This window comes from Lissotriton helveticus, chromosome 3_1 (assembly GCF_964261635.1).
Source record: "Lissotriton helveticus chromosome 3_1, aLisHel1.1, whole genome shotgun sequence".
Classification (NCBI taxonomy): Eukaryota; Metazoa; Chordata; class Amphibia; order Caudata; family Salamandridae; genus Lissotriton; species Lissotriton helveticus.
In genome coordinates, this window is record NC_136061.1 from 151,689,326 (window position 1) to 151,833,504 (window position 144,179).

The window sequence follows — 144,179 nt, forward strand, 5'->3', positions numbered from 1 at the left end:
ATGGAGCGAACCTTTCCACTTGAAGATCAGGCGGAATGGGTGACCCCAAGAGTAGGGCACATCATTGTCTCTTAGGAAATTGGTGGCAATCCGAAAGGACTTACGCTTTTGCAGCGTGATGGAGGAAAGGTCCTGTAAAAGAGCCGCCGACACTCCACGGAATTGAATAGGTTGTTTACCCCGGGCCTCTCTTAGGATGCGCTCTTTGATGGGAAAATCCGGGAGGAAGGCCAAGATGTCCGGCGGGGGGGCCGGGGCTCGGCGCGCCAGGCCCACCCTATGCGCCCTGTCAATTCTTATCATGAAGTCGTGGGGTTCGCCCAGAATGTCCCTGAACAGTTCTTGCAAGTATTCAACCAGGTTAGGCTGCTCGGCTTTCAGTGGGACTCCGCGGACCCTGATGTTGTTCCGCCTGGAGCGGTTCTCGAGGTCCTCTGAGTGCGATTGTAGGTCCACGTGCTGTTCTTGAAGTCGAAGGATCTCCTGCTGCAATCTCTCCACTTCCATGCTGCGCGCGTTGTCCGCCTCTTCCACCGAAGCCACCCGTTCACCCAGACCATCCAAGTCCCGACGCAGCTCACGTTGCTCCCCCGCGAGCTCCTGTTTCAGGGTTTGGAAGTCTTCCCTCAAGGTGTTGAAGAGAGATGCCAGAAAGGCCTTGGTGATGGGAGAGGCGTCGTCCTCCTGTTCCCGGGGATCGGGTTGAAGTTTCGTTGAGGCAGCTGGTTGGGCCTTTTCCACCTTCGGTGCAGATTTTTGCAATACGTCCGCGATGTTCCGGTTTCCTTTGCGACTGGAGTGAGTCATGGTGGTCAAGCCCGGAGACCGCAAGCGGAGATAGGGGGAGAGCGGGGTGCAGAGAAGGTGGCCGGTCTATGTGGAGCCCCGCAGTATCTGGGCTCTAGCAGTTCGTAGGTGGCGTGCCCTGGCCGGGCAGGTTGTCCGCGGCGGAGGTGCGTGGCGATCTCAGGGCAGGGACGGCGGGAGGGGTGCGTACGTCGCTGTAGGCGGCAAGGATAGTCTGGACCTTGCACTGTAGGCGGCGAGGGGGGGTCCGGCGAGGATTCGGGATCCGCTCAGGAGTGCTTGTAGGCCTTAGAAGCTCAAGCGCCACTGACAGGGCCCACCACAGATTCCAGGGGCGCCCTGCTGGAAGGACGCGGTGATAGGTAGGCCCCTGGGTGGCCAGAGCTCCGTGGGCAGCTTCTCGGACCTCAGGACCACATTGGCGGGGGGTGACAGACACCAGACGCGTGACGGTGGGCGCCAGGCATCAGCGCCGCCGAGAGAGCCTCCCAGGTATCCCAGTCACGCAGCTCGTCTCCAGGCGCGGGCCCCGCGCCGGCCCAAGGGACCCAGCAACAGCCGGCGCCCCCCCAGCTCCAGGGTGATGCTCCCAGGCGGCAGAGGGAGTGTGGTGCCGAATCGTGGTGGGTGTGCCTCCCCAGGCGCGCCGGGCGGGAGATCCGGCGCCTCCGGACTAGGCCCCGCGCCGGGGGCTCAGGTGCGGCGAGGTGCTGGGGCCGATAGCGGCAGGCCGCCCCGTCGGACGTCGCAGACGCGTCGGAGCAAGAGTGTCCAGCAATGCTCAGCTCCCGGACGAAGAGCCGGGCCAAGGAGTGCTTCGCGGGGGGCCAGCGGGGCAGGGTCAGCAGGGTCTAACGGGACCGTGCCCGCCCGGGGAGATCCCGGTCGCTCACCGCCTAGGCCCGGAGCCGGGGGGTAGAGTAGCAGGGACCCACCTCGTCAGTCGGCCGCACTTCCAGGAGTCTTCAGGCAGCAGCGAGGGGGCCGCTTCCCAACCCGGATATCACCGTCTTCGTCGCTGTCGCGCAGGAGGCTAGCGGCGGTCCTCAGCTCCGGCAGGACCGTTGGAGAGGCTCAGCCCCTCGTCGCCATGATGTCGGGTACCTGGCCTCGTCGGCGGACACAACTGCAGGGCGGTGGAAGTCTCGGCAGCTCCGGAACACAGCCAAGGGGGCGGCGCAGTGAAGCACCCACCGGTTGAGCAGGTCAAAATCGGGGGGTTGGGGGTACCTCAGCTTATGGCAACGTGCTAAGGGGATCAGGGCCGGGGAGCTACAGCAGGCACGTCCGATCAGGCCGACATCTTGGCCACGCCCCCATTTTTTTTTTTTAAAGGGGGGTGTGCAGCCCCCCTTCTTTTTCTTTTTTTTGGACCCTGGGGACCCCATCCCCCAGGGCCTGACCCCCAAATATATATATATATATATATATATATCCACCATTTTTTTCGGTGAAGAAGTTGTTATGGCCTCTGACAGCGCGGGCCGGGACGGGATCACCACTCCCCCGTATTTCAACCGACAAAGTAATAGTCGTGTTAGCGTTATGTCCGACCAGCTGGCAAGATTCAAACCCCCGATCCCCGGACTTTGAAGCTTAAGGTGCACCAATCAATTGCGCCACTGGTCTCTTACTTGAAACTACCTTTCGTACGCTGTAGGCAGTAAAGCGTTTTCGCTGTGCAGCAGACTCAACACATATCTGCGTGTGCTACTTTCCTTGTGGATTGATCTTCCTGGAATTTTGGAGCGTATATATATATATATATATATATGTATGTATATATATATATATATATATATATATATTTATTTTTAACGGGAAGGGGGCCGCGTGGCCCCTCTCCCGAGGCTAATTCCAGGCCCCGGGGACTCCATCCCCCGGGGCATAGCCACATTTTTTGTAAAACATTTTAAGGAGGGGGGCTGCATAGCCCCCCTCCTCAGGCCACTTAAGGCCCCGGGGACCCTATCCCCCGGGGCCGGCCTGCCTCCTTTTTAAAAAAAAAAGTGTTTCTAATTATTTGGGGAGGGGGGCCGCGTGGCCCACCTCCCAGACCTGGCCCTCTCCTTTGGGGACTGTGGGGGGTCCCCATGCCCCCCACAGTCCCTGCCGGCTCCCCGCATCCTGCGGGACCCGGCATTGCTTTTCTGCATGGGGAGCAGCTAACATGCTGCTCCCCATGTAGAAAAGCATCGGCTTTGGTTTTTGAAAGAGAGAGCAGGTTTCCTGCTCTCTCTTCCAAAAACCAAAGCAGTTTGCTATGATAGGGTGGGAGCCGCGAGGCTCCTGCCCTACCTTAGCAAACTACAGTGTCCCGGGGGTAGGCACCCCAGGACACTGCAGGACCCCAGGTCCCAAGGGCCACCACAAGGCTCCAGGAGGGTTGCCGCATGGCCCCCCTCCCAACATTTAAAAGCCCCGGGGGGTCATGGTGCCCGGGGCTGGGGGGTCCGTCACGGACCCCCCAATTTAAATATGTAGTGCTCCAGGGAGGTGCGGGCCCCGGGGCGTGTGGGGGGGGGGCTTGAGCCCACCCCCACATAGGTGTTTTTATTTTAAAAAGAATCCCGAGGGGTGGCGGTCCCCGGGGCTGTGGGGGTTGCCGTGAGCCCCACTGCATACTTCATATTAAAGCCCTGGGGGGTGGCGGTCCCCGGGGCTCGGGAACCTTAAAGGCCCCCCATCATTATACAGTTAAGCCCCAGGGGGTGGAGGTCACCGGGGCTGCGGGGGGCCGTGTGCCCTCCGCTATAATACATAGTTTGCCCCGGGGGGTGGCGGTCCCTGGAGCAGTGTATAAAGTGTATAAAGCTCCTGGGATTTGGCCCCCCGGGGGCTAAGTTACATTAAAGCGCGGGAGCCGCTTGTCGTTTTTTTGGGGGGGATCGGCAGGGTACGCGTACCCTAAGCGCATCCCGCGATTTAAAAAAAAACAAAAATTTGGGCGGCCTTGGGGGTCCTTGTGGGACCCCCTAAGCAGGCCTAGGGGTCAGGGTGTTTCTACCCTGCCCCCTTTTCTTGTTTTTTGCGTTTCTTTTTCTGTTTTCTTGTGCCTCGGTTCTACAGAGGCACAAGATAGCTGCCAACACTTCCTGGTTTGGAGTGTTGACAGCCAATTAGCATAAAGCTTGTGCTCGGGAAGATACGCGTACGGTACTTCGTCTATAGATATATCTATGATTTTACTTTTGATTTTCTCAGGAACTACTGCACGGATGTACACCATTTAACAAAAAGCGTAATCTGCGAACCAAACTCTACCTTTTTGCAAAATTTGGTAAGCAGTTTGGTAATTCCGTTCAGCAGTTCGGGCTGTAGCCTCACTTAAAGGTCCCTATGGAAAATTGCATGGAGAAAACACGTTTTGGGACCCCCCTTTTTTCTCGGCTCCCGCTTGACGAATCACCCCGAAACTTTGAGGATAGGAGCGGAGCGCCCCATCTTCTTGGAGAATTTCGCGAAGATTCGTCAACCGGCGCCAAAGGTATTCCAAATAGAATGTTGCGGATTTCCTATGGAAACTAGGTCCTAACTATAACTACCTACTGGCAACCGCCAGTAGGTAATATATATATATTACATGTTTCTGTGCTTTCATTGCATTATTGCACTAGATGTAGAGATGTAAAAATATTTTACAGTGAACCGTGAAATATGGAAAATAGCAAATGGTTCCCTGAGAAATACAGATTTCATCATCATAAAATGATAACCCCCAAATCAATCTGCTAAACTTTACCATTGGCTAGGCAACCCGGATTACATAAAATGGTTGCCCAAATTATACAGCAAAGTTTTATTAATTTTGTGAAAAAAATTCAAATTATGATGCACTTTCTCTTGCAGTATTATTTTCACCCACTTTAGCTAGAAGCAACATTTCTTTGTGAAATGTACAGCCACAGAATTGCATAAATCCTCTGGCCTTCATTATTGTCCATTATTTCATCAAGAATTTAAAAATGAATTGTAAACCTAAATATTCTACTTTTCCATTGGTGGCTGCAATTTGAAGAAACATGTATTTCTATCTCTCAAAAATAAACATCTACTATAAAAAAAATACATAACAGGTAACGTGTAATATGATCTTACCTTGCCATTTTGGGGTTTCAGTGACATTTACAAACCACTCAGGCTTCGGCCTCGTGGTTTATGATATCACCAGAACAATTTATGTATACACTCTCTTACTCCCATCCCTTTCTCTCTAAATATATGTGTGAAGATTTTTACACATGTCTGTAGGTTGGTACCCGTATATTTGTTAACATCTTGTATTTTACATATTCACTTTTTGGCCAAAGCCTCCTGAATTCATCGTAATTTCAATTTTTTTGCACGTTTCTTTTTATCACTTGTTGCACCTTTGCACGCTATTTTTGCACTGACATTTCTACCTGGACATAAACACATTGATGTCCTTTTGGACTGTTGTTTAATAGCTGGACAGGTTGTTCAAGTGAAACATCACCCACTAGGGTTATATTCTCAACTTGCTCATTTTTGCACAACTGCGTACATTTTGCACATGCAGAGGATGAATTAAATTGTTTATACTATTTTTAATTCTCTTTTTATAGCTGACACTGTTAATAAGGATTAACTACACATATTACGTGTTTTTATTCTTAAAGTATTTTAAGGTATTTATGATATTTCCGGTAGTGTTCCGATTTTTACTACCATGTCGGTCCCAATGTGATTCTTAAACAAACATGTATTTTGCCTATAACCTCCTTGTCAGGCAACCAATCGTGTACCAGTTTACTTTGCACTTTAAATGCAGTATAGTAACTCCCAAGGCGTCATGTGACCAAGGACTCTGGTAGGCTGAAACGCGGCATGCAGGCTGGCATGCTGAGATTTAAATAAAATTACTCACCTGCACCTTCAACTGGGTCAGCTTTCGTCTGTTTCTGTGTGGTTCTGGATGATTGGGGGATTGCAGGAGTTCCCCAGGCGAAACCACACACACACACGCACACACGTACGCACGCACACACACACACACACACAGATATATAGCTGCCCTCTCCATTCACCACACTCGGGCAATCAATACCCATGTCTGTAAGTTGCAGGCACTAGATCTGTATTGCGATTTAAATGTGTCTGCCTCGCATTTCGCTAGATTGACACTTTGAGCATTTTGTTTTCATTAATTAATGTTGACAATGGATGCGGACAGACATCGTCATTTTGATTTTGTGAATTGACTTTATTTTTCAAGCTGTAAGCCTACAGTGTTAGCATTCAAATATAGCTGCCATTTCAATGCAATTTATGTGACTGTGGGAACAATATGCCCTTTCTGTTAATGCTCCAACCTTTATCTACACCGACATTTGTTTGCCATTCACGATGTGATCAAGGCCGCTAGTCGGTCGAAACGCGTCATTGGGTTTTTGCGAGCAGTAAAAAGTTTTTAATCTCCAATCCGTGTCCTGAGTGTGTGTTTCTGTGGTGCTGATGTAATTGACTAGCCGGCACGCTCCACTGGCATCACGCTCCGCCCCTCATGGGCGTGGACTCCTGGAGGAGCTTTCTGTGTTTTGGATATATATATATATATATATATATATATATATATGTTTATATCAATAATTAGTATATATGCAGATTCTCAGACGTATGTAATATGCTATTTATTACCATTGTTAAGTGTAGGAGGTGCTATGGCTGACTAGAGGTGAAGCCTCAAGTAAGTCATGATGCTCCTCCCCTCCTTCAACAGTGGTACTATATGGCAGACTATACTCTAAGTAGGCTGAATATATGGTTTCTCCAACTGCCTTTTTCCCTCCTGTTTTTAAACATAACAAGTATGCAAGTAGGTAAAATGTTGAAGCAATGTAACATCACACTGAAGAGATATGTGACAAATAAGAGCATGGATTCCCTAGTGTAAAGTAATTGTGATTGTGTTTTTCTCATGTCCTTTTTCCTGGTGACATTATATATCACCATATATATAGTATATTCATAAACCCATCAATTATAAATGTAGCACTTAATACATCTGCTGCAAGAAAGTAAATTGCCACTGTTAACCCCCAGTATAAATCAGTTCTCTCCTCAAGTGCTTGCTTAGAAATAGTAGTGTCACCACTTCTGGGGATAACTCAGACGTGCACTGTTACTTTGACAAGTTGTGTTTTTTTCAGACCGGTGCAATGTAGGTCGCATGTCTGAGTGTGGGAAAAGAAGTATCAGGTATCTCGAACGTGCAGTAGTGTTATACCTGCTAAAATATAGGCAAACAAAATACACAGTTCACCAGCCCACAGATGTGTGGATCTCCCAGTCTGGGAATGTGGACACTTGTTTTATTGGAGCTTCTCCCTGCACTGCCGAGACATCCTTATCAAGTATTTATATTGCGTCAGCGTATTGTCAGAACCATAAAAGATGGCGAGACATACAGTAGTGCAACGGGTTGACATTTGACCCACACGCAATGTTTGAACAGTTAGCAGTAAAGAGGCAGGTGCTTTTCTCGGTGAGTCACTGTGGGAGCTGACTCAAGGAGTGAGGTGCGTCAGGGTGCATCCGAACACCATACACGCAACAGGAAGAGCCTTTGAGTATGCGCACAGCAACCCCCACTGCCTCTCGGTGAACTCTTTTGTCTCTGTGAGTGGGCGCCGCGGGGTAGCTCACCACCTCTTTCAAGTAAATCCGAATTTTCAGGGTGAAGCTGACCTCTTTCCCGCCTGAGACTTGTATTCTTGCACTCTCTGCAGACATTCCACAAACTAACCAATCACAGTGATGGGAGAAATGCTTGCAAACAATCTACCCATTAGCAGTCCAACCAATGTTCTTTTGCAACCATGCCACCTTAGATTAGGCCCAGCCATATGCAAAACATTCTTGGTCCTGCTCCAATAGGAACAGTCCAGCCCGAACTGCCAAGGTAAGTCCCTATGATCCTAAGCACAAGCAACCCATGACCAGTGTTGGTTTATTTAGGTTTCTTCCAATTAAAGCAAGCCCAAGTCTGATTTGCATATGGTTGGATTTAATATGTCCAACTGAGTGACCCTTTCTTTGGGCAGTGGAGAAGTAAGCAGAGTGTCACTGTGTCCAATCCTTGACAGATTTGAAATAACTGGGAGACAGGAAGTAGCTGAGGCAGGGAGGAAAGCTAGATGGTGGAATAGGAGAGCCAAGGCATGATTTGGGCAAATAGAGTAGCAGCGAGGGGTATATTGATTGGGGCTAAGGGGGAAGCAGGGTCTGAGGGGACACGCTGATCAAAATGTATGTGCTTAGAGGGGCAAATTAGTTAGTTAAAAGCACTCGAGAAACTATGCAGTCCGCAGCCGGGCAATTAAATGTCGGCTGGCCGAATACCAGGACTGCTGAATTTAAAATTCAGTTTATGCCTCTTTAATCTAACACCAGACACTCCCTGCCCCCTTATCTTTCTCTTGCCGGTCGCTGCTTTTTGACATTTGTGACTTTTTTCTGTCTTTCTCTTCCTCCGTCTTTCTGCTTTGTGTTCCCCCACCGGCTCAAATTAAGCACTGTGAAAATGGAGGCAATGGTCGCAGTCTGTAGCCTCAACCTACCTGCAGCTAGCCAGTAGGGAACAATGTTTCAACCACAGAGAGAGGCTCAGTAACATAACTGTCACAGACAACAGTACAAAAAGAACTTTAAAGCAGGATAATAATTCTATGGCATTTATTTCTACAAGTGAATCATGGCGAACGTGGGGGGTGAGGCCAAAAATAGAAATATACCCATTAAATATTTATCTAATAACCTCACTTTATCTAACAAGTACGTACCAGCTCGGTGAGGCAGTGGCATACTTTTGCAAACAAAATGGCAAGATGTTTATACTGCCCAGCTCCAAAATTCTTGCAGAACTTTTTTAAACCTGAAAGCTATGTAATCAACCATGTTTTTAGGCATGGAACATGTAGCTTGAGAATAGGCAGTTAGGTTGATTACACAGAGAGTTGTGGATGCATAGCTTAGGTTTCAACTAACACCTTCATTATTACATCAGACGCAAACAGCATTTGAGCCTGTTTCGACATTCTAAGATGTGAAATTAGTTCTGAGCTTTGCAGGTGACGCAGAGGAATATTTGCAAGGGCTCGCGATTAGTGTAGTGTTGGGCCTCAGGCCCACATGACCCAACAGACTGACACAGACACCAAGGAATTTACATCGGTAACTGGCCTCGAGCACGTGCTCCCGGGCCCTTTTATTGATGGGGCCACGTCACTCGTGGCACCCGTGATAGATAGGTGTGGGGGTGCAGTGTGCCCAGCCCTTGAGGGAGTGGCTGGCATGACAACTTCCTGCGGGACACAAGAACGTGTCTCGCAGGATACTATATTCCTCCCCAACTTTATTGAGGAACAAACAAAATGTTAATCCAACCTGTGGGGATAAAGCAAACAGTTAACTGGATACCACAGGGTCCATCAGTCTCTCGAGTCAGGTGGCAGGACGAACAGCAGACCTGGGCTGGTGACTTTGCTGGCGGCAGAACCTTCTCGGCGGGCACCCGTAGTTTAACCTGAGGGCTCAGGTCACGGCCGCTGGCTTGGAGACATCTGCTTCAGACCATTAGTTCGCTGAGGATGAGATGTCCTGCTGTCTTGCATGACGTCCGCTTTGCTGACGTCGGTGATGGTCTGTGGTAAGTTCTAACAGTTCCATTTAGTGGGTTGCGTCATGAACATGGATGGAGTCCAAAGTGAGAATTCACAGAGGTGTTGCTGGGCCGACTTTCTCTGTTGAACTGCTTGGCTGTGACCGGTAACCTGTCGGTGGGGCAAAGTCTCTTCTCGCTCTCCCGCCCGGGGAGGCCCGTTGTTGGGGTTGCTGCGGGACTGTAGGAAGGCTGCGCGGAGGGCCGCTAGTGTGCCGTCTGGGGGCAGCTGCAGGACCGCTGAGGAGCCGCTACTTGGTCGCATGCACAACTCTCACGGGTGGATGAGTCTTGGCCAAGACTTGCGCTCGCTGCCGCAGTTCCGGTGTAGGCCAGGTACACAGGTTTCTGGTTTCATGGCCTCTGGTTTCTTTTGTCGGCTGGTGTGGCGACGATGCAGGACTCCAGTCCACCGATCTTCTGGGAGTAGTGTTTGACGCAGGTGCTGATGGCTGGCGTGATGGCGGTTGCCAGCCATGTGGTGGCTCGGGATGACAGGTAGTGGTGACTTGCAGGGAGTGTTGGATGTCCGGAGGGACTTGGCAGCCGGGTGCCTCTGCCTGGCTGAGCTGGAGTGTCTGTGGCGGCTTGACACATAGAGTGTAGGGATCCTCTCCTGCCTGGCTTGGGGCCACTGCCGACTCCATCTTGAGGCGGTGTGAGGACGGACACTCTGTGATGATCTTCACCCGTGGCATCTGCGAATAGGGGCACGGATGCCGCTTGACTTAGACAGCCGATGCTCGGGATGGACGGTCGCCTGGGGAAGCATTAGGATGAGACACGGTTGGCGCTTGCTGCAACTTACGTTTGGTTCACCCATGAGGCTGTACCCAGGGATGTCGGTCCGCCTTGGTGGCTGTCTGGTATGTCACGGTGTGCACTTGGCTTGCTGCGAGTCCTCGGTCTTCTCCCATTGTTGGTTTGTTCAGCCCACCTGTGCTCATCCAGTTCTCAGGGTGACAGGGCTGTCACTCTTCTTCTTTTCTTTGAGGGCGTTGCGCTTGGACATCGAGGCGGCGCTGTCATGGCGCCAGCTTCTGCCTTCGCTCCGGCGTGCTTGTCTGGGCTGGTCACTTTTTGACGTGCTCCTTGCCTGCTGGGCGACGTGATGTCCGGTCTCGTGTCGCTGTTTGTTGGAACGCATGGTGCTGTGGCGGGCTGCCACATGGGGTGTGCGCCTCCTCTCTTGCCGATCTTGGGTTGCGGCCGACACCGTCTTGAGGCAGTGTGAGGGAGGACACCGTGGGTGGTCTTCGGCCTAGTACAGGGCTTCAATGGGGGCGGTGGAGACGTGGGTGCTCTCCTACCTGCATTCAGCAGTGCTTCTTTGCGGAGATGTCTCCTGGGTGCTGTCTGTGCAATCAGGTGCACTGGCACTGCTTTCTGCGCGCTTCTGGCTTTGCGTGCTCTGTGCCTGCTCGGTCTCGTTCTTGGACGCTTTCTTCTGGCACTTGGGGTGCCTGAGGGGTGGTTGCCGGTTGTGCCTATTCGCCAGTAGGAGTGGGTGATGAGACCTCTTCACCGGTGGCGGCGTTTTGCAGCCACGTGTGGCACGTGCTCCGCACCAGTCTTTCTTGTGCTTGTAGTGGGGTAGTTACCCTTGAGACGTCGCGGTCATTAGTTGGCTGTCCATTTTTGCTAGTGGTGGCGGTCCGGGTGTAGCTCTAAGTTTCTTGTAGTTCTTTGCGGGGTTTGTCGGTCTCTCCCCCGTGCTTGCAGACGTGGCAGGCAGTGCTCTTGCTGCTCTGATGCTGGTTTGCACTGGTGCAGCTAGGGGCACCTTGGGGCTCTTGGGTGTCGCGGCTTGTATCGCAGCGTCTTTGGTAATGCTGCTTGAGCGAGATCAGCGCTTGCCTGGGCTGTAGACACTTCGGTCTCTCAGGGACGACTCTGTGTCGTGTAACAGTCCTTTCCTTTCCGGAGTCTAAGCAGCTTGTTCGGATGGCGCGCTACGCACCCCGTCTTCCTGTGTTTCTCTTGGAGTTTGCTGTGTGGCTGAGCTTCGCTATCCTGTGCGTCTAGGCATGTGCCTGTGCGGTTGTAGTCCTGGGCTTTGGGTTGTATCTCGGTCACTTGGTGACTGCATGTGCTGGCAGATCTTAGCAGATGACTGCCACTTCTTCATTGGCGTGCAGCGAGTGGCTGAGGCGTGGGCCGGCGGTCTTCCTGGTGGCGGCGGTGTGCACTCTTGGGTCTGTTGACCGCCATTGCCAGTTGGTTACCAAGATGCTGTGTTCTAGTACTGCAGGTCTGTATGGCGCTGTCGGGTGGCACAGTGCCCCGTGCAGTGACTGTCTGTGGGCTGCAGAGTGGAGTCACAAACACTGTGTGGTTCCCTTTCTAGAGGGCTGCCAGGTGTGGCTGATGCCTGAGGTATCGGCAGCTTCGCTTTTCCCTCTTGTGGTGGCCTTGCGCATGGGTGCGCGCCGTGGTGTCCGGATCGCAGGGGCTTCTCAAGGTTGGTGCATTGCTGGGTTCCTGGGTGGTGGAGCTCTTCACAGTCCTGTGGTTGCTTTGGTTCCTTATGTGTGGTGCAGGCACGTGGCTGCTGGGTGGCGCTGCGTCCGTGGTGGTCTGTTCTCTCTCTGGGCCAAAGCAGCTTAAAGGAGGGGCAGCCTTTGCTGGTGCTCTGTGTTCCTCCCTGGCGCAGGCACGGTGCTGCATGTGGCGCTGAGGAGGTGAGCCCGGTGTGCTGTCCCAGGATCTTGTGGTGCGTTCGTACAGGCCTTTTATTGTGTCCTGGTGTGGTGGGAACAAATGGGCGCTGGGGGTGCTGGGGGCGCTGGCGGCGCCTGCGGCGTGCTGTTGCTTTATTTTTCGAGTGTAGGCTATGTGGAATCAACAGCGCAGGCAAGAGTTCATTCTTGTGCAGACGGTCGAGGGGCCCCCGTGGGGAGCTGGTGGCCGCCAACAGTGCCTGGTGGAGGAGAACTATGTCACCACCCGGTAGGAAACAATGCATGCACAGTTTATTTCACAGAGCGCGCTGCGGCTCTGTCACTATTGCGTGTCTCCGGGTAGATTGCCAGCGGGGCGGCCGCGAGATGGCGCCGTCTGCAGGCTCCATCTCTTTGTTGACTCTAGCAGCCACAGTGAACTGGCTCAGGGCCTCTTGCCGCATCGACACCACCCTCTATGGCACTTCTCTGCTGGGCATACACCACCGCGTGAGGACTGTCGTGGCGCTCACGGTAACGCTGTGAGAGGGAGCAGGTGGGGCTTTGAGTGTCGCAACGTCGCCGTCTTCTTAGGGTCGCTGGACTGTGTAGGTCAAGGAGGCGGCTACCTCTGCGCAGATGCAGGCACCTGCGGGCATGGCGGGGTTTAACGCTCTCTTGGGGTTCAGGTGACTGCTGGGAGCAGTCTCCTCTTTCTACCCTGTTAGTGCAGGCTCAGCGAGCGGGATAAACTGTGGGCGCTTCAGGGCTCGCAGCGACTTTGACTGACCTTGGTTGTGTTGCAGCCCGGTACTGGGGGTGCAATGTCGGCAGTGCGTGGGCGCCTGCCTGGACCTTCCGCAGGGTTGCCGGTTCAGGGAGTTGGTGTCCTCCACCCTCCGCCGCCCGGCCACGGCCACGGTACCAGCGATGGGTCCATGTGCGAGCCTCTGTGCACTGATCCTCCCGGGGCAAGGAGGTGTGAATGGGTGACTCGATGGGCACACACTTCACCTCTGTCACGGGTGGTGTGACCGAGCGCGACGGGGTGCTACTTGCCGGGATTACCTCCACCTTCTCACATGGAACAACGAAGGGCAGCTCAGCAGGCATGCGGGGTCAGCTACCCGCCTCGTCGCCAGTGTAGTGTTGGGCCTCAGGCCCACATGGCGCAACAGACTGACACAGAAACCAAGAAATTTACATCGGTAACTGGCCTCAAGCACATGCACCCGGGCCCTTTAATTGACGGGGCCACGTCACCCGTGGCACCCGTGATGGATGGGTGTGGGGGTGCAGTGTGCCCTGCCCTTGAGGGAGTGGCTGGCATGACAACTTCCTGCGGGACACTAGAACGTGTCTTGCAGGATACTACAATTAGTATCTGAGGAGGGTCAATGTGCACTCTGTTCCTTGCTGAGAACCCTGAATACCCACACAAGTGTGTGCAGACACACACACACTCCTACCCCACTGGTGTGGACACTCAGGCCCACCAAGAATGCTGTGCGCAGTACCTGCATTAAAACTCTGAGTGGCGTATGAACCGCCGCCCTTTGTTTCCATGCCCCTCTGTCTTCAGCGCATGCGCCAACTCTATGAGGATTTGATTTTCAGAGCCACATGCGCAGGATGAACTTAGTCGTGCCTACGGCTTGACATACGAGTATAAAATTAGGTCTGGTATTGAAAAACTGTGAATTTACACCTGTGGACCAATGTCCCCATATGTTCAATTATATCAATAATTAAGTGTGTGAGAAACTTTACCCACAGGTGATAAGACCAAATGATGACACGTTTGTAGAAAGTGAAAATGTAGACATCCTACAAGATTGTGAAGTATACAATGAAAACTTTTTTTGTTCCACTCGCCCACCACCCCCAAAGGACGATACCATGAAAATGAAATGCATATGTACATGAATGAAAAGTTTCTAGTTCCTCTGAGTTGTATTTGTTAGTCTTACTTTATGTTATTTTTTTATGCTTCCCTCTTCCCTTTCCTTATGTTGTGCTGACGTTTTAAGTACAGGTTACTTCACATGCATTATAGATTATTCCTTCCCCCCCTTTTACCCCTCCTTTGTTGGTACTTCCCTACAGTTAGCCCAGAGGATACCTTAGAATGTTGGGTGATTGGAATGTGATTGAAATGTGGAAAGTAGTCTGCAGGGACTGAGCTGGTGCTGTGAAGAGAGGAGACCTAATAAATGCTGGAACTTACCTTATTGAAGATTCATTCCCTTCAACACTTTAAGTAGTAGGTTTGGAAGAAATGGGAAAGTAGGTTGAAAGATCAAAAGTTATCAAAATGACTAGAAACAAAACTGGGCTTTCTGCTGATAAAATGTGTGGCCTCTAGACTCAAACAAATGCTGTTTTTTTAGAAACTGTTCTTTTTAAAAATGTGAATCAAGTTAGGTTAGGTAGGTGATGCATTCAGGCAGGTCAAAACTTTATCTTTAACCATTGCTCAATTTTCTAATTCAATCAATCAATCAGAGTACTTGTAAAGCGCGCTACTTACCCGTGAGGGTCTCTAGGCGCTGAGGGGAGGGGGTGCCGCTTCTGCTCGAAGAGCCAGGTCTTGAGGAGTCTTCTGAAGGCAAGTAGGTCTTGGGTCTGCCGTAGGCGGGTAGGGAGGGTGTTCCAGGTCTTGGCGGCGAAATAGGAGAAGGATCTGCTGCCGGAGGTTGTTCGTTGGATGCGAGGAGCAGTGGCGAGGGCGCGGTTGGCGGAGCTGAGCTGGCGGCTGTGGGTGTAGAAGCTGAGTCTGCTGTTCAGGTAGGCTGGTCCGGTGTTGTGGAGTGCTTTGAGTGCTTGGGTGAGGAGCTTGAAGGTGATCCTCTTGTCGACGGGTAGCCAGTGTAGGTCTCTCAGGTGGGGGGTAATGTTGCTGCGGCGGGGGACATTGACGATCAGTCGGGCTGAGGCGTTTTGGAAGCGTTGTAGTCGTCGTAGGTGTTTGGCTGGGATTCCTGCGTAGAGTGCGTTGCCGTAGTCCAATCTGCTGCCGACGAGGGCCTGTGTCACCATTCTTCTTGTTTCGGTCGGGATCCACTTGTAGATCCTGCGGAGCATGCGGAGGGTGTTGTAGCAGGAGGAGGAGATGGCGATGACCTGTTTAGACATGGAGAGGAAGGAGTCGAGGATGAATCATAGGTTGCGTGCATGGACGTTGGGTGTCGGTGCTATTCCCAGTGTGGTCGGCCACCAGGAGTCGTCCCAGGCTGAGGGGGTGGGTCTGAGGATGAGTACCTACGTCTTGTCCGAGTTCAGCTTCAGACGGCTATTCCTCATCCAGTCGGCGACGCCCTTCATTCCCTCTTGGAGGTTGGTTTTGGCGGTGTGCGGGTCCTTGGTGATGGAGAGGATGAGCTGGGTGTCGTCAGCGTAGGAGATGATATTGAGGTCATGTTGGCGGGCCACTTGTGTGAGAGGGGCCATGTAGACGTTGAACAGCATCGGGCTGAGGTATGAGCCTGGGGGACGCCGCAGATGATGTCGGTGGCCTCAGATCGGAAGGGCGGGAGGCGGACGCACTGGGTTCTGCCGGAGAGGAAGGACGTGGTCCAGTCAAGGGCCTTCTCTTGGATTCCGGCTTCTAGGAGGTGTGTCTTTAGAGTGCGATGGCAGACCGTGTCGAAGGCGGCTGACAGGTCCAGGAGGATGAGGGCTGATGTTTCGCCGTTGTCTAGTTGGCACCTTATGTCGTCTGTGGCGGCGTTGAGGGCTGTCTCGGTGCTGTGGTTTCGTCTGAACCCAGACTGGGACTAATTGCGTTTGTGTGCTTGTATTTTTGTTTATTGTTATATAGTGCTTGCTCTCACTGTTTTTTATTTTGTTTCAAAACTCACTCAGCAATTGTTATTACTCATATCCAACTCTGTTATTAATTTTATCGAGCTTGGAAGGATGGTAGGCTAAGTTGGACATGCTCGGATTTAAATCTCTGTTGCTCAGGTTGCACATATGTTGGACAAGCACATTTGTGAGGAATTGTTTGGTGTATACATGTTTGAATATTCCCATTATACCTCTCTCAATATATCCTCTACCTCCACTCTCTGACTCATCCCAAACACCATTCTACTACTATGATCCTCAAAATAGCCCTTTCTACACTCTTCCCTCGTATACCCCTCCTTGTATCATCTCAAACCTCCTTTGCTATTCAATTCAATTCTTTATTAAGATTTGGATCTCGAATGAGGTCCACAAAAAATTAAAACAAATTACAATATAATTGAATCACATAATATCATAATACTATTAAATAAATACATATTTAAATTGTTTAACTGTAATCATTTAAATACATATACTGGACATAGTTCCAGATGGCTGGGGTACAGCAATATAAACAAAAACTTTACTATTCAGATCTCCCAAGCAAGCCTTTTAAAACCCTTCCCTATGACTCTTCCCCCTCCGCCTCCCCTTTAATCCTTCCATACCTCCTCCTTCTGCTATGATCCCCCCAAAACACTTTCTAGACCCTTCCCTCTCCTATCCCTCCACTATCCTTTTTAACCCAACTAACAGACTCACATGTCCACCGCTCAAATTAATTTCATATTTCCCTATACTAATTACCCACTAATCCTGTTTGGGTTCCATAGTAGCGTGCTACCTGCCGAAAAGCACTTTGGCACCTCATCAGGGATAGCAAGTGCTATATAAATACAAACCCTTCCATCTTTTATTCCTCCACTATTCTTTTTCAATCAAAGGAGAAGTTGGTTTTAGTTTGAGGGAACCATCTTGGCTTTAAATAGTTTTAGTGCGTATCTTTGTTAGTCAGGGGGTGGCGGCTGAATCCTCGACTAATTATTTGTAATGTAGATCATCAAAGTTCTCCACTAGTGAATGGGCTTTCATCTTGTTTGAGTAGTAGAATTAGATTTTGAAATCTTCTAAAATGATAAGTTGTGGGGGCGTGGCCTATGCGGCAAAGATGGCGGCTGAGTTCTAGTTGAGCTCTCACCACCCTATACTATCTTTAGGCATCCTGCCTGACAAATGAGACCTAGTGGACTGGACACATCTTGTGGGGCAGAAATGGCGACTGTGCTCCTCTCTGGCCGGGTGAGTGGCACGGCCCGCCGGGGAATAGCGGAGACCTGCTGGAGAGTGGAGTGGCTGCCAAGACGTCTACAGGCCGTAACCGGAACCTGAATGCTGCCTCTTCAGTCCTAAGGAGGGGTGGCTGATGGCGTGAGGGGCCCTGACCATGGGGCGGCGCCCCCCCTCTACTACCTTGATCCTACGCCTGGCCCAGCATTGTGCCGTCTGCAGCCCTTTCTCTTCCCTATGTATGTGCTGCTGGCGGGGCAGGCCATGCCATTTCCATGCTGGGAGGCGGCCTGCACCGGCAGCGCAGTGAGGGACTCATCAACGTTGCTGCTCGGGTTGGTGCCATTCGCGGGTGATTGGTGGGGAGCGGCTGGTAGCCTTGTGTAGCCAGCAGAGGGAGATTTATGCTGGGCCCAGCTGCAGACCGTGGGTGGAACAGGACTTCTGCTTAGCAGTGAAGGTGGACTCTCTCTGTTCTCCCTTCTCCCCCCTCCTTGCCCATTTGACCGGGGTTGCACTTGATTCCGAGTACAGACTGGGGTCGGACCGACCATGGACAGTGTGGTGTGACAAACAATCATGGGGCTGCCCTGGTCTCGGACCTGGCCTTTGACACTTAGCCTCTCAATATTGTTGGTGTTGTGGTGGTGAATGGCTCCTTACTCCCTGCTCCCTCCTTGACCAAGCGGCCACTCCTGGGTCTGGTGTGGGTGGTCCACTTGGGGTCTGCTCCCTGTCAGCCTCTGGACTCACAGCTCAGGTGCTCCAGGCCATGCAGCGAAGAGACTGCCCGCAGATGGGTCATCGCTGTAATCTTGATTCTGTTCCTCCACTTGAAGGGAATTCCTGCTGAGCATTGCTGTTTGCCCATGATGGTGTGGGGGGGACTGGTCTGTGCCAGAGTGGAGGTGACTGGATAGTGAGGGTTTGTCCTCCTGCTTTTTCCTCCCCCCTCCTTACCTGCATTGACCATGACTACTTGTATGTGGGGGCCTGAGGAGGAGCCAGATCCGCCAAAGGTAGCAAAGTCACAGTGGTGGGGCCTTGTGTTGAGGCATTCCCAGCCTCCACTGCCGGGCCTGGACCTCTTGCTGTACCTGTGTTGTGGTGTCTGGGTTCCTCTGATCCGAGTCATGGTGTAGACAGGGTGCAGAAAATGCTATTGTTAGGGCCAAACTCAGCTAGCGAGTCTTTCTGTGGCCTGGATCCTTTTGAGTAGGGAGATCTGTCTGACCTGGATGTCAGCACACACCCTGTCTCTCCTGCCTCCTTCACCATTACATGGGTGTGTGTCCGGGTAGTTGCAGGATATCCTATCGGGTGGCCCTTGGATCACCTACTCCTCCTTGGGCCGGGACTACTTGGGCTGAATTGACACTCTTGGTTACCTCAGTGGCAAGAGGCACCCCTGACCCCCTTCCTCGGCCGTTCTGAACGTTATTTGTAGATGAGCCCTTAAGAGCTGACCTGGCCCCCGGGCCTTGGGCATTGGGGATGGGGCAGGGGAAGGTCCCTCTGCAGCCACTGGCTCAAACCAAAATGGATCAATTCACCATCCTCCTGACTGCTCCTCAAGACGTAGGAGAGAACTCATGGGATCTGGGGCTGGCGTAGCTCAGCAGGGTGCTGCGACCAAACTTTGGTCCTCAAGGCCATACAGGACTCGAGAGAGGCCATGGAGTCTAAGGTAGACAGCCTCCATATGGATCTCTCCTTTTGCCACAAGACCTCCGGAACATAGTGGACAGAACCACGGAGGTTAAGTACCCGATCTCCGCCACAGAGGATGACCTCGCCTCCCCCAAGTGCCAGATGTCCAAGCTGTCCACCTTGGTGTCCACTCTGACAGTGAGGGCGGAAGATGCAGAAAACAGGGCACATCAGAATATCCTCCGGATCATTGGCCTGCCCGAGTCCCTGGAGCAAAGGGGTCTGGCCAGAGTGTTAGAGGATTGGTTCAAATGATGGGTGTCCCAGGAGAAACTGTCCCCCTTTTTTAGGTCTCGCTGGTGTTAGCAGCGCGAAGCGCTGCTCCAGCGAAAGACCTCTTGTTGTGGGTTTGCCGGGAATGGGGCGCAGGGGGTGGTTACGCGCTTCACCTCGGCGATTTCATCTCGAGGACACGCTTCTGCAGTCGGGCTTGCATCACGTGTGCAGACTCTCCAGGGCGCTGCAGATCTGTTTTTGCGATCGCGCCTAATGACTTCCGTGTCTCGTTTTTTTTTAGGCAAGTTGCACGCGCTTTTTAGGTCTCGCTGGTGTTAGTAGCGCATAGCGCTGCTCCAGCGAAAGACCTATTGTCGTGGGTTTCCTGGGAATGGCTGAGAGGGGGTGGTTACGCGCATTACCTCTGCGATTTCGCCTCGAGGACGCACTTCTGCTGGCGGGCTGACTCTCCTGGGCGCTCGCGCTCACACACGCGCTTACACACACACACGCACTCACACACACGCGCTTACAATAAACAAACCCACACGCTCACACAAGCAGGCATACACACACGCAGGCACACACACACGCAGGCACACACACGCGCGCACACACACGCACCCCCCACACACACGCAGGCACACACATGCACCCCCACACACACGCACCCCCACACACACACGCCCCCCCCAATCACCGGGCTCTTTCCTTGTGTTCCTCTCTCCCTCGGCAGCGGTCAGGCTCAGCAGCAGGCGGGGCTCTCCACGAGCACGGGAGCCCCGCTAGCTCACACGCCCACTTCTGGCTGGCTTCACAGGCGCACGGGGTAGGCTCCCGTCTGTTTCCTGCCTTTTTTGCGGCCCCGCCCCCGTCCCAACACAGGTTGCCTGGCTTCCTGTTCGAGCCCGGCTGCGGCGGTGGGTTTCGCAATACCTGGCTATTTTATTTAATACAATGCCCGTACTGCTTGTTTTAAATAGTGCGCATTAACATGCACATGCAACCTTCCCCTTTCCAGCAGCTGTTGTTTAGCAAGCTGCCACCCCAGTCACGTGCTGGCTGATTGCTCCAGAGATGTTAAAGAAGCGGCCAGCAGTTTTCATTTTTGTTGCTGCGCAGCATCCAGTGCAGTTAAGGGGGAAGATCTGAAAGGTAAGATTGTTAGCCTTAGCTAATATTTTGGGACTCTTTGAGGGTCTGTTGTGTCGGGTGGGCAGCGCCGGGTTTTAGCATTCATCTCTCCAACTTTAACAAAGCCTGCTTCGCAAGATCGCCTTTGTTGTTCCTTCTCACCATACTCACAAGACAGGACCCAGTATCCAAAAAGCAGTATACAGCTAACTCCTATCGTAGTAGCTCACGCTCGTCCTGGAGCTGAGTTCCTGTGGAGTTTGACAAAATATCGGACACTTGCACTTCAGTTGACACTTAATACCTTGCCTGGCATTGTGGCATGCAGCAATTTGCATGCTAACAAATTGGCAAGCCGAAATGTGCTACTCAGGGCCTCTCTCTGTCTTTCCTCTCCTTCATCTTTCCCTCTTTCAATCTTCCTCTGCCCTCTCTTTCTTCCCTGACCCCTGCCTTTTCACCTATCTGACATTGTTCCACACAAATCTCCCAAAGTACTAGCATTTTGAATGGTTGCTCAGGTGACGTCATGCTACATTGTATTGAAGGAATCACTCTTCTCCCGCTGTTCCTTGCCTCCCCTCACCTTGCTCTTTCCCTCCCCCTTTTTTTCCCTCCCATCATTTGTTTCTGTCCTCCCAACTAGCTAAAAAAACAACATCGGCAATGCTTTTATAACATTTATTTTGCAGCTTTATACAGTGCCAACTCGCCAAACATATTAGACAACTTTACGTGATCACCAGTTGCTTGCACATGGTTCCTCCCTTTCACCCGCTGCTTATCGTGAGTTTATAGCAGACTCCTTTCATTGTTTTCAATTCTCCTCACCCTCCCATTGTTTACAATACTTAATTCACCCTCCCATCATTGTTTTAAGTTCTTGCACCTACCCTGCCATCACTTTCAATCCCCCGCTCCCTTGGGAAAGCCAGCTTGACCCCAAAAGCTATAGCATAAGCCAAGCCTGGAAATCATTACTGTGTAATATGCTACTTCCCAGCCGCATACATTCATTAAAATTAACAGTCTAGCTGCAAATCTTCACCAGTAGTTGAATTTTACACCTCCGGTTGTTAACATCTGTCTAGCGCTCACTGGCAAACAAAACGAGCTCAACATGGCACAGCACTGCTTGTCCAACGATGGAAATAAACATCATACAAGGGTATCCAAAATTTGCATAGATGTCAAGATATGGGTAAATAAAGCAGGCTCAATCTTTTTGCAAATACAAGTAAGTATTGCCTTAAAACGGCCACACACAGGCAGAGGGGAATCTGTAGATGTTACAGTAACCTGAAAAGGCAATTGGGTATTTTTTTTTGTTTAAATAAAAATGCTTTCCGGGCACGTTCATTTATCATTTTTGTGATATAATAGACAGTGCACGCAATTGTTAAAACAGACTCATGCTGCCCCGCTATTGCCTTTCGTGGTGCTGTAAGAATACATCGCATCATCCCAAGGGCTCTCACTAAAGTATCATTCAGTTGCTACTTACATTGGGCGTCCCTGTTAGCAGCTCTCAATACACATTCATTTAATACATCCATTTCCAGTGTAGAAGCTGCATTCAGTGAGATTGTGCCATTGTCTAGTCCAAAACTCTCATATTTTACTAATAAATCTACCTGTAATTCATCACGGTAGAAGTCTGCCAAGTAACAGGAAAACTCTCACACTAATAGGATTGTTGCCATTGTGACCGCTAATAGATTTTAAATCAATGAAGTATTTTTTTTATAACATAACTTAAACACATTGGCAGAGCCAATAAGTAATAGCCATAAGTTAAAAAAAAACAAGCATTTGCAATGCAATAGGTCACACATGTATGCAAGTTTAAGCTATTGGCATTGTAAATGACAATGCATTTTGTGGAACACTCTCCCCCTCCATATAAAATCCATTCCTTCTCTGATGACGTTCCGGAGATAATTAAAAACATGGCTTTTTAATCAGTAAGAACTTGACCTCTCTATGCACTTGATCTGAACAGCGCCGAGACACCTTAGGGTATTTGCGCGCTATATAAATTGTATAAATAAATAAATAAATAAATACATTTTATTCATGTTTTAAAAACCAAAACATAAATAAAAGGCATTGTCATTTACAATGTCTATAACTCGGACTTGCATAAATGCGAGACCTATTGCATTGCAAATGCTTGTTGTTATTGAACTGGCTCATCGCTCCCTGATTCCGAAACCTCAACCAGGGGCTCCACCGCGGCCAGTGATCCTTAGGCTACTCAACTTTAAAGACCGGGATGGGATGTGATACTGCAGGAGTCCTGGGCCCATCTTGGCCTGCTATTTAACAAATCTAGAGTACTTTTGTTTCCGGATGTCACCAGAGCGGTACAGCAGCAACAGCGCTTGTTTGCAGAGGTGAAACAGAAACTGTGTGATTTGGACCTACATTACATGCTCCTTTTCCTTGCTCACCTTAAAGCCTTCTTCCAGTCCAGTACCCTCTTCTTCTATACGCCGGACCAGGCCATTTGCTGCAGCACCCTACTGAACAGCAACAGTCATCGCACACCAAAGGACGAGCTGGATCGTTCTCTAGATGCCGGCAGAAGGGGGGGTGCTCCTGTCTCGGGTGCTCGGGCTGGGTGTAAGGCCATTGGGGGGACATTGACGTGGCCCTAGTGGACCCTGCCCTGGTCCTGCCAACCAGCGGGAGTCTGAGACCTTGTCAGTGACTCCTCTGGTTTTCATATCTGCAGAGGAGGATTTGAATTCTTCATCCCAACTATTGGATGCCACATGATCAGATAATAAGGTGATGTGGGGAATGGGGTAATGTGCCTCTCTTTGTTTTGATAACTGGCAGCTTTGTGTGCCACATTTCTTGCATGGGACATATTTCTTTTTTTTTTTTTTATTGCAGAGACCCGAGAGACTGCACCTGCTTTGTATGAATAGTAGACCATTGTCAGGCACAGGATCCTGTTGGATGGGCGTTCATGGCTCACATCAACATCCCACTTAGAGGTTCGGGGTTCCTTAGTTAAAGCGACAGATGCTTCCTTGGGTGAAGAGTGAGGTGGGGGCATTGGGGGTGGGGTTCTTGAACCCACATTCTCTAGGACGTGTTTTGCTTTAACACTGTTTACTTCTTTCAGGTTAGTAACAGCTGTCGCACAAGCTTCAGGGATTATAATGCAGTGGCATGGCATGATATGCTCCCGGATTTGCACTCCCCCATTGAGCTGGGTATGGACCGCTTTCTTTCGACTGTGCTATGGCTATTCCTAAACTTACCGTGCTCTCCTGGAATGTGAATGGTCTCCTGGACCCGATTAAACGGTCTGCAGTGCTGCGATGCATTAAGCATCACAAACCAGCGGTCGTTCTCCTGCAGGAGACTCACCTGTTGGGTATGAGGTGTCCCTTCCTGGGTCGCTTCAGTTACGATAGGGTCTACCACTCGGGGTTCGCACGCGGATCCAGTGGGGTGGCCATACTACTACACAAGGCTCTACCTCTAGCGGTTGCAGCACACCACACAGGCCCAATCTGCTGTGTTGCACCCGATCTGAAGTTTTAGCGCTTGGTACTTGCATGACTCAGAATGCGGGGCCTTTGTTGATGAGGAAATACATCGATACTTTCAGTTCAATGCAGGATCAGTGGAGTTGGCAGCGACGTTATGGGCGGCTAGTAAAGTGTCCCTCCGGGGTCAAATTTAAGGCTATGTTTGCCAGGTCGAGGCACACCAAGTAGCGCGCCTGACCAAGTTGGAGTCTCGAAACCTCTAGGAGGAGGCGACTCACTGACATCAAGACGATGAACGGTCTCGTCGCCTTTTGACCGTGTCACGTATGAAGCTGCAGAAGGCTTCCTTTGAAGAGGCCAAGCAATACTGGAGGGCCTCCATGCCGAGAGTCTATGCTTCCGGCGAGAAGTCGGGTAAGCTTCTCTACTGGCTGGCGACCCGCAGAATATATGACTGAGTAGTCCCTGTGATTTGGGACTCCTTGGTTCGTTGCTGGGAGGAGACCCCAGCAATAGCCGCAACCTTCTCGGAGTTCTACCAGGGATTATACTCTAACTGTCCTCCGCTACTCGAGGAGATAGCCAACCCTCTTCTATATAGTGTACTACTTCTGTCTTTGCCGGAGGCCCTAGCCCATTACTTAGACCAGGCCTTAACGCTTGAAGAGGTGTGTGCCGCTGTGTCAGGACAGCAATCTGGCAAGATGGCCAGGCCCGATGGGTACCCCATGGAATATTAAACACGCTTCCGGTAGATCCTCTGTCGCCATCTTCAGAACCTTTTTGTGGCTGCTCTGCAGCAAGGGTTCTTTCTGCCAGAACTAGACAGACCCGCTATTGTTGTTCTGCCCAAGGAGGGGCTCCTGAGAGATCAATGGTCTTCTTACCTGGCGATTTTGTTGATCCGCGCGGACATCCAGATCTACGGCAAGGTGCTGGCCATTCAGCTGGGCAAAACCTTGGCCTATTTAATCCATCCAACCGGAGTGGATTTATGCAGGGCCACAGCACGCGCCACTGTATTAGGAGGGTTCAGGTGGTGCTCTCTTGTGTGTCTGACCTTGATAGTACTTTGAACCTACAGTTGATAGCCTTTACCAAGGCATTTAACACAATGTCATGGGGTTTCCTGGACAGGGTGCTTCATCAGGCTGGTCTGGGGGTGGGGTTTTGCCGCATGGTTCGGCTTCTCTATCACACTCCAACCGCGCAGGACTAAGTAAATGGGGTTTTGTCTCCAGTATTCCCCGTTGAACGTGGTACGCGCCATGGGTGGCCCTTGTCTCTACTATTATATGCCCAGGTGATGGAGCCCCTGGCGAGGCTCATATGGTGCGACGCTCAGGTATGGGGCTGACAGTGGGGAATTGGTCTCGAAAGATCGCATATCATTATACGCGGACAACATGCTTCTATTCCTGGGTAACCGGCAGCACTCTGGCCACCGGTGCCTTAAACTTCTCCAGCTCTATGGTTAGGCATCTGGGGTCTGTGTTAACAAGGGCAAATCTTGCTTGGTAGAGGTCCTGGGCAATGCCTTGGGGCGGGTATGGATTCCGAACATCCCCTCTCTGCATAACTTGTTTAAATACCTCAGGGTCCATATTTCTTCCATGCTGGACTTGGCCTGGGCCCTTATCTTTCGGGATTTGGACCTGCGGCTTGATTGCGACTTCAATCAGTGGGTCAGACTCTCCCTGAACCATAAGGGGCACACTGCCCTGTATAAAATAGTGTGCCTGCCACGATACCTGTTTGTTCTGAGCAACTATCGATACCTCATCCCTCGCAAATGGTTTCACTCCCTGTCTGCGAAGATTTCCAGATTTGTGTGGGCCAGCGGCCAGCACAAAATGGCGTTCCACTCACTGCGTAAGTCCCCATACAATGGGGATCTGGGCCTCTCGGATGTCACATTTGGTCCCAATCAACGACTGGTTCACTGCGGGGGTGGAACGATCCAGCATATTGACTGGAGGTCCACACACTGGGAATGGATGGCAGCTAGACCTCCTATATGGAGAGTGCGTACTGACCACCTTGTCGTCCTGCATGCGGAGACTCTCGCTTGCTGGAAGGCTGCTCTACGCCTCCTTGGCTGGTATCGCCACCTCACTGAGATGACTCCCCAATCGTGGATTGTGGCTGGGTCAGGTGTCACCTCTGGAAGGCTTCCTGCCTTGGGACCGTCTTGGAATTTCCTACCTTGGCTACCTCTATAAAAAGGGAACTATCAACTATCATATCCTTTCAGGAAAAAGATAGCAAGTACTGTTCGCACGCCTCACAATTTTTCAGGTACCTTTCATTACGCAATGCTCTGTTGGCCCATGACCTTTTGGAGGACTCTCTATCTGAGTCCAATCAGTAGAGGCAAAGATCTTTCAAGGGAAACTGGGTAAAAGGACAGTGTCAATGATTTACCGTTGGTAGTTCAGGCTCCCAGTGGCCTTGACAAGGCATGGCAGCGATGGGAGGCTTGGGTTGGAGTGATGGAGGAGGAAGACTGGAGAGAGGCTTGCATGGCACCTATGGAATTGGCGATCTCGACGTGGTTACGCATGATTCAGTTCAACTACTTACATGCAACGTATCTTATGTTGCACATCCCATAGGAAACACACGCAACATGTTCTTGATGCGCCCTTTATGGGGACTGACTTCTACCATGTCGCCTGGGAGTGCCTTTTTGGGAAGAGGTGGGCCATGTACTTTCCGATGTTCTAGATCGTTCTCTGGAGTTCACCCCCCCTCGTGGCCATGCTTGGGCTGATGGAGGAAGTAGGGTGCCCCAGAGTTGAGCGTATATTCTTGAGGGTGGCCTGTTTAGTTGCTAAGCGAGATGTAGCACGTACATGGAAGCGGGCAAAGCCACCAACAATTGGGAGATGGCGGGCAGGGACTGGTGCCCCATCAAAAAAAGCCTGTTAATGAGGGATGTGGCTGTCTCTAGAAACAAGCGCGGATATGGGACAAGTGGTGTAATTACTATGACTTTTCGATTTGAAATGATGATGTTGTACATCTCATGTACCCATGCCCTTTGCAATGTCACTCATGTATTTTTTTCGTATTGTCCACAGTGTGGTAAACTGCCACTGTCATGCTGTGATACTTTAATAAAGTTGGTAAAAAAAAAAGAAAGAAGATCATCTGAGGATGCCTGAGGATTGTGGAAGAAATAGTGTTGCCAAGCAAAATACACTAATGGCAGAGTTGGAAGCAGTGAGTGGAATGAGGTACGAGTCTACATTTCAGCAATAGGGATTTGAGATTTTACATGTTGAACTCAAAGTGTATTTTAGAAGAAAAAAATTCACATCCCTTCGATTCTTTATTTCGAATTGTTATTTCTATTAATGTTGTATCCTCATAGGATAGCGGCACAGATCTCCGGAACATGTTTATCTAAGAAAGGTGTCTCAATGGTGAATATTAGTTCTAGATCTTATGATGGTAAAATGTCACGTATGCCTGCTATGGATTTTAATGCTATTTATGCATTGATTATCATGATTTTACATAGCTTGTAGGTTGCTTTCAAGAATTGCTATATGGTATATTCTGTGATGTTGTGATATCATTGCATCAGGCATGGAAGAAGTGGGGGTGTCGCAGAGGTTGTTTTCCTTCAACATACAGGTATCGGTAAGAAAGTTAACTGTATAGATGATCTGTTTCTGGATAACTTCTGAGTGTTGCTCCTTCATTGTACTTTAAGATGTGGGGCATGGGTCCTGTTTGTGTTCTTGCTGTTCTATTTAGGCATTAGTTGATTTGGTAAATAGAGCAATAATTATATTATAGCTTTGCTTTTAGTATTTTTGTACGAGTACGATCCTGAAGTAAGTCTAGGGGACATTTTGTGTGGTTTCAATAAAGTGTTGATGCTAAGAAATATGGATCCTAGGTCAGAGTTCTTTAATGTTGGGATTGATGTTACTTGTTTTACAGTGGTTTATTAGTTGTGTTTGGTCAGTGTGCAAGAGGTGAGAGAAGGGGATAATAAACACTTGTCTATTTTGGTATAACAAAGATGATGTTTTGCTTCATAGGTATAAACACAGCAATTCACCAATATGCCACGGGTTGTCAAAGTAAGACCGCACACCCGTTGACTTTGTTTTTTTAGTGTGTATGTTTGCATGTTAGTGGGGGCTTAGGCTGTAGGTAGGTGAATATCAAATGTTGCATGACTTTATGTTTACAACCGTGCTTTCTGTATAGAGATGTCTGGTGGGGTAATTATGTGTAATGTGATAATGTACGTTTGGGTGGATGGCTGGTCTTCATCCTTGGATTTTGCATTGGTGTTGGTTGTGTAATTCAATGTAATGGCTGTATGTGTCTGGTTTTCTGTGATGCAATGCAAATATTTCGATTGGTGGTTGGGTAGTGTAAGACTTCTGGTATTTCTTTGATTATGCTGTTGGGAGCGAAGGACAGGGAGTTCACTACTGTCTTGTGTTTGGTGTGTGTTGTGCAGAATGTGTGTTAGTCTTGAGGTGCTATCTGTCACCCCTTGTTGTTATGTATGTTTAAAGCGTAAAGGTGATGCTAAGGGGTTGGTGTCATTCCCTAAATCTGGTGTAATGAGATATTAGTTTGATGGTTTAACAAGGGGGTATATGTTGTTTTGCAAAGCAGTGTTGGACATGACATGTGTATGTTTTGTTCCGTAATTATCTTGTCTGGAATTATGTGTATGTTGTTGGTGTGTTTGCTGTGCCTTGAGTGAGGTGGCCAACTAGCATACTTGATTATCTCGAAGTATAATGGTTGACCATATGTCTATGAGTTATATTTTTTCCAGGGCTTTGTGTGGGATTGGATTAGCCTTTAGGTGATCTTTAATCTGGGAGCAGTGGTACTAAATACTTTTTTGTGTCTTCAGGTAAGGTGTTTGGCAAGGTGTGTATGCAAGAATCAGTTCTTTCCTCTGTTAACTAGGGGCTGCAGAGATCAATATGTAGATGAATTTTGTTGTTATGAAAAAGGTTTTGTGTTGTCTGATAACATTTTTCAGAAGCATGATCTGAATGGAGGAGCTTGGTTTTGTTTGCTGATTAGCTCATATGAAACTGTTGCGTGCATTGCTGGTGACAATCACAGGGTACTTCCTGTAGTGCAAAAGGTGTAAGTATTGGGCTGTGTGGTGTAGTGACGTTGTGTGGGTATTTGTAAAGCATGTGGATTTGTGGATATATGATTTTGTTTTATTATATCGAAGGTTTCTGTTCCGCTTGATAGCTTTGCTCAGGTGAATGGATGGTATGAAAGGGATTCATCTAATTTAATGTACTACTGTAGTTGTTTGTCAGTAGCGGGCTTTGTGGTGTAGTGAAGATGTTTCGGTATTTGTAAAGCATGTAGTTTTGTGGATATATTATTTTGTTTTATTGTTAAGAAGCTTTCTATTTAGCCTGATAGGTGAATGGATGGTTTGAAAGTGAGTCATCTTGTTAAATGTACTACTGTAGTTGTTTGTAAGTAGCAGGCTTTGTGGTGTAGTGACGTTGTGTGGGTATTTGTAAAGCTTGTGGTTTAGTGGATATATGATTTTGTTTTATTGTGAAGAAGCTTTCTGTTTCACTTGATAGCTGATGGTATGAAAGGGGTCATCTTGTTTAATGTACTACTGTAGTTGTTTGTTGTACTTCGGAGTGCCCAGTAGACACGGCTGGCACAGGTTAGAGCGGTGAATCGATGGGGTGGGCGGTGGTGGGGCTGGGTGGGGGGGAGGTCAACAGACCTAGGGATAGGCAAAATTCAATAAAAAATAAAAAACCACTTACCTTGTGCTCTCCACTTCGCAGAGTCGGCGATGCGGCAAGCGCAAGGTAATTGGTTTTATTCATTTTTTTATTTAGTTTTACCTATCCAGTCGTCTGTCGACTTCCTTACACCACCCCACCCCGCCTCACCAATCTTACTTGTGCCGGCCGTGCCTAGTGCTCAGCATCCGTTACCAGAGATGTAGAGTATTGAGAAGAGAGGTGATCAGTTGCAGATACAGAGGGGGTTTCCATACATCACATCCGAAGGAACTCAGCAAGATCCTGGGTCTGCTATTGTCCTGTGAGGAACTTGTGTATTTATCAGTGACAAGGAATCACAGAACTAGTTGAAAGAGTGTCTTCCGCTGACCCTTTGTATCAAGTTGTCTGTGCTCTTTTGGCACATGCACACACTGAGTTCTGTAAGATGTTTTTTAGCAGGATATTTTCTGTCCTATTCATGTGAAGTGTGAAGGGGTGGTTTTAGTGTCCTTCAGTCTTCAGGAGCAAGTCCGAGCATGCGGCTAGTTACTGATCAAAGAAGCAGTTGTTGTTCTGTGATGTGTTGCCTTCACCATGCATTCTCTTCTGTCTGTCGTCAAGGTCATTTGGCAGATGGTGGAGACTGCTTCCCACCCTCAAATACAAATCGGTATTTTTAGCTGCATTTGTTGCCGTGGTACCTTGAAGTGGAAGATTGGAAACAGTATTGATTTTATTTTTACTATTATTTTTGTATACTGAAAACAGGACTTATTATATTTATACTGTTTGCATTGTCAGCACCAAATATAACTATAATGAAAACTAGTTTTTTTTAAATTTAATATATGTATAAATGCACTCACTCTCTATCCATCTTTCGATCACTCTCCTGAGGGCCCAGATTGTTTTGACTAAAATAAGGATAGATACCAATATCAATACCCTTTAGGCGCCACTGAAATGCCTCTTTATTTTTCCTAGCATTTCCTTTTTTTTCCCTTCAAAATACTTTATGGTTTTTAAATGCATCTTAAACGCTTAAAAGCGTACCTTCGAAGGCATGAAGACTTTTAACTGCATCAGCCCATCCCTGAAAGATCTGCGCTGGCTCCCCTGAAAGCTGCCTCAGGCTTCATCACATACAAAGGCACCTGAAACAGAGCCCTGCAAAGCTGGGGAGCAGATAACCACCTCTGGCGATAGTTTCACACTAGAAGTGAGAACATCACCAGACTGCATAGGTGCTGGAAGTAGGGCTGCGGGGATGCCGCAGCATCACCAGAATAACCATTCAGGAGTTCCGCAAATAAATGAGCAATAAAGATGTCTTTATATTTTGATTTTATCTTCTCACATTTGCTGTGCGTTCAAAGACAGATTTTAAACATCAGGCTATGACTTCTGAAAACCTGTTGCTCATTTTTTTTAACACGGGTACTGGTTTTTTCTTTGCATTCTTTGACTGCAAATTGAGAGAGATTGTAAAGAACTATATGACAGTTTTGTTGGTGTACAGGGAGTGAGAAAGGAAACGAAAGGGTATAGGATGCCTATTTTTTCCAACATACAAACGAGATGTTAATATGATAAAAAAAAATGAAGACAGTTTCCTTGGTGATTTGCAAATGATAAATATTGACTGAAACCCCACACATTATCGTTTGTTTCCTATATAGTTGTATCAGTGACACTGCATGTCTGTGCAAATTTACATTGATGACATCACCCCTGCCAGACTGGAAAGTAAAAATTCCTAAAAAGAAAAGGCCAGAAGGCATTTGTTAAGTCCTACATTCAAAGATTATACGACGAACTAGAATGTGCTTCATAAAAAGTTTATGCCAGTTATCAATGTTCATCGCCAACAGTCCACTTCCAGCCAGCTCATCTTCTTAGATACCACGGACACTCTCCCAGCCAACATTACAGAATGGAATCCACCCTTGACCGTGTCTCCAAAATGATCTTCTGTTTGAATCCTTAAAGTAAACCAAGTTCGTTAGTAAACAAAAAAGGCTACCCATCAATTATGTCAGCATCTTCACACACATGCGCAGTCATCATGACCTGATCAGGTGAATTCACATTCAAGTTGATTCCCAAATCCTACTGTTGTTGCCACCCCAAGAGATTATCGCCCTTCTTTGTCACTTATATCTTACCAACAGTTTCTCTACTTTTTAACATTTTGGGCCAGATTCACAAAGGTAAACTTACACATTATTGTAAGTATACACTTTTTTAGTATTCACAAAACTGTATTTGAATAGTAAGCTTACAAGTGCAGACACTCCACACATAAAGATAGGACAGTCCTTTCTTTTTATGGGCGGATTTTTCCACCCCAACTGCGGAGTCTTTGCACTCGTAAACTTATTATTAAAATGCAGTTTTGTGAAAACTGAAAAAGGGTAAACTTACACAAATGTGTAAGTTAACCTTTGTGAATTAGGCCCTATATTCATAGGAACAGATCCCACCAGCTTCACTGTAACACCTCCATAACTCATGGGGTTTATATCATATTTCAGCAATATGACACCCTCACTTCAAAAATAGATTCTCATTTTTTGTCTCCAATCAAATTATATGGGGAATCAGAGTCAGCCACAACATATACTTCTTTTCCTTCAAAAATTAATTTACACTCTGACATTCTATCACTCGGATGTCACATTCAGACAATTTGTCGGGAACATGTGTCACTTTTAAAATAATTTGATTCAAACTCTCTTGCAATTCTTGCGCTTGTTGAACAGCATCTAGGCCAGATGCCCCTTTCTCCGTTTGACCCTTGCATACCCCAGCATAGGTGACCTTCCTAACACATTTCCTGCAAGTGGATAACCTGGCATAACAGTTAAGACTGTTGGAATTGTGGTTGAAACTCCCACAAGTCCAACACTTACATTTCCCAGACATTTTCTTTTTTGCACTTCGGTACCCAACAGTTTCCTTTCATATATATATATATATATCTTCACAGAGTCTGTTGTCCACCCTAACTATTCCTGACACCCTAGTTTCATCACTTTTCATATCCTTGACCCACCCCGAAGCATGTTCAATCTGTAAATAATTGAGATTGTTTCCTTTAAATTTAAATTTTTTTGTCAAAAGTTTTTCTTGTACCTTTGTTTTTTTTTACTGCTTACCAATTGGTGTCTAGTAAGTGAGGCTGTGGGCTCTCCAAACTTACATGTCCTCATCAAGTTCTTCAGGGTGACCACATAATTTGATATATTTTCTATTTTGCCTTGGTTCCATGAGTAAAATGCATGTTTCTCCATAACTATATTAATTTAACTTCCAAAGAGCAGCTCTAACATTCTTACTGACATTTCATACATATCAGCTGCTTCCAATAGTAATCTCTTCTAAACTGTCATAGTTAGTTAGTTAGTTATTTAATTTGTAATGCGCAACAGATACTCAAATAGGGTTTCCCGGCGCCAGGTACGGAGAGGCCAGAAGAGCACAGACAGTCATGGTGGTTATTTATTGAAGAACCAAGTTTGTAGAGCCTTTCGGAACTGAGCGTAGTTGGGTTCGTTTCGAAGAGTTGTGGGTTTTGAATTCCATGTTGCGAGGCCCAGGTGGGAAAAGGCTTATCCACCCATCCTAGCTCGCTTGACTTTAGGTACAATAAATCTCCCGTGGGTGGCAGAGCGGAGATTGCGAGAGGGTTATTATGGGGTGACCAGGTATTGAAGATAACGGGGAGCGCAGTTGTTCTTGATTTTATGCATTAAGCTCAAAGCCTTAAATTTGATTCTCTTCTCTATTCTGAGCCAATGTAGTTTACGTCTGTGAATTGAGATAGAGGAAGCTCTTGGGACTTTACACATGAGTCTGATTGCAGCGTTTTGTGCTAATTGCAGTCATATATTTTCCTCCCTTCAATTTCGAAGCTAAGCAGCAAAATCTCGTGCTTCCATGCAGGGGAAAATTTCTCCCCACCAATGGCAGTTAAGTAGGAGACAAACAGTTTCGTCCACCCTTTTTCAGGTAAATAAAGGCTCTCTTTCATCTAATAGAAATGCTGGAGATGGTGACACGCTTGCAGCTGCCATCATAATCAGGAAAAATAATTCGTTAATACAATAGTTTAAAATAACTAATCAAAATAAGAAGTTAAAACAACAAGCTAATACAATAAATAGTTGTACTCTATACACATGTACAGAATGTAAATAATAACCTCTCCAGAGAGTGAGTTGCAAAGTTATATGACAGTACACGCTGAGAAGATGTAGATTAAATTAATTAAATCCATATCAGCATTTTTCTATTCCTCCAATATGTTCCCTACAAATTAGTGATATTTCAAGTGGGAACAGATTACATATACACACTGTGTTCCTTGTAATGATGTATTATCGTACCCAATAATTCAAATGTTCCATATGTTCTACATATTCAACAGCTGTTGTCTCACCTTACAATAGCTTACCAGCTGCATCAAAAATTGTTACAGTGATGGGGACGTGGTAGCGGTTTCGATCTAGATGACAATGACCCAAAATGCGACACTTGAGGTCACAAAGGCACACCGAATCAAAGATGACGGAATACGCACGCTCAGTGTATCACAATCACACAGATGAATGCTGGATACTCCCTGTCTCTTCATTACTCATGTCCAGTTCAAACTCACGGCATGAGTTCAAACGGCAAAGGCACACAAACCTCGTAGCACAATTTACCATAGACTGCCAAATGGTAAACCAATGTCCATAACGATAAAACAAGGTACCCAAAAGGGTTTATACAGAGGGAAGGAACTTACCGGACAGGATTGAAGTCTTTCGAACAAAAGTGACGCAAGCTCGTTGCCGTAATCTTCAGTAAATCATCGTTATTACACCGTGAGTTCCGAACTTCCTTACAAAAAAGTACATCTCCTCTAAAGAAGCAAAAACCTGAAAGTAACCGCCTCGTCTGGAATCTTGACATGTCTGCCCTTACCTTCTATACTCTAAAACCCATGCCAAGATTTTATATATAACCACGAGGATATTACACATTCCTTTCCGTAAACAAAGACAACATTTGAGTTTAGGTAGCATATGTACAGTTTTCAAACAACTTGCCATTACACTTCATACACCTCAAAACCTATCTACATTAGTTACCCATAGCCATGGATGGGAATTAAACCTGGTGGAAGGTTAGGACATCACATTATCCTTACTACAAATGGGAGTGCATCTCAAATGTGTCATCAATCTTCCATTCCTTTGGCCCACACTAATCGCCGTGAATCCCACCTTAGTGGATGTATCATTGTCTGTTCTATGCTACTTAGGCCATAGGCATTTTTTCAGTAAAGACACTTTGCTCATGCTCCACACATTCCGATCAGTCAATTCTACCACATTATTACCAACTCTGACAACTTTCATAGGTTTGGTGAACTTGGATTCTCCCGCTCTACCATATCTCCCTTTTTCCACATGAACCCATTAACCCACCTTAAGAAACACATCACAGCTCTGACATTCAGAATTGGAGACAGTTTCACCACTCCATCTATTACTGACATGCTGATTGTCGTCCCGTTTAATTTTCTCAAACACATCCAGCATCCACAAGTGTTTCATATTGCACCCAGCCGATCTTACACACATCTTTTCAAAGGGAGATTTTCCTCCCACATCTTTAGGAGTATTGCGATAACTCCACAACAATTCTCTATGGGTTTCATGACAATCTTTACCAGAAGTCACAGCCAATTGTAACGCTTCCTTTAATACGTTTACCTAACTTTCCACAATGCCATTACTTTGTGGATAATACACAGATGTGCGAATGTGTTCAATCCCATGACTTGATAAAAAACATTTAATCTCCTGAGATGTTAATTGGACTCCATTATGCGTCACTAATCTTTTAGGGAAATCTTCTCTTTCAAACACTTCAAACACCGCTAAAAATTGGCTGCGATCCATGTACTCAACCCTGGAAGGAGCAACAACTGCCAGCTGTACACCACTCACGGGCAGTTCTCCTGCCAACACTGCTGACAATCCCTCACCACCCTCTTCAACCTCACGGCCGCCACACTCTCACCGGACTCCAGCAGCCCCGAAGCTCTGAGGTACATCCTCCTCAATGTGCGCACCCGGCACAGACATGCTATAGACATCTGGGACCTCCTCGACACCCTCTCACCAGACGTCGCCTTCTTCACGGAAACCTGGACCAATGCCTCCTCTGCCCCGACATCGCTACGGCCATCCCCAACAGATACAAGATCCAGAGCAAGGGCCGCCCCAAACTCCCAGGAGGCGGACTAGAAATCACACACAAGAGCTCCCTCCACTAACAGCACAAGCGACTCCACTTCCAACACCGAACACCTCCATTTCCAGATCCAGACCAGCCCCAGAACAACGCTACATGACACCTTTGCCTACAAACGCCCTGGACCTCGAACTTCATTCACCACTACCATCACGGACCTCATCGCACCCCACGCCTTCGCCTCCATGGACTACATACTCATTGGATACCTCAACTTTCACCTCAACAACCTCAGCAACCCCAACTCCGCCACCCACCTGGACTACCTCACCAACCACTGACTGAAACAGCTTGTCACACCCACACCCGCAAGGCAGAACAAACATTTGACCCCATCTTTGCTGGAGGGAACAACATCCACTTCAGCCTCACCGCCCAACCTCTCTGGATGGACCACCCCTGCGTGCACTTCTCTTTCAACAACACCACTGCTCACAAACCCACACCACGCCCACCGCGAAGGAACTGGAGAAAGGTCACAGAGGAGCACCTCAACTCCACCCTCAACCATGATCTCCCTCCTGCCTCGACCAACACCAATTCTGGAGCCAAAGAACTACACTAATGTATCACTAACTGCGCAGACAAGCTCGCCCCCTCCCTAATCCCGACAGACAGCGTCCCATGAAGGCCAACTGGTTCATTACCGACCTCCAAGAATCCAGACGCACCTGCAGACGTCTTGAGAAGTGATGGCGGAACAGCAAAACCACTGAATACCAGAATACCTACAAGAACGCCATGACAGAATATCACCAACTCATCAGATCCACCAAAAGGACGACATCCGGTACAAAATCCTCGCCAACTCCAGTAACTCAAAAGCACTCTTCAGCATCATCCAGGAATTCACCAAACCCCCCAGCGAAGCCATGGACGTCACACCCTCCCAGGACCTCTGCAACAAGCTTGGCTCCTACTTCCATCTGAAAATCAAGGCCCTCTACGACAACATCAGCGAACAGACTCCAGAAACCACCCTTTTCCCCAGCGACGACAGCCTGCCTACGATCGCCACCTGGACCCCGGTAACCATCGAAGATAATGCCACGACCATGAAGAGCACTCACTTAGTAGCCCCAAGGACCCTTGCCTGCCGCACATCGTCCACAGAGCCACCGCGGCCATAGCGCCCGATCTACTACACAACATCAATGCACCTTCAAATCCAGCACATTTCCCGATGACTGGAAATGCGCAGAAGTCAAGCCCCTCCTCAAGAAACCCTCTGCAGACCCGACATACCTGAAAAACTACTGACTCATCTCTCTCCTTCCCTTTGCGACCAAAGTCACAGAGAAGATCGCCAATACCCAGCTGACTAACTTCATCAAGGAGAACGCCATCCTTGACCCTTCCCAATCTGGATTCTGCAGCAACCACAGCACCGAGACCGCCCTCCTCACCGCCACAGACAAATTCTGCCACTCCTCTACCAAGGCCACATCATGGCCCTCATCCTACTAGACCTCTCTGCAGCCTTCGACACCGTCTCTCACCACACACTCACAGCCAGACTCCATGACGCCTGCATATAAGGAACCACCCTCGACTGCCTCCGCTCCTTCCTCGCCCGCAGAACCCAAAGAATCAGACTTCCGCCCTTCCTCTCCATACCAACAGAGAGCAACTGCGGATTAGCCCAAGGATCATTGCTCAGTCCCACGCTCTTCAACATCTACATGGCCCTCTCACCTCCATCGTCAGATAGGATGGACTCAGGATAGTATCCTACGCCGACGACACCCAGCTCATCCTTTCCTTCACAAAGGAACCCGACTCCATCAGTCTCAGCTTCCAGAAAGGAATGAAAGACATCGCATCCTGTATGAGCAACATCTGTCTGTAGCTCAACTCAGAGAAGACAGAAGTGACCATCCTCGGACCCACCCACTCAGCTTGGGACAACACCTGGTGGTCCACCGCCCTCGGCAACCCCAACACCCCCAAGGCCCACGCCTGGAACCTCGGCATCATACTCGACTCCTCCCTCACCATGGCCCACCAAGTCAACGCAGTCACCTCTACCTGCTTCAACACCCTCTGCCTCCTTTGCTAGACCTTCAAATGGATCACCCCTGAATCTAGAAAGACCGTCACCCATGCACTCATAACAAGCAGACTGGACTATGGAAACTCCCTCTATGCTGGAATCAACAAATCCCTGCTACGCAAACTCCAGACCATCCAGAACACCCTGGACAGACTCGTCCACGACATGAAGATATCACCCAACACCTGCAGGCCCTACACTGGCTCCCCATTGAGAAGAGAGTAACTTTCAAGCTACTCACCCACGCCTACAAATCCCTCCACAACAGAGGACCCAAATACCTCAACAAAAGAGTCTCCTTCCACGTACCCAGGAGAAACCTCCGCTCCACCAACCTCGCCCACTCAGAAACCCCACGCATCCGCAGAACCGAAGCGAGTGGAAGAGCCTTCTCCTACATCGCGGAAAAGGCCTGAAATGAGCTCCCGATCAACATCAGATGCTCCCCCACTCTGCACACCTTCTGGAAGAGCCTCAAGACCTGGCTCTTTGGCTGACCAGGAGCTGCACCCACCCCCCAGCGCCTTAAGACACTCACGGGTGAGTAGTACGCTTTACAATTCCCTGATTGATAAAAATATAATTTCATTTTTAGATGCGACCTGATTGACAACCTTCACTTCCAGCCACTGGGACAATTGATTACTTAGCACTAAACAAAACCTCTGACATTTGGCTAAACACATAGGCCCTGCAACATCTAGTGATACTCTCTCCCAAACTCTGCTGGGTCTTGTCATGGAACCTTTCTCATATTTGACAACTTTCTGTGATTTATCACTCATTGCACATTCTATGCACGATCTTACCTTTCCTTCAATCTCCCTGTCCATACTAGGCCACCAAAAATCAAATTTTTTAATGCTACTAAAACCTGGATGTCCCTCATGAGCCATTTCCAAAATGTTCTGTCTTAAACTGCTAGGGACAACTAGTTGTTCTCCTCGAAACAACAACCTGTTAAATTCGGGCAATTCCTGCTCCACATGCCAATATGCTAATACATTTTCATGTAACATATTCTACTTTGGCCACCTAGTTTTAGTGCACTTTAGAACTAATTGTATCTCAATATCATCTTCACGAGCCTCCCTCCATTGATCTTCAGCTAAACATCCTGCTGAAATTCCACAAATTGATATTACTCTATCCATATCAGAATCATCTAACTGCAATTAATCGTCAATGTTTATCAGTAGCCTTGATAAACAATCAGCAAGGACATTACAGGCTCCCGGAGTGTATTTTACCTGAAAATTAAAATCTTGTAATATTTACTGCAAATTCGCGACCCTTGGTGTGGCCCTCCGACATCCACTCGTAGTACATAAATCAGTTCAAGGGCGATGATCTGTCCTAATATTTACATATTTTCAACAACAAAAAAACTCAACTGCCCACCAGCAAGCTAGAGTTTTTCTAAAGTTGAGTGCTTCCTCTCTGCAGCCTCAAAGACCTTGAAGCAAAAGCTATATTTACCAACTTCCATCCTGTTCTTGCATTAGCACCCCACCCAGTCCCACATTGCTGGCATCTGTTATGATTGACGTACAATTGGTGTCAAATGGTGCTATTGTGGGTGCACAAGCAATGCATTTTTTGTTAAGTTGCTGAATTCATACTTGCAATCGTTACTCCAATCAAACTTATGCTTTAACTTTAGTAATTCTCTCATGTGTACCAACTTATTTGAAAAATTATTAATGAATTTAGCATAATATTTGATCCTTGTCTTTGGGTTCTGATGCATCTTCAATAGCTCTCACTAAACTATCCTTGGGTGCAATACCATGACTATATATATTATGACCTAAAAAATCTAAAGAACCTCTTTCAAACTTGCATCTCTCTTTAGTTAATGTCAAACCGCTATTCTCAAGAATGGTTTTAATTTTTACCAAATGTTTCAGCATGTTCTTGTTTTGATTTTCCCCACACCAAAATATCATCTTGACAGTACATAACATTATTAATATCTTTAAACAATTAATGCATAATGAGTTGGAATGCAGCTGATGCCGAAATTAAAACAAACGGCATTCCCTTATAGCGAAAAGTTCCCTCTCGTGTAATGAATGATGTATGAGGCTTACTATCATCATGCAAAGTAATTTGATGTTGAGCATTAGATAAATCTAGAGCCGTGAACACTGTAGCCCCCTTTAGCTTTGCAAACATTTCTCCAATAGTGTGCAGGGGATGGCGATCTACCCATTCACAGTTGTTTAAATCCCTCAAATCCACACATATTCTATTTTTCCCATTAGATTTGTATACAACGACTACTGGAAACAACCAATCAGATGACTCAATTTTGTCTATGATATCTAAATTAAATAATCTATCCAATTCTTCCTTCAGAGCTTTTCTCATTTATATGGGCACGTTTCGGACCTTAGGAACTTTCGCTTCAGCATCCCCTTTCACATTTTTTTATCAACAAAATGTTTCAATAATCCTAAATCAGTTGAAAATACCTTAGGAAACATATTTTCCCAGTCCATGGAACTATCCACCTTCATCTGAGCAATCAAATCTTCATACCCTAAACTTGCTCAGGGTGGTTGGGATCAAGCTTAATCATTAAATCCCTCTGTTGTGGCCACCCCAATAAACATGAGCCTTCTTTGGCAACATATATCTTGGCATCAATTGTTTACCCTTTGTAGGCTAAAGAAGATACAAAATACCAAATCACATCTATGGGTTTATTCCTGTAACCCACCAATTTAATATATGGTGGATACATATGTACTTCAGGAAAACAGTGTAGTAAACCATGTTCAATTAAAGTATGTGTTGCTCCAGAATCCACCGTTACTTTCACTTTCACTTCTCCTATTTCTACCAGACAAAACAGTTCATCCTTCTTGTTCTATAGCACTTCATACACACCTAGTATATATTCCTCCAAATTAGACTCTACATCTTGTCTAACGTCCCTAATCTGCGTTTTGTTTCCCGACTCTTACTAGATTTTAATATTGGCCCATTCCTTTTTACTCACTGTACACCTTCTATAGCTTTAAGAGCGTATTATTTCATATCTAATTAAATTTCCTCAAATTGCCGAGTAATGTCTATAGCTTTACCTAACGTCAAATTATCCACCAATAACAGTTTATCCTGAAATTTAATGTCACCTATCTTGTGTACTAACTGATCATGTATCATTTGATCCCTAAAAAGCGCTGTAATCACATTTTGCAGCTAATACTCTCAGATCACTGACAAATATGTCAATAGATTCATTAGGTAATTGACCTCTACCCCTTAATTTATCTCTAGCTACAAAAACATTTGTTTATTGTAACTCAAATTGCTGAATGGCCATCTCATATACGTCAGTGTCATTTTCACTTTCATCGTCAGGAATAACATTTGATAGATGAAGTAAAATTCTTGTTCCATTAGACCCCAAACTATGTTTTAAAATCGCCAATTTCCTTTTTTCAGTAAATTTGTCCCCTTCAATATCTTCCAGATAAGCTGCAAATCCTTCTCTCCACTGTTCCCACTCAAGTTTTGGCGCCCCAGGACTGGATAAAAAAGGTGCACGAGCACCAATCCCTTCCATTGTTAGTCTCAGAGTAGAAAAATACAGATAACAAAATAAGAATTAATAAACAACCCAAACACCTAAAATATATTAAACAAATACATTCTCAAAATGTGCAAATCACTGAATCCGCTCAACAAGTAAATAGTGACTGAATCACTGAAGACTCCAGTATCCACATTCATTCAAATAATAAGTAGTGTGTGAATCACTGAAATTTCCAGTATCCACAAGGCTGTCAAATAAAGTTTTTTTTTCTTTGTTATAAAGTGTGTGAATCACTGAAGTTCACAACCCAATCGACGCTGTAATTCTATTACAGGACTGGAGGCTTCGTATTATGCTTCTCTTTCACTTTAATGCTACACACAGCAGCCAATGAAATTCGTATTATTGTATCAAAAAACTACATTTCCCATGATGCAAAACAGTACATGACATCCTGTAATAGCCCATAAGAGCCAGACAATACCGGGTATCCTCCTCTTTCTTTGCTGCTCACGCAGCCAGTTAAGTGTCTTTTCATTGATTGCTATGGTTATGCTTATGCATTTGGGGTGTTAGGCGTGAACGCTAATTTGCGCGCTGTCGCACTGTGTTATCTCATGTGCTTGCACTATTCTTATTGCTGTTGTCGTGGTTTTATTGCCAGCAAGCTTTACGTATGACTTTTGGCCGACCGCGCCACCCCGCTGTCAAATCGGGGGTGTGCTTGCGCCTTACCGGTGCGTCCATGTGAGGCCCGGGCGTTGGTGAAGTGCGAACCTCGCACAGAGCTCCCGGACGCGACTCCTTCGTTCACGGGAGGAGCGCGTCCCGCTAGGCAGGCAGCAGGGGCATCTGTTTACCCACGCGGCGGGCTCCTCGGTTGCAGCGATTGCTGCGGTTGTCATTTGGGCATCAATACTTCACCGGTACTGACCCGCCGACGTCAGGGTGCTTATAGTCATATATATTTGAGCGCGAGGCCCCCCTCATTGGCCGCAGACGCTCGGAGCAACTACTTTCGATTTTATAGTTAGTTTCGATGTGCGTAGCCCAATTGGGCTTGTTTTTGGTAGGATTGGGCTACGCACATCGCTACTGCCCATTTTCTTAGGTTTCTCTGCCATTCCCTTTTGGATTTTTTGCTGGATTGACTCCTTACGCTTGGCAGGCTGCAAAAAACGCTTGGTCTGGAGGGTGCACACCTCCTTGGTATTATTTACTGCTCTTTTGCTCCTTTTTACGCCCTGAGGCTGCAAGAATCTGACTACAGCCTTTGGCTGAGGACCTAGGTACCTGGTGATTGTTTTTTGTGCTGTGGGTTGACCCCCCCCCCCGCCCCGACTCCCCTCAAGCTTTACTGCTTTTATCTTCATGAGCAAGTCTATGTACAAATTTGGCTCCACCATGGAGGATTGGGTTACTTATGAGGAGGATGAGGTTTATGAAGTGGAAGTTGCTCACCCTTCCATTGAGGATAATATTGTTGAGGCCCTGGACGCATCGGTCCAGGATTCCGTCAACAAGGCCCTGGAGAAGGCAGTTCCGAGAACTGTTCAACAAGCCTTGTCAACTGCTTTAAAGCCTATCACTAAGCAGTTAGAAAAATTCGCCAAGCGCCATGGGTTCACCTCTCCTACAAATACTAATAAGGACGGTGCGCCTTCTGATTCACATCCTGACTCTTGGCCACACTCCTATTCCCTGTCCTCTTTGCCTGGCCCTGACCACAGCAAGTCCATGGTTCCGGACATGGATACGGCCACTGACACTACTAACACTGATACCCCTGATGAGTCTCCTCCAAAGAAAAGGGCTAAGAAGTCCAAGAATGTGGAACCCGTTCCGCCTGTGTCCACCCCCTTTACCTTCAACCCCACAGACATTGTCCACCCAAGGTCATCCGATTGGCTACCGGCACTGGAAGTCGCTGTTTATATACATGACAATCTCCGGAGGAGCTTTGACAAAGACGTCAGGAATAGAATCAGATCTGAGTGCCCTAGGCCGGATATCGCAGACAAAGTTGCGGAAACTCCCGACATTGACTCTAGCATTTTGACCTTTCTCAAAAAATTCGCGAAAGACCCGAAGAAGGGCATCACCCGTGCATTGAGGGGGTGCCAGGACAAGCTCCTGGATGTTGTGGGGCTCTGGCCAAGATTTTGGAGATGGCTTTGGAAGCACAGGAATCAGGTGCGGCGATGGATCCGCACGTTCTGGCCGGCTGGACCCAGAGGGCGATATGCCTCTTGGGCAATGCTAACTGCGCTATTTCAACTGATCGTCGTAAGTCTCTCCTCATGAGGATGAACTCCAACCTCACCGAACTTGCTGCGGCGGAACCGGGGCCCCTGGCAGACGGCAATTTATTCGGTGACCGCTTTGTGAAGGATGTGGCAAAATACGTGGGTACCAGCACGACTCTCGATAAAGCCCAGTCAGGCATAAAGCGAGCCCTTCAGGCTGGTGTTTTTAACAGGGCCGGACGAGGCCGGGGACGCTCGTTTGGCCGCCAGTCTTTCCAAGGCGCACCAGAGAGGCGACTTTGGCCGTGGTAGAGGCGATTGGGACTCCACCCGAGGGGGAACATTCTACCCTACTAGGCAGCGCTTCAATAAGCGAAGGTTCAACAGGTGTCCCAGACAACTGTTTTTTTCCCAGACAGAGTGCATTTTCATAGATTCAGAAATAGGAGAATTGCTGCGGAAACATGCGATAGCGCGCTGCGACGAGGGCCCTCGCCGTTTCTGCAGCAATATTTTTCTGGTTCAGAAGAAAGGTGGCGATTACTGGTTGGTACTCAACTTGAAGGATTTCAATGGTTACATGGTTTACAAACATTTCAAGATGGAAGGTATCCATCTTTTGGTGATCTTCTGAAGCAGGGGGACTGGATGGTACGCCTGGATCTCAAGGACGCCTATCTATCTGTGCCGATATTTCCTCCGCATCGGAGGTTCTTGCAGTTCCAGTGGAGAGACCGCTGGTACGAATATTTGGTCCTTCCTTTCGGTATTTCGTCAGCTCCATGGTGTTTCACCAAGGTGCTGAAGCCTGTGATAGCCTATCTCAGGGAGCAAGGGATTCGCATGATAGTGTACCTAGACGACATACTGATCATGGCGCAAACGTTGCAAAATGTCGGATTCGTGGTCAACGAGAGCAAGTCCGTCCTCTGCCCAACCCAAACGGTAGATTTTCTGGGTTTTGTGATAGATTCTCACGCGGCTCAGTTGAGTCTTCCCAGGTCCAAATTGCGCGACATACAGAAGGAATTACGCGCCCTATTGTCCAAACAGACTGTCTCGCTGAGAGGTATTGCCAGGATAGTGGGTCTCCTAGCCTCATCAATTCAATCGATCTTCCCGGGCCCTCTTCATTATCGGGCCCTTCAGAGACTGAAAATTCAGAATCTGCAGAAGGGTCTCTCGTACACGGATCTGGTTCCTCTGTAGTCAGAGGTCCGTCAGGAGCTTCAATGGTGGCTAGGCCACGTGGAGGCATGGAACGGTCGAGCCATTTTCGGCTCCATTCCAGAGGTAGTCATCGAGTCCGACGCCAGCCGTTGGGGCTGGGGAGCGCGTTGCGGAAATATTTCCACGGGAGGACGGTGGTCCCTACAAGAGTTAGATCTCCATATAAACTGCTTAGAGCTGCTCGCCGGCTCATTTGCGATCAAGACTCTCTCACCCAAGAACGTGTTGTGTTGCATCCTCCTGAGGATGGACAACGTCTCGGCAGTGCGCTACATCACAAACTGGGAGGTATAAGATCCTCCATGTTAGTAGAGATAGCGAAGGACTTCTGGCACTATTGCCTAAGTCATCAGATATCGGTCATAGCCGAGTACATTCCAGGTCAGTCGAATGTGATGGCGGACTGGCACTCACGCCACCTCAGGGATTACAACGAGTGGCAGCTCCAACCGCGGATAGTCCAATGGTTCCAAGTGATTTGGGGGTCTTGCCAGATCGACCTCTTTGCTTCCAGGTTGAATCGGCAGATGTCTCAGTTCTTCAGTTGGAGACCGGATCCGTTGGCCCTGGCGACAGATGCTTTCACGCAGGACAGGTCCCAGTCCCTGAATTATGCGCTTCCCCCATTTCATGTTGATTCCTCGAGTGTACTCACGGATAGTGCATCAGAGGGCGGAGGTAATCTTAGTGACCCCCCTCTGGAAATCACAGCCTTGGTTTCCGAGTCTCCTGGAGGATCTCGGAATCACCAATGATACGCCAGGGCCCTCATGGAGAGATGGGGCATCTGTCTCTGATGGCCTGGAGACTTTCCGGAAACGTTGGCAAATGCCAGAATTTTCGCAGCAGGCTTCAGCCTTTATTGACCAAGCCTGGGCCCCTTCTACCAGGAAGAGATACGCTTCAGCCTGGAAAGGCTGGGTTCATTGGTGCGTGGAACAACACATGGATCCCATGGGGGCAGGATTACCCTGCATTGTGAATTTCCTTTCCACAAAAGCTTCGGTATGCATTCATTTGTTTGCAAACTTCTGAAAGGGAGTAGGGTAGCAAATCCGCCCAAACCCAAATATACTTCTTTGTGGGATGTCTCTCTAGTTCTTTAGTTGTTCAATAGTTGGCCTCATAATGACGTGTTATCCAGGAAACAACTTTCAGCCAAGTTGGCTGTGCTGTTATGTCTTGCAGCATGTCGACGTTCATCGGACGTCAAAGCCTTGGACATTACAGGTAGAGTGTTTACTCCAGAGGGAGTCACTTTTAATATTACTGCCAGGACTAAGACAATGTCTAGATGTGTTGAATATCATGCTTTTCCGAGCAATGCTAAGCATTGTGTGGGGCAATGTCTTAAAGCCTACGAAGAGTCTACAAGGTCTTTTTTGACCGATAGATGTTACGCAGTTATTGATTGCTTTGTAGAAACCATTCAAACCTGTTACTGCGGCTACTATAGCCAGATGGTTGAAATATGTTATGCAAGAGGCGGGTATTAATACCCAGGTGTTTGGGGCCCATTCTGTACGTGGTGCCATGGCCTCTAAGAGTTTTATGTTAGGATGTACTGTTCAGGATATTATGCATTCAGCGGATTGCTCCTCAGAAACTTTTAACCCCTTCGCTGCTAGGCCTTTTACCCTCCTGTGCTAAGCCTTTTTTTGGCGATTTGGGGTAGTGCGCGCTTAGGCCCCTGTAACTTTTTGACCACATAAGGTTTCCACGCCAAATTTGCGTCCTTTTCTTCCAACATCATGTGGATTCTAAAGGTGCCCAGGGTTTGTGGTTTCCCTTGGAGGGGTCCCAGAAATTAACCAAAATATAGTGAAAGTTTTGTTTTTTTCAGAAAAATGGGAAAAACGGGCTGCAAATGAAAGCCTCTGGGTTTTTCCCTGCAAATGGTATCAAAAAAGAGTTTGTGGGGCTGAAATCTCCATTTTCTCAGCTTTTAGGGAATGACAGTCTTTTGCCAGAGAACCAACATTTTTCACACAGTTTTGGCATTTTTCTGGGGACATAGCCTATTTTTGCTATTTTTAGAGCTTTCCACCTCCTTTCAGTTAATGGTAGAAATGAGTTTGAAAGCAATAAGGGAAAGCTATACATTTTCGAAAAGTAGACAACATTCTGAATTCATAAAGGGGTCATTTGTCTAAATCCATGAAGGTTTCTTTATAGAAACTAACTGTTAAATATTGGAATAATTGAAAATTTGTTGAAAAACAGCCTTTTGTCTCAACGTTTTCACCTATAACTTCTTGTAATTTTGACAGCTCTTGGAAAGCAATGTACCATTACATTTGTTAGACCTTCCTGGTTGTGGGGATATATAGGACTTGTAGTTTCTCCAAGAACCCGACGAACCCAGATCCAAAAACTGAGCAGCAACGTGCAATAATTTATTTTATTTACTGGGTATAGAGCACTTATTCTTGGAAAATGCATAAGTGGAAAAATCGGTATGAAAGACACTACCACCAGGTTCTGTTACGCAGAATCCCTTGCAAAGGTAAGAAATTGACAAAACAAACGCATTTTCCTCACATTTCTGTGGTGGAAAGTTCTGGAATCTGCATGGATCAACAAATTTCCACCCACCCAGCGTTCCCCCAGGTCTCCCGAAAAAAATGCTACCTCACTTGCCTGGGTAGGCATACTGGCTGCGACATGAAACAGCGCAAAACGCAACGTGTTCGCACCTCAATTTCCCAGTGAAATCGTGCCCTTTTTGGACAAAGAGATTACCTTTTGTTTTTGAGCCCTAGCTCTGCCAGCACCTAGGGAAACCTAGCAAACCTATACATTTTTGAAAACTAGACACCCAGGGGAATTCAGGATGGGGTGACTCGACTGCCTACCACCAGGTTTTGTTACCCAGAATCCCTTGCAAAGCTAAGAATTTGACCAAAAAAACACATTTTCCTCACATTTCTGTGGTGGAAAGTTCTGGAATCTGCGTGTATCAACAAATTTCCACCGACCCAGCGTTCCCCCAGGTCTGGAATCTGCGTGGATCAACAAATTTCCACCCACCCAGCGTTCCCCCAGGTCTCCCGAAAAAAAATGGTACCTCACTTGCGTGGGTAGGCATAGTGGCTGCGACATGAAACAGCGCAAAACGCAACGTGGTTGCACCTCAATTTCCCAGTGAAATCTTGCCCTTTTTGGACAAAGAGACTACCTTTTGTTTTTGAGCCCTAGCTCTGCCAGCACCTAGGGAAACCTAGCAAACCTATACATTTTTGAAAACTAGACACCCAGGGGAATTCAGGATGGGGTGACTCGACTGCCTACCACCAGGTTTTGTTACCCAGAATCCCTTGCAAAGCTAAGAATTTGACAAAAAAAACACATTTTCCTCACATTTCTGTGGTGGAATGTTCTGGAATCTGTGTGGATCGACAAATTTCCACCCACCCAGGGATTCCCCAAGGTCTCCCGAAAAAAATGGTACCTCACTTGCGTGGGTAGGGATAGTGGCTGCAACAGGAAAAGATTCAAATCGTACGGTGGTGAATTTAAAATACCCTATAGCAAAACTACCTTGATTTTTTGGGGGGGCACCTGAGTTTTTGGCCCGGGGCTCAGTGGCCATCTTTTGAAACTACCAAACCCAAACAGTTCTGAAAACAAGACACCCGGGGGAGTCCAGGGAGGTATGGCATGCATGGGTCCCCCAATGTTTTCCTAACCAGAAATGCCTGAAAACCTTAAATTTAGGTTAAAAAAACACTTTTTCATAAATTTTTGGGTGGGATCTCCCTGCCGGCACAAATGTCCTACCACCCAGCGTTCCCCTTGATCTCCCGTGTAAAATGATACCTCACTTGTGTGGGTGGGCCAAAGGCCTGTGACTAAGGTGGGGTGCTTAATTTGTCAAACCTAAATACTACATTTTTTAAAAATTCATTTTTAGCCTGTTCTGCTTTGAGGCACCCACACAAGTGAGGTATCATTTTACTCGGCATAACAAGCGGAACGCTGGGTTGTAGGACATTTTTGCCCGCACGGAGATCCCACGCAAAAAAGTTTGGAAAAGTGTTTTTTTACCTAATTTTAAGGTTTGCAAGGAATTCTGGGTAGGAATACATTGGGGGACCCACGCATGCCATACCTCCCTGGACTCCCCTGGGTGTCTAGTTTTCAGAACTGTTTGGGTTTGGTAGTTTCCAAAGATGGCCGCCGAGCCCCGGGTCAAAAACTCAGGTGCCCCCCCCAAAAATCAAGGTAGTTTTGCTATAGGGTATTTTAAATCCTCCACCGTACAATTTGGACCTTTTCCTGTTGCAGCCACTATGCCTACCCACGCAAGTGAGGTACCATTTTTATCGGGAGACCTTGGGGAACGCTGGGTGGGAGGAAATTTGTGTGAGCCCAGTGATGCCACGCTTTCCCATACAAAAAAGTGTGAAAAAACTGATTTTTTTCAGCTAAAACTGAGGTTTGCAAGGGATTCTGTGTAAAGGAACATTGGAGGATCCACGCAAGCCATACCTCCTTGGAAGCCCCCTGGTGTCTACTTTTTAGAAATGTGTGGGTTTGGTAGGTTTCCCTAGATGGCCGTCTAGCACGGGGCCAAAAACCCAGGTAACCCCTCTTGCAAAAGCTGGTGGTTTTGACATTGTCACCATTGTCAAAACCACCAACTTTTGCAAGAGGGGTTACCTGGGTTTTTGGCCCCGTGCTAGACGGCCATCAAGGGAAACCTACCAAACCCACACATTTCTGAAAAGTAGACACCCGGGGGCTTCCAAGGAGGTATGGCTTGCGTTGATCCTCCAACGTTCCTTTTTTGCGTGGGATCCAGCGTTCCCCTTGTTATGCCGCATAAAATGATACCTCACTTGTGTGGGTGCCCCAGAGCAGAACAGGCTAAAAATGATTTTATTTAAAATGTAGTATTTAGGTGTGACAAATTAAGCACCCCACCTTAGTCACAGACCTTTGGCCCACCCACACAAGTAAGGTATCATTTTACTAGGGAGATCAAGGGGAACACTGGGTGGTAGGAAATTTGTGCCGGCTGGGAGATCCCACCCAAAAATGTATGGAAAAGTGTTTTTTTAACCTAAATTTAAGGTTTGCAGGGATTTCTGGTTAGGAAAACATTGGGGGGACCCACGCATGCCATACCTCCCTGGACTCCCCCGGGTGTCTAGTTTTCAGAACTGTTTGGGTTTGGTAGTTTCCAAAGATGCCCGCCAAGCCCTGGACCAAAAAGTCATGGGAACCCCCTTGCAAAACCAAATTGTTTTGAATGAATTTATTTATTATATAGCGCGAACAAGATCCTTACAGATATCAGAGCGCTTCACAAAGACAGGGTAGGGGCAGTGCGAATGAACAGAGATAATGGGAGCAGTATAATAGTCACTTAACATGGTAGAATAATAATAACATACATAAAACATATCAATATACACTCAGGTAAACAAGTAATATAAGATGGCACAAGTCATTGATCCCAGTACAGAGGAGTTCAGGTACACCCTGGGTGTGTGGATGGCTTATACCAATGTCTTAGTATAGAGAGAACATTGAGTGGGGGCATCAGGGGAGTGAATCAGTAAACCAAAGTGTATCATATATTGGTCGGTAGTAAGAGAGTAGCGTAATAGTGTCCCCATCAAGTATAAGTATAGTGCCAAAGGACAAGGTGAAGAGTGATACAAAGCAATGCAGAGTCTCTGATCTAGCACCTATAAGGTTCAGGAGATCTTGGCCAGAAGGATGGTTTTCACCTCTTTCTTGAAGAGTGCAGTGGAGGAGATAAACCTGATTTCAGGAGGGAGCGCATTCCAGATCCTGGGTGCCATTCCTGAGAAGGAGCGCTTGTATGTTTTCTCTTTCCGGAATCTACGAGGTTTCAGGAGTAGATTTTTTGTACTTCTATTGGATCTCGAACCTCCTGATATAGACAACTTTAAGTTTTCAATCTAAGAGCGTGCGATTCTGGGGACAATATCGCATGGAAATTGTGACAGACAATTTCAAGTTTGCAGGAGATTGTGGATAAAAAACAACAATAGAATTCACCGGAAAGACATGACCATATACTACCATGATTTAACAATAATATCTCAATTTAGAAAGTTATTTATAGCTATAATATACACCATAACAGAGTTTCTCAAAAGTCAAACATTCAAGCACGGCTATCTATTCCTCAAAGACACACACATACAGGTTGGATTTGGCACGAGGGCGAGTGATGGTTCAGTACATAAAATTTTATTAACATGATATTTCAAAAAAATGAAATGCTCTGTCAATAAATAAATGCATAAAAACTGAACAAGTGACTCGCAACTCGTGAGCTGTAAAGCCACGACAAGGCACCAACCGTTTTACAGGCCATTCACGCACCTTTCATACCTGATACAAACCAGACCACTGACACCACCTGTAAGGAAAAGCAACACATTACAACAATCACAATAAGGGACAAGGTACACCCTACTGCAGAAAGAGAAAAAAAACAAATATTACTGCACAGCCATCTAATCCGCAAGCACACACACATACTGGTTGGATTTGGCATGAGGGTGAGTGATGATTCAGTACATACAATTGTATTCGCAAGTAATTTCACAAAAATGAAATACACTGCGTATAATTGAAAGTATGATTAACTGAACCACTGACTCACAGCTCGTGAGCTGTAAAGCCACGTCAAGGCACCAACCTCTTTACAGGCCATTCATACACCTTTCGTACCTGTGACACATACAAAACATTCACACCGCCAGCCGCGGACCCATCACATTTCAACACTCACCCCAGCAAACAGCACCATTCAAGGGCCCATCACTTTCACACGCCCACATTTCTGACACTGCAACTACACAAAATGGTGTCACTCAACTAGCGGTGTGTGTAGTGACCAACAGAAAGTAACTACTCACACACCGCCAGCCGAGCGCCAGTCCACCCACACCATCATCCAAGCACCAGACCATGCACACTGCCAGCCAAACACCACTCAGCGCACACCGACAGCCAAGCACAACTCCGTGCACAGACAGCCAAGTACCACTCCACGCACACCACCAGCCAAGCGCCACTCCACACACACCGCCAGCCAAACACCACTCCGTGCACAGACAGCAAAGTACCACTGCACGCACACCACCAGCCAAGCGCCACTCCACATACACCACCAGCCAAGCACCACTCCATGCACAGACAGCCAAGTACCACTCCACACACACCATCCAGCCAAGCACCACTCCACACACACCATCCAGCCAAGCGCCACTCCACACACACCGCCAGCCAAGCACCACTCCGTGCACAGACAGCCAAGTACCCCTCCACGCACACCACCAGCCAAGTACCACTCCACACACACCGCCAGCCAAGCACCACTCCACGCACAGACAGCCAAGTACCACTCCACACACACCATCCAGCCAAGCGCCACTCCACACACACCGCCAGCCAAGCGCCACTCCACACACACCACCAGCCAAGCACCACTCCACACACACCACCAGCCAAGCACCACTTCGTGCACAGACAGCCAAGTACCACTCCACGCACACTACCAGCCAAGCGCCACTCCACACACACCGCCAGCCAAGCACCACTCCGTGGACAGGCTGGACACTGGACCAGGGAGATTGCACGAGTCCTGGTGTGCAGTGGCACATTGAGCCACTACCCGATTGGGCTTTGGTGCACATTGGGGCCAGTGGTTGGACTCAGCACATCTGTCCAGGTCAGCTGATGGATTACGTCGATGACATGTCAGATGTGGTGGACGAGGATCGCTCATTGGAGATGTTGGCCTACGCGGCTGCAGTCGCATTCATGGACGAGTGACAAGGTACCTGCAGACACAACTGGATGTGACCCATTGCACATGTCCCGACGCCTGGTTGTATGTTGGGAATCTGGTCACATGTCCCAAGACGACAGTGGACATGGCTGCTTTGGCCTGGACTCATGATCCATGTGCGGACAACCGACGAGGGTTGGCACCCGCTTGTGTTGGTGATGGACTCCCCCGAGGTGGACATGGGTGCTTTCCTAAGTTCCTCATTCAGTCATGTTGCTCCATTGGTCTGCATATCGTAGCACTTCTCTTGGCCGTACTGACACGCACTTGTTGATAAAGTTTCCGTGCTTTTTCTTGTCTCCAACTGTCTTGGTTTTTAGGCCAATGTGTGTATCACAGACTCTCTGGCTCCCTGCCATACATGCATTGTTACCCCATCAGGACTGTATATTTGTACTTGTGCATTGTCATGTCCCTGTGTTGTGCTTAGCCAGATGTGAATGCCCATTTACCGGCACCTGGCGGGTGCATTTATATCCTGTGTTCGTTTATGCGAATGTTGGTGTTTGTGCCACATTGTGTTTGAGGTTGTGGTGCTCTGCTTCTATGTGTGTGTGCTGCATTGTGTGTGGGCTGTCCCTTCAGCTCTGATTTGGCTCACCCTTCTCCCTTCAGGCAGTGTGGTTTTCAATTCTGTGTTTGTTCTGTGGTGTGATATTGCCTGGTTGTGTGACTTGTGCTCTTGGTTGGTGTTGTTCCTCTTGGGCATGGTTTGTCTGCAGTGGTGCTGTGCTGAATTGGGCATGTGTGCCATTGTGCCAATATCCCCCAGGTCCATGCTGGTTCCTCTCCCTGTTGCTGTTGTGTCTGTTTCGGGCAGTTTCCGGTTCCCAAGTCCTGCCACCGTCTCCAGACTTATGTGGTGAACACCATTTCCACCATGTCATCCAGCTCCTGGTGTGGCGCTGGCCTCCCAACTCTGATGTGCATTGCAGCCTTCTTGTTGTCAGTGTGTTTCTGATTGTGCATTTCGCATCATTCCGGATGTTCTGGTTTTCTTCCATTGTCCACATTCACCTTGTCCGAGATGGCCTGCCATGTACAATGTTTTGTTGCCAAGGGGGCTTGTGGGGTTGTGTGCTGGCTCCGGTTGCCTCCATTGTGCTTGGCTGTTGTTTTCTGTTTGGATTGTCTCTTTTTTTCAGGCTTTTGTTGTGCTTTTTCCTGCCTGCGTATGTGTCGCAAGCCTGGCGGTGCTTATCCCTACTTTACTCATCGCGAATGGTCTCTTCGCACTTTTTTTGCATTGTGGTTTGTGTTTTTATCTCTGTCGAGGTGGTTGTATCGCGGACATTGGCCGCGGTTTAGGCAGACTATCGCATGCTACCGCCTTGTTGTGAATTCCACGTTGACACAGGGTTATTTTCCCGCGATAGGCTGCGATGTGTAAAGTTGCGTTCGCTTTTTTTGGTGATGTTTAGCACACGTTCTTGTGAATATACCCCTGAGTTTTGTAGCTTGGAACGGGAGAAACATGTTATTTCTATGTTATCACTCACCCCAAAGTATAGAACTCAGAATGGTTAGGTAACACCACTTCTGGGCATTCCAACAACGTAGGTGTATTTACTGTGGGTTCCTGTTCACATATCTGCTCACATACCGTCATATTGCTTTCATAGTTACTGCTATTTTATTTTTAATCCTTGAAAAGTTTAGTTCGTAAGCCAAACAAATATTTTTATTTACATATTTGTTATAAAACATTCATATATTGCAGTCTTCTTTCACACCCTGTACCCCAGCAAGTATGTCACTGGGGTCAAGTTACAAAAAACATTCACTTCTGAGTTAGAAAAAAGAAGACAGGTTCTGACAAGCAGTGAGTCACAAGAAGCTGACATCTGACAAACAATGTCGTTGAAGAAATATTGCTTGTTGCAAGACAAATATGCAAAGGTCTCTTTATGATTAATTTTCAAGGTGAACACCTTCAAGGTTACCTGGGCTGCTGCAACACTTTCTGTAGCCCTAGTTCCAGCACCAGTGTGTTCTCAAACTGTTGCTGTCTGACTAGGTATGCACTGAACAAACACACATGTATGTGTACACATACCATCTTATCCTTCTTTGAAGAGGAAAGGTCTTCACTTTTCTTTTGTATTTTCATAGCATATTCATGCACAGTTTCTGTATTCTGCATTTGAGCACACTCATAACATAATCTTTGTTGGGCCTATAACCAAACTGATTCTGCCATTTTGAGTTGCTTCCAAGCAGTTCAAATGGACGAAGCTGATTTTATTAGGTACTCTCCGGGAAAAAAAGTGTTCTCTTATTCGCTTTTACCTAACCAATGGAATGTTGGATAATTTCATCCAGTGCTTAATTTGAGCTGGTGTTCAGGACTGACGCATAATTTTTAACACCGCCATTTATCGAGGAGAGGAGTTGGCCTAACGGCTAAGGCGCTCGACCTCAGACCTGGGGATCTGGGTTCGAGTCTCGATAACGACGCCTAAAAAAAAAACTCCTGTGATTCTGGGCAAATCACTTTATCTCCCCGTGCCTAATATGAAAGTGTGTCCTCATGTAACGTAACTGGTGCTATGTAAAGCGCTCTGATACCTGATTCGGTTCGGGTCTAGTTCGCACTATATAAAACTCTGCAAAAAAAAAAAACCATTTATGACAGTTTATCAAAACACAGCTCATTTTTTATTACCAAGTTTGCAGGCATATCAGGCTTCACACTTTGGGTGTGAGCCTCCCATCTAGGAGTGCAGTGTCACTCTTTGCCCAGTATCAATGCCCCAATGACTCAGGTCTTCATGCCAACTTTTCATCTAATGCCCTCCAACCTAGTTGCTGGTGACTTTTAGATCTTTATTGTCACCAATGCTATACTTTGTAGTTTTACCCATTTTCACGGAAAAATAGCATTTTAAAAAGATATGCTGTGCATAAGTTGTATAATATGACACTGACTAAACGGTCGGTGAATGTTGACATCAAGCACACAGGTGAAGCTGGGCTGCCATTTCCAAAAGTCAAGGTAATGCAGCAGCCTTGGATGCTAACTAGTGGTGGACCAAAGTTCTGCCTTGACCCAATTGCTGAAAATCTTTGCAGGGTTCCTGACATTGCTATCCATACAAGATCTTCCAGGGGGGAACAAATGGTCAGAGGTAACGGTAAGTAAATGTTCCTGAGTACTGTTTTTTCTTGCTGCATTGTTACAGGCTGTGAGAAACACAAAAACAAATAATAATAATAGGCAGCAGGCTGGAGGGATGGTACCTCCCCTTTAGAGTGATACGCTGATCCTTAAGGAAGATTCTATAATGTTTCGAAGAAGAGTGCTGCTCCCTGGTCCAGGGATAAGGGTTTGCAGTGATTCAGACCAGAAGAGTATAGTTAGGAATTGGGATGCCAAAATGTGGGTTTGGGGGTGGTTGTGCTCAGCAGGGGCAATGCAGTGTGATGGTAATCTCAGGCTTCCACCCATGCCGCCAGCCTTGTCTGTAAAGACAGTTAAATGCCAGGTCACATCTGTCACCTGACCATAAGTAATGTTGTCTGTCTTTCATTTCCATGATGACCATCATTGTGGAAATGAAAGATGGACAACTGTGCTCTGCGCGCACTTCATTAATACCCCCCTCTTTGAGCTTGGCAACTGTTGATGCTTAGTGCAGCGGCACCACTCGCACCGCCCTAAAGCCAGCACTGCTCCCCCTTCACCATCCTTCCCAAAAGACCTTAAAGTCCTTCTGTCCAATTATTGGAAGACTGGCTCCAAAAAGATTAATAATTTAAACACCTTGCAGAGCCCGGCACAACTGCTTCTTTGAAGCAATTCCTCCCAACTATCAAGACGCACATCAAATCCATGATTAAAGCTTCATTTTTCGTTGGAGTAATGCCATCCTTATGCCTAATGTGAAAAAGCCTTCAGCCAGTACAACGACCCTGTCTAAGTATAGGCCGAATTCCAACTTACCAACAAGATAATGAAAAAGATGGCCACTGGAAATCAAGAGGATCAAGAACTAAACTCTCTCATACTCCTTGACATCCGGCTGCCTAGACCTGTAGACTAAAGCTTGAGTGGAGGACCACTCTGAGTTAGATACGTCATTTCCTCTCAAGCCGAAGCCAACAAGCTTGTTTTAGGTCCACAGATTCATCATCTAATGCCATGGCTTGTGGTGTAACACAGAACCCCCTTTCTCTGCATGCTATTTTAATCTATGTACGCTCACTGCTGGCACCACTCCTCGAACTGTATCGGGTGAACCTCCATATTTATGCTAATCATATGCAAATTCATATCCAGCTTCAAAACATGCTGATTTTATCACAACCTGACAGCAACGTTTCCCACTGGATGAAAGAGAGTTTTATTTCCTGAAGTGTACAAGATTGGTGGTCCTGATGCTGGTTGGAACAGCATCCGCCTCGTTCTCCTTGGATGGATGCCCTCCATTCTGGGCATGCACCACACCAGTGCTTGAAATGGAAAAATACAAGTGCAGGTACTCTGAACCAGAATACTTGCTTGTTTCTGAGCAGTGCTGGTATGCTCCAATTAAAAGCTTTACATCATTATTGAAAAGTGCTCTTCCTATGGGAAATCACCCTGTTACTCCTTCAAGTTGAGTTAACACAATCCCTAATGATGCTATGCCTAGACTATTGCAGCATCATCCACACTGGACTCCAAAAGAAGCGTATTATCAGGATGCAAAGACTCGAAAATCAGACCGCTGAACTGGGTCTAACTGTACGAAGATCAGACCTGCCTTGAAAGCTCTACACTGTCACCCAGTGGATGCCATGGTCAAAATCCTCTTCTCAGTCCTTAAGGACAGCTGGGGTAAACTTCACCCTAAATTATGACTCCATTAGAAACTTGCACCCATCAGTCAAAGGAGTGAAAAATATTATAGGTTCACTGGGTATCCAGGGCCACCAGCGATGACAGGTACTGAATTCAAGCTTGAGGGCAGAACCAATCCACACGCATTTTGGAAAGGCCTAAAAGCTTAACTGTGTCCGAGTCACTTTTACCTGCACTCATCACAAACAGGTGAAACAACTGAAGAATATTGAACAGGTCTCCTGGTGCATGGGAAAAATCTCCTTCAATCAACTCAATATCCAGACACTTGGGAAGTGCTGCAGTGCTGCAGTGCTCTGCAGCACTTTCTAAAATTACAAAATAAATACATTGAGTTTTCTTGCCAGTGGACAGTTGACACTTGCCATAATGATGATGATGATGATGCAGAAATTAAATTGCCAGGCACGCGGTTACCAATGGTGTCCTGACACTGGATACCAATAGAGGTGAAAAGCAGAGAAAGCTTTCATTATGTTTGTAAGAACAGTGACAAAAATTACAACCAAGTTGGAAACCTTAGGAAAAGGACTCAGAAAGGGTACAAGAACATTCGGCCACCAGGCCATGGCCCGGACCATCAACCAGCAACAGGTACTCTAATACCATATACCTGGGCCCATAAACAAACATTCACACAACCTGATAATAAACCCCTGGGGTCAATTGTTTATGATTTCTTTACCATTTCAAGATTAGTCACTTCATATTCCCAACTAATCTTCCACTGATCAAAAGTTCTTTCCTCTGGTCAATGGACCATTAGTTGATCTGGTTGATGGTGAAATGACATAGAATAATTTTTTTACATTTGATGAAATGACCAGAGACTCGAGAAATATTTCAAATCTGTATCTGGATTAATTTCATGTGAACCACTTACAATGTACAGTACAGTCTCCGTCACTCATAGGAAGGAAGATTCAATTAATCAATCATCAGACACAAAGCATATATATTGCAATGACTTATGCGCAGAAAGGAGAGGATAGAGAGAAAAGAACATTGGCACATACACAGAAATATAATTACTTAGGATGGTGTGAAAAACAACCCCCTGGCCAAGGAGCTGGGAAGGCTTCCCCGGGAAAGATCAGGCGACAAAGGCTGCAGGACAGGAATCAGGACAGGATAGATGACCTCTCTACCACTGACGCTTGCGTAGCACCCCTCTATGACACTCTCTTCCTCCTTGAGATTCTTCTGCGACCTTCTGCTAAGTAATTTAATTTAGGCTAAAGTGGTTCTGCATTCGATTCTTCTTCAGCGTCTCTCATCACTCTGACAGCACCCCAAGCTCTGCAGCATTCAGCAAATCTCCATCGCACTCGGGCAGCATCCCGGTCTCCAGCACTAATCATCGACGTCTGCATCTGATTCTCTCCATCTCGCCTCTCAAAAATCTCTCTAACTAACTAAGAACTACTTCAATTATACCCTACAATATTCATGTACCTCCCAATAATATTTCAATATCATGAAACTACTAACTCTGATTGGACAGGCAAGGGGGATGATCATCACACCATGCTTATTTTCCAATTTAGTCTTTCGGACCCCTTAATTTTTAAGCACCTCAGTTTTCTCTGACTTGACCTTTAAAGAATTCAAAGACATCTACCAGGAGATCTCCAGGAGGTTAAACGAGGAGATGTCAGAGGCATTCCCACTCTGATCATCAAGTCAGACTCGCAAGTGGAGACCATCTGCATAGACACAAAGGCAGATGTCAATAGGGGCTGCATGAGCAGCGAAGAGCGTACGCATCAATGAAGGAATATTGAATTTAGATCAACAGAAAGGTGGAGAGACAGCCATATTCCTGTCTGCCAAGTAGGACCCAAGCCACCCCAAGCCAGTGGAAACAATTATCATCAAAGTAAGCATGTCCAGGGGACTCGGATGGTCAACAGTGTCAAAGGCCACCTGACACTGGCGACTCCACCTTAGAAGATAGAGAGGGAACGAAGGCCGTTGAGCCATGAGTAAAGTCAGATTGCTCCTTTCGCTTCCAGAGTGGCTTTGTTTGAAGGTCCAGACTATTTCCATACACTGCCCACTTACCCGCGGTATTACTGCTCCAATTAAACACCACCACAGTCCTGTGCTCACAAGTTTGTGCAAAAAATACAGCGCATAAAAAAACAGAAAAATAAAACATTGATCCTGGGACAGAAGTCCTTGGAGTTACCATATTTAAAAATGGGGAAATATCTTTTAGAGCAGACTAACATAAAGCATAACAAAATTATTCCTAAAGCTGCTCAGTGAGTGCCCAGCTAAGACTGTAAATATTTCAGGCCAAAGTGATCCAGTCCGGGGGCCTACTGTTGGGGTCTACCACTGCTCAATAAAGCATCATGCAGTCATCTCTGAAACCTCTATTCAGAGCAATAAGCATGTGCAAGGCAAATGTGTTGGTGTCCCATATGGTTTCTCTTCTTGATAAGAGGAACATTTTCTTGGGGTATGCGCGTGCTGCCAAAGACCAAATGATAAGAAGAGTCATAAACCTTTTTGACCTTCATGTCACATATACATCCTTGATCGACCATTGAACTTATGGGTGATCTGATGACCGGTGGTGGGAAACTGTTGGCTTCTGCTAAGGCGAATAATCTCTGCTATTGCGTTTTTTTTTTGTTTCAACTGGCCGGTGTAATTGTTGCCTGACAATTATGTGAGGATGGCAAGAAAGGAGCTTTGACTCTGCCCACATGTTGGGCACCAGCGGTACATGCTTTGATTGGGTAGACGTTACGTGCTTCCACTAAATATTGCTTGCCCTTCAAACAGTTGTGTTTATTTTTTTTATTTTTCCTGCACCCTGATCTTGAACGTTTTGGCATTGTGATGCTAATAAAGTGTCTTATATAACTAGATAATTTATGGTGTTTTTCTCTGACAGCAGCACAGATGGTAGGGGGGTAATCATTAACCTTAGGGCTAGCTTGACAGTGGCACTGTCACCTGACCTTTTAACTTATACCAATAGTATACTACATTTCTGTGCTTCCAAACAAATACATATCATTGCCATGCCATCATCATAAACCTTTTTGACCTTCATGTCACATATACATCCTTGATCGACCATTGAACTTATGGGTGATCTGATGACCGGTGGCGGGAAACTGTTGGCTCCTGCTAAGGCGAAATAATCTCTGCTATTGGTTTTTTTTTGTTTCAACTGGCCGGTGTAATTGTTGCCTGACAATTATGTGGGGATGGCAAGAAAGGAGCTTTGACTCTGCCCACATGTTGGGCACCAGCGGTACATGCTTTGATTGGGTAGACGTTACGTGCTTCCACTAAATGCTTCACATTACCATCAACATTCCTTTCATGCCAGACCTGTTGTCATTGCCAATGCTTGTTCTATATTGCCAGTGTAGGGATGCATTGTTGCATTCATTTGTGGCGGTGGATGCAGGTGGTGGGCATCAACACTCATTTCGGGGATCTGAACTTATTTTTCATCAGATTTCTAGCCTGAGCAAGGGAGAGAATGGCAGAAAAATGTGAAAGACAAGTAAGTGAAAGCTAGGAAAACAGTGACGACAAATAGAGAAAGCAGGGGAGAAAAGGAAACTACAAGAGAAAGTGAGATAAAGAGAAAGTGTAGGTATAAGGAAATATGCTTTTGAAACATTCTGCCACTGGCACCTCTCTGATATTTTGTCTGCTCTTTCCTCACTGCTGGGTTGGGGAAAACAAGCCCCCAATCCTGGCAGACAAGCCCTGATGCTCGTACACTTCCCACAGATTGTACTGAGAACATTGCTCCTCCAGGCCCCTTTGTCGCTATAATTGAGGTTTTCTGAAATAACAGTGGGCTTTGTTTGTAGCTCCCAGCTTGTGGTTGACCCAACAAGATTGGATTTCCGGTCAATTCAGACACCATGTAAGCAGTGTTTAATCATGTCTTTAATCTTTTTTTTTTTTGCTTCCCTAACATAATCAATTAAGTTACAAAATACCATATATAGAGAACAAAGAGAAAGTAAAATCATTCAACTGAACTAGACTTAATCATGCTCCATGTAAGGGTTGTGTCCTTAAGGAGTTACAAAGAAGTGAAACCATTGTTAGATAAACCAAGCTGGGAAGAAAAAAAATCGCTTTCTGCTGTTTGCACACTTCTTTTAATTTGCTCCATGGCTTGCAACACATTTGTGCTTCTTCACAAATAATAAAACAATCCTGCTCGGCCACCGTTGCCACAGTGCACGCTATCAGAGCAGGGCCGGTGTCACTGCAGGGAACAGAAGTGCCTGTGAATCGGTGGTGCAAGACCAACGTGTGCGGTGGCCATATTTCCTACCCAGTCAAGTGTGTGACTCGGCCTTCCGTCCGGTGCTCCCTTCTTCAACAAGTTTGTGCAAAGAATAACGTGCGGAAAACAACAGAAAAACAAAACAAAGCATTGATCCTGGGACAGAAGTCTCCGAAATTACTATATTTAACAAGCATTTACAATGCAATGGTTTCGCCTTTGGAAAAGTTAGAGCTATTGGCATTGTAAATGTTAAAATTTGTATTTATGATTTGGTTTTGAATACAGATAAATAAATGTCATTTGCATTTACATTGTCATTAGCTTAATCTTTCGCAAATGTGAGACCTATTGTACCCTACGGACGAGCTCAGCAGACAGCAATTACTACCACACACACACACCCAGAGCCACACACACACACACACCCAGAGCGCCACACACACACACACACACACACACACCCAGAGCCACACACACACACACACACACCCAGAGCCACACACACACACACACACACCCAGAGCCACACACACACACACCCAGAGCCACACACACACACACACAGAGCCACACACACACCCAGAGCCACACACACACACACACACACAGAGCCACACACACACCCAGAGCCACACACACACCCAGAGCCACACACACACCCACCCAGAGCCACACACACACCCACCCAGAGCCACACACACACACATCCGGTGCCCCACACACACACACACCCAGAGCCCCACACACCCCCACCCAGAGCCACACACACCCACCCAGAGACATACACATAACATGAACTGCCTCTGGTTCCATATTCAGATCTGTCCTTCCAGAGTTGGGCGGTTTCATGGCGCTGTGGTCACTGTTTCAAATGCACAAGTTAGAGCTTGAAGCCTCGAGTCTGACGGTGGGGGAGGGGATGGGAGGGATGGATGTTTCTTCTTAGACTAAGAAGCCCGTGTGTGTGTAAGCGGACGGCTGGAGTGCTAGGCACTTGATTCCAGCTGCAGCTGCGAGCGCCCCTTGGCCTGGACTCCATTTCCCGAGCTGCTCGATAATAGATGCAGTGTGGAGTGTGCCTGTCCGTGTGAGCTGCCAGGAGTCTCCTGAGACTAGTGCAGCAGCTCAGTCACTGATCACAGCCAGCAGCACCGACAGGCAGAGCTGCTTCCTCACTCTCTGGTGCACACGCAAGTTTTTTTCCTGTTGTTTTTTTCCCCCTTTTGGAATCGGGTCCCTGGTGAAGCTTTTCTGCAAAATCGGCATCCAGTGGGACGAGCACCTTGCACCCAGGAGGAGGACTGTGCATGCCTGGACTCCCTCCCGCGGCGACGGCAGCGCACGAAGTGCAGGCACAAGAGGACTCGCAGCAGTAAGTAGCGCTCTCCACTGGAGTGCACGTGTGTCTTTTTAACGGGGTAGAGGGCTTGTGGTGATGTCCTGCTCAGGAAGTCAGTGCTGAACTTTTTTACGGCAGTGCACATCTGCAGCGTTGCTGCAGCTTCCTGGCCGAGCATGACCGGGGGCTCCGCGTGTGTACCTGCGGGCTGTGCCGGGCCCGGCTGTGCTGCCCGGCTGTGCTGCCCCTGCCAGTTGTGGGGGTCTGCAGGCACCGCACCCCTGCCGCCCCGGAACTCTTCGCCCATCCTGCCTGGCGCTGCTTGTCACGGTCCGACTCGGAACTGAGGCCGCTCATTCAGAGATCTCACCGGGCGGAAACATAATTTAGGTCCTGAAGGCAGATCAATGTGAAAAACCTTGTGTTGGAAATGGGGGTTGCCCAAGTCTCAAAGGGGGTAGCATGGTATCAAGCGGGCAGGCCAAACTTCGAGGACATGTGAAGCATTCACGCAGTACCCACAGACGACACACCAGGCACACTACAAAAGAGACGCAACTCCACCTTTGGTTGGAAAAGAAGAAGTTTAGTGATATCTCCAACCTGTAAGGTAAAAAGGGAAAAATACACTGGTAATCACAACAAGGCGCCAACTGGCACCCAAGCCAAGTACTTCAGTGGGGGATTATTTACATGGGACAAAAAGGGTTAAGTCCATAGTCCAAAGCTGTAAGGAAAAAGGATGGTTAATTAAACATTAGACCTGGGGCCAATCTGGCGGGGCCAACTCAGGCTCTCATCCTTAGGGGGTTGGCTGAAAATGTAAGTTACAACATTATGCATAAATACACCTCATGCATTATAACGCCAATCCTCACCCCTGTAAGGGAAAACAGAGCATCACAGCACATTTAATATTAGACAGGAGCACCTATCATGAATCAACATGGCTGGCTCATTAACCAGGGGCATGAACAGGGGCCTGGAATAACTCGTCAGGCCAGCTTAGGGGCACCCCTGCAGTAGAAGGGAACACCCAGATTTACTCCACCCTCCACCTACGGGTATAAAACAACAGGTAGGAAGGCACCTGGCATAAAACACAACAAGGTTTGCCCTTGAACCTGGAATGTAATCAGGGGCCTGGAATAACCCGTCAGGCCAGCCTAGGGGCAGGACAACTGTACTAAAAGGCACATCCAAGTTTACCCCCCCTTATAACCCGGCCACTGTGCAGGAATCAACACTTCATCAGGGAATCATACCCCTCCCATCACAGGGAAAAACAAAGGCTCCTTAGTCAGCAATAGCATTTCTTTCTGCAAGGGCAAACACCTGATTGGGTAAAGCAGTCAGATCATTAGGCCACCATGAGCATTAATAACCTTCCCCCTAATACGGGGTTAACCCTTCCATGCCTCAGTCATGGGGCCTAGCGGGGCCCAACCACAGTCTCCCCCGTAGGTGGGGCGTTCGTGGGACTTCCGCCCGCCCCCTCGGGGAATTACCTTCTTCTTCGGCTCCTCGAGGGGCCCTTGCACAGATGCTTGCCGTCGGTAGGCCTCACGTGGCCTTTGGTCTGATCCCGGACTCCCCGGGGCTTGCACCAGCTGGGGGGCTTTCACTCCTCTCGGAGCCCTCCCAGAAGACGACAGGCTATTCCCGGGCCTTCTGCAGCCTCCACGGCCCGGGAACCAATCGAGACGCGGCGGTGAAGGGGCTCGGCCCCTGCGACCAATCGCGGGGCAGCTCCAGCGGGATGCGGCCGGGAGGACCAATCACGGGCCTGCACGGCCGAACTCAATCTGCAGGGCATAGCGCGGCACACACGGACTCCGGCAGCCCTCTCCTCACATCGGGGGCCGCCGCAACGCTACTCCCAGCGAGGATCTTCCTCGGGGCCCTCCGTCAAAGGCGGAGGCGGGGTAGGCTCCCGCCCTCCGTTCTCGCTCCTCACGGCGGCAATGCTTCTCGTGTGGCGGCGGGGCTGGCACCGACAGTGTGCCCCGGCCCCGCCTCTTCCACCAGCTCACTCCAGGCTGCCCGGACGGCAGCCAATCCCTGCGCGGCGTGGCTGGACGCGCTGACTTCAGGGCCTATCGCGGCTCTCACTTCCTCATCGGCGGCCCCCTCCTGGCACCGGGGGTCGCCGTGACGACGACAAATACAGCGGGGGTCCCTCCAAGCTGGCGCCGGGCCGCGGCGGTGATCTGCGGCCGAGATAAGGGGTAGGCTCCCTTTTAATTAATTATTTACCTCACGGGCCATGCGCAACTACACGGGACAGCAATAAGGGGTAGGCTCCCTTCTGATCAGTTTCTCCTCACACAGAAAGCGCACCCCACGAGGGGTAGGTTCCCTCAGCGCTGTCCAGTCAAAAACTTCCCCAGGCCACACAGCAGGCACAGCGCTATCACTGGCACAGTTCGCGTTTCTAGCGCTTCTCAATTATAGCGCTTGACAGGCAGTGCCTACAAGGGGGTGACAGTTCCTAGGAGCATACTCTTCCCCATATGGCGCTTGATAGGCAGTCCAGGGGCAGTCTAATAGACACAGTTCCTTGAGGGCACACTCCTCCCTGGGCATCAACCTCCCCAGAATAGCGCTTGCCGGGCAGTACCTCACAAGGGCAACAGTTCCTTCAGGCAGCTCCTCACGACCCAGTACTTCCACAGGGTCACAGCTTCAGCAGGGGGAGTGGACAATCCTATTTCTCACCTCCTGGGCGCTTCTTCATCGCAGCGCTGGCGTAACTCCCGGTTCCCACAGTGTCAGGGACCTGGGTATGGGCCCTCCCTTGTCAGGGGCCCATGGGGACAGCAGAGGGGGGGTTCATAGGGGTGCAGGGCCCAGCTCACAGGCCCATGTGGCGGTAGCACCTCACAGCAGGTCCCCTCTCTTCCTTGTCCCAGCGCTGACTGACTCTCTGGTGACACTTCACCCTATTTATACCCTCCTCCCAGGCAGTGCCAGGACCTTCTAGAATGTTGGCACATCTAGCCTAAACTGGTTCTAGGGGAGGGGGTGAGCACCCTGGGTGCCAGGCTTTCCCTCCAAAAGCTAGGGGTAGCTGGGTAATATTAACTAGACCGCCAACCTAACGCAGTCAGGTGGCACTACCCAGGGCCATGGCATCCATTTTAAAATCACAGTACATTTTAGTCAGGTACATTTTCAAAATGGGGGATATTTTCTGTACACCATTTAACAACATTACATTTCCAACAAGGGGTCTCACACCACTCATGGCCTATACAGGTTTAATCCCATGGGGGAGACATTCAAGTTAGGGGGTCAAAAGCGAAAAATTTTGAGGGAAAAGGCCAATTCCAACACGACTCCCCCCCAGCCAAAAGCCAGGGTAGACATATCAATGCCTTGATGGGCTTCCCTGCTTGGGGCGGAAAAAGGTGGCCGCAGGCCTGCAACTACAGGAGCACCTGCAGTCTCTCCTCCACTCTGGAACCCAATGGTTCTCTCTCGCATCCCTCCTTTCACCAACAAAACCACCCCACTGGTGTTCCCTAGTGGGATGTTCCTCCTTCCTAGAGTGGGAGGCTCTAGCCTCAGGCTTGTAATTCCCTTGGACCACTCTCTTCTCTCCAAACTGCCACTGGTCCACCCACCTGGGGTCTACACCCTCAGACTGACCAGCCCTTAGGGGCGAGGCTCTCCTCCCCCTACTTCTCCTCCTAGGGTTCCTCCATCTCCTACGCTGGGGGACACCCTCACACAACTCTCTCCCCAACCTGGAGCCAAAACCCACAGGCTGAACTGGTGACAGGGGCGAGTCCTCCCTCTCCCTGCACCCCCTCCCAGAGTCCCGCACCCTCCTAACTGGAGAAGTACCCCTGGGAGTCACTTCCGGGGGGACTCTGGTTACAGAGGTCCCTCCCACCAGGGCAGGCAAACCCTGTCCCTGGCCACCCAACCCAGGATCTGCGCCCTGTGGCTGAGCTGGTGATAGAGAAGAGACCTTCCTCCCTCTGCACCCCCTCCCAGAGTTCCGCACCCTCCCACTGGGAGTAGTACCCCTGGGAGTCAAATTGGTAGGGACCTGAATTACAGGTACCCCACCCTCCAGGTCAGGCAACCCCTTAACCTGGAACCCCAGTCCAGGATCTAAACCCTGTGACTGGTCAGACCCCCGAACCACTGGAGCTCCAATTATTGATGCTCCGGGTCCTCCTAACATGAGGGGATCCCTTCCTCTGGATGACACATCGGGACAGCCTAGACTCCCAACCTGGGGTTCTCTTAAAGAACACTCCAGGCCCGGTGACCACAGCTGGGGCATCTCGGGACACCTCCCCGTCTCACTCCCTTCAGGATCACTTCCCTCAGCCTTCCCAGACGCTCTGGCACTTACCCAGAGGTCTGCCTCCCGTGCAAGTTCCCTGGGGTCTGAGAACCCGCACCGCAACAGATGGTGACGCAGTCTTGGGAAACAACTCCTCCGCATGTGCTCCCGGATAACGGCATGGCACAGCCCTTCCCAATCCTCCACTGCTCTCCTCACCACCCAATCCTCCAGTACAGTCCAACACTCCTCCTCGAACTCTCCCCAGGACTGATGGAACAGCTTTCCCCTGCCCCTAAACACTAACCCGTCCTCCTCTTCCGGGGAATCAGGCACAGTCTCTTGGGCTTCGGGAGTGGGACTCCTTGCACTGGACCTACACTCGCTGCCACCACTGGATCCCACCCTCTTCGGTGAATCCAGACTCCTAAAACCACTCTCAGGGGACAACCTACCCACCTGAGCTGATCTCTCCCTGGCGAAGGCCCTCTCCGCCTCCGCCATCCTCTCCAGCGCTAGGACTTTTTCAGTCTCTAGTCGCTGCTCTTCTACCCTCAGCTGCGCTAAGCCCTCGGCATGCCTGAGCTTTGCCAGCGCCAGCTGATGCTCCCTCTCTTCTCTCCTATCTACCCACTCTTCTGGGGACAGGGAAAGGGATGGGGCAGTGCCCCCGGGACTGGACCCAGTGCGAGACTCCCTATCTTCGGTGTCCTCCACAGCTACTGGCGTCTCTGCCCTGCTAGACTCTTCCTCCTCCTCATCGGAGCAATTACCTCCCAGGGTTCTGGATGGGGAGCCCTCTCTCTGGTCTCTAACCCACTGACCCTTCAAAACTTCGGGGGGGTAGTCAGACAAGTCCCCATTAATCTCTAAGGGCTCTCCCCTCTTGAGGGCCTCATAGAGAAACAAATTCCTCCTAATGTTCCCTACTGGGGGTATCCCTCTCTCCAGGAGGAAGTCTATCACCTCCTGTTTGGTGTACTCCATCAGTTCCACTTCCTGGTAAATCAACCCCATCGTGGCGAGATACACCCGGGACACACCCTCAGTGGACCAAGGGGACAGTTCAGAACACTCTCCAGGAGGAAGCAACAATAATCCCCACAACAAGGCTCGGATTACATCCAAAGCTCTATTTGCAGTGTAACCCGTGGCCGCTGTGGCACTGCGCAAACACAAGTCCTATCCCACCGCTCTGCCACCAAAAGTTGGAAATGGGGGTTGCCCAAGTCTCAAAGGGAGTAGCATGGCATCAAGCGGGCAGGCCAAACTTCGAGGACATGTGAAGCATTCACGCAGTACCCACAGACGACACACCAGGCACACTACAAAAGAGACGCAACTCCACCTTTGGTTGGAAAAGAAGAAGTTTAGTGATATCTCCAACCTGTAAGGTAAAAAGGGAAAAATACACTGGTAATCACAACAAGGCGCCAACTGGCACCCAAGCCAAGTACTTCAGTGGGGGATTATTTACATGGGACAAAAAGGGTTAAGTCCATAGTCCAAAGCTGTAAGGAAAAAGGATGGTTAATTAAACATTAGACCTGGGGCCAATCTGGCGGGGCCAACTCAGGCTCTCATCCTTAGGGGGTTGGCTGAAAATGTAAGTTACAACATTATGCATAAATACACCTCATGCATTATAACGCCAATCCTCACCCCTGTAAGGGAAAACAGAGCATCACAGCACATTTAATATTAGACAGGAGCACCTATCATGAATCAACATGGCTGGCTCATTAACCAGGGGCATGAACAGGGGCCTGGAATAACTCGTCAGGCCAGCTTAGGGGCACCCCTGCAGTAGAAGGGAACACCCAGATTTACTCCACCCTCCACCTACGGGTATAAAACAACAGGTAGGAAGGCACCTGGCATAAAACACAACAAGGTTTGCCCTTGAACCTGGAATGTAATCAGGGGCCTGGAATAACCCGTCAGGCCAGCCTAGGGGCAGGACAACTGTACTAAAAGGCACATCCAAGTTTACCCCCCTTATAACCCGGCCACTGTGCAGGAATCAACACTTCATCAGGGAATCATACCCCTTCCATCACAGGGAAAAACAAAGGCTCCTTAGTCAGCAATAGCATTTCTTTCTGCAAGGGCAAACACCTGATTGGGTAAAGCAGTCAGATCATTAGGCCACCATGAGCATTAATAACCTTCCCCCTAATACGGGGTTAACCCTTCCATGCCTCAGTCATGGGGCCTAGCGGGGCCCAACCACAGTCTCCCCCGTAGGTGGGGCGTTCGTGGGACTTCCGCCCGCCCCCTCGGGGAATTACCTTCTTCTTCGGCTCCTCGAGGGGCCCTTGCACAGATGCTTGCCGTCGGTAGGCCTCACGTGGCCTTTGGTCTGATCCCGGACTCCCCGGGGCTTGCACCAGCTGGGGGGCTTTCACTCCTCTCGGAGCCCTCCCAGAAGACGACAGGCTATTCCCGGGCCTTCTGCAGCCTCCACGGCCCGGGAACCAATCGAGACGCGGCGTTGAAGGGGCTCGGCCCCTGCGACCAATCGCGGGGCAGCTCCAGCGGGATGCGGCCGGGAGGACCAATCACGGGCCTGCACGGCCGAACTCAATCTGCAGGGCATAGCGCGGCACACACGGACTCCGGCGGCCCTCTCCTCACGTCGGGGGCCGCCGCAACGCTACTCCCAGCGAGGATCTTCCTCGGGGCCCTCCGTCAAAGGCGGAGGCGGGGTAGGCTCCCGCCCTCCGTTCTCGCTCCTCACGGCGGCAATGCTTCTCGTGTGGCGGCGGGGCTGGCACCGACAGTGTGCCCCGGCCCCGCCTCTTCCACCAGCTCACTCCAGGCTGCCCGGACGGCAGCCAATCCCTGCGCGGCGTGGCTGGACGCGCTGACTTCAGGGCCTATCGCGGCTCTCACTTCCTCATCGGCGGCCCCCTCCTGGCACCGGGGGTCGCCGTGACGACGACAAATACAGCGGGGGTCCCTCCAAGCTGGCGCCGGGCCGCGGCGGTGATCTGCGGCCGAGATAAGGGGTAGGCTCCCTTTTAATTAATTATTTACCTCACGGGCCATGCGCAACTACACGGGACAGCAATAAGGGGTAGGCTCCCTTCTGATCAGTTTCTCCTCACACAGAAAGCGCGCCCCACGAGGGGTAGGTTCCCTCAGCGCTGTCCAGTCAAAAACTTCCTCAGGCCACACAGCAGGCACAGCGCTATCACTGGCACAGTTCGCGTTTCTAGCGCTTCTCAATTATAGCGCTTGACAGGCAGTGCCTACAAGGGGGTGACAGTTCCTAGGAGCATACTCTTCCCCAGATGGCGCTTGATAGGCAGTCCAGGGGCAGCCTAATAGACACAGTTCCTTGAGGGCACACTCCTCCCTGGGCATCAACCTCCCCAGAATAGCGCTTGCCGGGCAGTACCTCACAAGGGCAACAGTTCCTTCAGGCAGCTCCTCACGACCCAGTACTTCCACAGGGTCACAGCTTCAGCAGGGGGAGTGGACAATCCTATTTCTCACCTCCTGGGCGCTTCTTCATCGCAGCGCTGGCGTAACTCCCGGTTCCCACAGTGTCAGGGACCTGGGTAGGGGCCCTCCCTTGTCAGGGGCCCATGGGGACAGCAGAGGGGGGGTTCATAGGGGTGCAGGGCCCAGCTCACAGGCCCATGTGGCGGTAGCACCTCACAGCAGGTCCCCTCTCTTCCTTGTCCCAGCGCTGACTGACTCTCTGGTGACACTTCACCCTATTTATACCCTCCTCCCAGGCAGTGCCAGGACCTTCTAGAATGTTGGCACATCTAGCCTAAACTGGTTCTAGGGGAGGGGGTGAGCACCCTGGGTGCCAGGCTTTCCCTCTAAAAGCTTGGGGTAGCTGGGTAATATTAACTAGACCGCCAACCTAACGCAGTCAGGTGGCACTACCCAGGGCCATGGCATCCATTTTAAAATCACAGTACATTTTAGTCAGGTACATTTTCAAAATGGGGGATATTTTCTGTACACCATTTAACAACATTACATTTCCAACAAGGGGTCTCACACCACTCATGGCCTATACAGGTTTAATCCCATGGGGGAGACATTCAAGTTAGGGGGTCAAAAGCGAAAAATTTTGAGGGAAAAGGCCAAGTCCAACACGACTCCCCCCAGCCAAAAGCCAGGGTAGACATATCAATGCCTTGATGGGCTTCCCTGCTTGGGGCGGAAAAAGGTGGACGCAGGCCTGCAACTACAGGAGCACCTGCAGTCTCTCCTCCACTCTGGAACCCAATGGTTCTCTCTCGCATCCCTCCTTTCACCAACAAAACCACCCCACTGGTGTTCCCTAGTGGGATGTTTCTCCTTCCTAGAGTGGGAGGCTCTAGCCTCAGGCTTGTAATTCCCTTAGACCACTCTCTTCTCTCCAAACTGCCACTGGTCCACCCACCTGGGGTCTACACCCTCAGACTGACCAGCCCTTAGGGGCGAGGCTCTCCTCCCCCTACTTCTCCTCCTAGGGTTCCTCCATCTCCTACGCTGGGGGACACCCTCACACAACTCTCTCCCCAACCTGGAGCCAAAACCCACAGGCTGAACTGGTGACAGGGGCGTGTCCTCCCTCTCCCTGCACCCCCTCCCAGAGTCCCGCACCCTCCTAACTGGAGAAGTACCCCTGGGAGTCACTTCCGGGGGGACTCTGGTTACAGAGGTCCCTCCCACCAGGGCAGGCAAACCCTGTCCCTGGCCACCCAACCCAGGATCTGCGCCCTGTGGCTGAGCTGGTGATAGAGAAGAGACCTTCCTCCCTCTGCACCCCCTCCCAGAGTTCCGCACCCTCCCACTGGGAGTAGTACCCCTGGGAGTCAAATTGGTAGGGACCTGAATTACAGGTACCCCACCCTCCAGGTCAGGCAACCCCTTAACCTGGAACCCCAGTCCAGGATCTAAACCCTGTGACTGGTCAGACCCCCGAACCACTGGAGCTTCAATTATTGATGCTCCGGGTCCTCCTGACATGAGGGGATCCCTTCCTCTGGATGACACATCGGGACAGCCTAGACTCCCAACCTGGGGTTCTCTTAAAGAACACTCCAGGCCCGGTGACCACAGCTGGGGCATCTCGGGACACCTCCCCGTCTCACTCCCTTCAGGATCACTTCCCTCAGCCTTCCCAGACGCTCTGGCACTTACCCAGAGGTCTGCCTCCCGTGCAAGTTCCCTGGGGTCTGAGAACCCGCACCGCAACAGATGGTGACGCAGTCTTGGGAAACAACTCCTCAGCATGTGCTCCCGGATAACGGCATGGCACAGCCCTTCCCAATCCTCCACTGCTCTCCTCACCACCCAATCCTCCAGTACAGTCCAACACTCCTCCTCGAACTCTCCCCAGGACTGATGGAACAGCTTTCCCCTGCCCCTAAACACTAACCCGTCCTCCTCTTCCGGGGAATCAGGCACAGTCTCTTGGGCTTCGGGAGTGGGACTCCTTGCACTGGACCTACACTCGCTGCCACCACTGGATCCCACCCTCTTCGGTGAATCCAGACTCCTAAAACCACTCTCAGGGGACAACCTACCCACATGAGCTGATCTCTCCCTGGCGAAGGCCCTCTCCGCCTCCGCCATCCTCTCCAGCGCTAGGACTTTTTCAGTCTCTAGTCGCTGCTCTTCTACCCTCAGCTGCGCTAAGCCCTCGGCATGCCTGAGCTTTGCCAGCGCCAGCTGATGCTCCCTCTCTTCTCTCCTATCTACCCACTCTTCTGGGGACAGGGAAAGGGATGGGGCAGTGCCCCCGGGACTGGACCCAGTGCGAGACTCCCTATCTTCGGTGTCCTCCACAGCTACTGGCGTCTCTGCCCTGCTAGACTCTTCCTCCTCCTCATCGGAGCAATTACCTCCCAGGGTTCTGGATGGGGAGCCCTCTCTCTGGTCTCTAACCCACTGACCCTTCAAAACTTCGGGGGGGTAGTCAGACAAGTCCCCATTAATCTCTAAGGGCTCTCCCCTCTTGAGGGCCTCATAGAGAAACAAATTCCTCCTAATGTTCCCTACTGGGGGTATCCCTCTCTCCAGGAGGAAGTCTATCACCTCCTGTTCGGTGTACTCCATCAGTTCCACTTCCTGGTAAATCAACCCCATCGTGGCGAGATACACCCGGGACACACCCTCAGTGGACCAAGGGGACAGTTCAGAACACTCTCCAGGAGGAAGCAACAATAATCCCCACAACAAGGCTCGGATTACATCCAAAGCTCTATTTGCAGTGTAACCCGTGGCCGCTGTGGCACTGCGCAAACACAAGTCCTATCCCACCGCTCTGCCACCAAATGTTGGAAATGGGGGTTGCCCAAGTCTCAAAGGGGGTAGCATGGCATCAAGCGGGCAGGCCAAACTTCGAGGACATGTGAAGCATTCACGCAGTACCCACAGACGACACACCAGGCACACTACAAAAGAGACGCAACTCCACCTTTGGTTGGAAAAGAAGAAGGTTAGTGATATCTCCAACCTGTAAGGTAAAAAGGGAAAAATACACTGGTAATCACAACAAGGCGCCAACTGGCACCCAAGCCAAGTACTTCAGTGGGGGATTATTTACATGGGACAAAAAGGGTTAAGTCCATAGTCCAAAGCTGTAAGGAAAAAGGATGGTTAATTAAACATTAGACCTGGGGCCAATCTGGCGGGGCCAACTCAGGCTCTCATCCTTAGGGGGTTGGCTGAAAATGTAAGTTACAACATTATGCATAAATACACCTCATGCATTATAACGCCAATCCTCACCCCTGTAAGGGAAAACAGAGCATCACAGCACATTTAATATTAGACAGGAGCACCTATCATGAATCAACATGGCTGGCTCATTAACCAGGGGCATGAACAGGGGCCTGGAATAACTCGTCAGGCCAGCTTAGGGGCACCCCTGCAGTAGAAGGGAACACCCAGATTTACTCCACCCTCCACCTACGGGTATAAAACAACAGGTAGGAAGGCACCTGGCATAAAACACAACAAGGTTTGCCCTTGAACCTGGAATGTAATCAGGGGCCTGGAATAACCCGTCAGGCCAGCCTAGGGGCAGGACAACTGTACTAAAAGGCACATCCAAGTTTACCCCCCCTTATAACCCGGCCACTGTGCAGGAATCAACACTTCATCAGGGAATCATACCCCTTCCATCACAGGGAAAAACAAAGGCTCCTTAGTCAGCAATAGCATTTCTTTCTGCAAGGGCAAACACCTGATTGGGTAAAGCAGTCAGATCATTAGGCCACCATGAGCATTAATAACCTTCCCCCTAATACGGGGTTAACCCTTCCATGCCTCAGTCATGGGGCCTAGCGGGGCCCAACCACAGTCTCCCCCGTAGGTGGGGCGTTCGTGGGACTTCCGCCCGCCCCCTCGGGGAATTACCTTCTTCTTCGGCTCCTCGAGGGGCCCTTGCACAGATGCTTGCCGTCGGTAGGCCTCACGTGGCCTTTGGTCTGATCCCGGACTCCCCGGGGTTTGCACCAGCTGGGGGGCTTTCACTCCTCTCGGAGCCCTCCCAGAAGACGACAGGCTATTCCCGGGCCTTCTGCAGCCTCCACGGCCCGGGAACCAATCGAGACGCGGCGGTGAAGGGGCTCGGCCCCTGCGACCAATCGCGGGGCAGCTCCAGCGGGATGCGGCCGGGAGGACCAATCACGGGCCTGCACGGCCGAACTCAATCTGCAGGGCATAGCGCGGCACACACGGACTCCGGCGGCCCTCTCCTCACATCGGGGGCCGCCGCAACGCTACTCCCAGCGAGGATCTTCCTCGGGGCCCTCCGTCAAAGGCGGAGGCGGGGTAGGCTCCCGCCCTCCGTTCTCGCTCCTCACGGCGGCAATGCTTCTCGTGTGGCGGCGGGGCTGGCACCGACAGTGTGCCCCGGCCCCGCCTCTTCCACCAGCTCACTCCAGGCTGCCCGGACGGCAGCCAATCCCTGCGCGGCGTGGCTGGACGCGCTGACTTCAGGGCCTATCGCGGCTCTCACTTCCTCATCGGCGGCCCCCTCCTGGCACCGGGGGTCGCCGTGACGACGACAAATACAGCGGGGGTCCCTCCAAGCTGGCGCCGGGCCGCGGCGGTGATCTGCGGCCGAGATAAGGGGTAGGCTCCCTTTTAATTAATTATTTACCTCACGGGCCATGCGCAACTACACGGGACAGCAATAAGGGGTAGGCTCCCTTCTGATCAGTTTCTCCTCACACAGAAAGCGCGCCCCACGAGGGGTAGGTTCCCTCAGCGCTGTCCAGTCAAAAACTTCCTCAGGCCACACAGCAGGCACAGCGCTATCACTGGCACAGTTCGCGTTTCTAGCGCTTCTCAATTATAGCGCTTGACAGGCAGTGCCTACAAGGGGGTGACAGTTCCTAGGAGCATACTCTTCCCCAGATGGCGCTTGATAGGCAGTCCAGGGGCAGTCTAATAGACACAGTTCCTTGAGGGCACACTCCTCCCTGGGCATTAACCTCCCCAGAATAGCGCTTGCCGGGCAGTACCTCACAAGGGCAACAGTTCCTTCAGGCAGCTCCTCACGACCCAGTACTTCCACAGGGTCACAGCTTCAGCAGGGGGAGTGGACAATCCTATTTCTCACCTCCTGGGCGCTTCTTCATCGCAGCGCTGGCGTAACTTCCGGTTCCCACAGTGTCAGGGACCTGGGTAGGGGCCCTCCCTTGTCAGGGGCCCATGGGGACAGCAGAGGGGGGGTTCATAGGGGTGCAGGGCCCAGCTCACAGGCCCATGTGGCGGTAGCACCTCACAGCAGGTCCCCTCTCTTCCTTGTCCCAGCGCTGACTGACTCTCTGGTGACACTTCACCCTATTTATACCCTCCTCCCAGGCAGTGCCAGGACCTTCTAGAATGTTGGCACATCTAGCCTAAACTGGTTCTCGGGGAGGGGGTGAGCACCCTGGGTGCCAGGCTTTCCCTCCAAAAGCTAGGGGTAGCTGGGTAATATTAACTAGACCGCCAACCTAACGCAGTCAGGTGGCACTACCCAGGGCCATGGCATCCATTTTAAAATCACAGTACATTTTAGTCAGGTACATTTTCAAAATGGGGGATATTTTCTGTACACCATTTAACAACATTACATTTCCAACAAGGGGTCTCACACCACTCATGGCCTATACAGGTTTAATCCCATGGGGGAGACATTCAAGTTAGGGGGTCAAAAGCGAAAATTTTTGAGGGAAAAGGCCAAGTCCAACACCTTGCCTTTGTTGGAAGTCAATTTTCAAGTACTTCAAGATGGGGTTTCAGGAAAGGTAGTACCTATGGAAGTAATGGAATGAGTGGGCCGCGGTCATCAAATGTTTGGATAAGGGGGGTTTTGCTGAATAAGACACAAGTTCTTACAAAGAAGTCAAGAACAGAGAGAATCTATAGCTGACTTTACATCTGCCTGAAGGAGACCAGCTTTTACTTGCAATTATTGTGAGTTTAAAGATGAAACCACATGGGATCAATGAATTGAAAGAACCAGCAACAGAAAGATTGCTGTCAGCTGTAGACGCAGATCTTGAGTATGGAGTAAGTCTTTCTAGGGCTATCGAAAAGTTGGATGCCCATTTTAAGGAACTATCGACTCCTGGGGAATTATCTCCTGAGAACGAAGGGAATGTGCTTTGTGGAAAAGAAGAAAGCGAGGAAGAGCGCAAGGATGTAAAAAATGGACATTGGAGCAAATCTGAACGTCCCTGTGAAGTGAAGTAGGACATTGTGATTCACACATGTTTCAGACGTGGTAACAAGGCTCGTGCAGCTTCTGCTAAGCCTTGGCCTGCCTAATCTCAGGCCTGTTTTAAGTGCAGTCGTCAGGGACATTTTGTGAGAAGGAGTCGCAGTGTACGAAAAACCACTGTAGCTCAGCTTGATGGATGTGAATTCAAGGTGCATGATGATGCTGTGGTTTCAGTGAGTACTGCCAGGAATTTGGAAACTTGGCAAAGGTTTCTGAGAAGAGTTTTGAAAACCGGCAGCAGGAGTGTGTTTTTATCTTGTTCTTGGAAGAGGTTGTGTATTCCTACTCACTTGCACCTGGACGGCTTTCACGTGCATAACTTGCCAAAGTGTACAGTCCTGTGTGCGAAACACCTGTGCTGGAGCGCAACGGAACTTACTCTCATTATGAAGAGAAGGAAACATTTTTCCCCATGGAGTAACCCCTTGTAGTCTATATGAGGAAAAGGTACCCCCGAGTTAAATATAAGGTCCAAGAGTAAAGGGGGGAAATAGCAATTATCAAAAAGAGACACTCTTATCTGACCTATATTTCTTAACTAAATGGCCTCCATTGGGCTCATACTAAAGGCAGGTACACCATGCAACAATCAGGCAGACTGATCATTCAAAAATTATATATATATCTTTTTTATTTTCTTGAATATACAAAATAATGTTTAAGCTATTTTTTTTTTATACGTCTGAAAACTTTTTTTTATATAAATTCATATCAATACAATTTGGGCACACCTAATACAATGATTCCTTGTTATTAAAGTAACCCCTTGTGGTCTCCATCACCATTTTTTAGTACTTTCTCTGCCAGTTCCCGGCCTGAAAATAGATTTACTCCATTCCTTGGCAGGAGTAAATCTGCAGCAACTTCCAGGATGGAAATGAGTTGGGAAAAAGTGCGTGAACCCAAACTTGCAAGGCATTCCCGGGCTGCTTCCTCGTGCCGCAGCAGAGATGTGTGTGGGTGCCTGGAAGTCCCCAGGAGTCAGTGTTCTCCAGAGGCTGGTGGCCGAGGCGAGGATGGGGTTCAAACCCACGTGCATAAGACTCAGGTGAATTTATGGGGCGCCTCGTGGAGTCCTCGGACAGTAACACCCCGCCCTCTAGTGCTCTGCGGTCCACGCTTCTGCGCGGCTCAGGGGCCGAGGTTTATTGCACCAACAAGAGGGGTGAATGTTCACTGCCTTTGTATCTCAGACATTAGAATCCTCCGCCCACCTCTTTGAGGTCAATGTCTGACTTTCTGTTCTTTAGGAGCGAACTGCAAACGGGCCTGTTGCGCAAATGCTTTTGAGAATTTTTGCGGCCTTCGCCTTTAAGTGTTAGGGTTCCGAACTCTTAGCGCCAAGACGCCCTTTGAAGCGTATGTGCGCTATGTAAGCAATCTTAAACCACATTAACATTGAGGTAAGGGCACTCTGCTTCTACAGCTGGCCCTGTCAGGAAAGCCACCCACAGAAGGGCGGCCCGACTCCAGGCCGGGTTTTGTGTGTACCCCTTGCACGAGTGACAAATTTCATTCATGGCTTGAGTGCGAGTCAAGCAGCCCTAAGTAAAGCCCACCACCTTCTTAAGCACCCCCAGCCCCGCCCCAGAATACTCCGCCCCAGCAGGTTTTAGGCTTCAGATCCGAAGACCGACCCCTCCCCGGTGACCCCCACCCCTTTTAATAATTCAGTCTGGGGGAGCCTTTATTTGCCCGCTCTGCCGCAGCCCCCGCTTCCTCGTGTATTCTGGTTTGGGTTTCGGGATTAGGTGAAACTAGAGCGCTTTAAACCGCTTTTGGGAGCTGAGATTAGGCGCGGCTCAGGTGAAGGCGGCTATTTTATGCATGCTTATATTAAACCGCAGGGATGAGGTGCGCTGGCATCCGCAGGTGCTTGGAAGGAAAGCAGGCCACGGAGAACCCCCCCCCCCAAAGACCCGCAGACTAATCCGTGGAAACAGGAGCGGGTCTCAGGAGCGCCGTATCCATTGCAACGAGAGCCCTTTGATAACGCGCATTTAAGAGGCTGAAGGGTGACGTGTACCCCGATGCCGTGCACACCCCTGGCTCGGAGCACCGCCTCTGTAATGGATACAGAGATGGCATTCGAGGATTACCTGCGCCCAGGAGCTCCCTGGGTATCCAAGCTTTAAACCGCTCGGACAGGTGACCCCTGCTTCAGTGGCCATCTATGGAAACAGACCCTTTAAACCCCCCATGTCACGAGGTGCACGTGTGTGTTTCACCACCGCATATCACAGTTCACTAGGGTGGAGCTCTGGTGACCAGACAGGCATCGATAGAGCGACAGAAAGACAGAGGGGGCAGGTCGTCAGACAGACACAGACAGATCAAAACAGAGATACACGAACAGATCTAGAAACATAACTTGATGTTTATTGTATTGCACATGGAGGTGTAGGGGCCACACCCAAGCCTGGTGCCAAGCCAGCCACAATTCGGGTTAACTTTATTGGCCGCAGTCATGACGTCAGTCTATGAACCGTTAGGGCAGAGGTACTTCTCTCATACCCAACAAGTGTGTTTTGTCCTACACCAAATCACTGCACGTGTTCTCCCCTCCCTCCGCTACAGTTTTCCTGCTCCAATGCTACTCTGAGGCGCGAGCGGCGGAAATTGTTCTTTGCAAAGTAATTGCTGAAAATACACGGAGAGCGGGAGGGGGGCGGGAAACAGACAGGGGGAAGAAGGCACGGAGGGAAACAAAATACACGGAGAGCGGGAGGGGGGCGGGAAACGGACAGGGGCGGGAAACAGACAGGAGGAAGAAGGCACGGAGGGAAACAAACAAAATACACGGAGAGCGGGAGGGGGGCGGGAAACAGACAGGGGGAAGAAGGCACGGAGGGAAACAAACACGGGCTTACCTTCACTGCAAGGAGAGAAAATGGCGGACACAAGCTTCCGGATTTTGAGGATTTGTGGCCGTGGAGGGGGGCGGGAGAGGACACGAACGGCGGGAGGGGGGCGGGAGAGGACAGGGGGGGCGGGAGAGGACACGGACGGCGGGAGGGGACACGGACGGCAGGAGGGAGGCGGGAAACATGCACAGGACAGCGAGGGGGGGCGGGGGCGGGGAGGCACACGGAGGGGGGCGGGAATGGACAGCGCATCTGAAATCACTTTCAGTGAAAGGGGAGGGAACGGGAAAAAACGAAACTCCGCCCAGGGAAAAAACCTCGGGAACGCCCCCGAATCTGGTCCGGCCTTGACGGACAGATCCGGCACCCAATGGCTAGCCTCCATTTATGGAGCTAGCCAATGAGAGCCGGGGGACGTTCCCGAAGTCCTTATTGTTAACAAAGGATTTCACCTGCGCCGAAAAGCTGCGCAGAGCGCAGCCTTCGGCAGGCGAAACCCAAAAATGGTGAAATATCTTTTGGAGCTCAGTAGTTGAAATATATTTTGTTCATTGCACAATTAGCCTTAATACTCTGTTCAGTTAGTTAAAGGTAGCTGCAGGCCTCTGCGTTAGAACACGACTTCGAATACAGGCAATGCAAATTCAGCCTTCCATCCTTCCGAGGTTGATAAACTGAGTGCCATTAAATTAGATAGTCGTACTGTCTGGTATTTGCAGTGCTTAGAAACAGCAGTTGTATCAAAAGAAGTTAAAGTATTCAGACTCAACGCATGAGCATGCTATGCTCTAAGTCACTTGTGGAAATTCATAGGGCACACAGCATGTTTGCAAGTGAAAGAGCATACTCTTTACTTTAGGCCCATAGTGGGTTATGCTAAGATTACTTACCAGTAATCCCATTACACCCATTCCTTCTTCCTCCCCCTCTAATCCTTAGTAGCTAAAAGGCATGACAGGCACATCGCTGTCCACCTGAAACAGAAAGGTATCTTAGGACCTACCGGGAGAGGCTCCGTTCTCTCCCTGGGCATCCAGGTTATATATATATATATATATATATATATATATATATATATATATATATATATTCACTGAAAAAACCATAGGTTATAGACCATATATAGTTAGGAATTAGCATTTAAAAAACCTTATTTTACTCACACAAAACCATTGAAATTACATATATAGTTAGTTGCACTAACTATATATCGCGCACCTGCAATCCACTGCTGATGATGTCACATATTACATCATTCATGACATGGTCAGTGACATCACTGATGACATCACTGATGACATCTCAAATGACATCACTGATGACATCACTGATGACATCTCATTTGACATCAATGACCACATCACTGATGATATCATTCATATGACAATACAATGCATCTCCTCACATTTTAATATAACCTCTGTTTCACCCAGTGTTAAATACAGAATATAATTTTTGAAACCATTGACACACCAATACTAGTTACTACATACGCACTCACTGATTCCTACGTCTACACACACCTTCACTCATTCACCCATACTATCATTCATACATACAATCACTCATCTTTACAACACTATCATATGCACTCATACACCTATACAGACACTCACAGTCTGCCACTCATCCATGGAGTTACTCACACACCTAGTCAGTCCTGTAAAGAATCAATGACACTTCCATTTTCTTGTCTATACAGTTAAACATAGAGCACCTTACATTTTCAAACATATACTAACACATACTTACCTTGTTATACAATCATTGATACAAGTACACATTGATCTGCACAGAGTCACACACCTCCCAGCCAGCCACACACACACTCAGTCTCCCATACAAATACTTGGACAATCAATCAGTAACCCATATAGTTAATTATATAGCTACTGATCAAAACATGCAGCAGTTTACAGAACAACAGACATAATGATGCACAAATTAAGACACTTTAGTCACTAACCCATGCACTCAGTGAGACACATTTAATCACTCACTCATGCATTCAGTCATGCACCTACTAAATCCTTTGTCCAGACACTTATACTTCCACTCATTCTTCAATATGTAAGACACATTTTAACTTTACAGAAACATACAGTCACTGGATGTTGTCATCAGTGATGTCATCAGTGATGTCATTTGAGATGTCATCAGTGATGTCATCAGTGATGTCACTGACCATGTCATGAATGATGTAATATGTGACATCATCAGCAGTGGATTGCAGGTGCGCGATATATAGTTAGTGCAACTAACTATATATGTAATTTCAATGGTTTTGTGTGAGTAAAATAAGGTTTTTTAAATGCTAATTCCTAACTATATATGGTCTATAACCTATGGTTTTTTCAGTGAATTTTCAAGGTTTTGTAAATGCTAATTCCTAACTATATATGGTCTATAACCTATGGTTTTTTCAGTGAATTTCAATGGTTTTTTAATAGCAAATATCATAAGCTGTCGAATGTCAAGTACGTGGTAAGTGAAAACATTTTCGTGTTTATGCACACTGATCTGCTTTGAATGGTGCCCCCCCCCCCCTCATTTCTATTAGGAGTACTCTCTCTTTGCAGATAGTGAAAGGTAGTTAACGCAGGCCTTTGCCCCCGTTGTAATCCGTCGTGCCTGCTTCTCTCTCCATTTGATTGATTGTTATCCAAGTATTTACTGTTTTAGAATTAGTTCTCTTTGGTTCATTCTCTATTTACAAACAAACACAGAGTCGCAATACTCTGTTTAGTCTTTGCAGATAACGAAAAATCGTGTAAAAAAAAAGAAAAGGAATCGAGCAAAATCAGTAGGCCACTAATGGGATCTCTTTTTGACCTCGCTAAAATAGAAACATTAGGAACAACCCCTCATGACAAATACAAAACTAGTGAGATGAACTGAACTCCACACAATGATGGCTGCAAAACAGCTCGGCTCCGCCACCCACCCCGCCCAAAATAACGATAAAGAGCGGCTGCCATGATTGGTTGCGGAATGGCCACGACGGAGCTACGAAATGATGCTGCTCTCATGCTAACCCCAGCTTCAGTCTGAAACATCCAGAAACACTGTAGACTACCAATTCGATCAGTTCCGGTAGCGCCCCAATGTAACCCGGTAGAGAAGAACTAGCCCTCCCCTCTTTCACTGATGGTTCTTGTTGCCTGTCCCTTCTGTTCTCATTTAACAGAACTATTTAGCCTGCTGAAAGGGGTTGTGTTCCGACCGCTGGTTGGTGGAGACATTTTGACTATATTCTGGACCTGCGTTGTCGCGTAATGCGTCATATGACGCGCCGCGTTAGCGCATCCGGAAGTCATCCGGGGCGCGCAGCGCGTAACGTAAGCATAACAAGTCATGTGACTTGTTAATAAAACTTTTCATTGGTTCATTTTACTTTTCTTATTGTAATGATGAAAGGCTTGCTCATATGACCTAAAAATTACGCTTTTCATTACTTCCGAACATTATTTTTTCTTAAATATATGTTATAATGTTCCAGGCTAATGTACTTTCCCGGAAATTTTACAACTGTCCTGCAAGTAAAATATATTCTTTTTTCGAGAAAAAGAGCGTTTCTTCGTCCCATGATGGAGCCGTTGAGCAAAAGAGGGTCGACCTGCTGTCTTAGTCGCCGATACGCCTGAATATGAGATTCTTATCGATCACTTTATGTTGCAGGAATAGAAAACACAACAGCCCTTGACCATTTATCTTTACTGCGTTCCTTCGTATTATACCTTTTACCCTTCATGTAATTGGTCTGCTTTATTTCACTTGCCTTTTAATGATTCTAAAACAGTGACTATTATTACAAACTTTACCAATGTATATACTACTACCATGTTTTCTTTTAAAAACCTTTATTGTGAAAATTTCATTATACAAATACGAGCCTATAACCACGTGGGCCGGCCACGGAGCAAACTGTAATCGTATGTGATGAGTAGACATTTACACTGTAGAGGAACGTAACGGGCGGGCCATTAGGTTGCAAGAACTAAGGTGTCTAACAGTTATGGAATCGGTGGACGTACATTTTATAATTAAAATACGACAGGGCCAGTTACAATAAAATTATCTAGATATACATTTGCGGGCAAGTACCATGGGTGACGTTAATTCGAACTTTCAACAGTACAGTAATCAATAACACATCAGAACTTAATATCAATAGGGATGTCGAAATATTCAATCAATTCTCGTCCCCGCCCGCCATGTGCTTCAAAACTGCATACGTATCTCGTGATTTCAAGGTTCTGCAACCAGTACACAACAAGGAGTTACGAGTCCCATTTATTCCGGCGCCATTTTGGGCGAGGACGGGCAGGTCCAGGATATAGTCAAAATGTCTCTACCAACCATCGACTATGATGATGTTCATATGCTGTATTTATTAGAGTAACACTCATCTGCCCACATGAAATTAATTTACCACAATCTAAACATGTCATTTTAATCTTTCCAAAGTTCTTCTAAATATTTGGGACCGTTTCCCTTGCCTCTGAAGCTCTCAGTGCCACTTCTTTGATGAATGTACTAGCAGGTCAGGGGTTCTCCTCCAAATCTCTCTTTTATGCAGCACTATAATTAATTGGTGCCACCTCTCCATATGACGATGCATGGTATAGTTACCACAACTATATATTTTTTCGTTTCCTCTGGAGAGTTCATCGTGGCAGATGAAGCGTGTAACATACCGGGCATTTACCTTTTTTTGCATGTACAGGAAAGGAAAAAAAATCGAGCGTTCGAGTTCTTAGGTGTCCCAGGGCCATTTTAGTGGACCAGGCCCAAATCCAAAGAACAGCTATCTCACAGGCTAATGGGGCGACCCACGCCGAGTTTCAGCATTGTAGGATGACCACACAAGTACAGCAACTTGCTAGACATCACCTCGGTGCCATCCGGATCTCGGCGCCCCACTGCAGATGAAGTGCCTCTCAACTATGAAACCACCAGAAAACGCTTGAGTCAGCTTTGTGTGAAGCCGCCATTTTGATTCAATCAATAGCGTCCCCCTGCACACATTCAGGGACCTGGTCGTGTCTTCAGGTCAAACGAATTTGGGACAAGATGCAGAAAGGAAAAGGAAAAAAGTTCCGCCGGACCCCGGGAGGTGGCCGCCTATGTCATGGGCGATCTTAGGCCACACCAGGGCAATAGTGAAGCTGCAGCAGGTGCAAATAAGCTTCAGACAGTGTTACAAGCGCTGCTCAGAACTCTCAACTATGACACCACCTCGGTGCCATCCGGATCTTGGCGCCTTGTGCTGGTTCCGGCCTATTCACACATCGGTCCGCTACTGACGCCACCTCACAGGCCAACGGGGCACCCCACGCCGACTTTCGGCGCAGCATTGTAGGATGGCCACACCAGTGCGGCAAATTGCTGGACACCACCTCGGTGCCATCCAGATCTCGGCGCGTTGTGCTGCCTTCGGCCTATTCGCCACAAGTGCGCACGCAACTCAGCTGCATAGCGAGTGAAACACCAAGGGGCGCCCCACTGCAGCCGAGGAACCTCCATCTTGGGGGCGACGCACAGCATCACATTGCTTTCCAATGCAGTCAGATCCTCAAACAGCCCCCACTGACTGACGCGAACTCACAGGCCAACGGGGCGCCCCACGCCGACTTTCGGCGCAGCATTGTAGGATGGCCACACCAGTGCGGCAAGTTGCTGGACACCACCTCGGTGCCATCCGGATCTTGGCGCGTTGTGCTGCCTTTGGCCCCATTCGCACATCAGTCCGCTACTGACGCCATCTCACAGGCTAATGGGGCGCCCCACGCCGACTTTCAGCATTGTAGGATGACCACACCAGTACAGCAACTTGCTAGACATCACCTCGGTGCCATCCGGATCTCGGCGCCCCACTGCAGATGAAGTGCCTCTCAACTATGAAACCACCACTGTGACATCCGGATCTTGGCGCGTTGTGCTGCCTTCGGCCTATTCGCACATCGGTCCGCTACTGACGCCATCTCACAGGCTAATGGGGCGACCCACGCCGAGTTTCAGCATTGTAGGATGACCACACCAACTTGCTAGACATCACCTCGGTGCCATCCGAATCTTGGCATCTCAACGCCTAGTGGTATCTTCCATACAGAAAATATTGTTACGCTACCTTTGGCCCCATTCGCACATCAGTCCGCAACTTAGACATCACCTCGGTGCCATCCGGATCTTGGCATCTCAGCGCCTTGTGGTGTCTTCTCGTCAGAAAATATTGTTGCGCTGCCTTTGGCCCCATTCGCACATCAGTCCGCTACTGACACCATCTCACAGGCCAACAGGGCGCCCCACGCCGACTTTCAGCATTGTAGGATGGCCACACCAGTGCGGCAACTTACTAGACACCACCTCGGTGCCATCCGGATCTTGGCGCGTTGTGCTGCCTTCGGCCTATTCGCACATCGGTCCGCTACTGACGCAAACTCACAGGCCAACGGGGCGCCCCACGCCGACTTTCAACATTGTAGGATGGCCACACCAGTGCTGCAACTTGCTGGACACCACCTCGGTGCCATCCGGATCTTGGCGCGTTGTGCTGCCTTCGGCCTATTCGCACATCGGTCCGCTACTGACGCCGCCTCACGTGCCAACGTATTTTCTCCGCATTTTATACCCTATGCCGCATAACAGGTCATGTGACTTGTTTATAAAACTTTTCATTGGTTCATTTTACTTTTGGTTTCCTAATGATGGAAGGCTTGATCATATGACCTAAAAACAACACTTTTCATTGGATGAAAACTTTTTTTTTTTCCAAACGATGAAAGCCCCACCTTGTTTCTGGATGTTTCAGACTGAAGCTGGCGTCAGCATGAGAGCACCACCATCTCGTAGCTCCGTCGTAGTCATTCCGCGAGCAATCATGGCAGCCGCTCCCCACCAGAAGCCTGCAGGAGTCGGGGCCCCCAAAACTTTTGATGAATTCTCAAGGCAGAGGGGACGCTTTCGAGAATGGGGTCCAAGACCTAGCAGACAAGCGTCCGATTTCCAAGGTGTCCCAGGGCCATTTCAGTGGACCAGGCCCAAAAAGGAAAGAGCCTGCCGCCATTTTGAGAGTCCTGTGACAGCCGCCTATCGCTGCACCGCAAGAGTGGGCGCAACTCAGCTGAATTGCGGCTTTTGACACAGTGGACCAAAAACGGACGGAATGGCAACTGAAACGGTAAAGGGGCGCCCCACTACAACAGATGACACTCCACCTGGAGAGGCCCGTTCACGCCGCCTCCCCCGGGGCGCCCCACGCCGTTATTCGGAGCAGCATTGTAGGATACCAAAACCAGTGCGGCAACTTACTGGACATCACCTTGGTGCCATCGTTCTGCTGCCTTGGAACTATTCGCACAACAGTTTGCTACTGAAGACCCACCCCCCGCGACGCCCCACGCCGTTATTTGCTGGGTGGCAACTTACTAGACATCACTTTCGTGTCATCTAGATTTCAGCGCGTTCTGCTGCCTTGGAACTATTCGCACAACAGTTTGCTACTGATGACCCGCCCCACGCCGGAAATCTGGACGTTGTGCTGCGTTGGGACTATTCGCACAGCCGACCGCTACTTCGTTGTTTTTCCCTAAAAATGTTTATATGTTATTACTATTTTTGTTTTCTTGTATATATTTATAAATTATTAAAGTTTTATAATCTTACTACTTTGTCGGAGTGCTATATATTTTTAATGTGACACATAATTGTAAAAACTTTGATGTACAAAGAGTCATCCCTGGAATCTTCCGCTTCACGCTCGGTCCCCTCCCCAATCACAATACAGGATGGTTTTCAGATAATAGCAACGCTTCTGCTGTGACGGATCTCATCGAGTGTGGGCCTTGATCTACTATAACTCCTTTGAAGAGGGGTGAATCTTTACAGCTGTGGCCATAAACTACATCTGCAGGGCTAGCTGATACCCTAGGACCAGCCTGGACAATCGGACACAGAGGAAAAGGAGTGTCAGAGGGTGCAGTAGTGAATAGGGCGAAAGGGAGGTGTCGGGCGGGCACAGGGTGTGATTCTCAGGAAAGAGCAGCGCAGATGGGGGGAGGTTTATTACCCATGCATAAGACAGAGAGCGGGGGTGACCACTGCCTGGGGGAGATGCTTGCGAGGGTGGGGAGCCATGCTAAGGATCGACAGCGTGCACAGAGTGGGTCTGGTCAAGGCATCTAAAATGGCTGCCGTGCACGACAAAAGTGTGGCATTTGAAAAAAGACAAGATGGCGCAGACAATGTTTTTCAACACTTCCTGATTTCCTTCGAATCGAACGTTAACAGACGTTGGGGCATATTACCAAAGTTAAGCGATATTTATCCCTAACGATGCATTGCAAAGATTTTTTTACCGTCAGAAATTATCGCAGATAAACCTTGCTATTATCAAAGTTTATCGCAAATACGATAAAAACCGACCGCAATGCATTAATATCGCTGAAAACTCAGCGATATTCATGCATTACCGAGCTAATCCTCTTAGCCATGTTATCCACCTCCCATAGGATAACATGGCTAAGAACTGCTCAGGGCAGCTGTTACTTTTTGGAGATATTCGCGCTTATCTCGAATATTTCCAAAAGTTGATAATAGGAGATAGCGATGTTAGCGACTGTTTCCAGTCGCTAACATCTTGGCATGCCCACTTTGCATGTCATTAGTGATAAATATCACTCACATGCAAAGTGGGGCCCAAGATGGTCGCTATCTCCTACTAGCCGTCGCTAACTGGTGTTAGCAACAGCTAGGTAATACAGATATAATTTTATCTCCGCGAAGCGGAGCGCTGTTACAGATATATATCTTGTTTTTGAACGTTAATTTCTCAAAATGCACTGAAGCACATATATTGAGACCTAGCAAAGGCACATCGGGCTACCAGTCCCTAATATTTTACCAAGTTTCGTGCAAATCCATTCAGCCGTTCGATTATTATTATTATTTATTTTTTTTGCCCCGCGGGGCCCTTTTAAAACCTCCACATCAAACCTAGGGGATCAGCGAGGATCTACTATGCCCCCTTATGGTCATTTGCCCCTTCGCTTTGGCCTCCTCTTGTCTCTCGATCCTACCGAGAGACAAGATGGCGGCCGCTACGGACTGTTTGGAATGTTTACAGACACCGGAGAGCCAATCAGCTTCGCTTCGCAAAGCTCCGTAACGCGAAAAGTACGCGAAGCGGTGCGCTGTTACAGATATATATCTTTTTTTGAACGTTAATTTCTCAAAATCCACTGAAGCACATATATTGAGACCTAGCAAAGGCACATCGGGCTACCAGTCCCTACAATTTTGCCAAGTTTCGTGCAAATCCATTCAGCCGTAAGATTATTATTATAATTTTTTTTTTTTGCCCCGCGGGGCCCTTTTAAAACCTCCACATCAAACCTAGGGGGTCAGCGAGGATCTACTATTCCCCCTTATGGTCATTTACCCCTTCGCTTTGGCCTCCTCTTGTCTCTCGATCCTACCGAGAGACAAGATGGCGGCCACTACGGACTGTTTGCGGCCACTACGGACTGTTTGGAATGTTGACAGACGCCGGAGAACCAATCAGCTTCGCTTCACAAAGCTCCGTTGCGCGAAAAGTACGCGTCCTAGGCCGCTGCCCGGTCCGCGCTTACAGATATATATCTTTTTTTAAACGTTAATTTCTCAAAATCCACTGGAGCACATATATTGAGACCTACAAAAGGCACATCGGGCTACCAGTCCCTACAATTTTGCCAAGTTTCGTGCAAATCCATTCAGCCGTTCGGTCTAAAAGTGAGGCCAACCGCCCTATGGAAATTAACATGGGAAAAACGCGTTTTGGGACCCCCCTTTTTTCTCGGCCCCCCCTTGACGAACCCCCCCCAAATTTTCAAAGGCTGCTCAGAAACAAAATGTGCCATTTTCCTGAAAATTTCAGCCAATTCCGTCCACAAACGGCAAAGTTATTAGACATAGAATTTTCAAAAATCCCATAGAGAAAAAATCCTAACTATATATACCTACTGGCGACCGCCAGTAGGTAATATATATATATATATATATATAATTCATTGAAAAAACCATAGGTTATAGACCATATATAGTTAGGAATTAGCATTTACAAAACCTTGAAAATTCACTGAAAAAACCATAGGTTATAGATCATATATAGTTAGGAATTAGCATTTAAAAAACCTTATTTTACTCACACAAAACCATTGAAATTCCATATATAGTTAGTTGTACTAACTATATATCGCGCACCCGCAATCCACTGCTGATCATGTCACATATTACATCATTCATGACATGGTCAGTGACATCACTGATGACATCACTGATGACATCTCAAATGACATCACTGATGACATCACTGATGACATCTCAAATGACATCACTGATGACATCACTGATGACATCTCAAATGACATCACTGATGACAACATCCAGTGACTGTATTTTTCTGTAAAGTTAAAATATGTCTTACATATTTAAGAATGAGTGGATGTATAAATGTCTGGATGAAGGATTTAGTAGGTGCATGACTGACTGTATGAGTGAGTGATTAAATGTGTCTCACTGAGTGCATGGGTTAGTGACTAAACTGTCTTAATTTGTGCATCATTATGTCTGTTGTTCTGTAAACTGCAGCATGTGTTAATCATTAGCAATATGATTAACTATATGGGTTATTGATTGGTTGCCCAAGTATTTGTATGGGAGACTGAGTGTATGTGTGGGTGGCTGGGAGGTGAATGAATCTGTGCATAGATGTGTGAGCAGTTGATTCACTAGATGTATGGGTTCAAAAGTGCATGTGGAAACAGCTGTATGGGCGGTTGACTGTGTGCATGAGTGTATTGGTGAGTGAATGGATATCTCAGTGCTACATGTCAAAGTAAGTACATATGTAAATCACAGTACATGTGAGAGTTGACATATATAAATAACTGCTGTGCATAAGAGCCAGTGAATGTGTGAGTGGCTGTATGGATCATTGTGAACTTGTATCCAGGATTGTATAAGAGAGTAAATATGTGTTAGTATATGTTTGAATAAGTAAGGTGTGTATAACTGTATAGTTGAGAAAATGGAGGTGTGATTGATTCTTTGCATGACTGACTAGGTGTGTGTGTAACTCTATGGATGAGTGACAGTCTGTGAGTGTCTGTTTACACTTACTGTATCTAAGGTTATATTAGAGTCTGAAGAGCTTCATCGTATTATCACATGAATGATGTCATCAGTGATGTGATCAGTAATGTCAAATGAGATGTCATCAGTGATGTCATCAGTGATGTCATTTGAGATGTCATCAGTGATGTCATTTGAGATGTCATCAGTGATGTCATCAGTGATGTCACTGACCATGTCATGAATGATGTAATATGTGACATGATCAGCAGTGGATTGCGGGTGCGCGATATATAGTTAGTACAACTAACTATATATGGAATTTCAATGGTTTTGTGTGAGTAAAATAAGGTTTTTTAAATGCTAATTCCTAACTATATATGATCTATAACCTATGGTTTTTTCAGTGAATTTTCAAGGTTTTGTAAATGCTAATTCCTAACTATATATGGTCTATAACCTATGGTTTTTTCAATGAATTTCATTGGTTTTTTAAAAGCTAATATCTATAGCTTTAAAATGTATTCTTCTTTAAATCCAAAAATATATTTTATGTTTATTAATAATTTTTTTAAATATTTTTTTTGTTTCGCTCCCGGTCCGCGAACCGGGAAGCTTCCCGTTAGCTCAATCTGATTCCGCGATCCGGTCCGCGAACCGGTAAGAAATCAACATAGTGACGGTATCGCGTTGCCGCGTAATGCGTCTTATGACGTACTGCGTTAGCGCACCCGGAAGTGCCCCGGAGCGCGGACCGAGGCGCGAAACGCAACTCCCCGGAAGCGATCCGCGGCGCGAAAGCGCGACGTATCGCGTTGCCGCGAAATGCGTCTTGTGACGTATCGCGTTAGCGCACCCGGAAGTGTCCCGGGGCGCGGACCGAGGCGCGAAGCGCAGCGAACCGGAAGCTAACCGGGGAGCGTTCCGCAGCGCGTAACATGAGCGTTAGAGGTCATGTGACTTGTTAATAAAACTTTTCATTGGTTCATTTCACTTTTAGTTTCATAATTATGGAAGGCTAGGTCATGTGACCTAAAAATAACACTTTTCATTGGTTGAGAAGTATTGTTTTTTCCAAATGATGAAAACCACTCCTTCTTTCCTCACTCTGACTTTCATTATTGTGAGAGGAAGACCTATTTTGCTTCTTGGAAGACCTATTTTGATTGTATGAAAATGGCTTCACTGATTGCTTCAGCTGGTGCACCCCCACCACCACCTCCACCTCCTCATGGGAAGAGAGGACCACCTCCCCAGGTGGTTACCAACACTGAGGAGGAAGATGAAGAGATGGATGAGGAGGGAGAACAACCACAATTCCTGGAAGAGTTGCCCCGGGTTTCAAGAAAGAAACCCAGTTTCATCTGGCAGTTTTTTTCCATCCCTCGTGGCCAAAAAAAGGTCAATGCCAGGTACGCAACATGCCTCATATGCAAGGAACAATTGTCCAGAGGGACGGACAAAAAATACAGCTATGGTAATCATACCATGCATAGGCACATGACGAGGAAACATCCCCTAAATTACAGCCGGGCGGAATTAAGGGATATGATGGACAATCCTCGACCAACTCCTGTGGCGAGACCAACAACATCGGTTTCTTTATCACCAGAGGAGGCACGGGAAACTGTGCCAAATATCCAACCAAATTTTGGGCACATGATTCACTTATGTATGCACTGTCGTGCATTAATAGCTTGTGGCAACATGAGCATCAATGCACTGAACCTGGCGTATGAACACCATGATTGCCCTAACCGCCCCCAGTAATTTTTTTTTGCTCCTGTTGAGCCCTTTTCAACGCCTGTTTTTTGTTGTTTCCCCCCCCACAAAAAAACAAAAAAATTATAAAATCGTTCAAAAAATACAAAAAAAACAAAAAATGTTCAAAAAATAAAAAAAAAATATAAAACAACAAAAATATTTAAAAAAAAGTTCTTTTCAGAACTACCTTCCCTTTAAAAAAAAATTGCTACAATGTTTAGCACTCTGGCAAGCTCTATTTCTTTTGGTTCGCTCCCGGGTTAGCTTCCCGGTACGCGGACCGGGAGCTAACCAAAAAAATTTTTTTTTGAAAAAAAAGTGTAAGTATAAGGAAAGTAAACAGAGAGTGATGTTAAAAGAAAGACAGCTATAGGGAGTAAATGTGGGAACTTATGTTCACTCAACAAGAGGACATATCGGACAGTCAAATGCTAGACGTACTAATAAATTTTGAAAAACAATCCGAAAAATAAAATTGTATGTAATATTAAAAAATTGTTTGAGTCTTTAATCATTTTTATATGTAATTAATAAACTAGTTAAATGTTAGAAATGTTATTAAATTTTCAACCACAATCACAATAATAAATAATTGCTTAAAAAAGTTAAAAAAATAAAAAATAATCAACAAAACCAACAATCAATTAACATACTGCATTTGAAAAGTCTCTCATTCATTTTTCATTGCAGTACGCTGCCCAGAACGCTTCCCGGTTCGCGGACCGGGCGCTACCCACGAAAAAAAACAAAAAAAAATTATTTTTTTTTGCCCCGCGGGGCCCTTTTAAAGCCTCCACATTAAACCTAGGGGGTCACGGAGGATCTACTATGCCCCCTTATGGTTATTTCCCCCTTTGTTTTGGCCTCCTCTTGTCTCTCAATCCTACCGAGAGACAAGATGGCGGCCGCTCCGGACTGTTTAGAATGTTGACAGACACCGGAAAGCCAATCAGCTTCGCTACGCGAAGTTCTGGTACGCTCCCCGGTCCGCGAACCGGGGAGCTGCCCGGTCCGCTGTTACAGATATATATCTTTTTTTAAACGGTAATTTCTCAAAATCCACTGGAGCACATATATTGAGACCTACAAAAGGCACATCGGGCTACCAGTCCCTACAATTTTGCCAAGTTTCGTGCAAATCCATTCAGCCGTTCGGGCTAAAAATGAGGCTAACCGCCCTATGGAAAAATCAATGTTAAAAACACGTTTTGGGACCCCCCTTTTTTCTCGGCCCCCCCTGGACGAACCCCCCCCAAATTTTCAGGGGCTGCTCAGAAACAAAATGTTCCATTTTCCAGAAAATTTCAGCCAATTCCGTCCACAAACGCCAAAGTTATTAGACATAGAATTTTCAAAAATCCCATAGGGAAAAAATCCTAACTATATATACCTACTGGCGACCGCCAGTAGGTAATATATATATGTATTATATATATATATATATATATATATATATATTACGAACACCGGAATCTCCCAATCCTCGGGGTTTTCCACAGTTTGAGAGCACTCAAAGCCAGTACATCGTGGGTTTGCCAAGTAATTTATTAAAGATATTTCTCTGTAGATAAGGTCAGCTTACAAACGCGTTTCGGCGTTGTCGCCTTCGTCAGTGTAAGCTGGCGTTTGTTTTTCGACATTATTTAAACACAAACATGGTGACCATCTGTATATATATATATGTCCCAAACACCTTCAAAAGAAAGTCAGAGGCCGCATAGGGGGAATACTTCGGAGGCTCTTTATTGCAGTAAAGACAAAGGGGCGCGGGCTTATGCATTTCAGCCGTGTGGCCTCTTCAGCGCCCAGCATGTAACAGAAAATGATCGCGCCGCCAAACAGTCCTATCCCACCTGATACAGGTTAAGTTCTTGTTAGCTCCTCCCTCAAGCGGAGATCAGTGTCACCTGCTCGAGTCCTCCAGTCGTCCAGCTCGAGAACTACCAATCCCAGCATGCCGTAAGTGTGGAGAAAGCAGGACCATCTGGCGGCTTGCTCTCACAGTGTCCCGCAAAGCCTTCCACAATAGCGAGACTCCTTGGGTCCCCCAACTGCACGACCGCCACACTATATATATATATATATATATATATATATATATATATATATATATATATATATATATATATATATATATATATATATATATATATATATATATATATATATATATATATATATATATATATATATATATATATATATATATATATATATATATATATATATATATATATATATATATATATATATATATATATCCATACTAATATTATAAAGAGAGAGCCCAAACCTTTGAGGCGGGTAATCTCAGTAACCACAGCACCAATCACAACACCCAATACAGCGTTGGAAAGGGCAGTTGCAGCAGAAGGACATAGGCTATGCAGACGGCCACCATATTTAATTTTTTTTGCAGAGTTTTATATAGCGCAAACTTGACCTGAAGTGAATCAGGTATCAGAGCGCTTTACATAGCACCAGTTACGTTACATGAGGACACACATTCATTTTTGTTAGGCACGGGGAGATTAAGTGATTTGCCCAGAATCACAGGATGTTTGGCGTCGTTACCAAGACTCGAACTCAGATCCCCAGGTCCGAGGTCGAGCACCTTAGCCATTAGGCCAACTCCTCTATACATTTAAAAGGTAAAAGAACCATGCTAGCAAAGTAGTCTCTTGTGGGCGTGTCTGCGTTGTGCTGTGGGCGTGGGCTGGGGGGCGTGACTAACACTGGGGGCGTGTGGTACGGCCATCACATCGTGGGCTGTGGGTGTGTGCTGGGGGCGTGACAAACGCTGGGGGTGTGACAAACCCTGGGGGTGTGTGTCCACCCTTCATGCCATGTGAGTCGTACATACAAGCGCCAATTACGATGATGCGCAGCATCAAGGGTCACGCTGGGGGCGTGACACGCTGGGATCATGAGAAATGCTGGGGGGCGTGTGTCCGGTCTTCATGCCATGTGAACGCAATTGCGCCGCATCAAAGGGCACGCTGGGGGCGTGAAAAACGCTGGGGGCTAGTGCTACGTTTCGCCCTTCATGCCATGTGGGTCATACATTAATCAGAAGATCCTCTGCTGTGGCCATGTGCTGGGGGTGTGACAAACGCGTTCACCTAGAGGCCTGGTAAGTAACGTTACTGCAGCCTCTCCTGCGCGCTGTTACTGAACTCTCTCATTCAACGAAATTACATGCACCTGCTACCATCAACCAGGGCTCTAGCCGGGCTCAGGCGGCGGATCAGTACACTAATTACATGCGCCTGATAACCTCAACCAGGGCTGCAGCTGGGCCTCAAGCGGGGGAACACGCGCCTGCTAACATCAAACAGGCCTGCATCTGGGCCTCAAGCGGGGGAACACGCAAATGAGCGTGTCTGCGGGGACAATTACTGCAGCCTCTCCTACTCGCTGTCACTCAACTCTCTCATTAAACGGATTTACCCGCGGCTGATAACTCTCTCATTCAACGACATTACACACGCCTGCTACCATCAACCAGGGCTGTAGCCGGGCTCAGGCGGCGGATCACTACACCAATTACACGCGCCTGCTAACATCAACCAGGGACTGGAAAGCAAAATAAGTAGAAGTGGGATGTTGGATTGATGTAGGGTGACTTTGCCCCGTTATTGGCCTCCTCTTTATGTATCAAGGTGTATTTAAGCTATTATGAACTTGCTTTTTACAAATACTTAGTTTGGAACATTGAAAGCTTAATTTGAAAAGTTAAAAAAAAAACTCCAGCAGAAAATACAAAGTAGCTATTTATCCTCCAAAAATATTATAACCTGAGCTCCAGATAAGCATGGACTTTGTTTAAGCATTAATCCAAAGGTAGGAGAAGTGGACATTGTAAAAGAAGTGCCTTTTTCATGGCTCCCCCCCCCCCCCCAAATCATTGGACTGTTGCCGCTGTGTTTTCGACTCTGAAGCTAATGGACCTTGCCGACCAGGCCCCAGTGCATGCGCTCTGACCCCTCAAATGCATATGCACAATTGGCTACACCCTGATTGGTATATTACTTACCTATAAGTCCCTAGTATATGGTACATAGTGTACCAGGGCTAGTATGGTAAATGCCACTAGTGGACTGTAGCACTTAACTGTGTCACAACTACAATCACCCAGTGAAAACATGGCTCTAGGTCTGCCACTGCAGCCTTCAAGACCTGCTGTAATAGAGGTTGTTCACAGAATAGCCTCAACCCCATTCCTATTCACTAGAGACCGGGGACGTGGCTCACAGGTTACTGGCTTGCCGTCCTGAAATACAGAAGCCCACTGCAATAGGCCACTCTGATTTCGAGACCACCCTGTGGCGCGAACATTTCAAGTGCCTCCTTTAAGCTGTTACAGCCTTTATTAGGTCGAATCTGACCCAGCATCCAACTGCACAGACCGTTGCCACGGCTGTTTGCATCCTTTACTCTCCTTGTACTTAGCCTGGACTTCTACTCGGTCTTCGCCCCAAACAAACCTCCTCCAAGTCACTCTGACCTGGATCTAGGCAAAATGTATGCAGGCATACCATTGTTAATGTCCTGATGATGATCCTATATCTTTTGTAAGGATTGAAATGCCGTCGACTTGTTGTACGCCATATACACCTCTTTATTTTAATACTTATTATGTGTAATGGTGTCTCCACTATAACTTGTTTGTCCTACCAAAATGTGTCTCATACAAACAATTTACCCTGCCTGAGCCTTTTTGTTTCATGTTGTACGTCCTTCCCACTAAGTTGGATACAAGCTTGTGTCCCACTAAATTTGTTTCTTGCTGAATTTAGTGTATATTTAAGCAACTATATATTAAAAACACCTGTCCGGCTGAACAGCTGTAAAATATAGTACTGATTGGGTCTATATTTATTGTTTCCTCTCATTAATACTTGTCTAGGGACCACTGTCTTTAGAAATAATTGATTACCCAAGGTCCCTGACCAACCTTATTTGGGTTCCCTTGTTATTCATAACACTGCAGCCTAGTCGGCAGTTTTTAAACTGTCCTCCTGATTTAGCAAAATAAACCCTTGTCCCGAGTCAAACCCTTCCTTTTTTATTTATTATTATTTGAAAATCACCCCTTGAGAAGGATAATTATTTATCGGAGTAGCTAGATGCGACTGGGCCGTGCTCTTCGTCATTCGACTTGTATGAGAATCCTCACAGGATCTCATGGTTTATGGACATTTAACCAAACCTCCTCTGAATTGGCTACATTGTGCCCTCCCACTAGCCTAACTCTGGACAACGTTTCTGGTGCCTAGGTAACTAATCGTAGGGCCCTCATTCCGGAGAGGTCACATTTATGATTTACACCGGAACCAAACCAGATGTCATTTACTTACGGCCATACCTTGATTCTCTTTTGTCCTTAGGAAGACCCGTGGTGGTGCTAGATATGAGCACATAACTTAATTGGGTTGAAACGTCGACTATTACTACAGGTGCTCCGTATTGCGATCAAGCATACCTTACATCCTAGCAATAAGGACATAAGCTAGAATCTATTTGAATTACTCCTGGACACCATTATTGAATTTCTTGTTGTGTACTACTGTGCAACATATGTAATGTCTTGTGGATTAAAATGTTTGTATTTATGACACTCTGCACCTATTGTGTAACTAGTATCCATTTTTCATGTGCACTCTTTGTATATATGTAAACAGTGGCCCTGTGGGCTACTGTAAGCACTCATGGTGTATGAATATTAATATACCTCTTTATTCTCTAACGGCCTCTGGTGTCAATGACTTGTGATATACTAATTTTTGTGGATTCATTTATCTTTTATTTTAAATTTGACAAAGAGGTGGCGGGTTCAAACTAAATAAGGAACGAAGTGTACTAGAAAGAAATACCCTTCAGAACTAATTGTTTCTCATATCAATTGACTTCTCGGGTTCTGCGGGATACTGGGTCACCCCATTTGCTTTAACTTTAGTAGTCAGCAAGGCAGGGTGCTAAATATTAAAAAGAAGGACAATATTTTTTGTTTGACGTGTCATAACAGTGAAAACTTGAAATTGTCGTTTTCACTGTGGCAAGGCTGATAGTCCCATTGGCTTACATGGAGTTACCTTAGCCCATGTGCTAAGTGCTAACTTTCATTATGACCACCAAACATAGTACTACAAGTATCACATGAAACATCAAACCTGACTCAATGCTGAAGTTGTATTTAAGGTAAATGTTAATAGTAAGGTGACTTTAGAAAGTTATTACATTTAGAAATATTTCTTGCCTCGAAATTCTGAGAGCTGTTGCTGTCACCCAAGACAGCCTACTGCCCTCTTGCTAGGTTTGAAGTGTTCCCAGGAAGGGGAACAAAGGGTCTGCTGGAGGGAGGAGGTGGTACCGGCTCCTGACAGGACAGCCCAAGGTCGTGTCCACAGATGGCCCAGATTCAAAGGGGCTACTGCCTATGAGAGGCAAACGTGAGTCACACCTTATCTATCATGCTTCTTTGTGTAAATAGTTAGGCTGGCATCCAAGAGGGAAAATTATACTGGGCACGTCTCAGGGGTGTGTCCATAGCACTGAACCAGAAAAGAAGAGTCCTGACATTTGGGATTTGTGTTGAAAGATGCACGGTGGGATTGTTTAGTGCCAAACCCACTGCAAATGATGTCAAAAGGGGTAGGTTTGACCTTTGGGGATTTTAGCCCCATTGGCTAGGGAGTCCTCCCCATCCACAAATTCGAAATGGGCATAAAAGTGGTACCCCTGGCTTCCAGCCTCAGAACACCACTGAATCAGAAAGGACAGAAGAAAGACGGCACCTGCTGAAAATCTGTGAGCCTTTGAAAGAAAGACTGCACAAAGGAAGACTGCACCTGCTGGTCTTCAGAGAGACGGGTTGTTCCTACTGTTGACTTACTTCGTGACAAGATATCGAATAGTAAGAAAGAGGGGCCAGTTGCTATCTGTGGTTGGTCATTATTGACAGCCCTATTGATAAGGTGTAGAAGTAGCAGCATTTCAATCCCAACTTTTGAAAGTTGAGAATAAAATGATTTCTTAGGGAGTGAAAAACAATTGTTTTCATTATCAGGCATGGACATTAATTCACCATAATGCCACCTGTAACATCTGAGCCATCACACATCTTAAAACCTCGGATGACATCAAATGGTTAACTCCTTGACCCATTCTGTAACCAATTTCCCCTTTGCTGCTCAGAGGCTAGGGAAAATTACAGACGAAATTACATAGGCCTCCTTGATTTATGTTCCTGCCCTGGCTTCATGACCACTTGGAGCAGGGGTAGCAATGGCAGTGCCAACAAGAGCAGACTGCAAGACAGAGGTGGCAGCCGGGATCTCTGGCTTCTCATGCTAGTCGTCTAATGTGCCCTATTTCTACCTGCACTAACCTACTGGTGCCCAGCTCAATGACATTAGGAGTGGTTTGACACAAGAGGGCTCCAAGGTGAAAAGTACATCTTTAATTTACGCAAATTACCATGGATTACCATCTTTATTTCACACCCATTACCACGGATTACACCAATATAAATATTCTTGGTAAAAGTAAAAATATTTGTGTCCGTTTAAATTTACTCCTATCATAAATAAGGAGTAAAACCATTAGTAGGCTACTATTCTAGTGGGATGATGTTGTGCATTTTACCGAGGATGTACACACTTTTGAGGCTCCTCCCTTCCAAGCACACCCACATGCAAAGCAACACATGCTTACTGTGCACTCTTTCCATAAACACATATTTTTCATTGAATTTGACTGGAAAATAGCGAAGGCACCGGATCTAAATGCAGCAGGGAATGCAAATATCACCCTCTTCCTCCCGCCGTTGGCAAAAGGTAACAGAGCAAGGAGGGAATATCAGGGGAGAGTGAGGAGTCTGGAGGTAGGAGAGTCGGGGAGCAGCAGGGCTGTGACTGTTTACTCACTTTCTTTCAGGGCAGAGGGTGATCAGCTATGGACATCTTGGTTTCACACTTTGGCCCATCAACTAACTTTTGTGTCATTTACAGCTTCTGAAGTGGAGGGATGTTGCAGGTGTTGCAGACATCAGCCTAAAAACACTTAATGATTGTGATAGAGCAAGCTTCGCATCGCGACTTGCTCGAGTCAAGAACCTCGCCCGTGTGTAATCAATTAATAGAATTTGTACGTCTTACTAATCTTTTATTTTTATATTCGAACGAAGTAGAGGAAGATTGCGTACGTGTATTTCTAATACAACTAATCCGTGTTTCTAAAACATGGCCGCCGCTTGGTAAATGGCTTCTGCGCATGTGTCAGTCACACTCACGTGACATGACGTAGTTATAAGTTTGGTGGGAAAGGGTGCGCATGCGTAATACACAGCTTTCGTGAATAACGTGGTGATGCTCTTGTGAGTGTGTATATGTTGCTAACATTTAAACTGCATAGTATATTTTTATAATGATAAGTTTAAAGTACAAAACCAATGATGTGTTTTTCATACCGTCACTTCTGTGTTTTAATTTGTTTTCGCTTACTTTTCATGTATCCTCGACTCGGAGGGGTGCTGGGCTGGGGAGTCCATCTTGGAGGGTATTTCTGCGCAGAATCTAGAAGCTCCCATGGCATTGAACTCAGGCCAAAGAAGGTTGATGCCAGAGCCACCCTGGGAAAGGGCACCTTCACCCAGCAGAAGCATCATGATTATGTTCTATTGTATCGAAATGTATTCTTTTCATTGTATTCTGTGCGGCTTTCTCATGGGAACCCCAATCTTGCTAGGCGGTGCCCAGAGATGTAAATTAGGCCTCCAAATAGTCTATTCTGATTGGTGTGTTACCCAGACCCTACCTTAGGACCAATCCAAATTGAGGGATTCTGACACTTTGCAACATTGGGGGGTGGTACACCGTCCCAAAACAGTATAACTACCCTGGGTTCACCTAGGGAAGTCGTCCAACTTGTCTGGTTTAGCTGACCTGTCACTGACCCAACGCACTCAATAGGTGACTGAAGATACAGAGCGCTGCGGAGCACTCTGTCCGAAATTGACCATAGACTAAGGTTTTACTAAACCTTAAAGTGCTGGCGGAGCACTTTGCTGGGAGTTTGCTGACCCAATCGGGGTCTTGATCGATAGCTGCAGAGAGGGTGGAGCGCAGGCGTTGCTTCCGAACTGCGGGTGCTGGTCCTGTCCTGAGGGTCCTGTCCTGAGGGTCCTGTACTGATCCTAATCTGGTCTTCCTGTCCTGTCCGGGGTGTCCATTCTGCACCTGCTGTCCATTGAGGGGTATCCTTCCTTGAGGGTTTCCTGTCCTTAACTGACCCGTGGCCAGGGTTTGGTTTCCACACCAGTCTAGGTAAATATCACTCTGAAAACTCTGAACCTTGCACCTTTCTGAATTTCTGTCTTTTGCTTCAATAAAGACATACCTTTGCATATGTTAATTTTCCATGCTTTCCGCAACCATTGAATCATAAAGTCATTTGCATTTGTTTCATAACGTGTTCCTATGTTACCCTACCTGTTAGAAATTATATTTTGCATTGCAGTTTGCTATTTCCTGATATGGTCTAGAACCTCCTTACTTAAACTGTCTAAAGAACTTTTGCCTTAAAGTATAGCTTGTCTCTCTCCATAGACTCTCCTATAGTTATATGAATGTCCCGAACTCCTGTTTCATTCCCTTGAAATAATTCTAGAATACTAGTCCTAATCAAAGCCTATCCCATCTTTAGTGATTCATCTTAAACGTTCTAATTCCTGATCCTTCATTTAAGTGTGTCCCGGTTCCATTAGTTTATAAATGGTTGCACTGACTTATTTGCTATTTAGCTATGTACTTTCTGTTATTCTGATTATCGATTGCTTAATTACTGTGAATTTGATGATTTCTGAATTTTACTAAATTAGATAAAGACTTTAAAACTTCCAGTTGTCCGTGGTCATTTTACAAAGAGTTTTGAATGTAATTTGTTGGGTTTGTATTTTGCTGCCTTTCCTTTTACAGCTAGCTCCCTGATCCATTGGGGTCATAGGTACCCGTGTCGGTGGATGGTAAGTCGGGTACGCTGAAGAATAACGAAAGGAACTCACAAATATCTGATAGCAGACCGTGAGGTCATCCGATCAATGTATATGGTGATTTGAAATATATGGGCCCGAAGCCGGAAGTGGCGAAATTATTGGTCGGGTGACCCGCGCGCTCTATCAGTATTTTCTGGTAGCAGAGGATGGTTAGGGATAGTTAAAGGTTAGGTAGGACTAGTTAAGCTAGCCAAGTCGGTAGCTGCTAACATTATTGCTGCTATAAGAGCGGCCATTTCAGGGGACCTGATCACTCTCTTGAGGTGCGTTGCTTTTGAAATATATGAATTGTTTGAAAATTGTTATTCTTGTTCTTATATTGTTATATGTATTAATCCATGCGTATGTAAAACGTTTTGTTAAGTGTTGTCAGAACTCCCCGGGGAATTGAATGGCAAAGTGGTGAATAGAATCCATTTGCCTTGAGGTCGCAGGCTCAAAGAAAGTTAGGTGCAGGTTAGGTAGAACCAGAAGCACTAACTAGGGCTTTTTCTGAATACATGTGTGAATAAATGTTAGTAACGAGGTTCATTGGCAAAATTCCAATAGTGGCATAACCTAATAAGGGTCACATCGGAAGAGTAGCAGGTTCATCGGAGCTTGGGTGAAAGCAAAGGGGTCCGCTGGGAAACCTTAGACTCGGATATATCCCGGAAAGAGTGGATGGGTCTAGGGAAGTAACAGGTTCACTGATGCTAGAGTGAAGGGTAGGCGGAAGAGATCTACCCGCAGCGTGTGAAAAGTAAATGGAAGTAGTTTACTTGCAGTAAAACAACTCTTTCCTGTCTAGACACTTGAGCACTGTGGCGAATGTGTATTCGTTGTAAAATAACCAAGCACTAGCACTTTAGAAAGAAAGAAAGTTTCCGTTACCTTGTGAAGGGAGGGAGTCAGTCGCGAAGCGTCTCTGACGTCACTCTGTGCCGCGCTGGGATTGGTAGAAACAGCGGGCGGGTAGCGGGGCTGGAATTGTGAAGGAGAGGTGAGCGCCGAAGCGTGAGAACGATCTCGCGAAAAGGCCGCGCACCCATTGGCCGAAACTATTTGAACTCGTGCACCCCATTGGTCGCACGGAATTGCAAGACGCATTCTGATTGGAGGTAATTTTGTAAACAAAGTTAAGCGTAGAAATCGTATGTGGCACTCGTATACTCCAGAGACTAGACCCGATCCAAGAAACCTAGGTTTTGAAAGGGATCAGTGGAAGGCTAATAGATACGATATTATGTACGGAAATAAGCGAAAAATGTCCCTTGTAAATAAGGTAAAGAATTACTTCAAAAAGGACAAACCGATTAAAACTAGAGAGGGCATTGTTATTCCACCACCGAATACTCCCGCCTCTTTCATGATGTTTGACAGAGGGTACAATACATGTGTGTGGTTAGAAAATTGGGTGAAATACACAAAAGACGACGGGATAATGGCCTTTCCGTTAGAAGGTACCTTTAATGGTAGGATCTTATTCAACTTAAGAACCCGAATGAATGAATTACATCCCAGACCGAGACTAACGCAGTATGAGGCATTAGAGGAATGGGAGATTGAGGCTTTCCAAAGAGAAAAGCCCCGAATGGACAAAGGGCTGACAAAGTATTACCCAAAACTGAGACAAGAAACCCGAGACAAAAAGATGAAACAATGGAGACAGAGTATGATTGTTGAGGGACTGTTTCCCATGATGCCAGCAGAAGATCCTCCTGGGGGGGGGGGGAAAGAACAGAAAAGACCAAACATTGGGGGCCCCTGGGAGAATCAGATGACGAATTGTTAGATGACATTTGCATGAGAAGTCCGCCTCCTTATAATGAGGGACACCGACCTTCGAGTGCAGGAGATATTCCCCGGAGACCCCTACAAAGGGAAGAGGTCAGGTCCGCAAGTGTAGGAGGGGATTATCTAATTCCTCCTTATACTGAGAATCTAGGAGCCGTAGAAACCAGAAGTATTTACCCCAGGAGACCAGTGGGTGTAGAGACAGGATATTCACGTGAAGGAGATTTTTGCTCTCGTCCCCCCTACGGAGTTGAGGTGAGGTCCTTGAGTTCAGGAATGCCCCGATTACAGTCCCGGGATGAGGAAGATCAGAGAATTCTAGGCACAGGAAGTTTGTTTCAGAAACCGAATTATGGCGGAGGACCAAGTGAGACACATCCCACTGCCCCGAGTTATGCTCCCATTCTAACCCCGCAGGTGTTACATGGAAACACTTTGGACAGGTTATTAGAAGAAAAAGAACGTGAAGCGTTAGGAAATCAGAGAGCTGAGATAATACAGAAAATGTCACAGCTAAATGCAAGTCCTGAAGCCTTAACGATCCCAGTAACAATCGGACCGGTGGTTCCGCTGTACGGGGACCGTCAAGGAAGTCCAAAACCTCCCGTAATTACTCCTGTCATTGCACCGACCAGACCAGAACCCTTAATTATAGATGACCAGACAAGTGAGTGCGAGTCGGAGGTCTCGCTGCTAGATCTGCCCATTAGAAAGACTGGAAAAAGGATACCGAAAGGACAGAATACTTTTAATGCGAGGGAAATTCAGATGGAATCGACCTCAGGTACTAAGAGTGTCACATTGGTGACTCCTGAAGAAATCGAAAGATGGAGTCAAGAATTGGAAAAACAAGCGTCCCCAACGAAACCTTTAGATCTCTACAAGCTGAGAATAGAAATAGAGGAATTGATGGCAGGAAACGTAGGATTAGACAGATTAAATACCTACTCTGAAGACGAAATGCTGTTTATCTGCAAGAGTCTCACCCGAAGTACCAGAGAGCTTCATGAAAAACTGACAGACACTGCTGCTAGCATGGGAAAAGATATTTCAAGATTGAAACCGCTGCAAAAACCATATAGGGCAGAGTTCTCAGACAAAGATTTGGAAAACTTGAATGTTTCAGGGAAAAAAGCACAGGTCAAAGAACTATTGACAGTGTTGCAAAAATGGGGAGATGTGGAAAGGTGGAAAGGCAGATGGGCCAAGAAAAAGGATGAGGCCAGGTCTAGGCAGGCAACTCCCGAATTCTTGCTAAAAGTAGCTGAAAAACCGGAACAGTTATGCCCTATGCGCGAAGTACCAGGTGGAAAGTATGTGCACGTTCCATGGTCCAGACAGGATATTGTGTCCTTTACTAACGATTTCCCGAAATTGCGCGAGAAGCCAGTTGACTGGTACAGACAGGTGGAAAGGTTCGTAAAGGTGCAAAAATGCCTGTGGAAAGACCTGGATGGGTTTTTCGACATTGTGGTCCCGGTAGATCTGTGGACCGAGTGTAAAATAGCCATAGCTTGGCCTAGTGAGGAATACCCGAGAGATGACAAAACAGGGGAACCATCGAAAGAAGTGATGAGAAAATATGAACAGGTAATTCAGCATCTGAAACTAAAAGTGCCAGCAAAGGAAACTGATTGGACCAAGATAGACAGAACCACGCAGGAAAGAGACGAGACAGTGCACTCCTTTTATGAAAGGTTGTTGCAGGTGTTCAAAACATACAGCGGTATAGATAACATCGAGATGAAGGATATGACACATTTTATTTACAGGTTTGTAAATGGTTTAAGACCCGAAATTTGTCAGTGGATAAAAGATAACAAAATCTGTTGGCATACTAAAAAGATGGATGAGGTCCTACGGTACGCAAAGTACTGTGAGGACGAGATGGCAGAAAAGAAAAAGGCTCTCAAGAAGAAGGTTATGTGGGCTCAAGTGAAGCTCGCAGAACAGCAGGAAAAACAATTGAATAAAATGGCCAAAACTACTCAGAACCAAGGTCCTGGGGGTGGGGAAGGAGGAAAGCCCCGGCCCAAAATGAGCAGAGAGGAGGCTAAGAAGAAATTTCCCTGCCACCAGTGCGGAGAAATTGGACACTGGCGAGACGAGTGTCCCTATTTGCCGAATGATAACTCCAAAACACCTGATTTAACTCCACAGACGCAGAATGAAAGACCAAGAAAGACCCAACAACAGGTAAAAACGATTCAGTTGCCCCGAGCACCAAAGCAAGTATTTAAGGGAAAATCCACGCAGGGTGATGACGTAGAAGTCTGGGAAAGCAATGAGAACAGAAATACAGCAACTTCGCAGTATTTTCTAAATGATACCTTCCTTTGTGATGACCAGTACTGACGGGGCCTGAGAGGGGAGGACGAGGAGTGCGTACTTGGCGCCTCCTTGCCGGTAGACCAGTCCGGACCATACATTGAAGGAAAGGTTGACGGAAATGATGTCACTTTTCTGTTGGACACTGGCGCTACCCATTCTACTGTGAGAAGAGTGGACGTTCCAAACCTACCCCTCTCGGGAGAAGCCATCCAAGTAGTGGGTGTATCTAATCAATTGATTAGTACTCCTGTTACCGAGCCCATGGAGATCTCAATTGGAAACTTTAAAGAAATGCATAGATTTGTCGTTTGTGACACCAGTCCAGTGAACTTACTGGGACGTGATTTGCTGTGCAAAATGAACTGTACCATCTTTTGCACACCAAAGGGTGTTGAGATTCAGACCCCAGATGAAGATGGCATTTATAAATTAATGTTAATCAGACCTGACTCAGAAATTAAACGAATGACTTTGCAGGATTTGCCCAAAGAACTCCAAGAAACAGTGAAGCCAGGGGTATGGGACTTTACCGGAAAAGATGTAGGATTAATGAAAAACGTAGACCCCATACAGATAGCCATCAAGGACAATGCAGTATACCCAAATACTAAACCATACAGAATGAATGCAGAAGTGAGAGCAGGTGTTGCCCTGGAAATACAGAAATTGCTAGAAGGAAACATCATACTGGAAGTAATGAGTAGCCCATGCAACTCACCGATTATGGGCATCAAAAAGCCTAGTGGCAAGTACAGAGTAGTGCAGGACCTAAGAAAGGTAAACAAAATAGTGGTTCCTTGCTGCCCTATTGTGCCAAACCCAGCAGTGATTCTGTACCAGATTCCCTGGGATGCTGAGTGGTTCACTGTGATAGACCTATGTCATGCATTCTTTTCCATTCCCTTGCATCCAGACAGCAAATTTCTTTTCTCATTTGCCTTCAACAGTCACGTGTATGTCTGGAACAGGGTCCCCCAGGGGTACACAGAGAGCCCCTCTATCTTTAATCAGATCTTGAAAAAATGCTTGGAAACTTTGGTCTTACCTGGAAATTCTGTCTTGGTGCAATACATTGACGACCTCTTGGTGGCGTCCAAAAGTCATAAGGATTGTGTGATTGACACCATTGCCCTACTGAATCACCTGAGTGAGAAGGGACATAAAGTGGCCCCTGAAAAATTACAGTTCTGTGCAAAATCAGTGAAATATCTGGGGCACCAGATAGAGAAAGGCATCAGGAAAGTAACATCAGAAAGAGTCAGAATAATTCAAAAGATGCAGTTACCCCGTACTCAGAAAGAAATCAGAATGTTCCTTGGAGTGATAGGATACTGCAGGCAATGGATTGTGGGATTTGCAGTCCTATCTAGGCCCTTGATAAAAATGACCAAGAGAGGAACACCAGATATTGTAGAATGGGATGATGAAAGCTTAACAGCCTTCACAAAATTGCGAGATTGTCTGTGTACAGCCCCTGCGTTGGGAATGCCAGACTATTCCAAGGAATTTGCCCTGTTCTGTGACACTCGCGATAATTGCGCGTTGTCAGTCCTAACCCAAGAACATGGCACAACCAGAAGGCCAGTGGCATATTTCTCTGCCACCCTGGATCCAGTGGCTGCTGGATTACCAGGATGTCTGAAGGCAGTAGCTGCTACTTGCACAAGTTTAGAGCAGAGTGAATCCATTGTCATGGGACATCCTGTAACTGTGTATGTTCCACATGGAGTGGTAATTTTGCTAACGAGAACGAAAACTCAGTATCTCACCCCTAGTCGGCTGACTAAATACGAGAGGATTCTCGTGGGTGCTGCAAATATAACAATTGTCAGGTGCAACATTCTGAACCCCGCCACTCTGCTTCCCAACTCAATGGATATGGAAGATGGGTAGGAAGATGAGCATAACTGCATTGATTTAACAGAATTTTGCACAAAACCACGCCCAGACATCAAAGAAACACCTTTGCCTAAACATGACATGGAATTGTTTGTGGATGGTTCATGCCTAAGACATGAACAAGGAGGCCTGAGTGCTGCCTATGCGGTAGTCTCCTTAACCAAAATTGTAGAAGCAGGTTATTTATTTGAAGTAAAGTCTGCACAAGTAGCCGAATTGATCGCTATGATAAAAGCTTGCAAAATTGGGAAAAACGTACGCCTAACAGTGTATACTGACAGTCAGTACTGTTTTGGAGTTGTGCATGACTTTGGCCAATTATGGCTACAGAGGGAGTTCCTGACTTCATCAGGTACCCCTATTCGAAATGGAAAAGTTGTTCAAGACCTTTTAGAGGCAATCCAATTACCAAAAGAATTGGCAGTGGTCAAGTGTGTTGCCCATAAGAAGGACTTTGACCCTGTATCTTTGGGAAATGATTTTGCTGATCGAGTGGCACAATTATGCGCCAGGGATCGATATATCATAAATCCAAAACGGGGGGGGCCCGGAAACAGCTGCCAACTTCGAGTGTTTGAAGAAGTGCCTACATGGGATGAAGTGAGAGAATGGCAGCAGGCGGCACCCTGGCAAGAGAGAGAGAAGTGGAAGGAAGAAGGGTGTAGACCAAGACGTGAGGATGGTGTCATCTTGGGCCCAAATGGTATGCCTGTGTTACCCAGACACTTGCTTGGCACAATGGCGAGATTGATACATGAGGGATCACACATTGGTAGGGACGCCATGATTCTGGTATTCCAACAGACTTGGTACAGCAAAAAATTCAGGAAAGTAGCAGAGTCCCTCTGCCAGAGGTGCCTGTCATGTCAACAGATGAATCCAGGCAAGAGAACAATGGTGGAACTAGGGAAAATTGGGAGGTCAGGGGGTCCCTTTGTGAGAATACAGGTTGATTTCATCACCATGCCACGTTGTGAGGGGAAGCGTTATGTCCTTGTCATTGTCTGCCTATTTTCAAAGTGGGTGGAAGCTTTCCCTACTCCCCAAAGTGACGCACTGACAGTAGCAAAGTGTTTACTGAAAGAACTAATACCTAGATTCGGGGTTCCAGTCACTATTGAATCAGATAGAGGCCGACATTTTCAGAATGATGTGATCGACCAACTCTGTAAGGCATTTGGGATCTCGCAAAAACTCCACTGTGCATATCATCCAGAGGCTTCTGGAGTGGTGGAACAAATAAACGGGACTATCAAAACAAGACTAGCGAAATTGTGTGATGCATCTGGCATGACCTGGGTAAAGGCCCTGCCTCTGGTTCTGATGGGACTCCGAAGTATTCCAGACCGAAAGACAGGCCTGAGCCCCCATGAAATCCTGATGGGAAGAGTGATGAGACAAGCATGGGTACCAGGAAGCAAATTGTTGAGTATTACTGTTGATTTGGTGCTTGAATACTGCAAGAGATTAGGTGACCAAGTACGTTATATCTCTCGCCAGATCGGAGAAGACGCCGTCACCAATCCAACGACTCCTCTCCACAAACTGGCTCCAGGGGACTGGGTCAAAATAAAGAAGCATACTCGGTTGAGCTGCCTGGCACCAAGGTGGGGACCGAAGCGCCAAGTAATCCTGGTAACAACCACAGCAGTGAAGTGTGCAGGTGTACCCCATTGGATCCATGCCAGCCACACCCAGAAGGTATTACCAGACGAGGAGCCTGGAGAAGGAGGCCGTCCAGTAGAGGGGCCTGCAGAAGCAAGACCAGAAGTAGCTGACGACGTACAGCCCAGTACCAGTCAAGCTGAGGGGTCCGCAGACGTTGGTCCAGGAGTAGTTGATGACGAGCTACCAAGAGTCCAGCCTGCTGAAGGGTTCCCAGAAGTTGGTCCAGAAGTAGCTGATGACGAGCTGCCAAGCATATGCCAGATGAGTGGATACCCTTGATTGACCTCACCGAAGACCCAATCAGAACAAGAGAGCGAATTTGTGAAGGTAGAGAGTGGAATAGAGAGGAAAAGCAAGGCACAGGCGAAGAACCTCAGGCTATTGAGATTCACGTCAAAACTGAGGAAGGAGAAGGTCAGACAGGGACAGAACAAGTGATCGATACTCCTCCACTGACTCCTGATGTCGAAAAGGGACAGACTAGACATAGTGTAATAGTTCGAGCGGAAGAAAATCAAGGGAACGAAGTGCTCGAACAGGATCAGACAGGATTAGAAGAACGTGTTCAGGACACAGAAACAGAGACAGTTGAAAAGCAAACACAAAACTCTCCTGAACAAGGCCAGATTAGTAACCAGGCAGAAGAAATAGATGCAAGTCCTGGAACTAGTGAGATAGGAAGGGAAGAAGAAGCAGAATTGCCACAAACTAATGAAAATAAAAGGGCAAGAGAAGAAAACGAAGTCCCAGTGCCAACTAAAAGACTTAAGAAAAGAAAGCATATTGAGCCTGGATTCATAAAGAAATTGAGGCTGAGGATAAAAACAGTAGAAGAAAAACGTGCAGAAGAAAGAAGAAGTTCTCGCATAGCAGAGCAACCAGAAGACACTTCCAAAAGAAGGAGCGATCGAATAAAAAGACAAAACAAAAAGTACAAGTCTCCTGAATGGACGCTCGTTTTGGAAGAATTTGAAGATCTTGATATAACTGACGAAAGCGACGGAGAACCAATCGCTGAGTACTCTGCCGAAGAAGAAGACGAGCCACCGTGAATTTGCACAAAGTAAGCTACTCGTGTAAAGACACAAAGAGGGGTCGAGAAACTTCTTCTGAGCCAAAATGTCTGATTCAAACGTGAAGGGTAGACCTAGTCGCAGCTGTTGCAAAACATGCTGCAAGGTATGTGTATGTAGTGTAATTATAGTGATATTAGTTTGGATAGGACTAACAGTTTTCATTCCTTTTGCGGTGAGCAAAAATACTAATGTTGACCCTACTGAGATTGTAAATACTGACAATGAGGAGCTGACAACACAGAGCGTAGCAAGACATGAGAGAGCACTCAGACAAACAAAACAAGACCTAGAAGCATCAGATGAGGGAGGACTACATTATCATGGAGTTAAGAATAAGACACATTTAAATGTTTTCGCAAACTTGTTAATACACTATGTAGAGACTATGGAAATTGAGGATTGCTATGTCTGCATGAAGCTACCTACCTCTGTAGCTGAAGGCGTGACATACCATCACCTGCCCCTGACATATGGAATATCCTGTAGCATTTTAGCAAGCTTATTTTACAAAAGAGGACCGTTACAGTACTATTACTCTAACAATGACGTGATCTTTTCTGAACTTCCTATACGTGGGAACTTGAATCCTGTACATACCAAAAGTGACGTTACTCGCTACATGGGTGAATACTTTCTGACTATAGGTAATATCGACATAGGTGACGCACACAGAGATAACTTGACCTGCTCTTTGCGTGAACAGGAAAAGATGTTCCTGAACATGGCAGAGAAGAGGAGAATAAAAATACAAAGAAAGGCAGATGACGAAAGACAGAAAACGCCAAAATGGGCTGAGAACATGGAAGGCACCTCAAATGGTGGGGCGGGTCCTGCTCTGTTACTGGATTTTGAAAAGAAAGGAAAGCTATGTCTTCACCGCGAGAAGACTAGCTATTATAATAACATTTTCATTGGTTCCAGTGAATGTGAACATAATTACAAGGTAATTGGAGGATGGGGTTTCAAAAATGGGTCAGAGCCTGTGTTTCCTGGAATTTATTATATATGTGGAGACAAGGCTTATTTCAAATTGCCGGATCACTGGTATGGAAGCTGCTATTTTGGAATTGTCTTCCCGAAAATATACCATGTGAATGAAGTTGCTGGAAGCAGTGAAAATACTAATGGCTTAGTGCGTAGTAAAAGAGAAAGCGTAGGTGAAATAATGGGTAGTATTTTCAGTGCACTGATACCTGGAGTGGGAGTGGTTCTGAACACTCACAGAATTTGCAAATTGTCCACTATAGTGGATGTGTTGTCTACGGACACAGCTCATGGATTTCTGCTGGTCAATACCGAAATAGTTGCGATCAGATCAATGGTTTTACAGAACCGACTTGCTCTTGACACCTTATTAGCAAAAGAGGGCGGAGTCTGCCGGATGTTGAAGGCGCAACATTGTTGCACTTATATTCCGGACAAAAGTGTGCAGCTCAAAAGATATGTGAAAAACATTACTAATTTGGAAAAGGAACTCAAACCACTCGAGGTTGACAGTGCCTGGAAGAGACTGGTAGATGGTCTCTCAAATGTAGGTCATTGGCTTGCTAGTTTAGGTAAAAGCTTATTGTTCAAGGTACTGATGCCAATTGGAATTATAGGTCTTATCCTATTTTTCATATTTGTCTGTTGCAAATGCCGTAAGCACACCAGAAAGCATCAAGTGAATGCCAGAGGAGGGAAACGAAGTGTGGATGAGCTTGAACTAGAGGAAATGAATAATCAGATATACAAAAAGGTGAAAAATTCTCACCCTACCAAAAATGAGAAAGAGAAGCTGAATCGCTTGTTGGAAGAGATAGAGTTGTATAAGGTGTGAAGAAGTTGGCATCTGGTTCCATTATTTTTGTGATGATAGTAAATATCATCAAAGAGGGGATTGATAGAGCAAGCTTCACATCGCGACTTGCTCGAGTCAAGAACCTCGCCCGTGTGTAATCAATTAATAGAATTTGTACGTCTTACTAATCTTTTATTTTTATATTCGAACGAAGTAGAGGAAGCTTGCGTACGTGTATTTCTAATACAACTAATCCGTGTTTCTAAAACATGGCCGCCGCTTGGTAAATGGCTTCTGCGCATGCGTCAGTCACACTCACGTGACATGACGTAGTTATAAGTTTGGTGGGAAAGGGTGCGCATGCGTAATACACAGCTTTCGTGAATAACGTGGTGATGCTCTTGTGAGTGTGTATATGTTGCTAACATTTAAACTGCATAGTATATTTTTATAATGATAAGTTTAAAGTACAAAACCAATGATGTGTTTTTCATACCGTCACTTCTGTGTTTGAATTTGTTTTCGCTTACTTTTCATGTATCCTCGACTCGGAGGGGTGCTGGGCTGGGGAGTCCATCTTGGAGGGTATTTCTGCGCAGAATCTAGAAGCTCCCATGGCATTGAACTCAGGCCAAAGAAGGTTGATGCCAGAGCCACCCTGGGAAAGGGCACCTTCACCCAGCAGAAGCATCATGATTATGTTCTATTGTATCGAAATGTATTCTTTTCATTGTATTCTGTGCGGCTTTCTCATGGGAACCCCAATCTTGCTAGGCGGTGCCCAGAGATGTAAATTAGGCCTCCAAATAGTCTATTCTGATTGGTGTGTTACCCAGACCCTACCTTAGGACCAATCCAAATTGAGGGATTCTGACACTTTGCAACATTGGGGGGTGGTACACCGTCCCAAAACAGTATAACTACCCTGGGTTCACCTAGGGAAGTCGTCCGACTTGTCTGGTTTAGCTGACCTGTCACTGACCCAACGCACTCAATAGGTGACTGAAGATACAGAGCGCTGCGGAGCACTCTGTCCGAAATTGACCACAGACTAAGGTTTTACTAAACCTTAAAGTGCTGGCGGAGCACTTTGCTGGGAGTTCGCTGACCCAATCGGGGTCTTGATCGATAGCTGCAGAGAGGGTGGAGCGTAGGCGTTGCTTCCGAACTGCGGGTGCTGGTCCTGTCCTGAGGGTCCTGTCCTGAGGGTCCTGTCCTGATCCTAATCTGGTCTTCCTGTCCTGTCCGGGGTGTCCATTCTGCACCTGCTGTCCATTGAGGGGTATCCTTCCTTGAGGGTTTCCTGTCCTTAACTGACCCGTGGCCAGGGTTTGGTTTCCACACCAGTCTAGGTAAATATCACTCTGAAAACTCTGAACCTTGCACCTTTCTGAATTTCTGTCTTTTGCTTCAATAAAGACATACCTTTGCATATGTTAATTTTCCATGCTTTCCGCAACCATTGAATCATAAAGTCATTTGCATTTGTTTCATAACGTGTTCCTATGTTACCCTACCTGTTAGAAATTATATTTTGCATTGCAGTTTGCTATTTCCTGATATGGTCTAGAACCGCCTTACTTAAACTGTCTAAAGAACTTTTGCCTTAAAGTATAGCTTGTCTCTCTCCATAGACTCTCCTATAGTTATATGAATGTCCTGAACTCCTGTTTCATTCCCTTGAAATAATTCTAGAATACTAGTCCTAATCAAAGCCTGTCCCATCTTTAGTGATTCATCTTAAACGTTCTAATTCCTGATCCTTCATTTAAGTGTGTCCCGGTTCCATTAGTTTATAAATGGTTGCACTGACTTATTTCTATTTAGCTATGTACTTTCTGTTATTCTGATTATCGATTGCTTAATTACTGTGAATTTGATGATTTCTGAATTTTACTAAATTAGATAAAGGCTTTAAAACTTCCAGTTGTCCGTGGTCATTTTACAAAGAGTTTTGAATGTCATTTGTTGGGTTTGTATTTTGCTGCCTTTCCTTTTACAGCTAGCTCCCTGATCCATTGGGGTCATAGGTACCCGTGTCGGTGGATAGTAAATCGGTTACGCTGAAGAATAACGAAAGGAACTCACAAATATCTGATAGCAGACCGTGAGGTCATCCGATCAATGTATATGGTGATTTGAAATATATGGGCCCGAAGCCGGAAGTGGCGAAATTATTGGTCGGGTGACCCGCGCGCTCTATCAGTATTTTCTAGTAGCAGAGGATGGTTAGGGAATAGTTAAAGGTTAGGTAGGACTAGTTAAGCTAGCCAAGTCGGTAGCTGCTAACATTATTGCTGCTATAAGAGCGGCCATTTCGGGGGACCTGATCACTCTTTTGAGGTGCGTTGCTTTTGAAATATATGAATTGTTTGAACATTGTTATTCTTGTTCTTATATTGTTATATATGTATTAATCCATGCGTATGTAAAACGTTTTGTTAAGTGTTGTCAGAACTCCCCGGGCAATTGAAAAACGCACAGCCGGATCCGTGCACCCTGAGATCACTCACTCTCCCTCACTTACATCTGTCAGGAATTTACAGTATTCCAGACTTGCATGAATGGTTTTACTGCTGCAGAATTTTCTACCCCAAGTGCATAAATATCTGCACCTGTAAACACGCAAGCGGTGGTAAGTGACGGGAACAAAGGCTTGGTTTGCTTTGAAATGTTGGTGAATGCCCACAAACTCATGAGTCAAAGGTTTACTCCAGCAGTAGGAGGACGTACCGCCCTGTCAAGGGTGGTAAGAGTGATCCAGTGGGTTACCAGCAACAGGTAATCTAACACTACATACTCACCTGGGCCATAAATTCATTCACAACACAGGCAATATCTGCTGGGGTCAGGTTTTATAATTCACTAGATTAGTTATCTTTCATCCCTAACTAATCTTTCACTGATCAAAAGTTCTTTCCTCTGGTCAATGGACCATTAGTTGGAGCTAGTTGATGGTGAAATGACATAGGATTTCAACATACTTACACATTCATGAATAATCACAGTGGGGATGTGTAAATGAACCACTTACACAGCACAGAACAAACTCCATCTCTCGCAGGAAGGAAGTTACAAATAATCAATCAAATTCTCATTCAATTATACTTTGCAATGACACTGCATGAGAGAAAAGAGGATAGAGAGAAAAGTACATAAGCGCATATACAGATATTGATATATTTACCAAGTATGGTGTGGAAACCAACTCCAAGGCCTAGGAATTGATCAGGGCCGGACTGGCTACCGGGCATTTTGGCATTCTGCAGAGCTGGGGGCTGATGTCACTGCGGTGGGGACTAATTTCGTAGATGGAGACCTGCATGTGCTTCGAAATCAACAATGCAAAACGAATTTCATTTTGAATACGCAGGTCCCCATCAACTAAATCAGCCCCCAGCTTGGCAGCATGACAAAAAAGCCCGGTAGCCAGTCCGGCCCTGGAATTGATAAAGGTCCCCCAGGAAAGGTCTGGCGAACAAAGACTTCAGGACAGGACAGATGACCTCTCTATCACCGACGCTTGCGTAGCACCCCTCTCTGATATTCTCTTCCTCCTCGATATTCTTCAGCGATCTTCTTCTAATTAATTTTCTCAAGATAATTGGTTCAACAATTCAGCATCTCGGTCTGGGATTTCTCTGTGCTCTCGGACAGCATCCCAATCTCCCGACTTCTCTGGCCTCTGGTCTCTATAACTAACTAAAATCTACCTCAAGTATACCTTTCTGTATGTTAGTATGACCAATTAATGTTTCAGTTTTATGAAACTCCTAACTCTGATAGCGCAGGCAAAGGGAGGTGTTCATCACACCATGCTTATTTTCTAATATTTTCTTTTAATCCTTTGTTTGAAATCCCACCCCTTAAGGTTTATACATCACTCTTTATTCCCACCCGTATTCACAATGTAATTGTCACATATTAGAAGAAAAAAAACAGTAGTTCTCATGCTTTTCTGTGGACTGTCGTTCCGGTTCCTATGAAAGTTGCAAGCTGCAGCCTTGAACGAAGTTCAAGTTGACATCGTGTTTTTCACGTTGGGTTCACTGCGCATGTTCGGCAAAATAAGAGTGAACAGACTGTGGTTCAATGCATAAGGCCCATAACAAGCACTATAGAAAGAGTCAAAAAGACAAATATTAAAATCAAAAATAATTGATTTCACTGTATACCACCTATCTCTACTCTAATCCCATTTACTTATTTTTATTCTTACCGCATTAGCATTAGTACAATAGCTGAGTTTAGTTTTCCAGCAAGCAGGTGGCAAGCATGTGAGTTTCAAGCGGCCATTTTATTAGCTACTGCGCAAGTGTAGAAAGTTTCCCTCCAAGCATAGTTACGTCATACTACGTAGATGCAGTTGACGCATGCGCACTAAAGATTTTGGTTAACGGACATTTTTAGCATCATTCTCGAGTTACTGGTTAGTAAGACACATATGCAAGCTAGGATCTTATACTTAAATGTCACGTAAATACATGTTATTTCCACAATACAAAATGTAATATAGGGTTTGCAGTTACCAGAGAGGATTATTTTCCAGCAAGTCTCTTTTTCACGAGTCCTTGCTCCATCAAGAGGAACACATTACTCCCAAACTTTTATCACGGGGTAAGTGGTGAAAAAAAGAAAACAAATTAAGGTTCATATACAAGCTCCATTTCCCCAGTGTGCAATTGTAGACTTGATGCGATTCTGAATTAAGAAAAAGGAGTAAGCTATCCAGGCATACTTCTGGGAATGTTTGTGAATTTTCAAAACTATTAAATCTACACCTGTTTGTAAGTGTCCTGCTCTGCGTGCAACTTTACTACTTTTCATTGTGAATGGGGCTCCTGATTTTTAAACCATTCAAGAAATTCTAGCCTTGGCTGCCTGTTGTTGTTTTTAACACGCTTTGAAACGCATGCTGGGGGTCGTATTCTGTTACTTACACCACAACAAAGGAGGGTCGGAGTGCCCACAGGATACTGGTTTCAGGCAGAAGCAATCTCCGCTTTCAAAAGGAAACAGCTGAGAAGAGCTTTGAGTTGTTTTCAAGAAAGGGTGAGGTCAAGACATCTGTCCTCTCATGTCCTGAAAACACTCTCTGAACTGCATGTTCTTTCTTTCCCTGTTCCTTGTCTCTAATTGTTTGTGCTTGTATTCTCAAAGAAAACGCAGCTGGCAACTCAAGGGGGAAACAATTGTGCTCTTAAAAAAGGGAAGATTCTATGAGCTGTTCCCAACATTCAGTGATCTGGTTTGGGTCTGGCCAAAATAAACAATCAGCCTTTAGGGAGAAGCATGAAGATCCCATCCGGATGCACAAACACCTGGGATAACACAGCAACGCAGCAGCAAGGCCTTTCACGCTGAGAGTCCTTAGCAACAATCAATCACACACCTAGATATCTTTGCTGGGCATTCAACCACATGTGCAAGTGCAAAATGAAGTATCGAGAGGACCATGAGATGAGTCAAACAAATCGCTTCATAAAACCAGCTCCGATTATCCTCTTCAGACCAAGCACATTAGCTGGAAAGAAAACATAAGAAAACAAGGAGGTCATTTAAGAACTCTCAAGGCAGAGGACCACTCGTCAAATTAAGGGATCCCTGCTGTTAGGACATGAACATCACTTGCAGGCTAGATGCCAAACTGCATGCGTATTTGGCATCCTGATTCCTGACTTGTATTTTGGCAAGAGTCACAGCAATCTAGTGTGACAACTGAGCCCTAGCCTGGCCTTGACTCTGTGAGGATCTGGATCTGTCCTGCGACCTAGAGGGAACACCAAGCATGTCCTCCTGATGGACAGAGGACTACAGTCGCAGGCCTGGGTATCACACATAATGTGGCGTTGGCAAGGTATTATGTTTTTGAGATCGATAGTGCAACCAGATCTATTTTAACTCTGTTACTGAGAGTGTGGCATACAGGCCCCTTTTTGATAAAGTTCTACTGCTATTCTATTCTATTCTATTCTTTTCTATTCTATTCTATTCTATTCTATTCTAGTGCATGGCTACCCGTAAGGCTCCCCAGCACTGAGATGACAGAGATGTTCCATTCCACCAGTTTTATGCAAACAACCATGATTTCAACATCTTCCTGAACATATATTCATTCTCGATCTCACAAATCTTATTAGCCATGGAATTCCAAAGTTTTGGAACCTGGTAAACAAAGCAATGACCTCCACTTCTGGCTTTCCGGACTTTTGGAACTACCATCCTGAATGAAGTTGTGTATCTCAGCGTCCTCATGAGAATATAAGGCTGCACCAGGGGCTGTCTCAATTGAGGGCCTTTTTTATAGTACGATGGATGGGCTTTGCAAAGAGCCTTAAATTGGATCATTTGTTTAATGGGTAGCCAGTTCAGGCAAAGAAGGTAACAGGCTAAAGACTCAGTGGTGTTTTGGGATCTTCAACAGCAGCCAGGCAGCAGCATTCTGCACTACCTATAATCTTTATTCCACATAAAGTGAACAGCCAAAATAAAGGGGATTCCCGTAGTCAAGGCGTGATAGAATAAGTGCCTGGACAATGGACCGTTGGGAAGAGAATGGAAGGAAATCCAATATCTTCCTAAGAATTCTCAGCATGCCATAACAGTTGCCAGCTACCTTCCTAGGCTGTCTCAAGGGAGACTTTGCTATCTAGCCAGATACCTAGTCTCTTTACTATTATTTTAGATGTAGAAAGTCCTCATAATGAATCTGGCCAGCAAAGCGCAGAGCAGTAGTTAAAGTCGTTGCCAACCACCATCACTTCCGTGCTGTCTCCATTAAGTTTCAAGCAGCAGTTTGCCATCCAGACTGCTACCTCCTTCCGACAGGGTCCGAGTTGATGTGCTTTCGATTGATTTTTCAGGGCAAAAGAGATTACTATTTGAGCGTCGTCAGCATTTGATACTATTTAGAGACCATAGGACTGCGCGATCTCAGCCAATGTAAGGCTCAGTGAGGAACCCTGGGGCACTCCAAACCCTGGGGTGTTCTACACTTCAGGAAACAAACATCGGAATAACATGGCTTGTTGAATATCTGGAAGCTTCTGTAATGCTATTAGTTATTAGTGCTGGAAGCTTCTGTAATGCTATTAGTTATGCCTACACTTATAATTATCTGTATCATGACGGGGTGGGCTACAATATCAAAAGCCACACTTAGGTCCAGCATAGATAGTTTTGGCCCCCCTGCTACCAAATATACAAAGGAACGGGATCCAGACTTAACCACATTGGTTAATGCCTGTAGGTCATCATCTCTGATTGATGGGAAGGACGAAATGCTTCCCTACATACATTTGGTTGCTAAGATGGAGCAGGTTGTTTTATTGTTCTACTAAATCAGAGAGTGAAACATATGTATCCGTAATTCTTTGGGGAAAATGTTGCCCAAGTCATTCCTATGCGCTGCCGAGGGAGAAGGTCCAACCATCCTTGAAGAAAGATCTATAAAGGAATTGAGTGGTTCAAAAATGTTGCTTAATCTCCAGCAGATGGGAATTAAACCAGGGAGTCCTCTCTAAGGAAGCTTTAATCCATTCTGTGAATTTTAATGTTGCTTCAGAAATATTGTCTCCTAAGTCTGATTGGGAGTTACGAAGTTTATACTTCCATTCTATGGGATCTCATTTTACCCAGCATCAATCTATCCCAGAGGTTGGTGCAGGGAGAGTGCTATTAATCTGACCTGGCAAGAGGATCAGTATCAGATCATGATCAGACCATGTAACTGAAAGTGGTATATTTACAAGCATATTGGGAAGGTTGCTGAATAATGGGTCAAGAAGATGTCCTTCCTTATGTTTAGGGTCATAACTCCCTGCGTCATTTGTAAACAAGCTAAATCCTGAAATAAATTGGTGGCTATTGAGAAATTGGGATCCTTCCAAGGGATGCTGAGATCCCCCAGGACAGTAAAATTAGCTTTATGTAATATCAGGCTGGCAATCACCTCAGAAAGAGCCTGAGTAAACTGTGTGGCCAGACATGGGGGGCGATAATCTAAGGCCCAAGAAATGTAAGTAAAGATAGAGGAAAGTTCAATAGACAGTGAAATACTTTCGCAATCCTGTAAAATCAGCAGGGCTAGGACACATTTCAGTAAGTCTTTATAAATTATGGCAACCCCATTGGCCATCTAATCCTGCTGCTCATTCCTAAAATTAGATAGTCCAGCCGTAGAGCCTGCATAACATGCGGCATAGAGCCGTTAGGATGTGAGGATTAGCTCATCTGGCTGCTCCTCACTGATGAGTGAAAATAGGTGAAAACTCACGTCGCACAAATGATCTGAAATTAAGCAAAATCAGCCGCCAATTTTCATCCTCCTTAAGAATGGGAACATTAGGTAAGAAAAACTTTCCTTAAGTTGAAGTTACATATATAGCAGAGCAAAATATCATCACCAATGTTAATTGAATTTAAGCAGCTGTGGAAAATGACTATAATTAGGTATATATAAGCGGCGTTCATTTATGTTCACCCCAGCCACTGTTGAAAGTAAAGTGAAAATCGTGAAACAGTGGCCACGCCATCTTGTCCCTTTTAGGCCCCATCATGCACGTAAGTGGCAGCCATTTTGTGTGTCGAGGCCTCTCTGCACACTGCCAATAGCCTGCGCGTCTCTCTCCCCCTCACTCCCCGGCCTCGCAAGCATTCCCCCGCACCCCGACAGCCCCCGGTCTCTCCTGCTTGGGCCATAAACGCACCTCTAACGCGACCCTGTCTCCGAGCCACATCCCGTGCTGAACCCCCTCGCTCTTTCATCTCATTCAAAGAACAGGCCATTTTGATAACCTCTTCCTCCCTGCCCGATTGTCCGGCCTGAACCCAGGCCATCACCTAGCCCAACAGATGCAGTTTATTGCCCCCTACAGTAGGACATCGCCTCACATCAAAGGAGCGGGGATTAATCAATGCTTTCGCACCCCGAAGATCCGACTGATCACACACATCCCCGTTCCCAGCGGAATGTCCAGCTGCGCGATAACCACCACATGCTGAGATCGGGGTGGGAACTCTACTGTAGGTGTGTGTGGGAACGGGCCTGGACCGGGGATTCCGAGGATGTCTTTTCTGTCCTTCAAAGAAACATTACGGATGCAGTGTATGTAATAAAGCCATAAACCTGTGTATAAGAGGCCAGGCCTCAGAGATGCGGTTAGAGCACCTCGAGAAGATACCCTGTTGTCTGATTTGACGTGTTCTTCTCCGTCAGAATAAACTCCTGTTTCCTGCCTTCCTGTCTCCAGCGCCTGCCTCTTTGTTTGGTAATATCGGATGGTATGAGAGGAGGCTAACGCCGGGCAAACACTGAAGGTTCTTGGTCACATCGGCTCTACCTTTTCACAATTGGCGTCCCAAACGTTGGGCCCATCAGCGACACGTGGATCCAGTGGGAGAGGTCCCAACGACAGAGTGAACGACTGCAACGATCGGGAAGTGCACCTGCCCGATAGACCCTCGTCTGGCAGCCGATCATCCGAACTTCACTGGTTCCGAGCAGACCTCTCTCGAGTGATCTATGGTCCTCACTGGGAACCCTCAGGAGTGCCACAGCAATTACGGAGAATAGAGGACGATCAGGTGCTGGAAGCGGAAAACGAGAAACTGTCCATGCGGTCCGGGTAAGGTCGTGTAACACGACAAATTGCGAATTGATTGTTTGATTATTTGAAAATACTAGTATTACTCATTTGATTGTTTCTGAGAGATTCTCTGTCTGCAAACAGGGAAGAATAGGAGTATTCTCTCTTTGCAGATAGTGAAGGGTAGGTAACGCAGGCCTTTGCCCCCGTTGTAATCCATCGTGCCTGCTTCCCTCTCCATTTGATTGATTGTTATCCAAGCATTTACTGTTTTAGAATTGGTTCTCTTTGGATCATTCTATATTTGCAAACAAGCACAGAGTCGCAATACTCTGTTTAGTCTTTGCAGATAGTGAAGGATAGGTAACGCAGGCTTTTGCCCCCGTTGTAATCCGTCGTGCCTATTTTTATCCCTCATTTGATTGATTGTTTGTCCGAACATTGACTGTTTGGAATTAGTTCTCTCTGTGGGTATTCCTTATTTGAGAATACTGTAGAATAGAAATATTCGGCCTAGTCTCCGCAAAGTAGTGAAGGATAGGTAGTGCAGACTTTTGTCCCCATTGTAACCCGTCATGCCTATCTTCCCCCCATTGTTCAGTAGTTGGTTCAGCCCGGACCGTTATTAGAGGTAGATCATCCGGCTCCACCGGAGGACACCCCTAATAAAAAGGACATATATATAAAAATACGGATTAACCGCTGTATCGTGCTAGCAAACTATAACATAAAAATCGTTAGGAAAAACAAAAGGAATCGAGCAAAATCAGTAGGCCACTGATGGGATCTTTTTGACCCCGCTAAAATAGAAATATTAGGAACAACCCCTCATGAGAAATATGAAACTAGTGAGAAGAGCCGAGCTCGACGCCATGATGGCCGCAAGACAGCTCGGCTCCGCCGTCCACCCCGCCCAAATAACGACAAACCCTATGCAAATATTATAAATATATACAACACTCCAGCAAAGTAATATGTTAAAACGTTTTATTATACAAATATTTACATGGCAGCCGGCTGCAACATCAATCCCAATGCATTCGCCGTCTGCTTGACGCTGTTCCTGTCCCTCCTTCCTTAAAGTAGCAATGTTGGGCTACTTTGGGCTACTTTTTAGTTGGCTTTGGGCTATAGAAAGTCTACAAAAGCCATCAGCCGGCGAGGTAGCGTCGGTGGCGGCCTGGGGTGGAGGACCGTTGTGCGAATAGGCTGGAGGCAACACCACGCGCCGAGGCCCGTCCCCAGATCGTCCAGAGGTGGTGTCCAGCAAGTTGTGTGCGGGGGATGCCCTGTTGATGGCTCCCCCCTATTGTTGCCTGGTTCAGCCATTTTGTATATCTACGCCAGGAGATGGCGTGGGGCGCCCGCGGAGAGGCGGCGCGGACGGCCCCCTCTCCCCCGCACCCCCCCAGGTGGAGATTCCTCTCCCGCACTAAGACTGCCATTAGCGTTCCACTCAACGAGCCCCCGCGGTTGACTGGCCGGGGGACCCGCTCCGGTGGCTGTGGTGAAGGACAGCTGCGGGAGGGGGGAGCTCTCAAGATGGCGGCCGGCACCCCGGATTTGGGCCTGGTCCACTGGGATGGCTCTGGGCTACTCGGATGCTTGCCTGCTCGGGCATGAGCCCCACTCTTGAAGACGTCCTCTCAGTTTTAAAGATTCTACGAGAGTCGTTGGCCCTCGACTCCCGCGGGCTTCCGGTGGGGGCAACCGCCACTGTTGCTCGACTATCCCCCATGGATATGCCGCTGCCCCGGGCGACCGCCGCCTTATCCACATCTGGTGCCGTAGGAAAGACTGATTCAACGCATCTGTGGAGGGATACGCCTGCTGTCCCGCTCTCCGGAGTGGCCACAACGTTGTCACAAGATGGTGATGCTCTCATGCTGACAACTCGATCAGTTCCGGTGGGACCTCAGCGTGACCCGGTAGGGAAGATTTTGCCTTCCTCGCCTTTAAGTCGCGGTTCATGCCGCCTGTCCCTTCTGCTGGCGTTAACGGAATTTTTTTTGAACTGCCGTAAGGGATTCTGGTCCGGCCTCTAGTTATTGGAGGCATTCGAACTATACTCTGGACCCGCCTGGCCTCGACCAAAATGGTGCCAGTATGGGCGGGACTTGCAACTCCTTATGACGATTCTAGTTACTTAGCCTTGATGTTATGGGGGATGTATGCGGTCTTTGTGCACATGGCGGGCGGGGAAGTGTACTGACTGGGCATGCGGACAACCCTATTGATGTCGGGTTTTTTTACTATTGATTATTGTATTATTAAAAGCTCCGAAGTAATGTTACTCATGATACTCGCCCATGGTGTGCGTATGGACGATTTTATTGTAACTGATCCTGTTATACTTTCAATTATAAAATCAACCTTCACTGATCCTGCAACCGTTTGTCACGTTTAGTTTTTTCCAATTAAATGGCTCGCTCGTTACGTACTCCTATACTACAGTGTAATCTCTCCTTACCTCATGCGTTTCCCGTCTGCCCCGTGGCCGGCCTGTATGGTTGGAGGCCCGTATTTGAATGCTGACATTTTTACAATCAAGGTTGTAAAAGAAAAATATATGGAACTAGCATCGTAACAGTCATTTAGATTGATAGGGTTGTTTTTTTAAATACCATGCTCTGCGAACAGGAACGACCCTATACCACCGTAAACCTTTTCTTTTCCTCGAATGAAAACATGAATCCGTCACCCCCCCACCTTATACTGAATACCCCTGGCCTTTGACCCTCTCCTACACGCGGTCTGTACTACTGCCCTCGGGCGATCTATGTAATGAACAGACTACCATTGGTTATCTTTGCCGCACTACCAGTTGCTCTGGGCTTCAATGCCGAGACATAAGGGCCTGCATCCCAGAGAGATAAGTCAAGTACGTGGTAGGTAAAAAAAAATCGTGTTTATGCGCGCTGATGTGCTTTGAACGCTGCCGCCCCCCCCTCTTTTTCTTTTTGCAGGTTACATCGGAATTTCAGCTGAAGCATGGAGAAGACCTAAAACCGCATCGTGTTCCACGCGAGGAAAATAGGCTAGCTCTGTGAGACGTTACATTATATGTAGGAGCTATCTCTGGGAGCTTGAAAAATTGTATGGTATGAATGTGTGCATGGGCCCTGATTTGTACGGTATGAATGCGTATGTGTGGCGCACGTCTGGGTCAATAAAAGAATGCTTTTTGTATGATTGAGGCGTTGATCGAACGGTTAATGGGATAGGAAAATTAAGCCCGAACATGGTACCTGCATGTGAAAGACGAATAAAAATATATCACTTTCCTTACTTAGGAACGACTCTCTCTGGAGCTAGCGAATGGGAGAGTGGCCTACACCAGAAACTCGAAGGCATATTTCAGTACGACGAACCCAACCCCAAACGATATCCCAAATGTACACCCAAAATAATACGCACCAGTGAGTCAATTTATGTGCTGACTAAATAAGAAAAGTTAAGAGTACCCCGGGTTGGGGTTCATCCAAAATCCCCCTCAGCCCAGATATTAGGGATATTGTTATTTTTTTAGATTTACCCCTTCTTCTTCCACCCTCATAGAAAAGTCAGAATTGTACCACCGCACGTCGGACTGACACCCCTCCTTTACCTCAGCTTGGATCATCATTTGCTAGATGTTGGAAGACCCCACCGTGAGTATAAGCGCGACTGGACTAGTGTCCGACCAATTAAAAAGGAGTAAGTATTTTTGAAGCGAGGTTACCAACAAATATTGTCTACTATTAGGAAGGAAGGAGAACAAAGAGCTCGACCCCCAGAATGAATTAAAGGGAATACTGTGAATACGCAACATGCATGACAAAGTCCTTTTGCCCAAAATAGCTCTGTGTTCTGTCTTAGGTTTCCGTACTTGATGTATGTACTGTCGCACCCTATCTGGTATTTGTGTGTACGTAAACTATGAATTTATGTTTTCCGTCAGCTTGTGTTGTTTACGTGAAACCGACCCGTACTGTTCTATATGTGTGTGCACTGAATAACCTATTATTATACACGTTTCTCACTCTCTCTCTCTTTATGTTGTACGACGACGCTCTCTCCCTCTGAGGGCTCCCTTGCTCCCTTTTGAATAAATGACGACACTGTACCTCGCCGGCACAGGTATAATTGGCTTTAGACACGACAGTGTTTGAACAAATTGACAGAAACAAAACGATCGTATTTTGCCATATTACTACCTCTCCTTTCTGTAAAATGATGGAACTTAATTGGCTGAGAAAGAAAGGACAGGTAAGACGACTAATGTCCCCTAATCTGACCCTTAAAAGGGAACTATATGTCAGTGGGTTTTGTTTTAGTGCTTTAGTAACACCACCCTCATCATTTGGATTACCACCGCCCATTGCACAAAAGTAGAATGTCCGAAACGTCCCCGTTTTTCCAGAATGGTCCCAGTTCTGTAACCAGCCGTCCCAGAAAATCTTAAAGACTGTAGCTGATGACCTTGTTTTTAAAGATAAATCGTCCAAAAACTGATAAAAGTTAGCCGTTGCTGTCAGAAAAGAAAAAAAAAAATGCTTAACGTATGTCCTTCCCTGGAAAAGGTAGCTGTAAGCCCGTGATAATAAGCACTTCACACTTTTTATGAATTAGCAGACCTTGAAGAAAAATATAGCTCAACAGGATTTGTTTTAGAAAAACACAAGTCTCTACTGGAGGAGGCGGTTTGAATTCGATGAACCATGTAATTGTTGGATATCAGACTTCTTGCCACGCTCGCGAATATAACAGGAATAAACACCAGACAGACATGATGTTTGAAAATAGAAAGATACTTGCAGACCTGCACCACAGCAATGATGCATGAGTTAACAGCATACACCGATGTAAGGATTACTAAGCATCCACCCTATCGTGGCCAATAAACGTTTCCCCAACTACTTGGGGTTGGGAGAGAAATTAAAGTGTGTAAACATCTTCCCCTGCCAGTGCTCTAAGACTTGTTTTTTTGTACTCATTTAAAGATAACGTGCGGTCGTCGGAGGAGAGGGGCCAGACGTGACGCACAGCCTGGCTGCAGATCGGGGAATATCTATGACCTCGACCAAGGTGGAGCCACAGAGCAAAGAGTTGCGGGACAAGGCACCATTCTCAACGTGGAAAGTGAAGGAAAGAAGGGCTGTCCAGAAGCCCCTACATGTTGATGAGCTCGTGCCGAAAGTCCCAGCCCATTGTGCCAGATTGATGGGCCCACCTGCTTGAAATTTCTGCCCTCCTTGGTCCGTTTCAGACCTGATCCCACTCCACCCTCTTTTCCCTCGGCCTCCCAAAGCACGCCCCCATCACCCCTTTTTCCATATGGAGTTTTTGAACTTGACTTAAAGAAAAAAAAAAAACACAGCACAAAAGATAGAATAGGGTTTGTCCCGAAAGAAGAACGCAATACGGGTACCCCGACTAAAGTACCTATGGTAGATTAGTTAGGTAACAGGACAAACAGGACTGTGGTCCGAGAGCAAAGAGTGGCCACACCCTGCAACGCGAAATCTGAATCCGAGCTGGACGCATAGCTCCACCGCCGGTGCTCAACAGTGCCAACGAAAGAAGAAAAACAATGAGAGCCTACCAGTGATGGCTCGCTGTAATAAGACACTGGAAAGACGAACCCTTTTTTTTTTTTTGAACATTGCCACCCCTTGACTGTCCCTTGTATTAAGTTGAATCCCTCTCCCAACCGCTTTGTATTGATTACCACCCAATTGAGCTTTCGAAACCTTACATCGGTCACTTTCAACTGTACATGGATAACTAAGAAGGCGTTAACTCTGTATCTTGATGATTGTAGAACACCAGTTATGCACATGAACATGCTGTCTAGTTTTGACCCCCATGGAGTCCAGACCTCAAGTGATAATAGCCCTTATCCTGCCAGAACATTTTTTTGTATGACATCATGTTTGTATTCGGACGAATCTCCTACATCGTCTAAAGTAATGTCCCCGCCTCCAAGGTCTAACGTATGACGCAGCTAATGTAATTTTGTATGCACTGTCTCCCCGCCCATCACATTGACTACATATGGTTATGTACGATTCTGTCTGCATTGATAGCAGAATTATTTCCATCTGCCTGTAATGCACATGGGCTACCAAAGCGAATTGTATAACTAATGTCAGCTTGTACATCCTCACCTATGACGTGAACAGGAATGAACTAACTTATGATAAAAACTGGGGACTGTGGAAAATGACTAAAATTAGGTATATATAAGCGGCGTTCATTTATGTTCACCCCAGCCACTGTTGAAAGTAAAGTGAAAATCGTGAAACAGTGGCCACGCCATCTTGTCCCTTTTAGGCCCCATCATGCACGTAAGTGGCAGCCATTTTGTGTGTCGAGGCCTCTCTGCCCACTGCCAATAGCCTGCGCGTCTCTCTCCCCCTCACTCCCCGGCCTCGCAAGCATTCCCCCGCGCCCCGACAGCCCCCGGTCTCTCCTGCTTGGGCCATAAACGCACCTCTAACGCGACCCTGTCTCCGAGCCACATCCCGTGCTGAACCCCCTCGCTCTTTCATCTCATTCAAAGAACAGGCCCTTTTAATAACCTCTTCCTCCCTGCCCGATTGTCCGGCCTGATCCCAGGCCATCACCTAGCCCAACAGATGCAGTTTATTGCCCCCTACAGTAGGACCTCGCCTCACATCAAAGGAGCGGGGATTAATCAATGCTTTCGAACCCCGAAGATCCGACTGATCACACACATCCCCGTTCCCAGCGGAATGTCCAGCTGCGCGATAACCACCACATGCTGAGATCGGGGTGGGAACTCTACTGTAGATGTGTGTGGGAACGGGCCTGGACCGGGGATTCCGAGGATGTCTTTTCTGTCCTTCAAAGAAACATTACGGATGCAGTGTATGTAATAAAGCCATAAACCTGTGTATAAGAGGCCAGGCCTCAGAGATGCGGTTAGAGCACCTCGAGAAGATACCCTGTTGTCTGATTTGACGTGTTCTGCTCCGTCGGAATAAACTCCTGTTTCCTGCCTTCCTGTCTCCAGCGCCTGCCTCTTTGTTTGGTAATATCGGATGGTATGAGAGGCGGCTAACGCCGGGCAAACACTGAAGGTTCTTGGTCGACATCGGCTCTACCTTTTCACACAGCTACCATTGATACTTGCCTTCAGAGTACGCAGCCATTCGGAAAAGTAGGATACCCCAATTTTAGTAAACATAACAGGCTCCCTGGCCCAGGCTGGATGCAGAAGGGCACAGACGGGATTGCGTTTCGCACGCCAGCGGCGCACCCGCTGCGCGTGTCTACACCCCAGCTTTCATTTGTAGCAATAGCCAGGAGAACAACTAGAACGCCTACCAAACTGCATCTCAGGCTCTCTCCCCGAAGAAAACTTAAAGTCCTAATGTGAGTGCAGGCTCAAATTTAGTTAAACAGTACACTGAAGTAGGTTGCCCTAAAACCACACTCGCCCTTTCAGAATCTCCCCTACCACCTTACAATTCCCAATGTAAAATTAGCAGTATTTAAAGCAAAGTGTTAACAATCAGTCAAATAAGGAGTCTTTATGTCTATGCCTAGAACCTTGCAGTGCAGTGGCGTCTTCATCTGTACAGAGATGGGGGGATAGGATGGGGGAGGCATGATAGAAAATAAGAAAGAAACTTACCTTCTATGCTGCCACTGCACGTCTCTCCTGTAGTCCTTGCAGAGCACCAGAAGCACCCAGTCTCCCAGACTCTACCAACCAATCACAAAGCTGAATGAGCAGCGTTGTGATTGGTCTGAGCGGCCAAAACAGCTGCTCAGGCAGTAACTGGGAGGCTGGGCATGTTCTCCACTGGGCTGTGCAACACAACCCAGTGGAGAACATGCCTTGTGTGCATGACTGTTTGGACAGCCCCAGAGGGCCGACCAAGCCATCATGTGCACTTATGGAGTCGGTGTAAACCACTCCTGCTCCCTCTAATGTGGGGGAGCCCAGCCCCGCCCCGCCCCGCCCAACCTGGCTGGAGTCAGAGTCCACAAAAAAATAAAATGATAATAACTTCGTTTCATTATAATTGTATTTTTTTTTGTTGCACTGCTAAACGGGCAGTGGGGCAATGCTCCTCCGCCTTAGCAGACAAGCCCCTACTGTTGCACTGGCATCTTTTGTGTCTGATGAGTATGCATGCTTGTGCAGTGCTCAAGTGCGTGTGCAGTAGTAAGACTCTGTATAAGAGTCAGACGAAGTATTGCAGTCAATGGGATCCATTTCCGATGCCTCTGGATAGGCGCAGCACAGGATAGGAGGGTATGGCAGCTCTACTCGACAGAGAAGTGTATTGCCTTCATTCTTGTGGCTGGAGTGTGGATATCAAGACACTGAGAGGATGGAGACATGTTTAGAAATCCAATGAGGACCTTTGTTAGCAAAGGGGAGCTCATTAGCTCTTCCTGAGCACTGCCAATTGCTTAATGGTAGGATTGAAGGGAGTGGGGGAAGCAGTTTCTGGTATTAGACAAGAAGGTTTTTATGTCAGGCCTGTCTATCCCTCATTAATGCTCAGTAAGGGTGATGATAGCCAGGTGCAGAAACTTCAACTTCATTGTGGGTGCTCTAGTCTGGGGAAAGCCTGGTGCTACCTGCTGTTGGAAGCACTCTACACAAAGACTGTATCTTAAGAGCAGCTTGAGAAGGACACTTGAAATGAGAACCATCCCAAACCGGTTCTAACGTTTGAGACAGTAGATCCAGATCTCCGGTCTAGAAGTTGTGTATAAAAGCAGGATCCCAAACCCCTATTTTATGACTGTTCCAGGTCCTGCAAACCAAAGAAGAGAATTATCCGCCAAGTAGTTAAAGGACAGCTGTGTATCCAGGGCTGGTGTCTGCTTGATAGTTGGTTTGCCAGAGGTGCGGAAATATCACCTGAGGTCTGCACTGGTTGCTAGAGTAGCTAAGGGTCGGCCTGAATGGCTAGCTGCCAGTCTATTGGGAGAGCAAAGGAGGTAGATTTCTAAACCTGGGAAGGATCAAAAGATCTTGATTCTCAAACTACACAAGGATTCTATCAATTCTATAAATGTGGATGCTAGATTTTTGGGAATAGAAGCAAAATAGATCTTATGAGTCAGGCAAAATGCTTTAAAAAGAATGCACATGCCCACATGCGACCAATGAAGCACATACAAAGTCAAACGTTCTCAAACCAGATACTCCATTTTGGATATACTGAGGTCTAGTTACATTTTTCGCTGACACACCCAAGAGAATGACATTGTAGTAATCAACACTAGCATGATTAAAGGAATTTATCACTGTGATTATCTGAGAAAAGTAGGACACAAAATATACCGTTGTAGCAATTTCAGCTAGAAGAATAAAGATTTAGAAATTGTCTGTACTTGTTGATCCATGGATAACTTCTGGTCAACAAGACTTCCCAAATCCTTGACCATTGGTATGGACACGAGACTGGATACCATATTGGGTGTCCAAAAATGGTATCATTTGGAATGGGAGTCAATAAAATCTCAATTTTGGAGGTATTCAGGCACATTCAAGCTAAAGTAAGCTGTACGACCTGTAGAAGCATAACAGTGGTTTAGGTGCTGCCTTCTCTGATGTCCAACAAAATCTGGGCATCACCTGCATACTTGGCAAAGGCCACACCTAACTTTCTTAATAGAAGTGGCAATCGTTGTATATGCACACAAAATAAGAGCCGTGATAATGCCAAACAAAGGGGAACAAACAATGAGACAGGACTCTGGACAGATGAAAATGAACCAATCTACACTGTCATCATTCTGTCAATGAGAAGAGATTTAAGCCACTGACGTCCAACTCTGGTAGTCAGGAGGTCAGGATCTCTTATTCAACAGTGGGGAAGGCTGCTGAGAGAACTAGTAAAGGCTTCAAAGCCACTCTTATCCACACTAGAGCATATATCATCTCAGTAGACTACATTACTATGTCAAACGTACTATCTTTTTATTCACATAATCACTGACTGTTTCATAATTCTCTAGCCACTGTTATCCACAATAGAGCATATATCATCTCAGTAGACTACATTACTATGTCAAACGTACTATCATTTTATTCACTTAATCACTGACTGTTTCATAATGCTCTAGCCCTTGAATAGATTTTCAATAAACATTCATTTATGATGTGTCACAAAAGTGCTAACGATCTGTGCAACAAGTTTTAGATATTCCAACCATCTAATTATATCTTAAGCAAGTATACAGGTACATCTTAAAATAAGAGAACAAAGCATCATAATGTAAATACAAGTTAATATGTTTCAGAAAAATATGACATGCTAAGATATAATAAAAGTAACAGTAATAACTGTACCTTATTTTTATTAACCTTTAAGCGTTTTTAGTATTTTAATTTTTTTCAATGAAGGGAGTGAGAGAAGGGAGAGAGAGGGAAAGAGGACAATCATTTCCTGAATAATAATTCACTTATAAAACCATAAAACAAATAGAATACCAAATAATAAATATGGTATATTTAAGAAATAAAATTTGGCATATTATCCTGAGATTAATTCTCAAGGTATAAATATTAAGTAATTAAGGAGGATCATAGACAATATTGGTTCCAGAAGATGTTCTAGTGTTGTTTGAAGGAACGGTCGATATGGGTAACCATATCAGAATGTACTTAACAAACTCTTGGCTGAAGGCAGTTTATAATCTGTGATTGTGACATACTTAATTCCACCATGCTTTGAATAAAATTTAGCCGACATTCACGCGCTAAAAATAAATCAATTGATCTGCTGATTGATGACTGTGCAAGTCATTATGTCTAACTGAGAGACTTCAACACATTAATTATTATTAACAAAGCTTTACTTAGGGGGTGGGCTATGTCCGTTGGTGTTTACTCCTCTGTTTCGCTAGCGTCTGCACTTTCTCCTTTTTCGGGGCGGGTGGGCTGTACGTGTGGCGTCCACTTTATTTGTTTGCTGGTATTCTTCCTCTATTCTGCACCTGGTATGGGCGTGTGAGGTCTTTGGGCTCTGCCCTACTGTGGTCGTCTGCTTGCGTGGGGGGCTATTTCCCTCCCGCCCCCCCCCCCCTTCTTTTCTGTATATGTTGCATGACGTGCTGGTAGATATGGTTGCTGCCTCCTTTATATAATGTAAAATGAAACCTCTTTTATCCTGGCGCTGGCGATGTAACGATTTTATCTGCATCCATCCTGTATTCACTCTATCGTATACATTGCTTTGTTATTTTGATTCTCCTGACTTTGCGGCCGGCCCCTGTGGTTGTAGGCCAGCGCTTGTACTTATACGTGTCTTTCAATAAAGGTTTTTAAAAAAAAAAAAACAAAGCTTTACTTTTTACTAAAACATGAAAATTTCATTTGATTTGTTATGGTCAATACTGCACTGAATGGGAACACTGCAAAAACCTTGAGACATTTAATAGAGACTGTGTGCTGAATACCTAACAGATCAGTTCCTGGAGTGCCACCGTCTTCTTGCAAAACCAGTTGCATCTCTTCTCCTTTTCCTCTATCTGTCTTCCTTGTACTTGGCAGTTAAATTCTGGGATCTCATCTGTTTCAATTCCTCAGGCAGGTCTTTATTACTATTGTTCTTCGATTCTGCTTTCTTCTTTCCTGTCTTCCTTTTCCTCTGCCATCGTGACCCTGCTGATGCCTCTGGCATTGGATCCTTATGGGGTTCTTGGGGTGGTGTCAATTCTTTTGAGGCTTCTTCCTCGTTGGCTTTGTCTAATCACAGTTCTCTTTCTGTGCTAGGGTTTCTGTGGGTTGCTCTGTTGTTGGTCTTGTCTCCACCATGGATGCTTGCAACACTTCTGCATTCCCATGGTGTGTCCAAATTCTTAGTTGGTTGTTCCTTCCTACCTAGGTCTCCCATACTTTAAGAACGCATGTGTTGGGACGGAAAAGTCCCTTGCATGGTGATGGATGTGCACCTCTGCCCCAAGTGCCCCAACTGTAATGATATATGGATCCTTAATTCTGAATTTTGTTGTCGTTGGCGAACACCGACCATGAATGTGTGGAATTACATAGGCCTATCTCACAGTCTGCAGACTTTTTGGACTTGTAGGGACACCCAAAGGGCTACCTTCATAGTGGTGAAAGGCTGCTGCCTTTACCTGGAATTATTCAGAATAAACAGGGTGGTGGCAGCACACAGTGTTGTGATCAGTAGAAGTGAACAGGTCCGTTTTACTTGTGTCACTGGACTGAGGCCTACAGACACACATTTATGTTCCACACATGTGTGCTTAACTCACCCTTGGCCTACATCAGTTTAGAGTGGAGTGCTGAGCAGCACATGTGTGGTACACATGTGCTGAGTATATTGGTACATGTTAATAGAACGGTACAGGGATGGTGCAGGACTTTGCACTGCACATATGTTATATGCATGTGCTGGGCGTTTGTGTGTCTGTGAATGGTACAATACATCAGTGATGTAGTGTTGTGCAGCGCATTTATGCTACAGGCATGCACAGGATATAGGTATACCTGTGAATGGTACAATACATGGAAGACTCTAGGTTCGATTTTGGGAAACCCAGGGCTGACTAGAGGAACAGGAGAGGAGTGAGTAGAGGAACCCCCCCCCCCCCTCAGCCAAATTTATGTATTGCTGCATTCCTGTAAGTTGGGTAGGACATACTGGAGGAAGAGAGAGCCAGACCCTTTGTACACTTCAAAGGGTGCTCTTTGATTCAGAGAGAGGTTACTGAGAAAGCGCCTAGGCACATCTCAGGAGATGGGGTTGATAATAGAATCCTAAAGAGTAGGGCTGAGGCCCTGGGGTACCCTTTTAATACACAATATCACTGTGGCTGACTTGCAGGTATGAAGTCCTAGTCACTCCAATGACCTGTTCTGAGGAACTATCAACTTTGGATGCGCACCTGCTGTCACAGACTGCTTCTGGAGGTAGGGAGAACAGAGGAGAGAGCACTTCAAAAGGAAGCAGACCCCCAACATAAACTTCAAAGAATCAGACTCTAAATCACATTTGGTGTCTAGAAATAAACTATAAGAAGGTGAGCTTGAGACCCCAATAATTGTCCACTTTCAACCACCCAGTCAGGCTGTGTGAAAAAGAGAAGTCCCACACGAATTCTGCCTGCCACCAGGATTAGGAGCCAAGGCCTGCTAGTCTACCAGCTGGGTGAGGGACATCACTCAGGAAATCCATGGCCACCTGCCCTTGGAGCCTTGAGCACCAGTGCCTGCCTGCTTGCCAAGACCAGTATGCCCTGTGCGGCAGAGGAGAGCACCGGCGAGAGCGAGGTCCAGTGGGGTAGGGAAAAGTTGGTAGCCCTCAAATGCCAGATGAGGACTGCCAGGAAGTAAGCTTATCACCCATGTGCGGGTACAAAGTCGGCGATCCTGTATGCCAGGTGGGGCCACTTTGAAGATTGCTGCTCCTGTATCGATTGGGCTATAGCCAATGCGCAGAGGAGGAACGGTGACTCCATATGCCAGAGGAGGCAAGGATCAGAGTTTGGTCGGGAGTGTCGACGGAGGAAGGTTGCCGTGGTGACCCGAGTGGGCTGATGCTACAACTGAAGACCAGCTTGAGGAGCGTCGTACCCTTGCCCTATGAGGAGGAACCGGAGACACTTACCAAGCATTGGAGGATCGAGTATTCCCCAGGCACTGCAAGACCGCGTGTGAGGAACTCGAGAACTTCCGGCCGCAGCCCTGCCGGGCTGCCTATGACAGACTTACTGGAGTCAGCCACTGCAGACTCCTGCATCTCTGCTTATGCATGATGGTTTTATTGTGTAACCAAAAGAGGAGGAAAAAATTAAAATAATCTGAATGGATGCAATCTCTTGTTTTAGCCCTTTTTTCACTATCTAGTTTTTGTTTTGTCTTACTGAATATTATCCTCTTAATTTTCCTTTGCAGGATCTCCTTGGCAGTGCCACCAACACCCCTCGGAAAAAGAACAACACTCAGGTAAGTAATTGTGTTCTACTATGAGGTTATGCATTTCTATTCTGTCTTTCTGCTCTCATACTCTCTGGTTCCCTCAATATCTCTTGTGGTTCCCCTGTTGTGACAAACAAGGTGCCGGGTTCCATGTGATTTCTTTCTTATTCCCAGAATGGGGGGAAGAAATATGGTACCACTGTGTCTGGGAATTAGGGACCCTTTACCAGCCTTTAAGGACGAATCAGGGAATTACTTTTTATTAGATCCAAACGTTTCTTAATTTAACTTATTGATTCTTGAATACCTCAATATTAGACAAACACCGATAATTCCACCTCGATCCTCATCCTTCTGACCTTTCCAATCTTGGGCTCCTCCCCTCTCCTGCCATGAGACATACGTCTTCACTTTCACTTTTTCTTGTTGTCGCCTCCCTCTTCCTTAACCCTTGTCTCTTTTCTCCTTCCAGTTTGATGTCGTGCTGTGAGCTCAGCGTCTCAGGATCCCGTTCTTTATCAACAGATATTCTCTCCCTTCACTCGCTGTCCTCCCACAGAGGGGAGTGGGACTCAGAGACCTTCCTATAAATTACTAGAGCCCTGACTTCAGGGGACTGGGTGTATAGTCTATGAATGTTGTATTTCAGTTTGTGTTCATATATAAATACTCTTTTATTCATAAATGTGAGTATTTGACTGGGCAATCCTTTATTACTGCTGAAGTGTTAATTTTGAGCTGGGAAACTGTGTTCATCCCCTCTGTCTACCTTCCCCCTCAACATTGAGAACCTTGGACTACTCGACCGGCACGACCACTGAGAGTAAAGTGCTGAAGGGGTATTTGGCCCAGTTACTCAGCATTCGCTGTAGGTCTGGCCCCGGGACATCAAGAGGAAAAGACCTCAATCCTCACAGTTGGGTCCTGCGTGCCCCGTGGCCTCTGAACGAGATTCTGACAGCGTGCAACCTTGTATTGGTTTCTGGGTCTGGTATTTCTTAGGTCAGGAGTTCTTGCTGCCGACACTATATATGTCTTCTTTCGTGCCGATTCTGTTGATCAGTAGTAGATGTGTCCCTCCGCTACTCAGATGTTACAAATCTTCTTTCCTTAGCAGCAACTCTTCATGTCCAGATGTATTGCAGATCCAGTAATTTCTTTTCAGGCAGCCTTTCCCTTTGTGTCTTTTGCTGTTGCATTTCCAGCATGTAAAATGTTGTATTGGTATCTGATCTTGCCTTCGTCCACTTCTTATTGCAAATTAATGGTCGTCCTTTCCTGCGGAGTTATGTTCCAGCCTTAGGATCCCTTCCCAAATCATATTCCAGATTTCTCTCTTGTCAATGATGGTGTCATATCTTTGGTGCAGGCATGCAATGTCTGAGTCTGTTTTATGGGGGTTGGTCACCTCAAACGTGATCTTCTTCTCAGTTAATGAGGGTCCCCATCTGATCTTCACGTTGAAGCTGTTAACTAGTGCCACCTTTTCTTCGTGAGGAAGTATTTCCAGTAGTTCCTAAATAGTACCTGAGTCACAAGAGACAAAAGAAAGATTAAAACTGGCAGTTCAGCACCTCTGCTCCTGGGAGTCCTGCTGGTATTGCCACCTTAACCAGGAAAAGATCCTAGTCCAGCTGGACACTCTCTTTGTCCCTCACTCCCCATCTCACTACTTGAGAGTGCCAGCTGGATAGGGAGTACCCAATGAAGGCTGAAAAGGCTTTCCCCTGTTTAGTCCCTTCTTTGCGTACTCTTTTCCCTTCAGGTTTAAAGGTTCCAACTCTTTTATGTCTTGGCTTCCAGCCATTCATCAGCATCAATGACTCCCAGATCCATGATCCACCTATCCCTAAGAACTTCAACTGGTTCACGAGTGCTTAATAGAGTCTGGAGACACACTGCTTGTCTAACCTTTCTATCATCAGGTTGAATTCCATGGGGTTGAAATCCGGGATGGGGTTCAGTGCCATTATATATCGTCTAATGAATACCTTCATAATAAGAAACAAAAGAATTGAGACTTGCGTGGGGCGTTCTCTGTGTGGGGTTCACAATGGATTTTATTTGTGTGGATATCCATACATCATCTAACTTTGATATGCCTATGTTATCCCGGGCCATGAACCCATCCGGCCTTGACATTTCTGGCAGTCAGGTACCAGCCCACAAAGGCGAATCTTTTGATAACTTTCTCTCCTGTGCCTATCATCTCAGCACACCATACTAACACTCAATTAGGATCCTGGTAGCTTGTGGTATTTCTGACTGTGCATTTGTGTCAAAAGACCCTGTTACTCTGACTATCTTAATTCCAACAGTATGGTCGGGTCTTCCCTCTCACTAACCCCTCAGTCATTGATAGGAAGCATCTATAATAATACAATCCTTAGCATAACAAGGATGGCATGGGTCCTGGAGCAATCAAGAAAGAGAATCTCTTTTACTGCTGTTGAGGTACTAAAATACATCATTGTTAGTGTTCAATGGCCCATCATGGCTCTGGGCCCCGGTGCCCCACTGCACCTGCTGCCCTAGTTGTAGCTACACATCTGAATACAATTGACTATATGCTACACCCAGTCCTCCCCAACATTGGGTGCTTGAACACATTTAACAAATGCTACTCTGGTTGGGGCACCCGCCCAGCGAAAGGAGGACAGCTGGGACTGGAATGTTTTAAAGCACAATGGAGGTATCAAGTATGGATAATTTTTCAATATAATAACATTTGTGGCAAAAGTATCATTTTAAATAGGGAACTTCTACCCATTATGGAAATCTGGAGCTTGCCATATGCAATCACCTAAATTTTAACTTTTGTTAACAAAGGTAATATATCAAGATTCTAGCAGGCAGTTAGGTCCAAAGGAACCAGGAAGTCCAGATGCAAAAGATGACCTTGGGGGCACCCAAAATGTAAATTTATCTGTTGCTTCCTCTTCCAAGTCTAGGAAATATATATTTATTTTGAGGCAAGTCTAAGGGAGATGCGTAGAGGTAGCTTTGCTTAAATTTTGTTACTGTTTGCATGTTTTGATCCTTATACCGGTTTTCAAAGTCATCGTCCGCCAGGGTCATTTTTTTTATTTATTTTTTAAATTAGAGTACTATTGGTTTTTCCAATATGGCTTTGCCTTCATTGTTGTCATATACTTGGAACTCGTTCAATTGTGTGGCCTTGCATAGATTTAGGTAGGTGTTGGTAACCCACTTAATAACTTTACCAACATCTTTTTACCCATTGTGAATGGGGCTTTTTTTTATAGTATTTTAAATGGATTTAATGTAATTTTGTTACATTTTTTTCAGTTTTGGAAAAGCAAATGCTTAACTACTGAAAAACAGAGCACATTTAGTAAATAGTGCTTAATGTACTTTTTTTTTATTTGTTGGTATTTTGACTGTGATTGTGTGGATTTATATTTAGATTGCCATAAAATGTTGGTTAAATGATTTAATATTCTACCAACACCTGTAGAAAGAAAACTGCTTCAGGTAGGACCTATTTTTGTTTTAGAATTTTTTGAGCTAAAAAAATCAATTTTACTCAGGGTGCAAGTAATAATATAGTTGTGTTGTTATTAAGACAGGAGATTAATGTACAGTTTATTTTTAAAATGTTATGTTTTGCTAAATGTGTTGGTAATGTAGTATATATGTAATATTTTCTATGTAGTTTGTCACCCCAAACGTACTGAATTGATGAATTTTAAAAAAGAGTCTGTCTTTCATTTCTTTGTATTTTTTTACAGACTTTGACTTGGAGACTACCCGTATGAGGTTGCACCTGTCTCATTTCAAGGAAATGCGCCTTTTTCAAAATGTCTAGGAAATGGTAAAGGTGTTTTCCTGTTGAACTCATGAAGGACTATGCCAAACATCGATAGCATTGTTTGTTTTTGCACCTGGACAAACAGGTTGAGTAACAGTTCCACCATTTAATATGATAACATGGTTTTCTTCTTCAAGCCAATCATTTAGATGAGAAATACACATTTCTTGAAAGTAATTAGGTAATGATGTCAATAAATGTTTCCCCATTTTGTGTAAACTAGTTAGATTAAACAATATTTGTGTAGTATTTATCTACATGTTCAGGCTATACAAAAAAGCTAAGCTGTAGCTAAAGATGTAGTCCCCTGCTAGAGATATTCTTTGAATTTTTTCCAAAGGACATGGGAAGAATGAACAAACATCCTTGAATTTGCATCTTAGGATACCGTTTTTTAATAGTGGTTATAAATGGCAGGTTCAAACTAAATTATTATTTTCCTAGGATTTATACTCATGTTTTTCTTGTTTAACTGATACAAATTTAGTGTTAGTTGAGTGCTGCTTCTCTGACAGTAAAGTATAAATAAAACCCACTGTGGTATTATTTATTTATATAACGGGAGGGGTATTGTTTGAAATGCTCCATCTATTATCCAGATTTCACAATTTTCTAGACTTACAGTGTCATGAAGTGTAGCAAATTTTAGAATTGTTTTTAGAGGGTTTGTGTTATCATATAGAAAGAAAGGTTCATGTTTGCAGGTTTCAAATTAATTCAGGAGGAATATCAATATCACTAAAGGTTTACTGCCCAGGGCCAAGATGCCAACATCGAAACCCCATCTGTAAAGAGTACCAATAATATATTGGAGTAGCACGCTGAGATATACGAAACGGATGATACCATATGCTCCTACCATTCCGCTGCTAGGTATTCCCACACAATCAGGTGTAGTTACTAATCGACAACTATTGGCCTGGTCAGACACGGGGATTACTACAATTGGGGCGTTCTTCTTGGAGGGTACACTAACGTCACATGATGCCTTTGTACGAGAGCATGGAGCACGGAATAGACCTTTCCTATTACACGATAGCATCTCTAGATTTATTCGGGACACTTGGGCTCAAGGGGGTCGTGAACCAGATACACACGCGCTACTCACTATGCAATACCTAATGAGAAACGGCGCACACCTGGCGAAGTGGCTATATCAGGGGATCCGTACAGTAGCAGCGGTATTGTTACAGCCGCTTCGTGCTAAATAGGATAGAGATGTGGGGCGCGCACTTACAGATAAGGAATGGGACATCATATTTGGGCATCCGAAAAAAGTGTCTCGTAATCCCAAATTTAAATTCATCCAATTGATGCTAGTGCACAGAGCTTATTTGACCCCACGGAGACTGAACAGCTTGTTCCCGGGTACGGAGGATAAGTGCCCGCGCTGCCACGCCACTGACGCAGGACTAATACACATGATATGGGATTGCCCGAGACTAGGACACTACTGGGCGTCTGTGTGTCAAATATTGAAGGATATCACCCCAGTGCGAAACAATGACTCACTGGAATACTGTATACTAGGACTGGGGCCACAAGGAAGAAGGGTAACCCACTTCATAAGTTCGCTAGTCTAGCACCTCTATTAACCAAAGGGAACATTACAACACGATGGAAAGCCAATAGGGCACCATCTTTACAGGAATGGCATGCGGAAATGTCCCGGTGGGTTGAGGCGGAAGGGGCTAAATTGCAGAGAGAAGAACACAGGGGGTTACAAAAGACACCGATATCTATGGCTTGGAATGCATTAATGGAGGAATATGCTGCGATTGATATACAATTGTACTGAGGAGATATAGCTGCATTTACCCAAACCCCAGACTGACGTTAGTCATCGCACATACGTACGATAGCAACAGTAGTTATTACAGGACAAGGGGGGTTGAAGGCAGGCGTACCCATAGAGAGATTATGCATCTGGGTAGGTGGTAAGAGCATGTGAATATATAGGTGATGGGAAGTGTTGCCGGGCATGTGGGACGTATCTATTCGACTTTATTTGAATCACAAATGAAACCAGCTGATTTCTAAAGGATGTGCATGAGTAATAATGTTGTATATTGGATTGTAGACAGGAACCTTCCCTATTGGACACAAGACGCAACACAATGTCATTCAAGGTATGTAGGGGGTTATCACGGATAGCATAGAGACTTTTTGTCCAAGTGAGGAAACCATATATGATGTGATGCGTAAATATAATGTAACAATGTGTAGCCTCCTTTTACATATGATATTGTTATATAAAATCAATAAAATATGTTTTAAAAAAATCAATATCACTAAAGGTATTAGGTTGTTTTGACTGCACTTTACTTGTCACGTTCTAAAAATCATTATTTTGAAATTTAAAATAGAGGGCATCTCTCTTGCAACATGCACAGGGATATTCTCTGCCACATCCCTTAGAGCTGAGCCATGTGGCTGATTGGAAGTCTTTGTTGCATATGAATATTCTCTTTTTTGTAAAAGGCAGAGTGGTTATCATCACTTGTCCATTCTACAAAATCTCCTAGAATCACTGGTGTGTGTTTGAAACAAGTTGAGAAGTAATCTACACATCTACAATAAACTCTTGGTTCAACTTGTCTCTCCTTACAGTAAATGTATCCTTCATTTTTGATTAACTGATTTCCCGTTTTTGGGAGTTTGCTTTCACCATATTTTTCATATTTACCTGTATAAAATATAGAACTATGTTTATTACTGTTTTATTTCATGCTTGATCCATGTTCTTATCGCTATACAGTTTTTTTTGTTTCTTAAGAATTTTCAGGTCCTCAGTTTTCAAGTAGATTTTAGTCTCTAATATTTGTTATATTATGTTTATTTCGGAAACATGCTCTATAAAACATACATAGTTTAATATTGGTAAGCCACCTCCGATCAGCCAGGTTGAATTTTCTAGTTGTTCTCTCAGTCAGAATAGTTAGGTTTTGTCTGAAATAGCTAGAGAATATTTACATTAAATTGGTTTTTTTATTCTCTTACTTTAAAGAACACTTTTATTTAAGTTAGCACATGCTTTGGTTGGAAAAAGAGTTGCTATTGGTAATATTAACCTTTGTTTGGCTTGCATTTACCTTTTCCTTTTATTTCCCATGATTTCTCTTTTTTATTAAATGTGTTGTTGTTTCTTCAATTTAAGGATTCTCTTTACGTTTCCGGCGCATTTTCTCTTGCAGTTTTAGTGGGATTCCTTTATTGTTGACTTTAGATTTGGCAAATTTGTCAGG